This window comes from Pelophylax lessonae (genome assembly GCF_965119305.1).
Source record: "Pelophylax lessonae genome assembly, chromosome: 11".
Classification (NCBI taxonomy): Eukaryota; Metazoa; Chordata; class Amphibia; order Anura; family Ranidae; genus Pelophylax; species Pelophylax lessonae.
In genome coordinates, this window is record NC_138778.1 from 65054380 (window position 1) to 65198558 (window position 144179).

The window sequence follows — 144179 nt, forward strand, 5'->3', positions numbered from 1 at the left end:
CTGCTAACATTTAAAATCAATTTTTTTCATAATTTTAGGCCAATATGTATTCCGCTACATATTTTTGGTAAAAAAATCCCAATAAATGAATATTGATTGGTTTGCGCAAAAGTTATCGCTTCTACAAACTAGGGGAAAGATTAATGTCATTTTTTTTTTTTTTTTTTACTAGTAATGGCGGCGATCAGCGTTTTTTAGTGGGACTGCGGCAGACAGATCGGACACCTGACATTTTTTAAACTTTTGTGGGGACCAGTGACATTACTACAGTAATCAGTGCTAAATATATGCTCTCTTACTGTACTAATGACACTGACAGGGAAGGGGTTAACACCAGGGGTAATCAAAGAGTTAAATGTATCCCTAGGGGGTGCTTTCTAACTGTGTGGGGAATGGGCTTGCTGAATGAACACAGAGACCTGTGTTCCTAAATAAGAGGAACACAGGATCCCTGTGTTCATTACTGACAGAACAGCGGTCTGCCATGTTTACGTCAGCAGACCGCTGTCCCGTATCTACGGGGAGTGATCGCGGATGCCCTGCGGCAATCGCAGTCACCGGACCCGCCGATTGGCTCCCCCTGTGGCCAGGCGGTGTGCGCCCCCACGAAAGGACCTACAGGTACGTAGTTTCGCGGGACAGAGCCGAACTGCCGCAGTATAAGTACGGCCCACTGGTTGGCAAGTGGTTAAGGTGCAGCTTTAAATTAAAACATGGACTATAAAACATTAGTTTACTAAAATTGGAGGAAGAACAAGCCAATAAATGGAAATAAGATACATCTCTTAAATTCACCTTTTACCGAATTTTTAGCTCCATAATGATCCTTTGCATATTTCAGGTTGAACTCCACAATCTACTACATTAGTCTTTTTAGATGATTAGTCCAAATTATCCATATCTAATGTGACGATCATCATTTGAATACTATGCCGTCCTGGAAGGTTGGATCCAGCCAAGCATTCCTTATCAGCATCAAACATCTTCAGTGGAACGTCCGTACACTTGAGATTCCATTTGTGGAGCAGAGCTTCAATCGACCAGTCCTCACTGTAAACAAATATTAATGATTTTAGTTGCTCAGTTCGAATATATATATATATATATATATATATATATATATATATATATATATATATACACACACACACACACACACAAACACACACACACACAAACAAACAATTCTAAAAATGTACTTATTATGTCAAGAGATGTACGACTTTTCTTGCTTCAAAAAGGATTTACTCAGGCAGTGATTTGCAAACCCAATGTTGAGTGTCACCAAGTCCTGAGACTTTTTTAGTCTCTCTCAAAACATTGGCAAAGATTTGGAGTCACAAAAATGGCATGAGGGTGTTGTAAGTTAAGGGATATTTGTATGATTGGAAGTACATCTGCAGAATATATTTAGGGGAGAAGGTGGATGTAGTGGCAGGAATTCCTGTGGCTCATGATTTGAGACACCGCTCAGTCATATGCTAACTAGGTCTTTGCTGTGATAAGCGTCCTGGCCAGTTGAGCATGTGAAAGGATGGTTGTCAGCATTGTTAAGCATGATCTGCCTGTACACAATGGAAATAGCGAAGATAATTTTCTACAAAAGAAACCTGTAAAGTTAGCTGCCACTAGACTGAAGAGGTACACAAGTGATTGTTTTAACCTATTCACTGCCACCAATGTAAGGATTTTACTGGTTAAGCTGACAGTTGGCTCTCTGTTGAAAGTGATTCAGGGGTCTGTAAGGCCACCTGATCAATTTCACACATCCCAGAAGGTACTTGATCAGCTTCAGTGTGATCCAGAGGGGACATTAGGGGTCTAATAGATCACTGATGTCTTCTTAGTGACCTGTCATGACCGTTGGGGTATCAAAGTATGCACAGTTTTACCGGGGTGAATAATTTTAAGGGTGACATGCTGAGTATCTATTTACACAACACAACCTCATCTTAAATGCTTTACCAATAAGTTAAATGTATTGGGTTTGTGTGAACTTAAATTATAACATAATATTTTTTACGGAAAATGTGGGTTTGACAAACAATCGCACCCATATTGTGTGACCTAAAAAATTTCAATTTCCACCATTTTATTTCTCAGGGTTCCTGCTTTCCAAAAAGATATGGGGAGATTTTACTAATCTTTAGACCGAAAATATAAATTTTAATATGTGTGCATAAATAAATAAATATATATATATATATATATATATATATATATATATATATATATATATATATATATATATATATATATATATATCAGAAACCCCTCCAGTGCTAGGGATTGGCAGTTGCAGGGTATAGAGTATATAGATATATACACATAGGTGCATACAGTATTTAAACTAAAATATATGCTGGGAGTGTGCAGTTTCTGTATCCCTGCTAAAAATTATGTAAAAAAAACGAATTCTGAAGGGACTCAATTAATATATTATTTTCATCTGTCTCCGGGACTATATCCAATAAATTCTACACTCTGGAAAATAACCTAGGCTGCCTGGAACTTACCTGAAAGGTTTTATTCTAAATGCCCTTTCCCAGTATACATATATTATTACAAGAGATGGCACTGTGAATAAACGTTTAAGAACCTTTAGAAAGGCATCACTGCAACTTTTAAATCCTTATGGAAGTCCCAGGGGACCTACTGCATGGAGCACTTGGTCATGTTCTGATCCGTGGCCACATTGTGTACTAAAAGGATATATTCTGATCTGTGGCCACATTGTGTACTAAAAGGACATATTTTTCTATACATTTTTCTTTCTGATGGCTGTAGCTCCACCCAAGGCAAAGCCCAATTTATGAGCATTCCTATCGGGGAACTACAGCAAAGTACTTTGGCCACTGCCCCTTATCTTTATAAAGCAATGCTCTTTTATTAAAATCTGCTCATATTCATGCTGGGTGTTGCTGGCTGTCTGGAGATGCCCAGAGACCAGACAGGTAATGCAGACACTCTATAGGGCTCAGCGCAGAGTCTCTAGACACAGTGGTCCCATCCATAGGCTGGTCAACCATGCTGCTCAGCAACGATTGCACAAATCAGAATGGGACCAAGTTCTCCATATACTAGGTTTCCTGACAATTCCATAAGGATTTAACATTTGTAGTGATACTTCATTCTAAAGCCTAGTACACACGCAACGAATTTCCGCCGACCGGTCGTCCATCTTTTGTCCAGAGTGGTGTTTTGTTGGTTGGAATGTGCCTAGACTGCACACGAATTTTCCCGCACGACAAAATTCTACTTTAGAAGTGATGTCATGTGTTGGTTTGCTTTCTTTGTGTTCTTTCTTCTCTGAGCATGCCCAGTCTTGCTCATAAGATTTTTCCCTGTCGAAATCTGTACTGACTGTACGAAAATCGGACGTGTTTTGACGGAGGACAAAAATTTTATAGCCTGCACACCAGATTTTTTTCGGCCGAAAAGTCGGAGTCGGTTGTCGGAAGCATCATACTAACAAGCCGAAAATCGGCAGATCGGTCGTCGGACGAAAATTCCCAGCCGAATTTCGACTCGTGTGTACAGGGCTTTAGTTTAGACAACCAAACACACATGCAGTAAACTGCTAGAAAGACAATTAGGAGTATCTTAGTATACAGCTAGGGCTATCAATCCTGGGCAATTACTCAAACTGCTTAAAGTGTATCTAAAGTCAAAACTTTTTTTTTCCATTTCAGAGTGGGGAAAGGGTAAAAATCCTGCCAGTTTTTGGTGTTGCCATTTGTATCCTATTTGGGCGATTTTATGTCCTGTTTTGTGACCACAACAGGAAATGAGAATGAAGTGCCTCCTTAGATGTCACTGGAGCAAGTGTCTCCATTAAACGTTGTTCTGGTGTCAACTCAAATGTAATAAAAACACTTCAAGGGTTCTAACACCTCCCTCTTTATCTGAATCTAAAAAAAAAATAATGTTCACGGTTTAATACTAATAAACTTCAAAATATTATACTACTTTTCCATTTATTCATAGTTTTTAAGTAGTTTTCATGGCAAACACAGAGTTTATTATTAGCAGGGTACATTAACCACTTCCTGCAAAACAACGTACCTGTACGTCATTTTGTTGAAGTGTTAGACCTGCTACTTTTAACCTTCCAGAAATGGGTCAAAAGTGAGAGCTTGTTCAGGCCGCAGCACAAGCAATGCACATTAGTTGTGGTCATGTGCTGTGCTCTATGCACACTACAAACCCCACAGTCCATAGGCCATCTTGGGAGTGAACAAGAGAGAATGGCTACTTTCCTATGACTATTCATGGGACCATGGAGAATGAATGTAACCACACTCTAAGGGAAATTTGGATTACAGCAGCAAAAAAATAAGTACTTGATTCGAAGGAGTCTGGGAGCAACAGAATGCACTTTGTGTTAAGAATACATACTTGGATAGGGTTTTTTTTTTTTTTTAAGTGTCACTTTAAGATCATGGCTGCCTTGTTTTTAGGGATTTTCAGTGCTTGTAAATCATGGTATTGGATGCTGTCTTGCAAGACCATAATAACAGAAGATATATAGTTTAAGTATGACTCATTTCAAAATTCCCTTTGTCAGGACCTGGATCTAAACCCAGGGTCTTGTCTGTGTCTGGGGGTAACTCTTCTTGCTGAGCCACTCAAGATCCTGAACAGCTCCCAGTCTGATCTATTAAGAGAGTCTTGCCTTGTGTCTTGTACCTAGAACCCTTTGCTCCTCCCATGATCTTCCAATTAAAGCCATGCATTTGCACTTCCTGTATGCCAGATTATTGAGCTCTCTCCAGCCAATATCTTGCTCTTGTCACTCCTGCTGCCGTCTGTATCTTGGCTGCCAACCTTTGGCTTGTTCCTTGACTACACTTCTGCTTGATACCACTCTGCAATCACTTCTTACTGACCTTTGGCTTGTTTACTGACCATATTTCTGCTTGATCCCTACCTGCTATATCTGCTACTGAACCCCAGCTTACTCATCACCTGGCGGGGCAATCCTGAGAACCGCGACCTAGTACCAACAGCAACAAAATCCATCTCCACTATCAGGAGCTCTGGTGAATACAGTTTAGTACTTAGACCCCGCACCTCAGATGAGCCTTTGAAATCCGCCAGGGTGACCTGCTTGTATACATATTCTGCATGTTTTTGTTTATATGGGAGCATTTTTTTATTTTTTTGGAAAAAAGGTGGACTTAGCCTTTAACAGACCAAGATCTTTAGCAAAGCACCTTCTAACTTGATAGGTTGTCCAGAACTCAGCCTTGGGATTTCTTTCCATTATAAACCGAACAGTTACTAAGATGTCTTCAAAATCTGTAAATAATTGCAAACTATTAGGATACAGTATAGTTTAACAAATAGTTACTTAAGCAGCACACAAACTTCATTTGGCACTGGTTATTTTACATCATTGTAAGTATTACAATAAAAAGTATAATAGATAGAACAGTATAATTATCCTTCATAAGCTCTTACAGTGGAGAACCCCTTCTTAAAGTGCATCTTTTGTAATGCTATTTACTTTTCTGATGATTGTCTGACTCACAACCAGCATGATAATTTCAGAGCAGTATGGCACTTGTTCATTATCAGTGCAAGTGAGGTGACTGACTAATATGCAGCTTGTAAGTCAGACAATGGCAGCTTCCAGCAGGCAGGGATGTAGAATTACAGTAATTTCGTACATATTACTTTATTATGCTCAGAACAAAAGTTTTCAAAGAATGATTTTCCTTTTTAGTCAGGAAGGTATAAAATATTGCACTTGAATAATTTTATTGTTCATTAAGAGACACGGGATCAGTAGTTATTCTGATACAAATGGGTCATACTTCCATCTTCAGGAGGAACTGGACACTAGCAAACAAAACCCATTGGCCTGCCATGTATAATCCTTTCCACTCCTAGCATGTCCTTGTTTTTGAGTGTGTCATAGGAGGATGGATATCTTTTCTCTTTTTAGGTTTTTTTTTTTTTTTTTTACTAGACGTTTCCTTTTCTCAAGATATTTCTCAAGTGTAAGTGTAACGGAGCTCAGCTCACTATGCAAGCTATTCGGATCTGCTAATCTTGGGTGCCTCTTTGAAGGCCATACCAAGACCCAGCTGCACTATAGATTGCAGGGCTACCATGAAATTTGCATTTGGGCACTTGGCTCTACCAGATATTTGGATACTGTGTTGATTAGCTGCAGAGCGCTTGCCCAGTCTCTCTTGGCTCTTAGCTTTTAGAACAGAACGTTTGGCGCTACTACATTTTCTAATTATTATAACTATATAAGGTTTATATAGCGCCAACAGTTTGTGCAGCGCTTTACAACAGATCTTTATTGTTACCATTATGTCCCTATTCCATTGGTCTCTATGAAAAGGGTTACTGCACAGAGAAATAATTGCTGCATCATCAGCTGGAGAGTAGTGTGCACTCAGCATTAGGCAGCTTCTTCCTACCTTTGCCTCTATTCTTTGTAGCCATATGATCCAGAAGCAGCAGCTTCCCTGTGTCAGTGTGCAGCTGCTGCTTTTCGGTGGGAGCATTGGCAACATGGGGTCAATGGAAGCCGGTGGCTGATGTCACAGCTTTGTGAATTCAGCACTGTTGTCACAGGGAAGCAACTAGTTCTGGATCATAGGACTCCAAACAAGCTGAATTAAGAAAAAGGTATTCACAGTGCTCGCTTTTATAAACTGTTTGCAGCATAGGTGAGGAGAGGAGGGAGGCAACATTTTTAAGCAGCCTTTATTAGTCTTTTTTTTCCACTTTAGGGACACCATGAAAACAGCTTGGTAAGCCTTTCTAAATCATAGCTTTCCTTTGCATGCCCTGTCATGCAACCTGCTATAGCAGTTATGTAATTAAAATGTGACTTTATGGACTCTGCTTATGGCTTTTGACCCAGGTACAGTCCTAACTAATTGCTTAAAGGCTAACTCCACCTTCTACAACAGAATACATGTTGTTAAACCCATATTTAGGGTGTAACATGGCTACAAGATGATCTCCCCCCAACATTGTGCATGGGTTCTTCTCGTGGCATCTGTCACTTTTGAATTTCACTAGGGGATAGCTCTTCGCCATTCACAGAACTCTTACTACAATCCCAAAATGCACTGTGTTCTGTAAATGAGTGGTAAGGTCCTGTCATTCAACTGCTCCATTATCTATTCACAGAACACAATGCATTGTGGATTGTAGTAAGAGGAGTTCTGCAGAAAAGCAGAAGGGGGTGGATGGGTGTCACAGCTTTTCTATGAGGCTGCGAGGAGGCTCAGTGGGGAATATTTAGCAGAAGCAGACACTTGCAGGTAATGGGATACACACAATTTCACATAACTAATATGTATTCTGCTGTATACCAAAAAAATAAATATACTAAAGTTCAGCTTTAAATATGGTAAACATCAACTCTCTAGCCATGGCCTTAAAATTACATTTTAAAAAAAAACTTAAATTCAGTTTTGACGTTTTCAAAAAATGAGAAGGAAAACCCCTTCAATACAGTTGTGTTCAAAATTATTCAACCCCCAATGCTGTAAAGGGTTTTAGGGAATTTAGTGTACATTTGTAATTGTATTCAGAATGAAATCCTACAAGGACTTCTTAAAGAACCATATGCAACTAAAATGACATCAATTGGTTTTGTAATACAGTAGTAAATGTTTATTTTGTGAATTCTTCATTGACACAATTATTCAACCCCTTAAAGACTACCACTCTGAAGAACAGAGGTTCATTGAAGTGTTTTCAATCAGGTATTGAAAACACCTGTGGATGTCAGGGAGCAGCAATAAAGCCTAATAAGTACCAATTAGGCAGCTTTAAAATGACTGTGATACTTAGCTCCTTCTAGACATTTACTGGTGTGGTTACAAACATGGTGAAGTCAAGAGAATGGTCCAGGAAGACAAGAGAAGAGGTGATTACTCTTCACAGGAAGGGCAATGGCTATAAGAAGATTGCAAAGATGTTAAACATACCAAGAGACACCATAGGAAGCATCATTCGCAAATTCAAGGCAAAGGGCACTGTTGAAACGCTACCTGGTCGTGGCAGAAAGAAGATGCTGACTTCGACTGCTGTGCGCTACCTGAAGCGTAGAGTGGAGAAAAAAGTCCCCGTGTGACTGCTGAGGAACTGAGAAAAGATTTGTCAGATGTGGGTACTGAAGTTTCTGCTCAGACAATACGGCACACACTGCGTAATGAAGGCCTCCATGCCAGAACTCCCAGGCGCACCCCCTTGCTGTCTCCAAAGAATAAGAAGAGTCGACTGCAGTATGCCAAAAGTCATGTGGACAAACCACAGAAGTTTTGGGATAGTGTTCTGTGGACTGATGAAACAAAATTAGAACTGTTTGGGCCCATGGATCAATGCTATGTTTGGAGGAGGAAGAACATGGCCTATGAAGAAAAGAACACCTTGCCTACTGTGAAGCATGGCGGGGGTCAATCATGCTTTGGGGCTGTTTTGCTTCTGCAGGTACAGAGAAGCTTCAGCGTGTGCAAGGTACCATGAATTCTCTTCAGTACCAGGAGATATTGGATGACAATGTGATGCAGTCCGTCACAAACCTGAGGCTTGGGAGACGTTGGACCTTTCAACAGGACAATGATCCCAAGCATACCTCCAAGTCCACTAGAGCATGGTTGCAGATTAAAGGCTGGAACATTTTGGAGTGGCCATCACAGTCACCAGACTTAAATCCGATTGAGAACCTCTGGTGGGACTTAAAGAAAGCAGTTGCAGTGCACAAGCCTAAGAATGTGACTGAACTGGAGGCTTTTGCCCATGAGGAATGGGCGAAGATACCCGTAGATCGCCGCAAGACACTTGTGTCAAGCTATGCTTCACGTTTAAAAGCTGTTATAACTGTAAAAGGATGTTGTACTAAGTACTAAGATTGAATGTCACTTGGGGGTTGAATAAAACTGATAATGATGTGAGCACAGAAAAGACATTTGTGGTTATTTCATTATAAATGTTATGTTATATTTGTCTGACCTACACGTGCCTCTTTGATTTTATTGTAAGCAGGATGACTGAATGATCAAAATCAATGTCAAACTGGCCAAAACAATCAATTTCAGTGGGGGTTGAATAATTTTGAACACAACTGTAGGTTTTAAAACCTTTTTTTTTTTTCAAAGTTATGCTAAGTCAATGGTAAAATATAACAAATAACATTTTAGGAGCTATCCTAAAATGGCTGAAAATATGGAAATAGACTTTAAAGAACTGATGCCAAAATATCAGCATGACAGCAAGGCAAAAATTTTCCGAAGTTTAGTAAATATGCTACATATTTGTCCAAGTACAGTTGCTCCTTAAAAGGAAAGTTTTTTTCAGGTCCCTTCACACGGACGATCTGATCAGGTCCACCTGTCAGTTTTTTAGGTGGAGCGGATTGGAAGGTCCAAACATTCTTATGGACAGGTGGGTGTAAACGGATTTGTGCCTACCTCCAAATACGAACTGGCCCGCTAAAAAAAATAAAATAACTAAGAGGATCTGTCCTTTTCCATTTAGACGGATTGGAGGGTAGTAAGCTGTAAACAAACAGCTGAGTCAGTTTACTTCCGGCACTCTGAAGAAACTGAGCAGGCTTGGATGTGTCATCCTCCCGCTGTGCTCTGATCAGCAGGGGATCCATGAGCTGATCTCCTGCTGGTTGGAACTGTATTATTCCAATCTGAATACATTTTTTTTTTTTAGTTTGGCTTTACAACTTTACCCTTTGGTTCATAGAAGACATCAGATCCCAGCACTATATCGATAAGAGGAAGATCCAGGAGATCAGGTGATATCTCACCCCACGTCAGTCCTATGACCGGTACTCCCGATAGATTATTCTGTCTGCAGCTCCTGGAACAATTCTGTAAGCACTGTGGCATAGCTGCTGAATCCGATAAAATAACATTAGCAGCACACTTTGCAGCCAGTACACCTGGGAGGCTCACACCTGCTCCAACCTTCAAAGGGAAGTTAAAAATATATGAGCTGGAAGCAACACTTCACATTTCTTTCTATATTGTATTACATATAATATATATCAAAAGTTTCAAACTCATGCAACATGTAAACCAAGGACTACTTTTGACAGGTCGTATATCTATTGGAAAAAAGAACCTTCACTGCAGAATGACTTCACAACAGTGGAATCCAGCAGACTTCACTGACTAAGGCCAAAATCACACTTCTGCATTGTGGTAACAGTACATGCGTTAGCATGTTGCAATGAAATAATTTTTTCAATTCAATTCCTACCCACATATGTTGCATTGCACCTCAATGCATGTTTTTGTCGGTTCTTGCGTGTTGGCAGCCCATTCAAAATTAATGGGCTGCCTTAAAGGGTTAGTTCACCTTTACCAACTAAACTGGTTATGCAGGTAAGGGGCGCCTGTAGATAAAAACAAACTGTGCAGCTTTGATCAAATTTAAAGGGTAAGTACACCTTTAAAAAAAATAGTAAATGCACATATTTTTGAAGTTAAAAAAATGTGCATTTATTATTTTTATTTTTTTTTCTTAGAACCCTGTAAAGTATCGCACCCACGATCAGCACTTCACAGGTACAATGCCAGACTCCTGCAGACTGTCAGTGGAGCTGTCTGCCTGTACCTCCAATACTGGCAGGCAGTTACTGAAGAAAGGAAAGATCAATGAAATAATAGAGCGCTCGCCAGAACCCTCGTAGTTCATTGAGAACTACAAGCTGTCAGCTGCAATGGCTGATGGTAGTTGTAGTTTATTCATTCACAGAACTCTGTGACAGCTGAGTGACTCCATCCACTCGCTCCTATGTTCTAGTATAAAGCTGGCCATACACTATACAATCTAATTGTGCAATCTCTGTACAATCTCCTTTAGATTTATCAAAACTTTATAATAGGAGGACACACCATCTATAAAATTGCTGTGTATCCAATCAGGCAGGCCCTTGCACTACATAGTTGATGGTACATCTAAAGATTGTACAATCAGATTGTATAGTGTATGGTGAAGCTCTACAGAACCCAACACATACTTTTCCTGTTTTCAATACTATTGCTCTATCCACATAGGCCGATTGTTCATCTCCTGCACACTCTGCCAAATGAACGATCAATGCAAGAGGAAAAAAGGGTAGAAAAAAAAATTGATGCCTGTGTATCAAGTGAGAAAGCTGATCACGGATTGTATTTAACCACTTGTTCTCCGGAAGGTTTACCCCCCTTCATGACCAGGCCATTTTTTGCAATATGGCACTGCGTTAATTTAACTGACAATAGCGTGGTCGTGTGATGCTGTACTCAGATGTCCTTTTTTTTCCCACAAGGTTGTGTGTTGCAGGGTGTGTGGTAAGGAGGTCAGTTGGTGAACTACTTCCTGTGTCTTAACAGTTTTCACGTTCTAAGGGCCATCCATGAAGTAATGGAGAATTTTTTTTATACAACTAGCTGGACACTGAGGTAAGGAGTGTGTAAGATATATAGAAAGCTTTTTTATTTCTGCCAAAGAAGTACATTATTGCTATAATAGTACATAGAGGAGCTGGAATCTAGAAACAAATAGGTGAACTAAGCCCTTTAGGCTACCTGAGGGTCTTACAATACATTGCAACAACAGAAATGTACATACTTCTTGATAAAAGAGAATACAAAAATGAAACATCTAAAAAGAAAGGCAACCTTAGGAGGAACATGTCCCCAGAAGGTTTCTATACCTATTAACTCAAACACAGAGATCCCACCACCGATGTCTCAGTGCAACATAGGAAACCATAAGGTGATTTATCTGCTAAAAATTGACAGGTTCGAGCATATTTGACCTTTTAAAGTACTTTTATAGAAAAATACACTTTAAGCTAGCTGCTTATTTAACATATTAGGAATAATATGGTCTCTGACTTTTGTACTACATAAATAAATATATTTAAAGGGAAATAAACATACTTCTAATAGCCTCTTTCCAGTTATGACTGATCGGTGAAACCATATATACTGTGCAAGGACCAGTGCACAGGGCCAGACATACATTCCATATTCTGAATCCAGTATCTGTAAAATAATTTTTTTGATTTGGTGAAAAAGGGTCAAATAAAACAAAATTGTCTTACTTGCACTGTTTTGCTTTGACAGATAAAGCTGGACATCAGACAAACAGCTTAAATCCCAGATAAAATACATATAACATTTTTCTGTTCATCTAAACCTGAAATGTACACAACTCTGCCAAGCAGCACAGCCCTTTCTGGCAGGTCAGAATGCCTGATTTTCCTTTGCTGTGATCAAGTAAAAGGAATGGGTCTTGTCCCTTTCCTAGCCTGTGAACGGACAGTGAAAAGAGAAGCAGCAGGCTTTTGAGCTCATCTCTGTCACTCTGCTCTCCCCTCCTATCAGCAATGCTCCTTGGTAGCAAATGCACATATAGCACATCTAACTGGCTTATTTGTGCGGTCATTCCTTCTCCTAGACTAACTGCAATACATTAATGCAAAAGGGTGATACCTGGTCAAGTACAGATACTTGCACTGCTTGAATTAAAAAAATATACGCATTACTTATATACTAATGAATTTCATTATTCTGTATCTTTTTAATCTGTCTGGGGTTCAAAAAGCAGAAGTCCAAGTTTCCTGTCACTTTACATAGAACATTTGGGCCAAACTTTACCAGTATGATAGTTAAAAGCTGTAATATGTCAGCTACTTTGTAAGCCATAATTACACGAGCCCGCTGCCAATATTGCCTGCAGCTGGAATTCCACAGCCTGGTGAAGCCTGGCACCTCTTGCGCTGTCCATAGTGCTGATCCTATAATTACCTGCAGCTGGGATTCCACAGCCTGGTGAAGCCTGGCATTTCATGCGCTGTCCATAGTGCTGATCCTAAAATGACCTGCAGCTCGGATCCCACATCCTGGTGAAGCCTGGCATTTCATGCGCTGTCCATAGTGCTGATCCTAAAATTACCTGCAGCTGGGATCCCACATCCTGGTGAAGCCTGGCATCTCATGCTATATTGTAGGGATATGTGGTCTGCACCCTACATGTAAACTCTTTTTAATCTGTCTGGGGTTCAAAAAAGCAGAAGTCCAAGTTTCCTGTCACTTTACATAGAACATTTGGGCCAAACTTTACCAGTATGATAGTTAAAAGCTGTAATAGGTCAGCTACTTTGTAAGCCATAATTACAACGAGCCCGCTGCCAATATTGCCTGCAGCTGGAATTCCACAGCCTGGTGAAGCCTGGCATCTCATGCGCTGTCCATAGTGCTGATCCTATAATTACATGCAGCTGGTATCCCGCATCCCGGTGAAGCCTGGCATCTCATGCGCTGTCCATAGTGCTGATCCTATAATTACCTGCAGCTGGGATCCCACATCCTGGTGAAGCCTGGCATCTCATGCGCTGTCCATAGTGCTGATCCTATAATTACATGCAGCTGGGATCCCACATCCTGGTGAAGCCTGGCACCTCATGCGCTGTCCATAGTGCTGATCCTATAATTACCTGCAGCTGGGATCCCACATCCTGGTGAAGCCTGGCATCTCATGCGCTGTCCAGAGTGCTGATCCTATAATTACCTGCAGCTGGGATCCCACATCCTGGTGAAGCCTGGCACCTCATGCGCTGTCCATAGTGCTGATCCTATAATTACCTGCAGCTGGGATCCCACATCCTGGTGAAGCCTGGCATCTCATGCGCTGTCCATAGTGCTGATCCTATAATTACATGCAGCTGGGATCCCACATCCTGGTGAAGCCTGGCATCTCATGCGCTGTCCATAGTGCTGATCCTATAATTACCTGCAGCTGGTATCCAGCATCCTGGTGAAGCCTGGCATTTCATGCGCTGTCCATAGTGCTGATCCTAAAATTACCTGCAGCTGGGATCCCACATCCTGGTGAAGCCTGGCAACTCATGCTATATTGTAGGGATACGTGGTCTGCACTCTACATGTAAACTAGGATTATCTGAACTATTCAAAGGCAATTAGAAAAAAAAAAAACTAAAATATATAACATATCTAAAGCCAAAACTTTCTTTTCTTTCGAATAAAGTAGTAAATGGATAAAGTGACCATGTCAGTCAAAACACTGTGATTTTAAAGAGAATCTGTCACTTTGCCATTTCAAGCTTACACGTGGTTTAGACAAGGTTCTTCTAATAGGGCAACTCCCCACCTATGAAATGGTGACCTCTCCCTCTTCATTAAACACCATGAGGTGTATTTATAAAAGGAAAAAAAGAAAAATAAATGTGCATAGCTTTTCTAGTGAAACTTCACACAAATTAGATTTTTGTGAATGGGGCAAAATAGATGGTTTTCAGGCTATATTCTCTGAAGAGTAAATGTTATTCATTGGAAAAAAAAATAGAAAAAAAAAAAAAAAACACATTGTGAATGGTAAAAGTATTGCATTATGGCCATACAGTGGGGATCGAAAGTTTGGGCACCCCAGATAAAAATTTGTATTAATGTGCATAAAGAAGCCAAGGAAAGATGGAAAAATCTCCAAAAGGCATCAAATTACAGATTAGACATTCTTATAATATGTCAACAAAAATTTGATTTTATTTCCATCATTGACACTTTCAAAATTACAGAAAACAAAAAAATGGCGTCTGCAAAAGTTTGGGAACCCTGCTGAATTTATAGCATGCACTGCCCCCTTTGCAAGGCTGAGACCTGCCAGTGTCATGGATTGTTCTCAATTATCGTCTGGGAAGACCAGGTGATGTCAATCTCAAAGGTTTTAAATGTCCAGACTCATCTGACCTTGCCCCAACAATCAGCACCATGGGATCTTCTAAGCAGTTGTCTAGAAAACTGAAAATAGTTGACGCTCACAAAGCTGTAGAAGGCTATAAGAAGATAGCAAAGCGTTTTCAGATATCAATATCCTCTGTTCGGAATGTAATTAAGAAATGGCAGTCATCAGGAACAGTGGAAGTTAAAGCAAGATCTGGAAGACCAAGAAAAATATCAGACAGAACAGCTCGCAGGATTGTGAGAAAAACAATTCAAAACCCACGTTTGACTGCACGATCCCTCCAGAAATATCTGGCAGACACTGGAGTTGTGGTACACTATTCCACTATAAAGAGATACTTGTACAAATATGGTCTTCATGGAAGAGTCATCAGAAGAAAACCTCTTCTACGTCCTCACCACAAAAATCAACGTTTGAACTTTGCAAATGAACATATAGACAAGCCTGATGCATTTTGGAAACAAGTTCTGTGGACCGATGAGGTTAAAATTGAACTTTTTGGCCGGAATGAGCAAAGGTAGGTTTGGAGAAGAAGGGGCACAGAATTTAATGAAAACAACCTCTGTCCAACTGTTAAGCATGGGGGTCGATCAATCATGCTTTGGGGTTGTATTGCAGCCAGTGGCACAGGGAACATCTCACGAGTAGAAGGAAAAATGGATTCAATAAAATTTCAGCAAATTTTGGATGGTAACTTGATGCCATCTGTGAAAAAGCTAAAGTTAAAGAGAGGATGGCTTCTAAAAATGGATAATGATCCTAAACACACCTCAAAATCCACGGGGGATTAAATCAAGAGGCGTATACTGAAGGTTTTGCCATGGCCTTCACAATCTCCTGACCTCAACATAATTGAAAATCTATGGATAGACCTAAAAAGAGCAGTGTGTGACAGACAGCCCAGAAATCTCAAAGAACTGGAAGACTTTTGTAAGGAAGTGCATGGGGGGGGGGGGGGGGCAGCAGCACTATCCCATGGTACATAGTCTACAATGTAACTCAGGCAGGCTTGATGGAAAACCTTGAAAACACAACAGGGAACCAGGCAGGAGGGAGAAGGATCTTATGTGCCAAATGGCATGGCTTCCTCCCACCAGATAGTGTGGCTGCTCGCACCGGAGCAGTGTAGACGTGCCGCGGAGCACAGCAGTGCGAAACATGTCGTCACGGCAACCCTGATGCTTTCCAGGCCGGGTCCCGATGCTTGCTGACGTCACTTTCGGGTAGCAGCCTCCGCTGTGGATACCTCCGGGTGGCGGCTCCCTGTTGTGATCATCTACACAGTTCCGGCTCACCCAGCGGCTCGGTCATCCTGTGACACCCAGCAACGCCACAGATCTGGTTTGGAACACATTCTATTATGTTTTAATCATCACTATATATTTTTTATAAATAAACTTTTCAAGGTTTTCCATCAAGCCTGTCTGAGTTACATTGTAGACTATGTACCATGGGATAGCGCTGCTGCCCCTCCCCCCATGCACTGACTTATGCTAAATCAGCATTAATTAGCAGCAGCACCACACGGTAACTTGACTTTATTCATTCCTGAGAGTGAGAGATATCACAGTTAGAGCTGGAAGTCCCTTTGTTGTTTGACTTTTGTAAGGAAGAATGGGCAAAGATACCTCAAACAAGAATTGAAAGACTCTTAGTTGGCTACAAAAAGCGTTTACAAGCTGTGATACTTGCCAAAGGGGCAGTACAAGATATTAACTCTGCAGGGTGCCCAAACTTTTGCAGACGCCATTTTTTCGTTTTCTGTTATTTTGAAAGTGTAAATGATGGGAATAAAGTCTAACTTTTGTTGACATATTATAAGAATGTCTAATATGTAATTTGATGCCTTTTGGAGACTTTTCCATCTTTCCTTGGCTTCTTTATGCACATTAATACAAATTTTTACCTGGGGTGCCCAAACTTTCAATCCCCACTGTAAGATGGTGCTGAGCATGAAATTGATCAATCTAGTGGTCATAATGTGGTATTTTCCCTACTCAGACTTTTTTTTTTTTTCCAATTATTAAACAATCGATTCACAGACAATATAGTCTGAGAACATTAAATTTTGCCTCAGATTTACATGCAGATTTGATGGAAGAGGAGAGAGCTAGAGCAGAGTTTAAGGTAGGTGATAACGTCTGCTCTTAAATCTTCTAGACTTACATATTATTATATAACCACTTGCCTGCTGGGCACTTAAACCCCCTTCCTGCCCAGGCCAATTTTCAGCGTTGTCGCACTTTGAATGACAATTGCGCGGTAATACAACACAGTACCTAAATTACATTTTTTTCACACAAATAGAGCTTTCCCTTTGGTAGTATTTCATCACTACTGGGGTTTTTATTTTTTGCTAAACAAAAGTGAAAAGTGAAAAAAAAGAAAAATGGGATTTTTGACTTACCGTAAAATCCATTTCTCTGATGTTCATTGATGGACACAGCTCCTGATTCTTCTTAACCATTGGTTAAACTGCCCCTTACAGGAGTAGGACTCTAGGAAGGAAAAAGCTTGACTACACCTATGGGCAGTCCCATGGCGGTGAACCCCCACACTCAGCCATAGGCACTCAGTTTTGTTACAAGCAGTGTCAGAAGAGAGCCAACTCCACAGAGGGGTGGGTGCTGTGTCCATCAATGAACATCAGAGAAAAGGATTTTACGATAAGTCAAAAATCCCATTTTCTCTTTTGTTCATTGACGGACACAGCTCCTGATTCTTTCTAACCATTGGGATGTCCCAAAGCAGTGTTAAACATGAGGGGTGGGATAACAGCAGAAAAAAAATTCCCAAGGCTAACCATAGCCAACCAGGTAACATGGAGCTCAACCAAAACAACTGGAGCTCACCTGAAAAAAAACAATACACCCTCAGAGGACCAGGTCCTCTAAACAGCAGCCTGTAAAAACCTACGGCCAAAAAAAGCATCCGCAGATGCAAGCACATCCACTTTATAAAACGTTGCAAAAAAGTGTGCACAGACAACCAGATGGTCACCTTGCAAACCTGCATCACTGATGCCTGATGACAGAAGGCCCAGGAGGCACTAAGTGCCCGAGAAGAGAGTGTGCCTTAAAGGAGGAGGAACCTGAACCCTAACTGAATAGGCTGAATAGAATCACTGTCCGATCCATCTGGAAATGATCGCAGCAGAAACAGCCAACCCTTTTGGGGTCCAACCAGGAGTACAAATAGTGAGTCTGACTTCCTAAAAGACTCTGCAGCTGCCAGGTACACCCTGATTGCCCAAACCTCATCCAGGGAATACAGAGCAACCACCATAGGATGTTTAGGCCTGGGACATAGGGAAGGCAACACAATGTCTTCATTCAAATGGAAATCAGAGACGACCTTTGGAAGGAACAACGGACAGGGACGAAGAACCACCTTAGCTCTGTAAACCAACAGGTAAGGTGAATAACAAGACAACACCACCAGCTCCGGCACCCTGCACGCAGAAGTAATAGCCATCAAAAAGGCCACCTTCTGGGACAACGTAAGCAGGAGAACCTCCCAATATTTTCGAAGGGAGATTCCTGGATAACTGACACCAATTTGAGGACCCACGGCCGTAACGGAGACCGCACTGGAGGAACCAAGTGTCGAGCTCCCTGGATAAAAAGGTACACACCAAGGAAAATGTGGCCAATGGTCTTTGAAAGAAAACCACCAACCCGAACCTGGCCCTTGATGGTACTCAAGACCAGGCGCCGCTCGACCCCCCCGTCGGAGGAAAGCCAAGATCCGAGCCACCGAAAAGAAGTGAGGAAGAACCCCGAAAGACTCACACTACGCAACGTACATCTTCCAAATGCGATGGTAGATCTTCCTAGAGGTAGATTTTTAACCTTTAACAGCATAGGAATCCCCAATTCAGACAAACCTCTATCCTTTAGCACCTGGCTTTCAACAGCCAAGCCGTTAAAACCAGCGAGTGTTAAGCAGGATGGAAGATTTGTCATTGAGACAGCAGATCTTCCCTGATAGGAAGTCTCCAATGAGCATCAGCGACCAGCTGTACCAGATCCACGTACCAAGACCGGCGAGGCCTGTCTGGAGCCACCAGAAAAAACGGAATCACTATTGCCTCGCTCCTGCACAGGAGTCTTGGCAGAAGTTTGAGAGGGGGAAAAGGCATAATCAAAATTATAGTGATGCCAAGGAGTCGCTAATGCGTCTGGGGCGTTAACCAGAGGATCCCGAGACCATGCCACAAACCTCTGTACCTTCCATGGATTGTGTACAGCAGAAAGGGCTGGAATGATCGCGCTTCTCACTTTAGAATGCCGGCTACTTCCCGATCCGCCAAGACACGTCTTGTGCCCCCATGGTGACTGACATAGGCCACAGCATTTTCTGATTTAATTTGTACCGGACACCCCTGAAGACGAATTGTCCAATGATCCAGACAAAGTCTAATCGCTCAGAATTCCAGTACATCGTTCAATGGTCTGGACTCTTCCAAAGTCCAGACCCCCTCAGCACAAGCTGTGCCGAGGACGCCTCCCCACCCGGACAGGCTGGCATCCGTGGTGACAACTGCCCAGTACAGGTGGAGAAGGATTTCCCTGGCAAAGTGCCAGAGAACAAAGCCACCTCTAGAGACTTTGAATTCTTGTCCCATTTCACCAGAATCTCTTTTTGCAGAGATCTCGTGTGAAACTGTGCAAACGGAACCACCTTGAAGGTAGACACTATCAGGCCCAGCACCCGCATGCAAGCCCAGAGGGATGACTGTCTGCTGGACAACAGAAGCTGAATTTCCTTCTGCAATTCCTGGAGTTTTTCCAGAGGAACCAACACTCTGGCTGAGGCCAAATCCCAGAGTAATCTCCAAGGTGTCCATCAGAGCAGTCGGACACTCTGTTTGCATAAGAAGATCCCCCAGGTACCCCAATACTGTGATCCCCCGCTGACGCAACAATGCTAGTACCGGGGCCAACACTTTCGTGAAGACCCGAGGAAAGGAGGCGAGACCAAAGGTAAAAACACCACAAACTGATAATGCTCCTCGCCCACAGCAAAGTGGAGGAAGCGCTGGTGACCGGCACATATTGGAATGTGAAGGTAGGCGTCCTTGATGTTAATAGAAGCGAGAAAATCCCCCAGATGTAGGGACGCCACTAGCGTGCGAATGGACTCCATTCCGAACTTCTGTACCCACACAAAGCAGTTTAGCGCCTTGAGGTCCAGAATTGGACGTACCTTGCCTTCCTTCCTGGGAACTGTAAACAGGTTTGAGTAGCACCTGTGAAAATATTCCAAAGCCAGGACTAGGACAATCACCCCATGAAGTAACAAGTCTTGCACTACCCCAAAGTGACCCCATAAGCATTGTCTGGGGACAAGTGCAGGTTGGAAGGGAAGAACCTTTTCGGAGGAAAAGACCAAAACTCGATCTTGTAGCCAGACTGAATTACTTTGTGGACCCACTTGACCTATACCAGAGAGGTCCACGGATCCGGAAAAGATGTCCCCCCACCCCAGATACGAATGAGGGCACGCCCCTTCATGCAGAGGAAGCCTTTTCCACAGGTCTGGAAGAGCCCCTCATGGCTTGCCAGACCAGGTCCTCTTAGGTATTAAGGTAGCTTTATTCTATGTGTATGGCTGTAGTTGAGCAAAAATATTTTTTGGGGTACCTACATCCCAATCAAAATCTATAAAAAAAAAAAAAGTATAGTGTATCTCACAAACCACCTAAACCTCTCCAAGTCCTAAAAGGATATGGAATAGAAGGGGTAGGTATGGAGAAAACACTGGAGGGATTATTTGGGACTTTTGATGGTACCATATCCAAAAGATACTTGAACAAATCAAAAAAAAATACATACACATATATATATATATATATATATATATATATTCAACTTTTAAAATAAAGTAAAATTTATTGGTTACACAAAACAATTTATTAAAAATTTATTCACAAAGGAAATACGGGGGGGGGGGGTGGAGCCGGCGCGGTTGGCAGCGTGAGCTCTCTGCTCTGACTCACAGAGTGTGACTACAGCCATTCTACACAGCTCCCTGGCGACCACGAGTGACCCCAACAATGGTGGCTCCCAGATTAACTCCATGGGGAAACGCAAGGAGCAGGAGGGCCCACGGAAATTAACTGATTTCTTCACCCGCACTACAGGCCGCAGCCCTCAAGATGGCGCCAGGGCCTGCACCACTTCACACATCCAGCCTGCATCGTTCGGTATGATCTTCCCTGCACACTGGGTGAGTCACAGGGGGACCCCAATCCACAGCCATCCTCTGCCACTAATAGCCCAATTAAGCAGAAATGGAGGGTATCTGGACAGGATGACCCGGATAGAGCGCAGGATGGGGAGGGGGAGCTTATGGAGGAAACCTCAGCATACAGCCAGCAGTTAGATCACTTCCCTAGAACAGGACAACAGATCACAGATGTCACACTTAAGGACATGCTTTTAACGCTAAGAGGTGGACTGCAACAAGACATAGCGACATTTATGCGCTCCACACGCAAGGAGCTTGCTGCTCTGGGGGATAGAGTGGATTACACAGAGGCAAAGATGGATGAGTTCACAGGGGCCTAAGGATCTAGTGGACGCTCATTATGATTTGGAAACTGAGCTCAAGCGACTGAAAATCAAAATGGCAGATATCGAAGACAGGGCACGCAGAAATAATATAAAATTCAGAGGCATCCCTAAATCTGTCAAAAATGCTGAACTTCAGGATTTTATCCAGCAGCTTATGCTTACATCTATCCCCTCACTTACACCAGCTGATTTGATTATTGATAGAGTGCATTGACTGTCCAAACCACCTCATATTGCTGAAGAAATACCTATGGATGTGATAGCTCGTATCCATTTCTATCATGTGAAGGATCAACTGTGATGTGCTTTTCTAGACTGAATCCCTCCCTCCCTGACCCATACGCAGGAATCTCTCTCTATTTGAATCTCTCCCAAGCTACATTGGCGGCGAGAAACAACCTGACATCTATTATCAAGATTTTCAGGAACCACGAGATCCCTTATAAAAATGGGGTTTTCCAGCTAAGCTTATAGTGACAATGCAGAATGTTTCACACTCTATCTTTTCTTTGGATAAAGGTCTGGAACTTCTACGCAAGTGGGGTTTGCTCCCACAGGAAGACCGTCGCGAACCACCTGACTCCCTTCGCCCGCTTGATCAACGGAATCGCAGAGGAAGAAACAAGAGATAATCAGCTTCAAGTAAGTGGCATTCCTGTACGCCGATCACCTTACACAAAGGAAATACAACACAGTTCTCAGAAACACTAGTAAAAAATTGATAGCTTTTCTCCAGATAATGGTTAAAACATGCTAAATGGATTTCGCGGCTGGCTGGGCAGTATATCCATGCTTTCTGATCCTGGTAGGTATATATCTGTATCTAACAAGCACAGGCCCATCCATACGTTACAGGTTTCGCGGCATATGCCGCTTCTTCAGAAGTTATCGCAGTTTAACCTATTTCACTGGGGCTAGATCAGTGTGTTGAAATGTTCCCAATGGGAAAAGGATAACCCAAAGGGGAAATTGTAATACTCTGTATCAGTCCTGTGTTTATTGAGACCAACATCAGTCAACTACTGCAGGGCATGGACCCTATAAGGATTGACCTACACAGGCATTGGAGGCAGCGGGCAAACATGGAGGCCATATCAGATGGTAACTATGTAATGCATTGTCTCAGGCTAGAACATGTAGGTTTGTATGACAACATCACTGGCCATAAAAAAGAGAGAAGAAATCCACCTATCTCCCCATGGGGGAATCTTCGTATAATGGCCTCCCCAAAAACGCCCTCTGTGGGTACAGTGTAGCAAGACCACGCAATTGTCATTCAAAGTGTGACAGCGCTGAAAGTTGAAAATTGGCCTGGGCAGGAAGGGGGTGAAAGTGCACTGTGTTGAAGTGGTTAAGAATTATCTTCAGTGTAAAGAACAACAAGAAATCCTGGAAGTGATGGTGTGGCTCCCTCAGAGCCCTAATCTAAACATCATGGAGTCTATCTGGGATTACATAAAGAGACAGAAGAATTTGAGGCAGACTACATCCACAGAAAATCCATGGTTAGTTCTCCAATATAATTGGAACAACCTACCTGCCGAGTTCATTCAAAAACTGTGTGTAAGTGTACCTAGAAGAATTTATGTGGTTTTAAAGGCAAAGGGTGGTCACACACTGAATATTGATTTGAATTGGATTGCTCTTCTGTTCATTTACTTTCCATTTTGTTAACTGATAGAAAAACTAAATTTACAGCATTTTTTTTTTTACACCTGCCTAAAATGTTTGCGCAGTGCTGTGTATTGAAGTAATAAAAATATACACATATAGACTTATATAATAAATAATCCCCCATGTGCCTCTTCCCCTGACTTTTCGGTCAAGAGCAATGGCACAACCATCAAACCCTCCCCCCATGCCAAAGTTCTAGGTGTAATCTTCACTCTTCTCTCGGCCACACATCCAATCACTTTCCAAGCTTGCCACCTCAACCTCTGCAACATCTCCTAAATACGTCCCTTTCTAACCAATGACACCACAAAGCTCCTGATTTACTTCCTGGTCATCTCTCATCTTGACTACTGCAAATTCCTCCTCATTGGCTTACCTTTACATAGGCTATCCGCCCTTCAGTCCATCATGAATGCTGCTGCCAGGCTCATCCTTCTTACAAACTACTCAGCATCTGTTACCCCTCTCTGCCAATCCCTCCACTGGCTTCCGCTCACCCAACAAATTAAATTAAAAATGCTAACAATAACTTACAAAGCCATTCACAGCTCTGCCCCCAGCTACATCACTGGCCTGGTCTCAAAATACCAACCAAATTGTCTTCTTCGTTCCTCCCAGGACCTCCTGCTCTCTAGCTCCCTTGTCGACTCTTCCCATGCTCGCATCCAGGAATTCTCTCGAGCCTCTCCTATCCTCTGGAACTCACTACCCCAATCTGTCTAACTATATCCACTTTTATATACAAAAATTGCCGTGTGGTTTCGCCCCTAGCCCCTGTGAGGAGACCAAAAAATTGAAAGAAAAAGATGGAGCTTTGCAGGCCAGTGGGAGTAGAAGGATCAGACCAAAAACCAGTTTATAAAACCAAATAACATTTTATTTATACATACGCTAAAACGCATGGACCGCCATGCATCATAAATTTAGTTTAACATACAAATGAATAAAATCAAGCAAAATGGGTCATTAGCAACATAGAAATACATCCTGTAAGGGAAACAAGATCACAGCCTGTGTAGGATGGAGAGTGGGTCTCACGGTGGAATCTGTCAATGTAGGTCCCCAGCAAGCCGACGCGTTTCGCTCAAGGCTTCCTCAGGGCCTGAGAGACCATAACAGACCGGTATCTCTCTGAATGAACATAAAACATAACCAGATAAGTATCATTCAATTGTATATCTGTTAATGAATAAACAATATTATTATTATTATTATACAATATTACAGATGGTTCTGGTTTTTTACTGACCCTTTGTTGATAATGACTCAGATCAGATGACAGAATTGTGACGGCACAGATACTGAATGAAGATTGCTGCTTCCGTATTTAGGAAATAGATTCAATGCTGGCATACATCTATATTCTATTAATGCTGTGTTCAAAAATCTGGACCCGCAATATAATGAAGTTCGGAGTATCCTCCAAAAAAACTGGGAAATCCTAACAAATGACCCAATACTTAGGAAATACTTGTTTGATCACCCAAACATTACATACAAGAGAACTAAATCCATTAGGGATGGCCTAGTTTCAAGTCCCTATCGCAGACCTACTGAGATAACAGACACTAAAGGCCTTTACAAATGTGGGAGCTGCGATTTTTGCCCATATATACTTGAGGGGGAGTCCTTTACAATGCCAAATGGACGTAGAAGATTCATTAATCAGTTAGTGACATGCCAAACTAAGGCGGTAGTATACATAATGTTGTGCCCCTGTGGGGCGTTCTATGTGGGTAAAACCATTAGACCCCTTTGGAAAAGAATCTCCGACCATATCTCTTATATCAACGACGGCCAAATCAATACCCCTATTGGTGGTCATGTTGGGCTCAAGCATAGATATGACCAATCAATTGTAAAATTTACCATTCTAGATGTCATCCCTGAGGACACAAGAGGGGGAGACATAGATAAAAAAGTCCTAGCCCGGGAAGCTAGATGGATATACGATCTCAAGGCTACTGTATATCCAGGCTTGAACGATGTAATCAGTTACAAACCGTTCCTTTAATGTTCAATGTTGCCTCTTCCACCTACAGGTCTCATCCCCTCCCCCCTCCCCTACCCTGAGTGTTCATCCACAGAGAGAAAAAAGATGTAGGGAGATTCTCCACACAGAGAGATTGCTATATACATGCCACTAATGTAGGATTAGATTTACATATATGTAATCATATAATGAAATAAAATGCACAGTAATGTATGATGACTCTGCCTGTATGCAGAGATAAATGTGTGTACTTTATGAGTAATGACCAGTCAGATGACGAGGACGACATAGATACTGTTGGGATATCACTTCATAATGATTGATGGTGCACTGCTAGTATATAATCTAAAAAACATGACCCTTTTATTTGGCACAAATTTGATATTTACATGGCTATTGTGGCACTGGTCTGGAGCCTTGTGTGGCATTGTGGGAAGCAGGGCTGGAGGCTGAGCATTTTGTGGCAGCTCCACTAGAGGGAGCTCATACATGGGCATTAATATAGAGAATAAAATAGAGGCTGCATCTTAAGGGATATTAGGCAGTCTGAGTTTGAAGGCGGATCATAGGCAGATTGTGGATACACACAGAGGTGACCGCCTCACTTACGGTGCGACCGGAAGTGATGCAATAGGTGGCGACTGCCCTCTGAGGCCAACAACCTAGAGTGTCTGGGAGTACCTATTACTACCTGAGTGTCTGGGAGTACCTATTACTACCTGAGTGTCTGGGAGTACCTATTACTACCTGAGTGTCTGGGAGTACCTATTACTACCTGAGTGTCTGGGAGTACCTATTACTACCTGAGTGCGACTGACCGGGCTGTGTGTCGGCGAGTGTTGTGCGACTGACAGTGTTGTGCGACTGACCGGGCTATGCGACTGACCGGGCTGTGCGACTGACCGGGCTGTGCGACTGACCGGGCTGTGCGACTGAATTGGACTGTGAGTGTGGTGCGACTGAACTGGGCTGTGAGACTGGGAGTGTTGTGCGACTGACCGGGCTGTGAGATTGTGAGTGTTGTGCAACTGAGTGTCAAGTGAGTGAAGCGGAGAACCAGAGGGTGAGAAGGTAGAGTTAGGAAGCCAGGAAATAGCCACATAGGTTAGACTTAAATTACTGAATCCCCATTAGACTAGATTAGTAGGTACAATGCCCGACGGGTGTGGAGATGCGACTCGGTGTACATCTTGTAATATGTATGCGTTCCTCGGTCATGCGATCGAGGGCGAATACAAATGCGCAAAATGTAAGCACGTTGCTTCCCTGGAAGCTCAGGTCCTGAATCTAGGGAAGCAGCTGGCAACACTGAGACGAATGTCCATACCGGAGGAGAGCCGGGATCGTACCAGTCAGGTGCAGACAGGGGTCTGCACAGAGGTGGGCGGAGTATTGGAGGTGCAGGCATCAGAGCAGAGTAGAGGGGTGACAGTTAGGAGGGGTAGAAGGGGACAAGGCAAGGAGGCTGATCCTGGGCTGGAGCACCCCAATAAATTCGCCCCGTTGCGTGATGTTGGGGAAACGAGTCAGGGACCAGCATTGCTGGAGCAGAGCGACGCCCCTAGCTGCCAGGGGAAGAACTCCTCCAGTGAGGCTGGGAGAAAGGGAAAGAAAAGACAGGTGCTGGTGGTAGGGGACTCAATTATTAGAAGGACAGACAGTGTAATCTGTGACAAAGACCGTGTGTGCCGAACAGTCTGTTGTTTGCCGGGCGCTCGGGTTCGGCACATTGCGGATCGGGTGGACAGATTATTGGGTGGGGCTGGGGAAGACCCAGCTGTCATGGTACACGTGGGTACCAATGACATAGGCAGAGGAAGATGGAGAGTCCTAAACGATTTCAGGGACTTAGGCGCTAAGTTGAGGAGAAGGACCTCCAAGGTAGTTTTTTCCGAAATACTACCTGTACCTCGAGCCACACCAGAGAGGCAGCGGGAGATTAGGGAAGTTAACGAGTGGCTGAGGAGCTGGTGTAGTAAGGAGGGTTTCGGGTTCCTGGTGAACTGGGCTGACTTCTCAGTCGGCCACCGGCTCTTTGGTAGGGACAGATTGCACCTAAATGGGGTGGGTGCAGCCGTACTGGGTGCGAGGATGGCCACAAAGTTAGAGGGGCTTTTAAACTAGGGAATGGGGGGGAGCGTACAGATGTAGAATTAGCCAGTGGAAAGCAAGATTCAGAGGGCAGAAATGGGGGCATTAGCGGTAGGGTGTTTGGAGCTCCTATACCCAGGGTGGGTATGGGGAAAAATCACAAGAGCAGCCTAAAAACATCAAATGAGGATATTTGTAACCGGTCAAAATGACGAGGTTTGTATACCAATGCCAGAAGCCTGGCCAACAAGATGGGAGAGCTGGAGCTGCTGATGTTTGAGGAGGACTTAGATTTTGTGGGGATAACTGAGACTTGGTTTGACAGCTCTCATGACTGGATGGCGACCATTCAGGGGTATTCCCTTTATCGCAGAGATAGAGAAGGTAAAAAAGGGGGAGGGGTATGTCTGTATATTAAGAACAGTATACAGGTAAATATGAGGGATGATATTAATAATGGAGCCAAGGACGAGGCAGAATCCCTATGGGTAGAGCTTCAAAGGGAAGGCACGGTGGGGAAGGTAATATTGGGCATATGCTATAGGCCCCCCCACCAGAGGGAGGAGGGGGAGGTGGACCTCTTTTTACAGATAGGATTGGCAGCAAGGATGGGAAATGTCATTATAATGGGGGACTTTAATTATCCTGATATAGATTGGGCAGAAGGAACCGCACACTCCAAGGCTCGGCAGTTCCTAAATGTTCTGCAGGACAATTTCATGGGTCAGATGGTGAATGCACTGACAAGAAACAATGCGGTACTTGACCTACTGATTACTAACAATGCAGACCTGTTCACGGATATAGAAATACAGGAGAACTTAGGAAACAGTGACCATAGGTCAATAAGTTTCAGTATTAATTACAGTAATAGGAAGCACAAGGGTAATATTAAGACGCTGAATTTCAAAAGAGCCAATTTCCCAAAACTGCGCTCACTGCTAGAAAACATCAATTGGGATAGAACCCTGGGAACAAAGAACACGGAGGAAAAATGGGAGTGCTTCAAGAGCATACTTAACAAGGGGATTGGCCAGTGCATTCCAAAGGGAAATAAATTTAAAAGAGCAAAGCTAAACCCTGGGTGGGTAAACTCCAACATAAAAATGTATATTAGTGCTAAAGAAAAGGCCTTCAAAAAATACAAGACTGAGGGGTCATTGGCAGCATTTAAGCATTACAAAGAGTGTAATAAGAAATGTAAAGATGAAATCAGGGCGGCTAAAATAGAACACGAGAGACATATTGCGGAGGAGAGTAAAAAGAACCCCAAGAAGTTTTTTAAGTATATAAACAGTAAGAAAGCGAGGCCAGAACACATTGGCCCCATAAAAGATGACAAAGGAAATATGGCCACTGAGGACAGAGAAAAGGCGGAAGTGTTAAATAATTTCTTCTCTTCAGTCTTCACAAAAGAATCGGGGGGCTACACATACCTAGCTTGTAAGGCCAAACTAAACAACACACCTCAGGAAATACCGCCATGGCTAACAGAAGATAGACTTAAAACTAAACTAGAGAAACTTAAAATAAATAAATCACCGGGACCGGATGGCTTGCACCCGAGGGTTCTGAAAGAGCTCAGCCAGGTGATTGCCAGACCATTATTCTTGATCTTTAGGGATAGTTTACAGACGGGTATGGTGCCAGCTGATTGGAAAAAAGCCAACGTGGTACCAATATTTAAAAAGGGGCCGAGATATATCCCGGGTAACTATAGGCCGGTCAGCCTAACATCTGTAGTCTGCAAGATTTTGGAGGGGATGTTAAGGGACCACATACAAGACTTTAGTAATGAAAACTGTATTATTAGTAGTAATCAGCATGGATTCATGAAAAACCGTTCTTGCCAAACCAATCTATTAACCTTCTACGATGAAGTGAGCTGCCACCTAGATAAAGGTAAGCCTGTGGATGTGGTGTATCTGGACTTTGCAAAGGCCTTTGACACCATTCCCCACAAACGCTTACTGTACAAACTAAGGAAGGTAGGTATGGACCATAGGGTGAGTACCTGGATAGAGAACTGGCTCCAGGGGAGAGTCCAGAGGGTGGTGATTAATGGGGAGTACTCGGATTGGGCGGGTGTGGAAAGTGGGGTCCTCCAGGGTTCTGTCCTGGGACCAATCCTGTTTAATTTATTCATAAATGATCTAGAGGAGGGGATATCTAGTACAATCTCAGTATTTGCGGATGATACTAAACTAAGCATGCCAATATCTTCTATGCAGGATGTGGAAACCTTACAAGCGGACCTGAACAAAATAACGGGGTGGGCAACTACATGGCAGATGAGGTTTAATGTAAAGTGATGCACTTGGGGACAAGAAACCAGAAAGCAAGCTACTCACTAGGGGGGGAACCTCTGGGTGAGTCTAGGATGGAAAAAGACTTGGGGGTACTGGTAGACAACAGGCTTGGCAGTGGCATGCAATGCCAAGCCGCTGCAAGCAAAGCCAACAGAATACTGGGATGTATAAAAAAGGGGATTTACTCCAGAAATAAAGAGATTATTCTCCCGCTCTACAAGACTCTGGTCCGGCCACATTTGGAGTATGCTGTCCAGTTCTGGGCACCGGTCCTCAGGAAGGATGTGCTGGAACTGGAGAAAGTCCAGAGAAGGGCAACAAAAATAATTAGGGGAATGGAGGACATCAGCTATGAGGAAAGACTACAAGCACTGAACCTATTCTCTCTGGAGAATAGACGATTGAGGGGGTCGATATGATATCAATGTACAAATACTATACTGGCGACCCTAGCATAAGGAACAAACTATTCAGAGAGAGGAGATACAATAAGACACGTGGCCATTCACTAAAACTAGAGGAAAGGCAGTTTAACCTTAAAATGCGTAAGGGGTTCTTCACTGTAAGAGCGGTAAGGATGTGGAATTCTCTTCCACAAGCAGTCGTATCAGCTGGGAGCATTGATAGTTTCAAAAAACTATTAGATGCAGTGCCATCTTAAGAGCCTTATAGGCCCCTGGGCAATGCAGTGCACCGGGGCCCCCTGCCTACACAATCACGCACGAGAATATACTACAAGAGAGTACAACTACCTGGAGTATATACCTTACTATATACATATTACAGGGAACACTATATACTACAAGAGAGTACAACTACCTGGAGTATATACCTTACTATATACATATTACAAGGAATCCTATATACTACAAGAGACTCTTGTAGTATATAGTGTTCCCTGTAATATGTATATAGTAAGGTATATACTCCAGGTAGTTGTACTCTCTTGTAGTATATAGTGTTCCCTGTAATATGTATATAGTCTATATACATATTACAGGGAACACTATATACTACAAGAGAGTACAACTACTACCTGGAGTATATACCTTACTATATACATATTACAGGGAATCCTATATACTACAAGAGACTCTTGTAGTATATAGTGTTCCATGTAATATGTATATAGTTAGTAAGGTATATAATATACTCCAGGTAGTTATCTCTTGTCTTGTACTATATATTGGTCCCTGTAATATGTATATAGTAAGGTATATACTCCAGGTAGTAGTTGTACTCTCTTGTAGTATATAGTGTTCCCTGTAATATGTATATAGACTATATACACATTACAGGGAACACTATACTACAAGAGAATACAACTACTTACCTGGAGGATAATATATACCTTACTATATACATATAGGCCAGGGACCAATATATAGTAGGTAGTATATCCTCCTCCAGCCAGGACAGGTAGTAGTAGTTGTCTGACTGTCTCTTGTGACTTCACATCATGATCATGCCATTGAGAAGGAGATAAAAAAAATTGGCAGGCAGACTTACCCTTACACGGCTGCACATGGCATGGGAGGAGGTGGGAGGAGGCGGAGGCGGAGCCAGTCTTCTCCTAGGGTCGGTCGACTCGACGGACAGAGGCGGAGGAGAGGAGAGTGAGGACTGGAGGAGAGCTGACGAGGAGGAGAATCCTCCTCCAAGTCCTCTGCTGCGTGCGGCGGCGGCACTGTGCATCCTGGGTCTGCTCTGCTGCTCACGTCACTGGTTGCTAGATGCCAAGCGGGCTGGCCTTAGCAACCAGTGTGTGCAGGGCAGACTCGAGGCACCCACGGCCGCCGCCGGACTCCGGACCGGAGGCACCAAGGGGGGGGCCCGGCGGACAACGGAACGGGGGGGGCCCTAGACCACCAGGGAGTGTGGGACATGATCATCACATGCCACCAATCCATCGATCGATGTGGGGCCCCTTGGCAAGTGGGGCCCCCGGGCAACCGCCGGGTATGCCCAATGGAAAAGACGGCCCTGATTAGATGGGCACCTTGGAGACCACAACATACAGGGGTATACAATGTACGGTTAAAAGCAAACACACACACATCATAGGTTGAACTGGATGGACTAATGTCTTTTTTCAACCTCGCTAACTATGTAATTATGTACCCCAGGCAGGATGTCGGCACATTGCAGTTACTGAGGTAAGCACTATCATGGCTGATCCAGAACAATGATATGCACTCCATTATATTGCTGTGAACCCCCAATTGAAAAATAGACATTCTCTCTAGGGCTTATGGAGCTCGGGATGTTATACCCCTTCTATGAAACAGAGTGATAGACATATTCATGGTCTCTCCTGCCTGAAGCTATCATTCCATTACAAATAGGTGGGTTCATGTCTTTTTCTATTTCTCTATCTCTCTCATGATAGGAGCCCCTCTCTTTATGGCTTTCGGCCATAGAGTAATACCATACAACTAACTACCTCAGGTATCCAAAATAATTGCCCTTATTATTCATAGGTATCTACTGCTTTTCTCCTGGGACATCTAAATCTGAACTATGATACCCCCTTATATCAGCTAAATGTGCCTACCCGTGTACCTTTGAGGCTATCTCCATACTACATTAGGTGGGTACCAACATTCCACCTTCAATCTTATATGTGCCTTTAACTCTATGTGTCCATTTACTATATGCTAAGTTCCACTCCATATAATCCCGTCCTCCTACCCTATGGTATCCTTTGTATCGACTATTCTTCCTATTTAAAAGGTTTGACCCTAGTTGATACCATATATTCTACACTTATAGATATTGTAAACTCAAGTTTGAGTACCCATATTGCCGAATATACCAGGGAGAGGACACGGAGAGTCGTCCACTCCCAGAATATAATATCAGAGGAGATTATAAGGTGGGTTAATCATCATATATACAAGTACATGAGGGAACCCACAGTGGATATTAACTCTGCCTACACGATGCTCTACTTTGCAGCCTTTCCTGATGTGGCATGCGGGGGTCCAGATTTTTGAACACAGCATTAATAGAATATATATGTATGCCAACATTGAATCTATTTCCTAAATACGGAAGCAGCAATCCTCATTCAGTATCTGTGCCGTCACAATTCTGTCATCTGATCTGAGTCATTATCAACAAAGGGTCAGTAAAAAACCAGAACCATCTGTAATATTGTATGATAATAATAATATTGTTTATTCATTAACAGATATACAATTGAATGATACTTATCTGGTTATGTTTTATGTTCATTCAGAGAGATACCGGTCTGTTATGGTCTCTCAGGCCCTGAGGAAGCCTTGAGCGAAACGCGTCGGCTTGCTGGGGACCTACATTGACCGATTCCACCGTGAGACCCACTCTCCATCCTACACAGGCTGTGATCTTGTTTCCCTTACGGGATGTATTTCTATGTTGCTAATGACCCATTTTGCTTGATTTTATTCATTTGTATGTTAAACTAAATTTATGATGCATGGCGGTCCATGCGTTTTAGCGTATGTATAAATAAAATGTTATTTGGTTTTATAAACTGGTTTTTGGTCTGATCCTTCTACTCCCACTGGCCTGCAAAGCCCCATCTTTTTCTTTCAATTTCTTATATCCACTTTTAGGCGATCCCTTAAAACGTTTCTCTTCAGAGAAGCAGGGCCGGCCTTAGGTGTTCAGGCGCCCTGTGCGAGCTAATCCTGTGGCGCCCCCCCCCCCCCCCGTGCATTTTCTTGCACCTTTTTTGAACTTTATTTTCCTTTTTATGATCACTAATAACTTAGCCCCCTTACATCAGAGACGCTCACGGAGTCCCCCCTTCACATCAGAGACCCTCACAGAGCCCCGCCTACATTAGAGACCCCCATAGAGCCCCCCTTAAATCAGAGGCCCCCCACAGAGCCCCCCTTACATCAGGGTTCCCCCTTATATCAGAGACCCCCCACACAGAGCTCCCCTTACATCAAAGACCTCCCACAGAGCTCTCCTTACATCAGAGACCCCCCACACAGAGCACCCTTACATCAGAGACCCCCCCACATCAGAGAGCCCCCCCACACAGAGCCCCCCTTACATCAGAGACTCCCACACAAAGCCCCCCCACACACAGAGCCCCCCTTACATCAGAGACCCCCCCACACAGAGCCCCCCTTACATTATTGCAGGAGAGAGACCTCACTTACCTCACCCTGTCTGCAGCTTTTTTTCCAGCCCCCACATCCCCAGGGAGTGTGGGCGGGGCGGGAGGAGGAGGAGCTGACGATCTCTCTCCTCTGGCATCCCTGCAGAGGAGGAGGAGGGATCAGTCAGCGGCGGCGTCTCTGTGGCTGAGCTGTGTGTGATACACAGCTCAGTCTCCAGCAGTAGGAGACCAGGGGGCACAGCGGGAGGTAAGCGGCGGCCGCGGCCTGTGTTAACCCTGTCCAGGCCGCGGTCGCAGCTTACCTCCCGCTGTGCGGCCTGATCTTCTGTGAGCTGTGATGGCCGCACGGCGCCCCTGTTGCCCATGGCGCCCTGTGCGGCCGCACAGCTCGCACACCCAAAAGGCCGGCCCTGCAGAGAAGCCTATCCTGCCCACACCTAACAATTGTACTTTTATTTTCTCCATCAGCTCATCCCCCACAGCTATTACTTTTTGTATCACTTGGCTCTCCCTCCTAAATTGTAAGCTCAAACGAGCAGAGCTCTCGGATTCCTTCTGTATTTAATTGTATTTTAACTGTACTGTCTGCCCTAATGTTGTAAAGTGCTGTGCAAACTGTTGGCGCTATATAAATCCAGTATAATAATAACATTGCATATATATTCTTGTAATATAATTATATATACTGTATATATCTATACTTCTATATTATATAGGTTACTGTAATAAATATACACACACACTATATTATCAAAAGTATTGGGACACCTGCCTTTACACGCACATGAACCTTAATGGCATCCCAGTCTTGTCTGTCGGGTACAATATTGAGTTGGCCCACCCATTGCAGCTATAGCAGCTTCAACTCTTCTGGGAAGGCTGTCCACAATGTTTAGGAGTGTGTCTATGGGAATGTTTAACCGTTCTTCCAGAAGCGCATTTGTGAGGTCAGGCACTGATGTTGGACCAGAAGGCTTGGCTCACAGTCTCTGCCCTAATTCATCCCAAAGGTGTTCTATCGGGTTTGAGGTCAGGACTCTGTGCAGGCCAGTCAAGTTCCTCCACCCCAAACTCACTCATGCCTCATGTCTCTATGGACCTTGCTTTGTGCACTGGTGCAAATCATTTGGTGGAGGGGGGATTATGGTGTAGGGTTGTTTTTTAGGGGTTGGGCTTGGCCCCTTAGCTCCACTGAAGGGAACTCATAAGGCCTCAGCATACCAAGACATTTTGGACAATTTCATGCTTCCAGCTTTGTGGGAACAGTTTGGGGATGGCCCCTTCCTGTTCCAACATGAGTTCTCAACAGTGCACAAAGCAATGTCCATAAAGACATGGATGAGCGAGTTTGGGGTTGAGGATCTTTACTGGCCTGCACAGAGTCCTGACCTCAACCCGATAGGGTGAATTAGTGCAGAGACTGCCGGGCCAGGTCTTCCCTCCAACATCAGATCCCAAACCTCACAAATGAGCTTCTGGAAGAATGGTCAAACCTTCCCATAGACACACTCCTAAACCTTGTGGAAATCCTTCTCAGAAGAGTTGAAGCTGTTATAGCTGCAATGGGTAGGCCAGCTCAATATTGAACCCTACAAACTAAGGCTAGGATGCCATTAACCACTTCTGCACTGCTCACTAGAGCTCTACTGCTGCAAAGTGACTTGATAACGTCTGGCGACATAGACCTACGTCACCAGACATTCCTCTTTCTCGGCGGCGCGCACGCTGTGTTCAATCACAGCGGGAGTCGGGCCAGGGGAGGAGCAGCGGCAATCCCCACTGCTCTTCCCCGATCATCGGGGAATCGAGTGTGGAGATCCGCCCGCTTGTGTAAACAAAGCGGGCGGATCTCCTAAGTGACAGGCAGGGACAGATTACAGGGTTCAGCATAGCTTAACCTGCGATCTGTCCATGTGTCACTCAGTCACCTCCCCCCACACACGTCAGTAAGCACCAGGCATACATTAACCCCTCCCTCTCCAATAAAATGAACCCCTTCCCTGCCAGTGTCATTTTTACAGTGCATATGTATAGCACTGATTACTGTAGTAATGTCACTGGTACCCCCAAAAGTGTCAAAAATGTCAGTCAAGGGTCCGATCTGTCCGCCGCAATGTCGCAGTCCCACAAAAAAAAAATTGCATTACTCGTTAAAAAAAAAAACACCAAAAACGACAGAAATCTTTCCCTCAGTAAACGCAATAACTTTTGCACAAACCAAACAAAATACGCTTATTGCGATTTTTTTTTACCAAAAATATGTAGCAGAAAACAAATTGGCCAAAAATTACAAAATATTTTGATTTTTACATTTTTTTGGGGGGGGGGATTTCATATAGAAAATGTGAAAAATATTGTTATTTTTTCATAATTGTCGCTATTTTTTTGTTTATAGCGCAAAATGTAAAAATCGCACAGGTGATCAAATACCACCAAAAGAAAGCTCTATTTGTGGGGAAAAAAGGACGTAAATTTCATTTGGGTACAGCGTTGCATGACCGCGCAATCGTCCGTTAAAGTCGCACAGCGCCGAATCGCAAAAAGTGGCCCAGACGTAAGACAGCAAAATCCTCCGGTGGTAAAGTGGTTAAAGTTCATGTGCATGTAAAGGCAGGTGTCACAATACTTTTGGTAATATTGTGTTTGTATGTGGTTGTATATATATATATATATATAAATGTGAGTGTGTATATATATATATAAATAAATGTGTGTGTGTGTCATGGTCTGTAGATGTGATGTAAGGAGAGGAGAACAGTGGGCGTGTCTGTGCCCAGGATCGGGCAGTGATTGGCCGCCCCAGCAGTGAGCGGGTTAAAGCGTTGCCTGCGGTTCTGCACGTAACCCATGGCGCCCCATTGTGGACAATAATACAAGCAGCACCTCAGGGATGGTCAGCCTGAGCTCCCCGTCTTCCTTCCCCTCTTCTCGGCTGTACGCATACTCCCGGAGCACGACCCGAAGCTCCCCTTCTTCCCCCATCCTGAGACATCACCGTGGGGTTCTCCTCCACACGTGCGCCGCCATACTGTCGCGCACTAATGGCGCCATCGGGGGAACCCGGCAGCCATTTTTGTAGAGGAAAAAGCTTAGCTTTAGTTTAAGGTTTTATCGCTGTAGACGCGTGTGCAGTCATTCGGTTATGAAAAAATACGCTGGGCGCCGTTAGAAGGTGAAAATGAAAAGTATTGGTGTTATACAGTTTCGTGTATTCGCTGACCTTCCCAACATGGCGGCTCTCTCAGGACAAGGCGTGCGGGAGGACGCTTCGCTTCCTGATACCTCTGAGCCAATCGGAGATGGGGGTAGGCGAAGGTGGGCGGGGCGCTGGGTGTCTGGTGAGCTGCTCGGAGATTGCTGGGGGCCCAGGAGCGCGCCTGGTAGGGAATACTCGGGATGAACCACAAGAGTAAGAAGAGGATCAAGGAGGCCAAGCGGAGCGCTCGGCCCGAGCTGAAAGAGTCGCAGGACTGGAGCCGCCATAATTACATTGAGGTGTACAGCCTGAGCACCGATAATGTGCGGGTGAGTGAGAGCCCCCACCTCTACCCATTATTATAGGGGGAGGGCTCACTGAGGAGCTGGTACTGCTGGACGGTGGGTGGACTTCCCCTGTAATGGGCCCACATTGGATGGTTCCCTATCTCATAGAATTGGGGGTACACATGGAGGGGAGGGATATCCTGGTTACAGCATCCTCCAAGTGTCCTCTAGTTCTGTACATCTAATAACTTCCAGCCAATCCCGACATTTCTCTCATACATACTAAAATTTAGCATTTTTTTTGTTGCTAGAAAATAACTTGGAACCCCAAACATATATTTTCAGACAATAGAGGCCCCAGAGAATAAAATGGTGATTGTTTGTTTTATATTTTAGCGCACACAAACGCAATACCCGTTTTTTTTCTTCTTTTTAAATCTAAAAGAAGATGTTGCGCCAAGTAAATAGATACCAAACGTGTCAAGATAAAAAAAATGTGCATGCCTGTGAAATGGCGACACTATGGTACCAAAAATTCTACATAGGCAACACATTCAAGCTCTGTTCACATATTGGCATCCCAGATCGTGGGCAGAATCGCCACGATCCTGAAACACAGCAAATCGCGGGACGCTCATGCGATTCCCATCACTTCCAATGGCACCCAAAACGCGGCATGATTTTGCAGAGATTGTCCCCCGACGAATGACAGTAAAATCACCCAAACAGAATCACGGGATGCCTGTCGCCCAAATGAAGTTCTAGAACTTCTTTTGTGGGACAGGAGTCCCACGATTCTGTTGGCGTGGTTTTACAGTGATTCGCCGTATGACTACCGCGGCAAAATCGTGCAGCGTTTTGGGTGCCTTTTGAAGCGACTGGAATCTAATGGGCGTCCCGTGATTTTTTGTGATTCAGAATGGTGGCGGTTTTGTCTACAACTTGGGATGCTAATATGTGAATAGAGCCTAAAAGCGGTTTACGGGAGTTACTAGAATTACTGCTTTCACTCCGACATTCTTGGCGAAACATCACGTGTGGTGCAACCACTGTTTGCATTTGTACAGTAGGACAGGGGAGCTTTATATTTTTTTACAAACTATTTTATCCATTTTTTTTTTTTTTACACTGACCCTATTCTATATATATATATATATATATATATATATTTTTTTTTTTTTTTTGGTATCGCCTTTATTACTATCGCAAGGGATGAACAGCATTGATGGTGTTGGCAGTGACAGGTGTTCTTTATGGAGAGATCTGGGGTCTATTAGACACCAGATCTCTCTTCTGCCCTCAAAAGCATTTGATCAAATCGAGATCGGTTTGATCAAATGCTTGCCTACCTGTAAACGGCTAATAAACTGAAAACAGAAGCAATATAATCCCCGTTATATCTGGCTTTATTCGTCAGAGGAGGGGAGACAAAGATGTTCCTCCTTCTCCTCCTCTGTCGGCAGCCGACCCGATGGAGTATAGCAGTCCCGGGCTCCAAGAAGGCACAGGAGAGCCTGCGAGGGGGGATTGATCAGACTCTGGTTTTGGGCACAGTACTAAAAAATAGAAAGTAGAAGGGTCCTTTCACACGGCCGCTCCGTGTGTCTGCAAATCATCCTATTTTTTTGCGGACATAATGTAAGTCAATGGCATTGCGGATGTCAGCGGAATACCATCCGCTGAAATCCGATTTTCTTCCTTTCAGTTCTGTTCCGTTTTTTGGAACGGAACAGAACCCTATTTTTTCATTCATTCAAAAAATGGAAAGGAAGGAAAATCGGATGTCAGCGGTGTCATCCGCTGACATCCGCAATGCCATAGACATACATTATGTCCGTATATCATCCGCAAACGGATGGGATGATATGCGGACATACGGAGCGGATGACAGAAATGTCATCCGCTCCGTGAAGAAAAAAAAAAAAAAAGAGCCCCGCAGCGGAGGAGAAATCCGGAGCGGCCGTGTGAAAGAAGCCGAAAGCAACTGAGCAGGGGTAGAGTGTTAAACAATCTAGAGCAGGGGTCGGCAACCCCCGACACGTGTTCCACAAGTGGCACATGAAGCCTTTTTTGTTGGCACGCATCTCCCTTTCCATCTGCACAGTGGCGCAGGGAAGTTTCAGTGACACACGGCTAGTGCATGCCGATCTCCGCATTCCTGACCGGCACTGTACACCCACACATTCTACAACATGGGAAATGCTGTTTGGTTCTATGACCCACGCAGTTCCCGTGATGGGGAGGAGATCGGGTGTCGGTCTGTCAGGAGGCTGGTCCCAGTTTCCAGGGGGAGGAGGACTGTGATTGGTCACTTATAAGGCCATTCAGTCCTGCTAGCCCCGCCCACCATGAGGAAAAAGATGGCTTGCTTGGCTGCAATTAGGGGATCTCTGTTACTGAAAAAATGGGTGACCGTTTATGCAAGTGGGCGTCTTAGAACTTTGTTAAAATAGTCAGAACACAGTCTGTATTCATTTGCTTCTGATCTCCTACCACACTGGCTTTTTAATGGCTTTGGTGCAGAGGACACGTGGACAAACTCTGCCACATCCTTGCCTGAGGCAGATGAGAGGGGTGGTACAGTGCTGGGCCAAAGGAGGGGGGGGAGATATGAAAAGGGCTACTGAGTTGTGAAGGAATAGGGGCTGATCTGAGGTGTGATGGTGCAGGAATCACTACTGATCTGGGGTATGAAGGCACAGGAACTGGGGTGATCTGAAGCATGAAGATGCAGGAATTTGGTTGATCTGAGGAGTGAAGGTGCAGGAATTTGGTTGATCTGAGGAGTGAAGGTGCAGGAATTTGGTTAATCTGAGGAGTGAAGGTGCAGGGACCTGGTTGACTTGAGGCGTGAAGGTGCAGGAACCTGGTTGACTTGAGGAGTGAAGGTGCAGGAACCTGGTTGACTTGAGGCGTTAAGGTGCAGGAACCTGGTTGACTTGAGGCGTGAAGGTGCAGGAACCTGGTTGACTTGAGGCGTGAAGGTGCAGGAGCCTGGTTGACTTGAGGCGTGAAGGTGCAGGAACCTGGCTGACCTGAGGCGTGAAGGTGCAGGAACCTGGTTGACCTGAGGCGTGAAGGTGCAGGAACCTGGCTGACCTGAGGCGTGAAGGTGCAGGAACCTGGCTGACCTGAGGCGTGAAGGTGCAGGAACCTGGCTGACCTGAGGCGTGAAGGTGCAGGAACCTGGCTGACCTGAGGCGTGAAGGTGCAGGAACCTGGCTGACCTGAGGCGTGAAGGTGCAGGAACCTGGCTGACCTGAGGCGTGAAGGTGCAGGAATTGGGACTTGCATGATGTGTGAAGGTGCAGGAATCGAGGTAATCAGAGTTGTGAAGGTCCCGGTAGCCGGGTTGAACCGAGGTTTAAAGGTGCATGAATTGGGGTTATCTGAGGTGTGATGTTGAAGGAATTGAAGTGATCGGAGGTGTGAAGGTGCAGGAATCTCTGGCACTCAGTTGCTCTGAAAACATTTTCTCCGCTCACCTTCCAGCACGGCATGCTCCTCCCTACTGGAAACACAATTCACGGCTGTTAAAATGCCACACCCTTACCCTTGTCCCTCAGTTAGATTGTGTTTCCCCACAGCGAAAAAAAAAATTTTTTTTCACTGACCTGAAAAAACCCTTGTGAGCCAGGTTCAGGAATGCCGGGGAGGGCTGAACTTTACCTGCCCGCCTCCTAATGCTTCTCACAGGTCACCTGGGTGGTCCCTCTAGGCTTGTGTCCTGCTGGATAGCAGAAGTCTCCTCCATTTTCCGTCGGCGTCCGGAAGATTTAAATTGCCCGCCGGAAAAGCGTGCTCCAAGCCTCGCTTGAGAACCGGAACTTCCGGTGAAGCATCACGGGCGGAGCATGCACAACGCTACCCGAAAGAGGGAAGCGAACTCGGAGGAGACGCCAGACCGGCGTGGGAGCAGAGTCCCAGGCCCCAAAAGCCAGGAAACCTGCCATGGCAATGTCAATAAAGACCAGGTTGGAACCCGAGAAGTGCGGTTCCTTAATACCTGTTTTATTGGAGACTGATACAGGGGTTGTCGCATCCCTGAGTATCTCTATACCCCCAGTAGGACTTGCAAACCCGTCTTGACTAGGGATATTTGTCAAGAGTGATATATGTTGTCTCTCCTCTTCTTTTGCAGAGTCTCCAAGTGGAACCCAGGAGGCCCCCATTATAGCACCCCCTTTACCTGCAGGCACTAGTTTCTCGAAGAAATGTGGTAATTGCGGGGAGAGGCTACCTAGCTCCCACACTAAGCCATTTTGTTACAAATGTATTCACAAACTGGCTGGTAAAGAGGCCTCGGGGTTAATGAAGGATTTCCTAAAGTCTATGCAGGAGGAAATGTTAGCCACTTAGGGCTGGGCCATTTTGCCTAAAAAAAAAAAAAAATCTTCGTTTTTTTTTTTTTTTTTTTTTTTCAGTGCACTTAAAAAATGACTGCAGACATCAGATATAGTGTCAAAAGTGCAACTTTTTATAAAGTGCTTGTAGACTGTCTTGCTGAAGAAAGCATAGTAGAGTTCTATTGGAGTGAGTAGTAGAGTGCTTGTTGACTGTCCTAAGCAATGTAGAATGTTTGATGACGGTCTTGCTGGAGAGAGCAGTATAGAATTCTATTGGAGAGAGCAGTATAGAGTCTGTAGACCGACTTTGTGGAGAGAGCAGAATACAGTTCTTGGTGACTGTCCTGCTGGAGAGACTGGACTGATTATTCCAATCAGAAGGGAGAAGAAACTGATGATTTATGAAGGCCTTGTATGGCCACCATAAGGGCTTCTTTACACTACACTAGCTAGAGGCGAGGACTCCTCTGAAAAGTGATCTGTACTTTTCAGAAGTGTTGAATAGGCAGTGAGGCGATAGGATGCCTTTTTTTTTAACCCCTAAATGTCACACTCCTGTGTCCCGCACACACTGCATTGGACATGAATGGGTCTTGAATTCCTGGCAGCAGCAAAGGTCAAACACGACAGTAGGTAATTCCTGGTGTGACCGCAAAACACTGCGACTGCATCATCTGTACACCCCTCCCCAGCGACTGCAGCTAAAAGGGGAGCGGTACAAACCTGGCTTAACGTGATTTTACTGCACCCCTCACTGTAAACAAGACTTGAGTGTTATATCAGAGCAAACCTGAACAATCCATTCAGTCTGCATCCAATCAGTCACACCCACTACACAGCTGAAGGGAGATACAAAGGAGATTGTACTGTGTATAGCAGATACAGTCTATACAATCTGATTGTACAATCTCTCTTAGATCATCCAACACCTAGCACAAGGACCTGCCTGACTGTATAGAGATGGATAGGCCAGGTCCTCATATATTATACAGATTCAGTAGATCTAAAATTTGATTGTACAATCAGATTGTGACAGGTGGGGTGACCCTACAGGAGACTCAGTAGATCTGAGGTTGCCTGTACGCATTGGGTGACCCTACAGGAGACTGTACAGAGTCTATACAATCTGATTGTAATGTGTGTGGGGTGACCCTACAGGGGACTGTACAGAGTCCATACAATCTGATTGTAGTGTGTGTGTGTGGGATGACCCTACGGGAAACTGTACAGAGTCTATACAATCTTATTGTACTATCTCCTGTAGGCTCACCCCACACATTACAACCTGTTCACACCATCAGCTTGAGATCTACTGTATGTATGTAATAGAAGGACCTACCTACTCCATCTCACCCACCTCCATACAAGCAGGCCTGTCCTGGCACTACATACTTATAACAGAGATCATACAATCAGATAGTAAGGTGTGTGAGCTGACCATGCAATCTGATCGTACGATTTGCAGCAGGGAAGAATTCATGTGGCAGAGGAAGACCCACAGTGATCTGCAGGGGGTGGAGGGAGGACTTCGCCTCTCCTGTACACCTGGGAGGAGAGGAGCAGGCTGGCCGGATGCTGTCCGGAGGAACAGGCGGAACTCACCACTATACGTCCAGGTGGAAGGCCCAGTACTGAGGACGCAGGTTACACCAGCCCGGGACTTTCTCAGCCTCCTCCCTGCACACACACACGTCGTTCTCTGCTTCCAGCAACAGACGCCTCTGCTCAGCACTCAAAGCTTTACCGCGTCCAATCTCCCCCACACAGATCCTGCACACTGCGCATGCCCACAACAACAGGTCCTCCGTCACACAAACAACCTCCTATCACAGAGCGCCGCAGCCCCTGTACAGACGCACCGCCCGCAGCTGACGTCGCATCCAGGCGCGGCGGTGGTCCGTTACTGGGGAGTTCGGTTCCTGTAGAAAAAACTCGAGTTTGGAAGAAAAAAAAATCGTTTCACACTAAAAAATCGATAGATCGATTTATCGCCCAGCCCTAGCCACTATACAGTCTTTTCGTAGCTCAGTTTCCCTTCCCCAGGGTACAGAGTCAATTGAGCTTCTTATTAAAGAGGGCCTGTCTTCCCAGGAAAGTTTAGTATCAAGGCAGGCCCATCTGTCTTTGTACCAATATCCCAGGACCTTCCCCCTGCTCAAATAAGGGAGTGAGAATATTGAGGGGATATGGAAGAACAGGGAAGTTCTCAGGGTAGCTCTGGGGAGGAGAGCGAAGTAGACCCTGATAGTGAGGTAGAGGTAGCTAAAAGGGATAGAAACCTATTTGGCCTGGAGGACTTGCAAGGACATCCCCAAGCGGTTTATATTTCAGAGGAAATTCCTGACCCCCCCTAAGGAAATTTCCACTCGAGACAAAATGTATAAAGGGTTAGGAAAATAGCAAAACAGGAAAATGGTCTGGTGCCATCTGTATACCACCTCCATCCTGAAATCAACAGAAAAAGAGAAAATTTGCCCGTGGGACTTTGAATGAGGTGGGTACATGTGGCTGGAAATAAATGCTCGCTTCTTCAAGAGTAAGTGCATTTAAAACATATCTAAAGGAACAAAAATTATTTAAGTCGCGAAACGCATCAGCCAAGATGCTTTACATGTATATGTCATGTTAATATTATATTACCATGTTTTTACTTTTGAGACCAAGATGTATTGTACCCGTACGCATATCATCATGTATGTTATTCAAATGCATTTATGTATTGTATGATCTTCAACCAAGTTTGCCATTACAAGTGTCCTCAAGGCGCATAATGATATTGACTTTTATACTTAATCAAACTCTTTATAATAAAGATTTTTTTTCCAAATATCCATCTTTTGTTATTTCCAGCCACATGTACCAACCTCATTCAAAGTCCCACGGGCCAATTTTCTCTTTTTCAAGGGTTAGGAAAAAAACCCATTTAAAGTGATACCGGTTCACCAGTCTCTGAAGGGTTTAATCCTTAGAGAATGGCGATCACCAGAGAATCTAGTTAAACAAAAATCCTGGAAAAGGAGATTCCCCTTTTAAGGAGGATGCAGTAGAAAGGTTTTTCAAAACCCTAAGTTAGATGCCCCCTATCTCAAGTAACGAAGAGGTCAGACCTCTCCTTTGAGGGTACAGGGAATATTAAGGATGTTATGGACCGTAAAATAGTCCTTGCTGAAGAAGGCCTGGGAGGCCAACTCGGCCACTTTGGGACCAGCCCTTGAAGCCACTTGGGTTGCTAGGAATGCAAATTCCTGGATGGATAAGCTGACAAAGCATCTGGCACAAATTAAATCACAGGATTTACAAGACTCTCTCTCGATCATGGGGAAAGCAGTCGCATACCTAGCAGATGCGGCTGTAGAGTCAGTGGTGGCTTCAGCCAAACCGGGAGCTCTTATTAACTTAGCCAGGAGAGCCATCTGGCTTAAAGAATGGGATGATGACTTTACTTCAAAAGCCAAGCTCTGTGGGCTACCTTTTTGTTGAAGCGTCTCTACTCTTTGGTCCAGGCCTGGATGAGGTCTTGTCCAGATCCTCAGAAAAGGGGAAGAAGTTTCCTACCAAACCCAAAAGGGAGAGGGCTAGGAAGACTTTTTGTGGCCCCCAAGGGCAAAATCCCCAGAGAACAAGGAAAGAGCCCATTAAAAGATGGGGTCTTGGAAGAGGTAGGCAAAGGAACAGTTTGCTTTCCCCTCTTCATCCTTTGGCGCCAGAAATAACAAGTGACACCAGGATCATGGTGGGGGGCAGGCTGCAGCATTTTGTTCCCCAATGGGAAAGAATCTCAGTTTGCCCATATATTCATCGGCTCATTCAGGAAGGCTATCGCCTTCAATTCTCTTCAATACCGCCAGTTTCAATAACCTTGACTCATCCCCCTATGCAGGTTCAAAAAAGGAGAGCTCTGTTACAGGGAATTCAAACAGCAGATCAACTAGTGATAATTCCCGTGCCAGAAAACCAGCGCTTCCAGGGCTTCTACTCCCACGTGTTTGTGGTACCCAAGCCATCGGGAAAGTTCCGTCTCATTATTAATTTAAAGAGCCTGAACAAATTTCTGGTATACAAGAAATTTTCCAGGGGAAAACATTTTTCGGTACGCAGAAACCTTCAAAAAGATGTGTTTGACTACAATGGACCTCAGATATTTGCCTGCATGTTCCAATTCACCCAGAACATCAGGCCTTTCTGAGATTTGCGGTGGTCACCGAAAAAGGGATGGAGCATTGGCAGTTCAGGGCTCTTCCGTTTGGCCTTGCGGCTAGTCCAAGGATTTTTACCAAAATTCCCCCAGAGGGTAATGACAATCCTGCAGAAGCTGGGCTCGTTAATCAGCCAGGAGAAGTCCTCCCTGGAACTGGCCCAGGTTTGGACCTACTTAGGGTACCGGATAGAGTCAAGGATTCAGAGCCTTTTTCTCCCAGTCTCAGCTGTGAAAACCCTAAAGGAGGCCCCCTCATGCTCCAGGAAGGATTTTCTGAGAGTTTTGGGGCTCATGACAGCCTGCATCCCAGCTGTAGTCTGGGCGCAGTTCCACTCCAGAGACCTCCAGTTCTTCCACCTTTTCTCCTGGGATAAGAAGGTAGAGTCCCTGGACGAGAAAGTGGTCCGCACCTCCCAGGTAAAAGCGTTCCTAGATTGGTGGTTGAATCCAAGCAATCTGGGCAAAGGCAGACCTTGGGGTCAGTGGAACCCCGTAAGGGTCACCATGGACGCAAGCACCTGGGGGTGGGGGGTGCATCTAGAAGGAGCTCAGGGCATCTGGGGAAAAGAGGTGGCACAGGCCTCCTCAAATTTCAGAGAATTGAAAGCGGTGAGCAAAGCCCTAAAGGCTTTTAAAAGTTCCCTGCAGGGCAAAGAGGTGCAAATCTTCTCCAACAATGCTACAACAGTAGCCTACCTACATCACCAAGGAGGCACCAGGTCAAGACCTCTCTTTGAACTGACCCAGAAAATCCTAGGTTGGGCCGAAGGGAGAATAGCCTCCCTGATGGCCATCCATATAAAAGGAGAAAACAACGGGGAAGCAGACCTCAGTCGTCATCTCATAAAGCAAGAAGAGTGGGAATTGGGTCCCAGGGTTTTTCAGATTCTGGTCAAAAAGTTTGGTTGCCCTGAAGTGGATCTGTTTTCCACTCTGCAAAACAGGAAAGTAGAAAAGTTATTTTCCCTGACGCAGGAAAAAGGATTGTTGTGCCTGGATGCTCTGACCCAAAAATGGGAGTTCAGGTTGGCTTATGCCTTCCCCCCTCTAATCCTGATTCCTTGAGTTCTACAAAAACTGTCACTACCCGGGACTCGGCCTCCTCCTGATTGCCCCTGTGGTGGCCAAGGAGGGGGCATGGTTTGCAACCTTTAAAGCCTTCTCGATAGACACCCCTTGGAAGCTCCCGAGTTTCTCGGACCTGCTATCGCAGGGACCAGTCTTGCACCCAAAACCAGAATTTTTCCAACTCACGGCCTGGTTACTGAACGCCAGGTCCTAAGGTTGAAAGGTTACTCAGAGTGATGGATACACTCTTCCTGAGCAAAAAAGCAGTAACAAAAAAGATATATTTGAAAGTTTGGAAAACCTTTTGTATTTGGTGTAGGCAGAAGCAGACTGCCTCCACCTCTGTCCTTATTATCTTGGAATTTTTACAAGATGGGGTACAGATAGCAGCTCTGTTTTTCTAGAGGCAAGACTTGCGAAGGAGCCTCTAGTTAAAAGATTTTTGTTAGCCAGGGATAGAGCTACCCCTGTCACTAGAAACCGGTTCCCACCTTGGGATTTGACTAGGGTTCTAGAAAGTAGCGCCTTTGAACCTATAGAGGAGGTTCCATTTAAGTTAATAACCTTTAAACTAACCTTCATGTTGGACGTTCCAACGGCCAGAAGGGTAGGGGGATCTACAAGGGCTCTCTGTAAAGGAGCTTTTTATGTTAATCCTCCCGGATAGGGTTAATCTCAGGCCAGATCCATTATATCTGCTCAAAGTAGCATCTTCCTTTAAAAGCAAGCTGGAAATAATTTTGGCATCCTTCTGTAATAGCCCTAAGAATGAAAAAGAGAAATTTCACTCCTTAGATCTGAGGGGGTGCCTCCTCACGTATTTACAGAGGACCAAGAAGTTTAGAAGGTCTAGTCCTCTTCTAATCCTCCACTCTGGACCAAGAAAGGGACTGCAGGCCTCAAAACCTTCAGTCTCTAGGTGGATTAAGCAAGCCATCAACAGGTCTTATGCGGTTTCAGGTGTTCCTGCGCCAGCAAAGCTGAAAGCACACTCAACAAGAGCCCTGGCAACATCCTGGGCTGAAAAAGCTGGAGCATCTTGGGAAGAGATCCGCAATGCAGCCACCTGGTCCAGCCATGACCCGTTTCTGAAGCACTACTAAATGGATGTGCTGTCTTAACAAGATCTAGCCTTTGGCCAAAAGGTCCTACCGGCAGTGGTCCCACCCGAAGGTAGGCCTGGAGTTTGATTTATTATCCTCTCATAAGTTTGCCATCCTGGAAGGTGAGAGGAGAAAACCTACCGTTGATCGGTAACTGTTTTTCTACGAACCTTCCAGGACGGCAGGCCTACTTCTCGCCCTGTTAAAAGGGTGTGTGAAAAAAATGTAAAAGGTAGGTGGTAAATACCTAAGTGATTATACATCCCTTGTTCTTTGGTTGTGGAAACTACTCTGGTACAACTGAGGGACAAGGGGAAGGGTGGGGCCTTTTAACAGCTGTGAATTGATTGTGTTTCCGGTAGGGAGGAGCATGACATCTCTCATACGTTTGCTGTCCTGGAAGGTTCGTAGAAAAACTGTTACCGGTCAACTAACGGTAGGTTTTTTTTTTTTTTTTTTTTTGTAGCTTCTGACTTTTAATAAACACAGAAATGGCTGGAACTCCACTTTAACTTAGCGACATTGGTTCTTCTTGCAATAAGCACAGGCCACTTCCTTTTCACCCTATGAGCTGTTCTCCCAGGTCAACATGTTTCAGTTAGGCCTTATCATGTGCACAAATACAGCTATCTGTACAATTCCAGAGCAAACACTCTAATTCAGCCCAAACCAACTGAAGTGTGTTAAGCAGAGGGTGTGGATTGATTTAAACTACAACGCAAAATATAGCCCTGGAAATGTATATATCTAAAATATTTGTCATTCTTCTACTGTTCACCAAATCGGTTACAGGGAAATTATTTGATCATTTGATTTTGGTAGAACTGTGCAGTCACACCCTGTTATGAACAGGAAGATTTGTACTTTAAAACAAAGCTTCTAATAATTTTGTTTCTATCCTGCACATTAAATTGGAACTTTATCCATAGCAACTTGAAAAAAAAAATGTTCTTTAGCAAGGAACATACATTATACATTAATTATGTTACCAATATGTGTGTGCCGGAAGTTGCCTCCACATTGTTCCTGATTCTTCCTGCTGAATGCTGCCATCTTGCTGTAGCCCAGATCCCTAATCCCTGCAGTAAATCTTTATGCTGTCAGCAGATTGGCCTTTACATTTTTTTTCAGTGCAGTGCCACAAAATAGAGAGCAACTGAGTATGTGCAGAGCAGGGTGAGACAGTGTATTAAACAGTATATACCCTTTTTTTATTATTATACCATTATGGGGCTGTTTATTTTATTTAACCAGTCCCCGCTGGGGACCTAGGCTGGTCGGATGACGCTAGCACTGGCCTCTCGTCGATCTGGGTGGAGGTCATAATACGTCCTCCTGGATCGTGCTCCGCGTGATCTGTCACTGGCCGTATCCACAGGACACAGCTGATGAATGATCAGTGTACCAGCTCGTTGCTCGAACTATCTGATCGCTGTGACGAATCGCAGCAGGTCACATGACAGTTTTACACAGTAGATGGCTTTCTTTCATGTGAGCTGTAAATTTGTCAATTTGATCACATGGTACGAACAGGGCCAATCACAGCCCATTTGTACTATGTTATTGGCTTTGACCAATTGCAGCTAATCGCAACAAAACAGACTGAATAAATCAGTTTCATTCAATAAAATGTTTGCTTGTAGCAATGTAATGCACTGCTAAAAGCAAGCACAATGTAAAAAAAAAAAACTCCTGATCACTTCTCCAGAGCAGTACAGTGTTACTATCGTAGCATTATATTTAGGGATCGACCGATTATCGGCAAAGCCAATCTGCTGATTATCGGCTCCAAGCCAAAGTGCTGTACCGGAGTGATGCCTGCAGCTAGAGGCATCACCCCGGTACCGGCGTCCATAGCCGACGATGGGCTGTCTTGTAATTACAAGCCGCTCGGCTGTCATTGCAAGGAGCGGGAGGGGACGTCTGCCACCCTCCGCGGCTCGCCAGGGTCTCCCATCCCACCGGTAGACCCGGGCATCCTACCTGCACGGCCGCCAAAGACCCGATCAATGCCACATTCGGCTCTGACCAGGTCTCCATGTAAAAACCCGGAAGTGATGTCATGACCTCACTTTGGGGTACTCGCCGCCAAATTCAAAAAACGACAGCATTTAAGACAGCCAAACTTGGTGTTTTGAATGCTAGTGCAGAGGAGGGGTTTGGGGCCTTTTACACCCCCCAGATCCCTCCTCAACAGTATCTTAAACCTTAAATGTCTGAAAATATTGGCAGATATCGGCCGATACCAATATGCGATGACCAAAATATTAGTATCGGCAATAAAAAAAAACCATATTGGTCGATCACTAATTATATTGCTCTGGTGGCAATGTGTTTAAAAAAATAAATAATACTTTTTTTTTTTTTTTTTTTTTGTACGGTCACCGGTCAGTGTCCCTGATCACAGCCACACCAGTTATATGATGCTGTACTGCATTGGTAACAGTATGTAAAAAAAAAAAAAAACCAGAAGTGAATTTTTTTGTTATTTCATTTTCCACAAAATGACAACTTCAAAAAAACGCGCCATGCCTCCTACTAAATACCCTTTGACTATCTACTTTCCAAAAAGGGGTAATTTGGGGGGTATTTCTACTGTTGTGGCATTTTGGGACTTCTAAGAAATGAGCGAGGCCATTAGGAACATCAGGATTTTTATCCTTTAGTTTTTGGACACTTTCACGCAGACTAAATAATATGCACAGATTAGGGTTATTTTCACCCCAAAGAAAAAAGAGCAGAATACCTTTTGGGCTAAATTTATGAACTTTTTTTTTTTTTGCGTTCCCCTTGCCAAGTGCCCCCAATAGCAAGCTTTTTGCTATGGGGGCACTCGAGCATGCTTGCTCCTGAGCCGTGCTGTGTGACTGTCCACCCCCTAAAAACATGTGGAACATGTTCCCAAAGGTTAACTTATCCTTTAATGCATTAGGGTAAAATCTTGAGCCTTTAAAACCACTTAAATTTCGGTTCAGTTTTAAGACTGTTGTGTTTTTTTTTTTTTTTTATCCCACAACAGGATAATGTAGAGCGGGCTGATGCTACCCAGCTCAACCTTGAACAATTTATTGAGCGCTTTGAGAAGCCTTACAAGCCAGTAGTCCTCATCAATGCTCAGCTTGGTTGGCCAGCTCAAGAGAAATGGACTCTGGAAAGGCTGAAACGAAAGTATCGCAATCAGAAGTTCAAATGTGGAGAGGATAACGATGGATATTCGGTGAAGATGAAAATGAAATATTACATTGAGTACATGGAGGGGACCCGGGATGACAGTCCGCTCTACATCTTTGACAGCAGTTATGGAGAACATCCCAAGAGACAGAAACTACTGGATGACTATGAAGTGCCAAAATATTTTACGGATGACCTCTTCCAGTTCGCGGGCGAGAAGCGCAGACCACCATACAGGTAAAGTGAGATTGTCTTGCTCATCTTCCATCCATCATAAATGGTACATGGAGTCATGAGTTACTAAACCCATTGATACTGCTTCAAGCTTTTTCAGTTTGAAAAAAAACATTTGCATTCCTATCACGTTGCTGGGAATGTATCACATTGGTTGTGCTCTCAACCAAGCTGTCAAACTGTTAAATGGCTGTTGTCCTAACTGATCACATGTGCCGCATCCTCACATCATGGCAGTTGAAGATTAAAGAGAGGCCAAAATGGCATCTTCCCTGGCTGAAAATGATAGGAGGGTTTACTTGTACCTTAAAAATGAAATCCACCAGAAAGTACTTTTTAATTTCTGTAAGGCCAGCTCTGGGTTCCCCTTATGACCCCCACAGCAACCTGATACATAGTCGTTTTTTTTTTTGCAAAGTCTTCAGGCTGGGCATGTGGTACTCTTCATCTTTGTATTTTTTTTCTGGCATTGGGAGATCCTCAATCATGCAGACAGTGGTGCTGATGGCAGCACATATCTGCATCATTATACTGAGACTGCAGGGTGCTGTGGGAAAGCCCCGCACACTCAGTATTTCTTCTGGGTTAAATGATGTCCAGTGTGCATTCCACCTGGAAGACTGGGGACATCTTGTGCCAAAAAGGACAGGGGACAGCGCCGAGGAGGAGGTAAAAAAAAACCTCTGTAAACCCGTTTTTAAATTCCAAGTACTCATTTTCACTTTACCAATTTGCTTGTGGTTTGGAAAGAACCCAAACCAGATGCAGCAAGGAAAAATCTGTCCTTGTGTTCAGTGCCTCTGTTTCTGTAGACTGCAAATGTTTCTCTCAAGCTTTCAGAAAATTCATATTTATTTACAACAAATTCACCACTTAAGCACTGGAAGGTTTCACCCCCTTCCTGACCAGAGCATTTTTTTCAATTTGGCACTGCGCTACTTTAACCACTTAACGACCGGCGCACGACGATCTACGTCGGCGCTCAGCCCCGGCCAGGCAAACTGACGTAGGCCTACGTCAGCACTTTTTGCCGGCCCTGTGCGCGCTCCCGCGCCCCGCCGCCGCCGCCGCCGATGACTCGATTGGGTTCAGAACCGATCAGTCATCAGGTCCAGGCCAATCATTTTTGGTCTGGACCTGTTGATCGGTCCTGCCCAATCAGATCTCCCTCTAAGCCTGTGAAATGTAAACACAGGCTTAGAGGAGATGTGCCCTCCCCTCCCAACGGTCTTTTCGGATCCAGCGTGAGAGGAGAGCACATCTTACTGTGAGTAATTGCACCAAGCACATCACACACAGCTAGATAGGCACATTTCACCCCCGATCGCCCCCCCAATTAACCCCTACAGCACCTGACACAACACACACTATATACAGCATATAGCATATACCTATATACCTGTATAAGTGTGATTTGTGAACAGGTGTAGCCCTTGCGACCCCCCCTTTTCCACTCAAATTACCCCCCACCCCCCCCTAATAAAGATTTAACCCACTGATCCCCCCTGAACCCCCCCTGATCACCGCCGTTAACCCCTACACCCTCTGTCACATCAGCACTAATACAAACGCAATATACGGTGTTATTGTATTTTTGTATTAGTGTCATTGTGATCAGAATTAGCGCAGGCGACTAAGTTTCTGTCCCAAGAAGGTTTAGGGTCCCCGCCACCCGCCCAATAAAGATTTAAGCCCCTGACCCCCCCCTGATCACCCCTACACCCCCTGCCATAACACACACCGTATACAGTATATAGCATTTTGCTATATACCCGTATAAGTGTGATTTGTGGTCAGGTCTAGCGCTTGCGACCCCCCTTTTTCCACTTGAATTACCCGCCACCCCCCCCTAATAAAGATTTGAGCCCCTGATCCCCCCTGATCCCCTCCTGATCACCGCTAGTTAACCCCTACACCCTCTGTCACATCAGCACTAATACAAACGTAATATACTGTGTTTTTGTATTTTTGTATTAGTGTGATTGTGATCAGAATTAGCGCAGGCGACTAAGTTTGTGTCCCAAGCAGGTTTAGGGTCCCCCCCACCCGCCCAATAAAGATTTAATCCCCTGATCCCCCCCTGATCACCCCTACACCCCCTGCCACAACGCACACTGTATACAGTATATAGCATTTTCTATATACCTGTATAAGTGTGACTTGTGACCAGGTTTAGCGCTTGCCACCGTTCCTTTTATCCTTAGGATACCCGCCAGCCCCTTCCAATAAAGATTTAAACCCCTGATCCCCCCCTGATCACATCCCGTTAACCCCTACACCCTCTGTCACATTAGCACTAATACACACATAATATACTGTTTTTACTGTATTTTGTATTGGTGTCATTGTGACTTGAGGTTGTGCTAGCTAGCTAGTTTCTTTCCCAAAGGAGGTTTAGGGTCCCCGCCACCCCCCCCAGATCCCCAGCGCATAGTTTAGAAGTAACCCCTTGATTGCCACACACGCACGCACGCACACACGCACGCACCTACACTTCCATTTCTAGTATAGTGTTTGAACAGATCAATATCTGATCTGATCAGAGCTATACTAGCGCCCCCATAGTTTAGGGTTCCCAAAACGCAGTGTTTGCACGATCAGCACTGATTCCTGCCAGCACCTGCGTTTAACCCTTTCACCCAGGTAAGTGTAGTAATCAACAGATTACTGTCACTTACAAAAAAACACAAGACACAAAACCGCTGTGTTAGCAGAGTCAGGCCTGATCCCTGCTAGCATTAGCAGTTTTTTTGGTAGCGCTTGAAATAGTCTTCGACAACCAGGTGCTTTTATTACCTGTGAGTCGCATCACTGTACGGGTAAATTTAGTTACCAAAATGTCTAAACGTTCGTACAGTGATGAAGCTATTTACAGTATGATGACCATGTCAGGTGAGAGCGATGGGGAAGCCTCACCGGCAGAATCAGGGTCAGTATACGAACCAAATGACAGCAGCGGCTCCCTGACAGATAGCTCCGACGACAGATGGGTCCCTGTTAGACCCAGGCGTACCCGACCCCATTCTGGTGTTGTTGAGATGCAGGAATCGCAGGGTGCTCGTATGGAGCAGAGTGTGGGTACTAGTGCCGCTCATCCTTCTGGCGACCTGGCAAGCGCCAGCGGCCTAGTACACCCTGGACCTAGTACAACCAGCACTGCAGTAAGACCTGGTGACGTGGCGAGTCCCCTAAGTGCAGTTGAAGCTGGTGCGGTGGCTAGCACAAGTAGTGGCCCGCAGCCACCGCGTATTCGAAGACAGGCCCGTAGAGCCCATAGTGCCCTCCCTGATGCGCTGGCATTTCCTAATTGGCAACCCACTGATACTACAGCGCCAGTACTTCCCCCATTCACCGCCCAACCTGGAATCCACGTGGAGACAGCTGGTTTTACGCCCCTGAACTTTTATGAGCTGTTCTTCACGGAAGATCTTTTCAGATCTATTGTGGATCAATCAAATTTATATGCTCAACAATTTATCGCCGCCAACCCAAATTCGCCCCTTGCCAGACAATTCGGCTGGAAACCTTTAACGGTTTCCGAATTTAAGATCTTTCTGGGCCTTTCCCTCCACATGGGCATAACTAAACAGAGTGAATTGCGGCTATATTGGTCCACTAGCCCACTTCACCATATGCGCATGTACTCTGCCTCCATGTCCAGGGCGAGATATGAGCAAATTCTGCGATTTATGCATTTCAGCGACAATGAAATCTGTCGTCCTCGGGGAGACCCTGCATACGATCGGCTCCACAAAATTCGGCCCCTCATAGACCACTTCAATCAGCGGTTTGCAGCCTTGTTTACCCCCGAACAAGTTGTCTGCGTTGACGAGTCCCTGATTAAATTTACTGGCCGCCTTGCTATGAAACAGTACCTCCCCAGCAAGCGTGCCAGATACGGGGTCAAACTGTATAAATTGTGTGACAGGGCCACAGGCTATACAGTTAGTTTCCGGGTCTATGAGGGAAAAGATAGCTGTGTGGAGCCCCCCAACTGCCCAGACTACATAGGGAGCAGCGGTAAGATCGTTTGGGACTTGGTGTCACCCTTATCCGGAAAGGGGTACCATTTGTACGTGGACAACTTTTATACAAGCGTGCCACTATTTAGTCACCTGCTCGAATTACAAATTGGCGCATGTGGCACCGTGCGACATAATCGCCGGGGCTTCCCCCAACGGCTTGTAGATTCCCGTCTTAGTCGGGGGGCGAGAGCCTGCTTGAAAACGGACAAATTGCTTGCGGTGAAGTGGAAGGATACACGGGATGTTTATGTTCTGTCCTCCCTTCACGCAGACACGACAATCCAAATCACTACGGCAACTGGCGTTGTGGAGAAACCCCTCTGTGTCCACGAATATAACCTTAACATGGGAGGGGTGGACCTTAACGACCAGATTTTGGCGCCGTATTTAGTTGCCCGTAAAGCCAGACGCTGGTACAAAAAAGTGTCTGTTTATTTATTCCAATTGGCGATGCTGAACGCCTTTGTCCTATACAAGGCGTCAGGACGAACTGGATCTTTCCGGGAATTCCAGGAAGAGATCATCCTTGCCTACCTGTACCCAGGAGGCATGCCTGCCCAACTTCCCCTTCCAGATGCAGTGAGCCGGCTGCATGAGAGGCATTTTCCTTATGCCCTCCCGAGTACCCCTACCCAAAGATGGCCCCAAAGAAGATGTCGTGTCTGTAGCAGGCGCGGATTTAGGCGTGACACCCGTTATTATTGTCCCAAATGTCCTGACCAACCTGGTCTCTGCATCGGGGAATGTTTTGAGCGCTACCATACACTAGTGGAGTTTTAGTGTAGGGTACAGCACGACACAGTGTAGGGCACACAAACACAGGGTCTCGAAGGATGTTGGATGTCCATCGACATTTTGAGAGACCCAAGCTGGAAGAGAAGATCGCAGAAGATCGCAGTCCCTCCCAAATCAAGACATGAAGAAACAGTTAGAAAGAAAAATAAATGGATCCAAAAACAGTTGTTGTGTCAGTCAATTTATATGTCCTTCTACTCTTCTTACTGTACATTTAAATGTCCTTTGTTTGTTTTTTCATTCTTTTGTGACCTGTTTCTCCTGCAGGTACTCGTCGGCTACCACGCATTGATTTTATATATTCTGACACAAACAGTGTTTGCGCTCAGCATATATGGATACCTTTGCTGATAGCAGCTGTGGTGATTTTCTGATTTCAGCACTGCAGTTAAAATCCTATTTTGGTATACGTGGATAGCGCCGTGTATACCCATCATTAAATTCAGTGGGTGGCTGTTTGGTCGGTTAATGATGAGAATCCAAAAACTTTTGTTGTTGTCAGTCATTTTATATGTCCTACTCTTCCTAATGTACTTTTTTTTAATGTACTTTGTTTTTTCATTCTTTTGTGACCTGTTTCTCTTGCAGGTACTTGTCGGCTACCACGCATTGATTTTATATATTCTGACACAAACAGTGTTTGCGCTCAGCATATATGGATACCTTTGCTGATAGCAGCTGTGGTGATTTTCTGATTTCAGCACTGCAGTTAAAATCCTATTTTGGTATACGTGGATAGCGCCGTGTATACCCATCATTAAATTCAGTGGGTGGTTGTTTGGGCGGTTAATGATGAGAATCCAAAAACTTTTGTTGTTGTCAGTCATTTTATATGTCCTACTCTTCCTAATGTACTTTTTTTAATGTACTTTGTTTTTTCATTCTTTTGTGACCTGTTTCTCTTGCAGGTCCCTCGTCGGCTACCACGCATTGATTTTATATATTCTGACACAAACAGCGTTTGCGCTCAGCATATATGGATACCTTTGCTGATAGCAGCTGTGGTGATTTTCTGATTTCAGCACTGCAGTTAAAATCCTATTTTGGTATACGTGGATAGTGCCGTGTATACCCATCATTAAATTCAGTGGGTGGTTGTTTGGGCGGTTAATGATGAGTAATACTACGCATTATTCTTGTGCTGATTTCTGATAGGTTCTCTTTTTTTCCGTTCAGCCCACAGGCTGCATGAAAAAAAAAAAAACCTATATGCCAAACAAGGACTAGCAATGTACTGGTACGTTGCTGGACTTTGAGTGGTTATACCAGGATGATGCCTGCAGATTTAGGCATCATCTTGGTATCGTTTTTTACAGCCAGCGGTCGGCTTACATGTAAAAGCAATCCTAGCAGGTAATTGGCCGCTAGACTGCTTTTACATGCAGTGGGAGGGGCCTCCCCCCCCCCCACCGCCGCCTTCCGCAGCCTTCCGTGGTTTTTCTCGGGCTCTCCTGTCCCACCGGTTAACCCGAGAGTGCAGCCGGTGGTTCAGTTATCTAACCATAGAGCTAATTGAAGATTAGAATGGCTCCAATCATCTCTATGGCCTAAGATGCCGGAGGCTACGAGCATTTCATGACTTCTTTTTCGCCAGAAATAAACAGGGCCATTGGGAAATTGGGAAAGTATTTTATCACACCAATTTTGGCGTGGTCAGAAGCATTAAGGTCAGAGGAGAGATCTAGAGTATAAAAGACCCCAATTTTTAAAAAAAAGAGTACCTGTCACTACCGATTGCTATCATAGGGGATATCTAAATTCACTGTGATAGCAATAAAAATGATTTAAAAAAAAAAAAAATTAAAGGAAAGGTGTCAAAATAACATAAAAGAGCAAAAAAAAAAAAAAAAATCGAGCTCCGCCCCCTTTCCCCCGTGCTTGCGCGCAATGGCACACGCACGCGTTGGTCTAGTGTCATATGTAAACCGCAATTTCAGCATGCATGTGAGGTATCGCCGCGATCGCCAGATCGAGTGCAGTAATTCTTGCAGTAGACCTCCTCTGTAAGTCTAAAGTGGTAACCTGTAGAGACTTTTAAAGGTTTTTAAAAATGTACGTACGTTTTTGCCGCTGCGCAGGTGTGCGCAATTTTTAAAGCATGTCATGTCAGGTGTCTATGAACTCGGCATAAGATCATCTTTTAAATTTTACCAAACAAATTGGAATTATATAGTGTATTTGTGCAATAAATTTAAAAAAAATGTATTTTTTTCGCAAAAATTGCGTTTGGAAAATCTGTGCGCAAATACCGTGTGACAAAAAAAATTGCAACATCCACCATTTTATTCTATAGGGCCTCTGCTTTAAAGAAATATATAATGTTTGGGGGTTCAAAGTAATTTTCTAGTAAAAAAAAAATATTTTTTCATGTAAACAAAAAGGCACAGAAAAGGCTTGGTTTTCAAGTGGTTAGAAGAGTGGGTGATGTGTGGCTAAGATTGAGCGTAAAATGCCGGGACTGTTCAAACACCCCCCAAATGACCCCTTTTTGAAAAGTAGACACCCAAAGCTATTTGCTGAGAGGCATGGTGAGTCCATGGAATATTTTATATTTTGCTACAAGTGTCGGGAAAATTATTATTTCTTTTTTTTTTGTTGTTTTTTTACAGAAAGTTGTCACTAAATGATATATTGCTCACACATGCCATGTGTATATGTGAAATGACACCCCAAAATACATTCTGCTGCTTATCCTGAGTACAGGGATACCCCATGTGTGAAACTTTTTTGCAGTCTAGCCGAGTACAGGTCCCCGAAAACCAGTCCCCACTTTCAGGCTTTCCAAAGGCGTAAATTGCTGATTTCACTCCTGACTACCTATCACAGTTTCGGAGGCCCTAAAATTCTAAGATAGCACAAAACCCCCCCAAATGACCCCATTTTGGAAAGTAGACACCCCAAGCTGTTTGCTGAGAGGCATGGTGAGTCCATGGAATATTTTATATTTTGCCACAAGTTCCGGGAAATATATATATATATATATATATATATATATATATATATATATATATATTTTTTTTTTTTTTTACAAAAAGCTGTCAGTAAATGATATATTGCTCACACATGCCATGGGTATATGTGAAATGACACCCCAATATACATTCTGCTGCTTCTCCTGAGTACAGGGATACCCCATGTGTGAGACTTTTTTGCAGTCTAGCCGAGTACAGGACCCCGAAATCCAACCTCCACTTTCAGGCTTTCCAAGGGCGTAAATTGTTGATTTCACTCCTGACTACCTATCACAGTTTCGGAGGCCCTAAAATTCTAAGATAGCACAAAACCCCCCCAAATGACCCCATTTTGGAAAGTAGACACCCCAAGCTGTTTGCTGAGAGGCATGGTGAGTCCATGGAATATTTTATATTTTACCACAAGTTCCGGGAAATATATATATATATATATATATATATATTTTTTTTTTTTTTTACACAAAGCTGTCAGTAAATGATATATTGCTCACACATGCCACGGGTATATGTGAAATGACACCCCAAAATACATTCTGCTGCTTCTCCTGAGTACAGGGATACCCCATGTGTGAGACTTTTTTGCAGTCTAGCCGAGTACAGGACCCCGAAATCCAACCTCCACTTTCAGGCTTTCCAAGGGCGTAAATTGTTGATTTCACTCCTGACTACCTATCACAGTTTCGGAGGCCCTAAAATTCTAAGATAGCACAAAACCCCCCCAAATGACCCCATTTTGGAAAGTAGACACCCCAAGCTGTTTGCTGAGAGGCATGGTGAGTCCATGGAATATTTTATATTTTACCACAAGTTCCGGGAAATATATATATATATATATATTTTTTTTTTTTTTTTACACAAAGCTGTCAGTAAATGATATATTGCTCACACATGCCACGGGTATATGTGAAATGACACCCCAATATACATTCTGCTGCTTCTCCTGAGTACAGGGATACCCCATGTGTGAGACTTTTTTGCAGTCTAGCCGAGTACAGGACCCCGAAAACCAACCTCCACTTTCAGGCTTTCCAAGGGCGTAAATTGTTGATTTCACTCCTGACTACCTATCACAGTTTCGGAGGCCCTAAAATTCCAAGATAGCACAAAACCCCCCCAAATGACCCCATTTTGGAAAGTAGACACCCTGAGCTATTTGCAGAGAGGCATGTTGAGTGTTTTGCAGATCTCACTTTTTGTCACAAAGTTTTGGAAATTGAAAAAAGAGGAAAAAAAATGCATTTTCCTGTTTTTTCTTCATTTTCCAAAAAAAATGAGAGCTGCAAAATACTCACCATGCCTCTCAGCAAATAGATTGGAGTGTCTACTTTGCAAAATGGGGTCATTTGGGGGGGTTTTGTGCCATCTTGGCCTTTTATGGACTTCAAAAGTGTGATAGGTAGTAAGGAGTGAGATCAACAATTTACGCCCTTAGAAAGCCAGAAGGTGCAGATTGGTTTTCCGGGTCCTGTACGCGGCTAGACTGCAAAAAAGTCTTACACATGGGGTATCCTTGTACTCAGGAGAAGCAGCAGAATGTATTTTGGGGTGTCATTTCACATATACCCATGGCATGTGTGAGCAATATATCATTTACTGACAACTTTGTGTAAAAAAAAAAAAAATATATATATATATATATATTTCCCGGAACTTGTGGCAAAATATAAAATATTCCATGGACTCACCATGCCTCTCAGCAAATAGCTTGGGGTGTCTACTTTGCAAAATGGGGTCATTTGGGGGGGTTTTGTGCTATTTTGGAATTTTAGGGCCTCCGAAACTGCGACAGGTAGTGCAGAGGTGACATGAACAATTTACGCCATTAGAAAACCTGAGAGTGTTGATTGGTTTTCGCGGTCCTGTACACAGCTAGGCTCCCAAAAAGTCTCACACATGGGGCATCCCCATACTCAGGAGAAGTGGCAGAATGTATTTTGGGGTGTCATTCCACATATACCCATGGCATGTGTGAGAAATTTATCTTTTAGTGACAACGTTGTGTAAAAAAAAAAAATTAAAAAAAAAAATTGTAATTTTCCCGAAACTTGTGGCAAAATATAAAATATTCCATGGACTCACCATGCCTCTCAGCAAACAGCTTGGGGTGTCTACTTTCCAAAATGGGGTCATTTGGGGGGGTTTTGTGGTATCTTGACATTTCAGGGCCTCCAAAACCGTTATAGGTAGTGAGAAAATGCAATGAAAAATGTACGCCCTTTGAAATTCTGATGGTGGTGATTTGTTTTCCGGCTCCCGTACACAGCTACGCTCCCAAAAAGTCTCACATATGTGGTATCCCTGTACTCAGGAGAAGCAGCAGAATATATTTTGGGGTGTAATTACACATATACCCATGGCATGTGTGAGCAATATATCATTTCAATGACAACTTTGTGTAAAAAAAAAAAAAAAAATTATTTTTGTCATTTTTCAAACACCTGTGACAAAAAAATAAAATATTCAATGAGCTCAACATGCCCCTCAGAACATTCCTTAGGATGTCTACTTTCCAAAAAGTGGTAGTTTGGGGGGGTTTTGTACTGCCCCGCCATTTTAGCACTTCATGAAATGAGATAGGCAGTCAGAAATTAAAGCTTCGTAAATTTCAGTATTTACACCATAGTTTGTAGACGCTATAACTTTTGCGCAAACCAATAAAAATACGCTCATTGATTTTTTTTTTGTCAAAGACATGTAGCTAAATATATTTTGGCCAAAAAAAATGACATAAATTGAGTATATTGGATATTTTTTAAAAGACAAAGTTGAAAATGTCATTTTTTTGCAAAATTTTCGCTCTTTTTTTATTAATATCGCAAAAAATAAAAAGCGCAGAGGTGATCAAATACCACCAAAAGAAAGCTCTGTTTGTGGGAAAAAAAGGACGTAAATTTCGTTTAGGTACTGCATTGCATGACCGCGCAATTATCAGTTAAAGTCACGAAGTGCCAAGTTGAAAAAAGGGGTCTGGACCTTTAGCAGCCAAATCCTCCGGGGCTTAAGTGGTTAACTAACTGGTAAACTGCATGTTCATGCAACGCTGTACCTAAACAAAATGTATGTCCCCCCCCCCCCCCCCCACTAATAGACCTTTCTTTTGGTGGTATTTGATCACCTCTCCGGTTCTTTATTTTTTTTGCGCTAGAAACCGAAAAAAAAAGACTGACCATTTTGAGAAAAAAAAATTTTTTTTTTTACTTTCAGCTATAAAACATATCCAATAAAAAAAATGTAAAAAAAACACATTTCTTCATCAGTTTAGGCCAGTATTCTGCTATGTTTTTGGTACAAAAAAAAATCCCATTAACAGTATATTTATGTGTTTGTGCAAAAGTTATCATGTCTACAAACTATAGGATATTTTTATGGCATTTTTATCTGGTGTGTTTTTTTTGTTTTTACTAGTAATGGCGGCGATCAGTGACTTATAACGGGACTGCGACATTTCAGTGGACATATCAGACACTGACACTTTTTTGGGAACCAGTGACACTAATACAGTGATCAGTGCTAAAAAAAAAATATGCACTGTCATTGTGCGAATGACACTGGTAGGGAAGGGGTTAACATCGGGTGCAATCAGGCAGGGTTATGTGTGTTCCTGGCAGTGCTTTCTAACTGTGTGGGGGGGGGGGTGCTTTGACTTGGGGAAGACAGAGATCCATGTTCCCTCTGACAGAACAGAGGTCTGTTTTGTTTACATAGACAGACCGCCATTCTACCTGTCTCAGGAGAGATCACTGGGTGCCAGCAAACATTGGGTCTGTCGGACCCGCTTATTGGCTCCCACTGTGTCCAATCACAGCGGAAGCGGGTCTCTGGCAGCGCATGCGCACCCCAGACCCAGAAGAAGCCGCAACGTACCAGCACGTGATTTCCTGCTAATGGACCGCCCTGGCGCAGTAAAAGTATGCTGGGCGGCCTGGAAGCGGTTAAAGAATACTATCCAAATCAAATGGCGGTTGGTACAATGCACATATACATAAATAATGCAATCTATCTGTGACACTACCCATAAATCCCTAAATTGCATATTAATACTATTTCTTATAGTGCTTGGCTTGTCTGCACTAATCCTCTGAGATAAACCCAACATGTTTTGGCTATTCTTTGGACATCAGTTTAGGAAAGGTGTGCACATATACTTGGGAACACTGGAATTTCAGTCAATAGGTTATATCAAACTATAAATGGCCAACCAAGCAGGACTAATCGTGAAGGAAAAGAGGAACCTAGCCACATGTAATTAAACTAGTACATCATATAGAGCAGCTATATATAGCCTATACGTGGCAAAAAATATCCCTGCAATGTGAAATGGGTTTGATGTTTGTTTTTAAATGTCTGACTTTCTTATGTTAGGTGGTTTGTGATGGGTCCTCCTCGCTCTGGAACAGGAATACACATTGATCCTCTAGGAACTAGTGCCTGGAATGCCCTGGTCCATGGCCACAAGCGTTGGTGCCTCTTTCCCACCAATACCCCACGTGAACTAATCAAAGTGACACGGGAAGAAGGTGGAAACCAGCAAGATGAAGCCATCACTTGGTTTAATGTCATATACCCACGCACATTGCTTCCTACCTGGCCTGCTGAATTCAAACCCCTAGAGATCTTGCAGAAGTCTGGAGAGACTGTATTTGTGCCAGGTAATTGCTTCTACCCACAAAAAGTGCCCAGGTGTGGAAGAAATGTGGACACTGTGGGTCAGAATAGTGTAACTATTGCATATTACTAGTACATTCCCCTGGGTGCACTATTTGGGAGTTTGCCACAGTGCCTACATTGAGGTTTAAATGTCTTTCTTCTGCAAACAGGCAGAAGTGTAGATGTGCCCACCTAAATGTTAAACTTCAATTAACAAAGTGTAGAAGTAAATAAGCCCCTTAGGGCTCATTCAAACTTAGTATGCTGTGGGAACATGAGGTACTGCAGATCAATGCTGTGTGTATTTGCCTTTCCAGTAATTTATTTTATGGTACCCAATACATCTGTGCTACAGCACTGCAATACGCATACACAATGCACCTGCTCTACAGCATGCTTCAGCACCCCCCACCTATACAATGTGAGTTGCTGTGTGTGTGTGTGTGTGTGTGTGTGTGTGTGTGTGTGTGTGTGTGTGTGTGTGTGTGTGTGTTTTGTTTGTTTTTTTGTAACTTTAAAAACACACTAGATTTTATGGTGAGGTTTTATATTACATTTTTGCTTATACCTTTTGTTTGTTCTAATATGGTTTTCTTCAGGTGGTTGGTGGCATGTTGTACTTAACCTGGACACCACTATTGCTGTTACCCAAAACTTTGCCAGCTGCACGAACTTCCCTATTGTTTGGCACAAGACAGTAAGAGGGCGCCCTAAACTTTCAAGAAAATGGTACAGGTAAGAGGTGGTTGTTCATTAAGGGCTCATTCACACCATATGTGCATGAAAACTGATGGGACAACCGCCCAGATTTCACTTGTACAGGCATGAGTTTACATCCGTTTCACATTGGTTTCCATCAGTTTACATGCGCGTTTTTAGGGCTTGTTCACACCATCTGCAGAGACCTGCAGTTTTCTGCACCAGAAAACCACAGGTCTTTGCAAGACACATAGGAAACAATTGTGTGATGTCTGGTGTAGAGCATGTCTGCAGTTTTCCATGAAGCATGAAGACTCTCAATTGGAAGATGCGATCATCTGTGTGTGTCTCCCTGCAGCCGCTGAAAGCAGTTCCACCTCTCCCTGCCACCAGCTTTTAGCGGCTGCAGGGAGAGAGACAGATAATCGGCTCTTCTAATTGCCCAATGCACCGATTTCCCCCTCTGGTCCACCAAGCGAGTCTTCATGCTGCCCGTCCCCTGCCACAATCCCAACACTGCCGGCCCCCCCAGTTTGTCCCTCCTGCTGACAGGTGCTGAGGACAAATGGGGATTTTTCAGTCTGCAGATCAGGGGAAGGGGCTGGTAAATATAATTTACTAGCCCCTTCTCTTTCTGAATAAACTGTTCGTAATCAGTACTGATCACTGTGTTCATTCATACAGCAGGCAAAATAAGTATTGAACACGTCACAATTTTTCTAGGTAAATATATTTTGTAAGGGTGCAATTTTCACCTGACTTGAATCCAATAGAAAATCTATGGAAAGAACTAAAGATCAGTTCATAGTTTTTTAAATAGTTACATAGTTTGTAAGGTTGAAAAAAACAATAGTCCATCCATCGCAAAAAACAAAGGTTAAATCCGGAAGAGAAGGGCCCCCCTGAAATATGCGTCCAGACACTGCAATATAACTATGTATGCTGCAAGTGCTGTGCCGAACCCAGCTTGTGTAAAAAGTGGGCAACAAGGCCCCTCAACAAAACACCAGCCTCGCTGCATACATAGGCCCCGGGGCTCAAACCACAATATTGACCAGTCATCTAACACTGATTCTACCGTGAAGGAGATACTCTGGTAGCGGGCTTTTTGATTAATCGGAATGTCCAAAAATGGAGATCGTCAGTCACTCAAAAGATTTCTCCAAGTAGAAGTTGGTGGCATAATCCACTCCAGGTGATTACATAGGCATCAAAGTCACAGGTATAAAGAAGCCAGCTGTCTTACCCCATCCAGTTGATTGCCTGTAGTCCACGCTATTGGACTTACTGTTGTATTGAACGTTCCGGATCTAGAGGTTCATCCCCGCTCTAGCTTCTACCCTTAATGGATCAGGTAAAGACCTTGATGCAAGGTAATCAATGGTGCTGCGCTAATTGTGTCTGCTTGCCATACTTAAGGATCGCTATTCTGGCCAGTTGGGCCACGTACCGCGGGATTGCGAGAGCTCCACTATGGGAGATGTGCCGTGTAGCAAAATCTTTCCGGGTTCCCGCTTGCGGAGTATTCGTAGGGGCATGTCTATGCGGGGTGCCTGATACCATATAGTGACGTCAGTGCGTTTTTGCTACGTCACACGTAGCTTCGTCAGGATAGCGTGCAACTTCTCCCGTTCGTCCTAAATACACTGTCCTAACCAGGAGGGGGCTGTACATGTTGAAATTGTCCTTATCCGTAACCATTTTAAAAATGTCCATTCTCAAACAGAGGTTGGCTATCTGTCATCACTGTCGTCCCCAACCAATATAGCACCAAAATGGACCTTATTCCTTTACCCTTCCATTAAATGGTGGAAATTCCATCTTCACCATAAGAGAAGGAATATTGTACTGCATATGCAGAGATAAAAATGAATAATAAATGAAACAAAGACAGGTAACAAAATTTAAGAATCACGTTAATTGGGGATCAAAACTAATCGAGAGAAACGGAGCATCCCCCATATATTTTTGGTGATAACATAATAAATATACTGTACATATCCATATTGAATCTTAAAGAATCAAATATATATGACCTTCTAAATTAGTCCTGTAGGAAAATCTGGCAACTTAACTGTGTTAAGCCCTAAGCTTGTATATCCACTTTTTTTTTTTTTTTTTGTTTCTAAGCACTTTATCAAAATCGCCTCTTCTGGATGGCAATTTAAGGGCATAAATTCCCCTCATCTTCAGTCCCTCCGGGCTTCCTCCGTATACATGTTACATGTTTGGCAAGGGGTTTTTCCGGTCTCTTTTTTTCTTTCATCTCCCTAATATGCTCACATATCTATATCCGCAACTGTATTTGTTTTACTAAAAATACATTTTGTTGGACAGGTGAGCATATAAATGACCCTTGTTGTTGAAAAGTTAATTGAAGTCTTTTATAACATATTCTTTCCTATCGTTCATTGACAAATGCAGCTTCATATCTTCTTATCCATTGGGTTATGCTCCTCCCATCAGGAATAGGACACTAAGCAGGAAAAAGCTTTCACCACGCCTATGGGGCTGTCCCTGCAGGCATAACCCCACACACTGCTACAGCCCTTAGTTTTGTTTCTGCCTAGTTAAGGAGTAGGACCTAGTTCCCTGCTGGGACTTCGGTCTTAGCTGTTTTTTGGGAACTTTTTTTTGTACTTTAATCTTTAAGTAGAGTTCCTGGAGAACTACAAGCAAAAGCCAGCTGGGTTACGGACTGGATGTTCTAGATCCTTAGGGTCTCCCAGCCTGGCCAGCGAGTGTGAGCAGGTTATAGTCCAGCATGTTCTATAGCTTGTATTCCACAGGGTTGTAGCATTGAAGTGTACAAGGACTCTACATCTATTCCCACCAACCATAGATCACCTAACTTTTAAGTTGTCAATTCCTATCTCGAAGATCGAGTCACCTCCCTACTCGCTCCAATGGTCCTCCCACCATGTAGACTATTGGTCTCCCCGGCGGTTTAATAGTGTTGTTATCTATTTTTGGGATTATGTAGAAGGTCGGGGTATTAAAGTCCGTCAAGCACAGGTAATTGTATTCCCGATTTCTCCTGTCGGTTATCTTCATCTGTTTCTTTTGGCTCTAGGCCCTTCCCTTTCTGTCTGTCATTCAATCCCTGTCCCTTCATTTTCCCTTTACTTTTTCCGGGGCCATTGCTCCTTTTACATTTTCTCAGGTGCCTTTTTGGCCCTCCGATTTCTAAAAAAAAAAAAAAAAAAAAGATACTCTTTTTTTTTTTTGTCCTCCATCCTCATCTATTTCGCTAGGTGGTCAATCTCCTCGCAGAACGAGATGTGGATCGATCGTTGTACCCGCTTACTTGAGCTACGCCCCCTTCATATCGTTAAGTTGCAAGTCTGTCCCACACCATCAGTACCTGGCAACATTTCCCTTTGCAGCAGACATATCTGAGTGGCAGCATTATCCCTGCTGGCATTGAACCTCATGGAAAGAGGGTGGGCAGTATACTGTAGACCCAGAGTACCGCTCTGCTTTCTTTCCCACTTCCTGTCACACGGGGTCAAGCAGAGCAGGGCCGTCAGTTTTGTCTGTGTTCCAGTGCAGAAAAATTCTGTTTCCCAATCATTTTACTCTCTTAAGTTTTGATTGTTTGGTATATTTTAAATTATGCTGTGTACGTTCAAATTCTTTTTTTAGGATTTCATTATCACTGAAAGTCCTCTGTCTCTTTAAATGGGTCCAAACCCCCTGTACGTTCTATTTGTTTGACCAAATCATCCTGTTGTATTTTTTGTTTGTTAAATAAAGACAATTGTCCATCCAGTTCAACTTGTGTGGGTGTGAAAGAATGGGCCAAAGTCACACCTGAGCAATACATGTAACTAATTTCTCCATACAGGAGGCATCTTGAAGCTGTCATTAGCAACAAAGTATTTTGTACAAAGTATTACGTTTCAGTTAGCGTGTTCAATACTCATTCCCTGTATCATTCTATTCCTATTTTATTACACACAACTTCATATCTGAACTTTATTGTTTTGGTTTCTTTGTATGGATGGATTGCATGGGTTGTTACTGACATGTGATGAAAATTTAATGTCCATAGAAATATATTTACCTAGAAAAATGGTGACGTAGTCAATACTTACTTATTTTACCCTCTGTAACTGAAGCATAGTCAAAATGTACTATGCTTCAGTTTATGTATGAACTTGAGCCTCTGTATAGATGGAGCTTCCTACTCATTCATTCTGCAGTGCAGTTAAGACTGCAGAGAAAGGGATTAAGGAATGTTCTCAGTCCCTTTCTTTCTCAAAAGTGAGACGTCGGAGGTCTGTTTTAGACCCGTGATATTTCACCAAAGCACCCACAAAAAGTATTGGGGGAGAAAAAAAATTAAAATAATTTTAACAAAAAAAAAATAGTAAAAAATATAAAGTGTAAGGCTGAGGGGGTGGGCAAAAATTAGCATTTTTGCCACACATCTCTGCGCTGGAACAGACAAAACTGACGGCCCTGCTCTGCATGACCCCGTGTGACAGGAAGTGGGAAAGAAAGCAGAGCGGTGCTCTGTCTGAGCGGTGCTCTATGCAGGGATAATGCTGCCACTCGGATATGTCTGCTGCAAAGGGAAATGTTGCCAGGTACTGATGGTGTGGAACAGAATATCGGCACAGATGAGATCGACAGAATGCCAGCACTGATGAGGGCAACAGAATGGTGGGCACTAATGAGATGGACAGAATGGTGGGCAATAAAAACAAGGGTGAATGTAGTTACATAGGTTGAAAAAAAGGACACAAGTCCATCTAGCTCAACCAATAAAAAACAAAAAAGAAAATTCAACCGTACAATCCAATCCCATATACACAATCCTATCAGTACCTGTTCAATCCCATATACACAATCCTATCAGTACCTGTTCAATCCCATATACACAATCCTATCAGTACCTAACAGGAAGGCAAAAAACCCCAGCAAGGCATGATCCAACTTGCCCCAGCTGGGGAAAAAACTTCCTTCCTGATACCTGGAGAGGCAATCGGATATTCCCTGGATCAACCTTACCTATAAATATTAGTACCCATTTATATTATATACACCTAGAAAATAACTCGGTGAATAACACAACATCAAGTTCGCTATTTGGACTCCTTATGTATTTATACTTGTTGATCTTATCCCCCTTAATCTCCTCTTCTCAAGAGAGAATAAATTCCGTTCCTTTAATCTATCCTCATAGCGGAGCTTCTCCATGCCTCTTATCAGTTTGGTTGCCCTTCTCTGCACTTTTTTTTTCCAGTTCCCCGATTTCCTTTTTGAGAACTGGTGCCTAAAACTGAACTGCATATTCCAGATGAGGTCTTAATGATTTGTTCAGGGGCAAAATTCTCTCTGTCTCTTTCTCTCCTTGGCATTGCATGCTTTAATAAGCTTATGATCTTCCAGAACACCCAGATCCTTCTCTACTATGGATTACCCCAGTTCTACTCCACCTAGTATGTATGATGCATGCATGTTCCTAGCCCCCAAGTGCATAACTTTACATTTGTCAACATTAAACCTCATTTGCCACATAGTTGCCCAATGAAACAGCGTATTGAGGTCGGCTTGTAAGTTGGAGACATCCTGTAAAGAAGTTATTCCCCTGCATAGCTTGGTGTCATCTGCAAAGAAATTGTACTTTTAATCCCACTATCCTTTATAAAGATATTAAAAAGTACGGGTCCCAACACTAAACCTTGGGGTACCCCACTAGTAACCTTAGACCATTCAGAGTAAGAATCATTAACCACTACTCTGAATTCTATCTTTTAGCCAGTTTTCTATCCATTTACAAACTGATCTTTCCAAGCCTGTAGGCTTTACCTTACACTGCCGTGTGTGGGACTCTATAGCTGTATCCATTACCTATTTGTGTATGCCACAAATAGGTAATGGATACATAAACCCAGATTCGGGGTTAGGGAGGAAGTCTATAATATAACTGGGCGGTAGCCACCGGAGGAAGAAACCGCAATCCTTATGCACACACTTGAGAGGCAGCCTGCTTGAGAACAGAAGAAACTCTGGATACTGAGAAACCGAGAGAGGAGCAGCGTCAATCTGAGTGTAGCAATGTCACAAGGGTTTTATTTAAAAGTAATGCACTCACTAGACTGTGATGAATATAGGCACATTTGTAATCATCAGTCAAGTTGTTTCAGAGATCCAGGCAGTAGCTTGGAGGCGCAATGTCATCACACCCAGCGCCGCCGGTGGGTTTCCGGTGTCCTGGGCTGGATGGAGGAAGCTGTCAGCAGTAAATCTCTTTGCAAGAGAGGCTTGCTCTGTGCATGCGTTCGGAGCATGCTTGCTCCTACGTTAGGCATGCTCCGAACTCGTGCACGGACCTAGCCTCTTGCACAGAGACTTCCTGCTAAAAGCTTCCTCCTGCGCCTCCTCCATCCAGCCCAGGACACTGGAAACCACCTGCGCCACTGGGTATGATGACACCGTGCCTCCCAGCTGCCGCCCTGGATCTCTTCAGCAACTTGGCTGATGGTTACAGATGCGCCGTAATTCATCACGGTCTAGTGAGTGCATTACTTTTCAATAAAACCTGTTTGTGACATTGCTACACTCAGAATGGCGCTGATCCTTTGTTTCACAGAATGGTGGGCACTGATGACAGAATGAGGACACAGGATGTGATGTTAGTCTGTGCAAAAAAAAAAAAACGCACATGAAAAATTATGTGAAACTCATGTTTCAGCAAGTGAAATCTGCAGGTTTTTCCCATTTTTTTTTTTTTTTTTTTTTTTTTTTTTTTTTTTTATTATGCATGAATGGTGTGAACGAGCCCTCAGTGAGTTTTTTTTTTTTTTATGCATGTTGACATCAGTTTTAATGCGTGTCCGTTATGTACCCTATTCAGACCAATGCCAATGCTTGTCATGTCAGTTTTTTTTTTCTCCGGTGCAGAAATCTGTATACATGTTGCAGATTACTGCGCAGACAAAATCTGCAAGTGATCCCAATGTTGTGGTGTGAACAGGAAACAGAACCTTTTTTTTTTTTTTTTTTTTTTGTGCCCCTGCAGAACCTGTGCAGAAAAAACGACGTCTGCACAATGGTGTGAACGAGGCCTAAAAGTTAAGAAATATCGCTAAATGATATTTACAGCAAACCTATGTTATTTCAAGTATACAGATTGCTTGCGAGATGAGAAATGGGCACTACTGATGCCTCCAGGGGTTCTTTGCTAACCTACAGAAAAAAAAATTTGCTGGGTCGCTTAGTTGTGGAAATAGCAATTTCTAATGGTCACTCTATGGTCCACTCTTTATTGCTCCCATTATTCAAGCCGGAATGGAGTGGGATTTCTTTAGGTGCCAGGTAAGTCCACCAAATAAGTAAAGTTTAAAACGTGTACATTTTATTATTTGAAAAGGCTAAAATCCATATGCACATACAAATTACAGATACATGTAAGTAAATAAGCAACCAATAGTGTTGCATTGTACTGAATTCCAAGTGCACTTAGGTCGTCTTCATGTTTCACTGAGTATGCTTCTTCAGGAATTATTTAGGTGCAACAGAAATTCCCCCTATTTGCTTCCACGTGGGAACGCTTCACAGGCTTCGGCCTCTTGCTCCATCTGGGTTGAAGTTGTGGAAGCCTTTTTTGTACTGTTGCACTTTAATACTTCCTAAAGAAGCCTACTCGGCGAAACATGTAGAAGACCTAAGTGCATTTGGAATTCAGTACAATGTAACACTATTGGTTGCCTATTTACTTGCATGCATCTCTAACTTGTATGTGCATATGGATTTTAACTTTTTCTATTAATAAAATGTACATGTTTTAAACGTTACTTATTTGGTGGACTTACCTGGCACCTAATAAATATCCCACTCCAGTCCTGTTTAAATAATGGTTACATTTAAAGGGATGTGGTGCTGACATACTATACCTCCATCCATAGCATAGCATTACAAACAATACAATCTTTACTGCACCGGTTTCTTCCATATTGATCATTGAGGCCACCAGTCACAATAAATGACCCTAATGAATACGAGGAAGGGGATGGGGCATGTCACAGCTGAACCATGAAATTTACTTTTTTTTTTTTTCCTGTTTCCACAAGAGAGTAACCCAACATATTTGGGCTAGCAGGGCAGCTTGGCAGGTTATCGAAGTGTGTTTTGAGGACATCGATTTTTGTCCTTGTGACTATGGCGACCCACTGACAGCAAAAATAACCTGGCCAAGGAATATATGCGCTTTTAATGAAAGATAAAAGTTGACTGCCTCGATGACCTGTAAAGCTGTAGGTTGGAATACTCCAGGTTTTATGCATACTTTTGTATTGCCAATGCAAGTGGTTACATTCAGGTAATGTAGTGATGGCCATATACTTATCCGTATGATTATTGATCATTCAGCGCAACTAGGCATAGAATCTCCTTCTGATCAACTTATTGAGTTTGTTTCTACAAAGTTGATCAGCTATTGTGGAATTTGTCCTGATCAATTGACTAAGTATCTGTATATTGAAAAACGAATCCTTTATACAGATCAATTAAAATTATCATTTACATTTAATATTACTAGAGAATAGATAATAAGTTTTGATCTCAAAATGCAGAACAATACTGTGGTTGTAAAAGCCAAAGATTTTTTACCTTAACCCCTTGGAGACTAAGCCTTTTTCTGACATTTGTTGCTTACAAGTTAAAATCATTATTTTTTTGCTAGAAAATTACTTAGAACCCCCAAACTATATATTTTTTATATACATTTTTTTTTTTTAGCAGAGACCCTGGAGAATAAAATTGCATTTGTTGCAATATTTTGTCACACAGTATTTGCGCAGCGGTCCAGGTATTACTTTTGGCAGTGAGAGCAGGTGCCAAATCCTGCTGGATAAAAGAAATCTGCATCTCCTTAAAGCTAATCAGGACAGGGAAACATGAAGTGCTTTTGAATTTCCTGGTAGAGCGCAGCGCTGACTTCGGACTTGATAGAACACAGTGGACTAACACCTCAGATGATATGGCTCCCCAAATCATCAGACTGTGGAAAATGTTGAATTTTATTTTGGATCTCAAGGTCCCAGAGTCTGGAGGAAGAGGCACAGAATCCAAGTTGCACGAGGTCTAGTGTGATGTTTCTACAGTCAGTGATGATTTTGGGAGCCATGTCATCTGCTGGTGTTGGTCCACTGTGTTTTATCAAATCCAAAGTCAGCACAGCCCTCTACAGGAAATTCTAAAGCATTTCATGCTTCCTTCTGCTGATAAGCTTTATGGAGATGCTGATTTCATTTTTCCAGCAGGATTTGGCATCTCCCACACTGCCAAAAGTACTAATACTTGGTTTAATGATCACGGTGCTTGAATAGCCAGCAAACTCGCCTAGTCAGGAGTAAGTACCTAGTTCCTTGCTGGGATCTTTGGTCCTGGCAATTTTTTCTTTTTAGATAGAAATTTTTTTTCTCCTGGATTTTTTCTATGAGATCCACAATCAACTGCCAGACTCAGTGACTGGATAATCTAGATTCGGTGGTCGACCCGGTCTGGCCTGCGAGCGCGCACGGACCTCGGCTCCGTGCTAGACCAGCCGTGACATAACCCCACTGGACATGGGCTGGCCTGCGAGTTAAACACATTGAGAGGTCGCATACGACTAGGTCTTGGCTCAAGTCGCAGCGTTCTTTATTGCCTATAGCCCCCCATTTCGATGGGGATGGCCCCCTCCCTGCCCTGGTCTGTCCTTGAGGCCTGGGTTCCTGTAAGCCTAGTGGTGCCTTCCATTTTGTTGTAGCCTGCGTGTTTCTATACACGTCGGGCATGTTTGTGTAGTCTGGTGGCCATTTTGCAGGGTATTGCTACACCTCATCACCTAGTGCTAACTCTTGGATCCCTTCACTTCCTGATTGCCGCGCGTGGAGTGCAGATTATCCTGGTGGCTGCAGGTGCCGGTTTCTGCTGGGCTATGAGTCTGGTGGGGTTCTCTCCCTCTCTGCTGAGAATTGCTTGGTGCTGCCAGTGCAGTGGGGGTTGCCCCTTGCAGTGTTTTTACACTTTTTTGGTGGGGGTCCCTTTGGTGACTCATGGAGTCTTTGAAGCACATCTGATCCCCTTTCTGAGGCTGCTGGGCCCAACCATCCATCGATGCACTGACGGCAGTCCTGGAGTCCTTTGTGTTCTGGGTGGAGGTGGTCTTCGGGCGACTGCCTAGCAAAAAGCTCCCCCCACCTTCCCCTGGGTCTCCCTGCTGGGTCTGCACCCACGCTCCCGGAATCCTCTGATAGTGAGGATGATTCCTCCACGGCTGCAACTGCGCACGAAAAGGTGCTGGTGGAAGCACTGATTGTATCTGTGCGTGAGACCTTGAAAATGGAGGACACAGCTGTGACGAAGGCGCAGCTTCCCTTTGGCACTCACAAGCCATCCAGAGCAGCAAAGGGGTTTCCTTTCCCCGCCTATTTTGACACAATTGTCACTAAAGAGTGGAGGCGACCAAAGTGCCCCCTTTGGGGTCTCTAAGTGTTTTGCTAGGCAATGCCCCCTATGAGGAATCCCTTATTAAGAAGTAGACTGTTCCACCGGTGGTGGACCTTCTGGTTTCCGGATTGAACAAGGCAACCATGATTCCGGTTAAAGAGTCCCTGGCCTTGAAGGATCTGGTTGACAGGAAGGAGTAGGCTGTTGCTTGCAATATATAAACGCTGGCTGGTTCGGCACTGAGGCTGGTATTCACCATTGCTCTGGTGTCGCAAACTCTTACTGAGTGGGCTAAGCTTTTACTCCGTGACCTGGAAGGAGATCGGCTCCCCCCTGCCTTTGCTGAGCTGGTGGACCAACTGGCCCAAGGGCTGCGATGCCTCTTTGGATGCAGCTTCCCTAGTGGCTCGGCTCTCTGTTTTAGCAGTGGTCCTTTGGCGTGTCTTATGGCTCAAATGCTGGTCCAGACTTCTAAAAAGGCCTTGACTTATCTCCCCTTTCAAGGAGATCGCCTGTTTGAAGCTACCCTGGATGACATTATTAAAGGTCTCTGAGGTAAAGAGTACCTTTCTTCCGCAGGCTACTAAGGGCCTCCTCTGGAGGATCCAAACGAACCTGGTCTGGCAAGCCGATAGTAGGCTTTTCTAGACCCCGCGGACAAGGCTCCTTCAGCATGAAGGTGCGCCCTCACCCGTATTGGGGGTGGGGAGGACATCTTAGCTGAATTCTGGATCTGTGGACTTCCCTGGTACAAGGCAAGTGGGTCCACTAAGTCATTCAGTCTGCCTACAAGATCGAGTTTCACTCTTGTCCCCTGGCAAGGTTCTTTCCTTCCAACTTGCGCCTGTCCCCGTACTGCTTACAGCTTCTGTTTGGGGCAGTGCAAGACCTGTTACTAAAAGGAGTGATTGTCCCGGTTCCAAATTCAGAACGTTTTCGTAACATTTTCGGGGTTTTTACTCAAACCTGTTTACAGTTCCCAGGAAGGAAGGAAGGAAGGCAAGGTGCGTCCAATCCTGGATGGACTCCAGAATGGAGCCCATTTGCACGGCGGTGGCATTCCTGCATTGTGAATTTTCTTGCCTCTATCGACATCAAGGATGCTTACCCTCGCACTCCAATATTTGCCGTTTACCAGCGCTTCCTCCGCTTTGCCGTGGGAGAGGAGCATTATCCGTTTGTAGCGTTACCCTTTTGCTCTCGCCTCTGCTCCTCTGGTCTTTACAAAAGTGTTACCCCTGGTGCTAGCATTGCTACCCCAACAAGGGATCCTTGTACTGGGCTACTTGGGTGACCTCCCTCTGCGAACGGAGTCTCCTACTGCTCTTGTTGAAAACCTGGAAATCCCCATACGAACTCTGAGGGTGTTCAGCTGGATTCTGAATTTTCAGAAGTCAGCTTTGGTTCCGTCCACAAAGCTGGACTATCTGGGTCTGACCCTGGACTCAGCCTTAGCCAGAGTGCTCCTTTCTCTGGAAAAACTCTAGATATTGCAGGCTGAAATTCATCTTCTGCTGTCCAGCAGATGGTCATCCCTCCAGACTTGCATGCGGGTACTGGGCCTCATGGTGTCTACCTTCAAGGCGGTTCTGTTTGCACAGTTCCATACGAGGTCCCTGCAAAGGGAATTCTGACCAAGGGACAAGACACTGCAGTCTCTGGACAATCTGATTCGGCTGAGCTGGGGAAAGAGGGAGTACCTGATATTGTGGCTTTGTTCTCCGGCAGGGAAAAACCTTCCTCCCCTTGTGTTTAGTCAGTGGTCACCACAGATGCCAGCCTGACCAGCTGAGGTGGCGTCCACGGCAAAAATTCTGCTCAGGGGCTCTGGAAACTGGATGAGTCCAGACTACTGATCAATGTCTTGGAACTCCGAGCGATCAGACTGTGCCTGGACCATTGGACCGATCGGCTTCAGGGATGTCCAGTGCGTATTTAATCGGACAATGCCACGGCCGTGGCTTATGTCAAAACACTAGGGGGCACAAGAAATGTCCTTGCGGCTCTGGAGGTAGCCAGCATTCTAAGGTGGGCAGAACATTCTCGGCGTGGAAAACTGGCAGGCAGATTACATCAGTCAGCTGGCGTTGGACCAAGGGGAGTGGATCCTTCATCAGGAGGAGTTTCATCAGTTTTGTCTCCGATGAAGCATTCCCGAGGTGGATCTGTTGGTCTTAGCTTAACAGGTGCAGAGGTTTGTGGCTCGGTCACGGGATGGTGGCACTGTGGGGTCAGTATCGTCTGATTTACGTCTTCCCTCCTCTCAAGCTTCTGCCAAGACATCGAGGCAGAAGGGTTTCCGGGCATCTTAGTGGCTCTGGACTGGCCATGCCGAGCTTGGTATTCCGATCTGATTAGCTTGGACGCTCCCTTTCAGGGAGGACCTGCTGTCTCGAGGACCAATCTTCCATCCTGCTTTACAGTCGCTGGCTTTGAGGACTTTGCTGTTGAATGCTAGGTGCTGATGAATAGAGGTTTGTATGAGTCGGTGATTTCAACGCTTTTAAAAGCTAGGAAATCTACTTTTAGGAAGATCTAGCATCGTACGTGGAAGTCGTACGTTGCATGAAGTGAGTCTCTTGGGGTTCGTCTTCGCTATTTCTCAGTGGATCGGATCTTGACCTTTCTTCAACGGGGGGTTGAGCAGAAACTGGCCTTGAGTACTGCCAAGTGTCAGGTGTCAGCCTTAGCGGTCTTTTCTTCAACCGCCCTTGGTCACATACTCCCTGGTGTGTACCTTTCTTAAGGGGGTTAGGCACTTGGCCCCTCCAGTGCTGTCTCCGTTTCCGCCTTGGGACCTCAATTTAGTGCTCTGTCCTCTTTTGGAGATTCCTCTGCTTACGCTGTCCCAGAAGGTGGCCTCCTTGTGCGCAGGGTGTCTGAATTGGCAGTGTTATCCTGTCCACCTTACTTGGTGGTTCACAGAGATAAGGTGGTCCTTCGTTCATTCCAAAGATTGTCTGATTTTCATTTTGAATGAAGACATTGTGTTGCCTTCCCTGTGTCCCAGGCCAAAACATCCGAAGGAAATTGCTTGGCATGCCTTGGATGTGGTCCTGGACGATTAGGGTGTACCTGGAAGTTAGAGTCTTTTAGGAAATCGGACTCAATATTTGTGCTTATGGATGGGCCTTGGAAAGGGTTGTCCACTTCCTCTGCGACCATTTCCAGATGGATCAGACAGATGGTTATTCAGGCCTATTCCATCTAGGGTCAGGTTCCTCCTTTCCCTGTCAAGGCGCACTCTACTCGGCGCTCAGTGTCTCATGGACCTTCCGTTATCAGGCATCAGTGACACAGCTTTGCAAGGCAGCTACCTGGTCGTTGGTGCAAACAAAGTTCTATAAAGTGGATGTGTTGGCATCTGCGGATGCTTCTTTTGGCCACAAGGTCTTGCAGGCTGCTGTTTGAAGGACATGGTCCTCTTTGAGGGTGTAATTGTTTTTGTTTTTTTGTTGTTTTTTTTTCCAAGTGAGCACCAATTGTTTTGGTTTAGATCAGAAGCTGTCTCCAATGAGGCCCCGTTCACACTGGGGTGATCCAACTTCCTGGGGCGACCTCCAAGGTCGCGGTGTGAGCAGCGCGCCGCGACCTCGGAGCGGCCGGCACGGACTTCATAACATTGAAGTCTATGACGGTCGCTCCGGGTCGCCCCAAAGAAGCTCCGGACCCTTTTTCTAAGTCGGAGCGACTTGTGTCGCTCCTATTAGAACGGGTCCGCAGCTTCTCTATGGAAGGCGACCTGTGAGGCGACCAGGTCGCCTCACAGGTCGCCCCAGTGTGAACGGGGACTGAACAAAAGAGAAAATGGGATTTTTGACTTACCATAATATCCATTTCTCTGATGTTCATTCACAGCACAGCACCCACTCCTCTGTGGAGTTATATCTCTTCTGACACTACTTGTAACAAAACCGAGTACCTATAGCAGAGAGGGGGAGTATACCCCCTGGAACTGCCCATAGGCATAGCCAGACTTTTTTTTTTCTGCCTAGTGTCCTACTCTGTAGGGGGCAGTATAACCCAGTGGTTAATATAGGAGCTGTGTCGGTCAATGAACATCAGAGAAATTTAATTTTTTTTTTTTTTTTTTTTTATTGGTTTTATGTAATCCCATTTTCTGAGATACTGAAGTTTGGGTTTTCACTAGTTATAAGCCATAATCTTAAAATAAAAAGAAATGCTTGAAATATATATTGGTGTGTAACGTATTCATATCAAATGTGAGTTTCACTTTTTGAATTGAATTTCCAAAATAAATGTAACTTTTTGATTATCTAATTTTGAGATGAACCTGTATATTGCATATTGAGAACAAGTGGCAATGTGCAGGAGCAAACATTCAAATGTTTGCACATGCATCCAACAGAGGCATGTAGGTGATTTCCGCAAAAGCTTTTAAATATATTTTTAAAATTTATGTCACAGGGCTAGTGAATATTCAACTATGTTTGAACCCTAGGAAAAACTTATGGGCTTATTTTTGCACCTGGCAAAGTTCTACTTTCTACCACTAGAGGGAACCTTCACCAAAGCCGCTGTGAGCTGAATGCTTGCTGCAACTGATCATGGTGTTCTGCCTTGATGGGACAGAGCTTTGAGCATGCCAAACCTTCTAATCTGTGCTTTACAGCTGATGTGGACCTAGATATATATTGTCTCCTTACAATTTAATGCACGCTTCGTTCTCTGCACTGCTTGACTATTCTTAGTCAAACCTTCTGTATGTGTACCAGATGTGAATGAACTGTGTTGTCCTTTTTGTGTTTTTTCTTTATTACTTTCTCACTTTTCCCTCTAAATTCTCACTTTTCCCTCTAAATTAACAGAATCTTGAAGCAGGAACGTCCTGAGCTGGCAGCTCTCGCAGACACTGTGGATTTGCAGGAATCAACAGGGATTGCTTCTGACTCTTCAAGTGATTCATCTAGTAGTTCTTCCTCAAGTTCTTCAGAATCTGGCTCCGAGGTGAGACTTGTGCAAAAAATCAATAAGAAATATGTTCACAGAAAGTTGGATTCCTTTACACCGGTAGATCCAGGTTCATACTGTGTTTAACTGCTGTAGGTGTTTAACAGGCTTTTTGCACATTCTCTGTTTTGTGCACATTTGACGTTTGATTGGAAGCACAGTGCTCGATACCTAGTGTGCAAAGCTCCAATTGGACTGTAGTTTACAAATCTGGAGCTTACAGGGATTTTAGCAGTTACCCCCCTAGCCATTGTATATACATTGGTGTCTGGCTGTGGCTAAATAGCCTAAGTTGTACACTGGGCCATCTCAGTGGATTGTTTATACCAAAGTGAGGCTAGGTGTAAATGTGATATTTATTGCACCATCTATTGACTGCCTTGGGTATAATTTAAAGAGAAGTATGGAAATAAAAAAAAAAAAAAAAATGTTTTAACATGCCTCCCTAGCTGGATGCAGCATTTAGCTTGATGCTGCATCTGTCCCCCGCCGCATCGAAGACCAAAAACCGCCAGTGAACTTTAGGCTTCTGTCGGCTGAATATGGATCACAGGTATGTGACCCTCAAAGAGAAGTAGGACACAGGAGATCTTTGACTCTACTTCTCCTCCTTTAAAACCTTGGTTGTCTGAATTCCATAGGTAACAGATGCAAGTGAAAGTAAACTCCACACTCTGTAACCTGCATTTTATAAATGGGCCCTCAAAATGCAGGCCACAGCGCAGACCAACATTATGGTGTATAGCTTAAAGCGAATAGAGAAAACTACAGTCTATTATAAATGGGTTCCTTAGTTACCTTTTATTTTTAAAGGTAGCAAAGGACCGTGACTGTTCTTATAGCTGCCTTATAAATTAAGAGGTAATTGGCTAGCTCAGGAGTTCCCAAACTGTGGGTCGCGAGCTGCATTTGAGTGGGTCGCGATGAGCCTGGAATTCACTGAGAGCGGGCCTGCTTAAATTGTGCAGTGCGAGCCCGCGCAAATTACAGAGAGCCAGAACAGTCAAATCGCAATGGATTCAGGAGCCCGCCCATGAAGTTTATGGAGGCTGGTCTGCATTTCCCGCGAGGAGGATACTTGCATCAGTGAGTACGTATGTGGGCTGTTATGTAGGATATGTTCATGGTGTGCAGAGCCAGCTCCTTGGTCCTGCTGGCAGCAGCGGTGGTGGCTAGACTGGCGGCGGGATTCTCTCAGCTATAGCGGACAGAGACAGCAGCCTTGGTGCCATAGGAGCACCAGGTGGCCTGGCAGGGTCAGGAGTTCATGGCAGCTTCTGTGACCCCAGTAGAGGATCTGAAGGAGAAGAGCCAGGACACCAAGACCAGCATAGAGCTCCTTATCACGGAGACTCTGAGTGAGGTATGCTGGGCCCTGGAGAGGGCAAACAGGGGCTTCACCTTCACTGTGGACCGCTGGTAGAGGAAGGAGGGTGAGTGCCATATAGCCTTATATTTATTTAAATATTAAGTGTATTCAAAAATAAATTGATTGAAATTTTTAATTTAACATCCCCCCCTCCCTTTAAAATATGCATTATTATTAATAATATTTGCATTTATATAGCGCCAACAAATTCTGTAGCGCTTTACAATATTCAATTACAGTGGGTCCCGAAAAATAACTGTATTCAGAAGTGGGTCTCGGCCCAAAAAAGTTTGGGAAGCCCTGGGCTAGCTGTATCTTTGCCTAATTTTTAACTTCTAGCCAATTGTATTTTTTTTGGGATTAACTACATCCATATATTTTTTTTTTTTTTTTTTTTTAACTTTGCTAGTGAGCAGTGGATTGTTGGATATAGGAAGGTTATATCAAAATGACAGGCGCTTCCATTTGTTTTCAGTGCACAGTACTCGCTACCAGTGGTGATCAGAGCTACAACCAGATGTTCTTACACTCGTAAAAACGGGCTGCAAGAGCAGCTTAGCCTTGACATTGGAAGTAATTATGTGTGCTTGTTAGACAAATAGCACATGACATATTGTCCTGTCATGCTTTCCTTAAGCAGTTACATTTTACTTGTTAGCACATGATAATAGGCATTACTACAACTGACGTCTTTCGGGAGTCCTTTTCAGGCAATGGTTTAATATATTGTGACAGATCTCTAGTAAAGCCAAATCCCGCGGCTATAAAAGGCACTAAGTGAAAGTAATATGATTAACAATTTTTGCACACGAGATGGCCACAGTATGTATTTATTAGATTGCAGCATCTTGTTTACCTAGGGATATATTTTATATAAAAAGGTTGTATCCCGGCTGATTCACCGGATTTCATTCAAACCTATTCAAAAGCCATCCTCCACCCTGAGTCAGTTGCAATGTTTTGCAGTGAAGGCTTTGAAGGCTTGTTTTGAATGAGATTTTTAGGATAAAATCCTCACTTCTACAACATTGGAGGTCTCTGTTGGATTTAGTAGTGTATCGCTGATAAATCAACATTTTATATTTATACATTCTATGTCATAGGTTTGTGTGCTATAATGCATCAACTATCCAGCATGTGTTTAAGAAAAATATGGCTACTTATCAGCAAATCTGCAATTCATTGTCACTAATAGTTATTAAATGTACTTTGTTGTTCTACCTATTCATTCTTTTTTAAACCAACCCCCTGACCTTTTAAAGCAGTCCCACCCCCCTGCCTCCCCCTTCCTACTGCTGAGTTAACCACTTCAATACCAGGCACTTTCACCCCCTTCCTGCCCAGGCCAATTTTCAGCTTTCAGCGCTGTTGCAATTTGAATGACAATTGCACGTTCATGCAACACTGTACCCAATTAATTTTTTTGAGACCGCTTTCGTTAGTGTTTAATCACCACTGGGTTTATTTGTTGCTAAACATCAGCAAATTTTGGGAAAAAAAACATGTTTCTTTTATAAATCTTTGCAAATAAGTATTTTCTTTCGTTCATTGACCGACACAGCTCCTGATCTTCTTAGCCATTGGGTTATACTGCCATTGGGTTATACTAGGAGTCCCCCCTACAAAAGTCTGGCTATGCCTATGGGCAGTCCCAGGGGGGTATACTCCCTCTCTCTGCTATAGGTACTCAGTTTTTTTTTTTTTTTTTTTCTGCCTGGTCAAGAAAATGGACCTAGTTCCTTGATGGGATCTCTGGTCCTGGCAATTTTTTCTTTGTAGATAGAATTTTTTTTTCTCCTGGTTTTTTCCTGCGAGATCTACAATCTTCTGCCGCACTGGGCGACAGGCTGGATACTCTAGATCCAGCGATCACCCTAGTCTGACCAGCGAGCACATGCAGACCTCGGCTCTGCACTAGGTCAGCCGATACATAGCTCAACAGGATGGGGCCTGGCCTGCGAGTTAAACGTCTTGCGAGGTCGCATACGACCGGGTCTCGGCCAGAGTCGCAGTGTTCATCCTGGCCGACAGCCCCCCATTTCGATGTTGAGGGGTTCCGTTTGGAACGGTGCCAGCCTGATTCCTGGTATGGTGAGTTGGTACCCCCTCCCCGTGGATGTAGGCCCCCCCTTGGGACGGCCGCATGCCTGGGTTCCCTTCCTTTCCGTCAGGCACCCCCCCTCATCTGTCCCCCCCCCCCCCCCCCCTCTTTCACTTATGCTGGGGCTGTCTGGGTGGTCTGGTCCACCTACTGGGGTGGGAGCAGGGCGCTATGCTGGCTGGCCCGCGACCAGACGATGGGCTGTGCAGGGAGGGGGGGGGGTTGTACCTGGTGGGGGCTCCTGCCAGTACCCTCCGTCCTGCCTGGGCCTGTCCTTGAGGCCTAGGGATCCTTCCTTTTTGCCACCAGTTTCTTGTAGCCTGTGTGCTTTAATGCACGGCGGCCATGTTTGTGTAGTCTGGCAGCCATTTTGTGGTGGTTTGCCATTGAAATTAGCGGCGGCCATGACCGTGGAGCCTTCTGGGCAGCGATTTAGGCGGTGGGAGCCCCTCATCCCCTGATGCCTGACTCCTGCATCCTTTTTTTTCCAGATAGCCATTTGTTCAGTGCAGGTTCTCCTGGTGGCTGTTGTGCCTGATTTCTGTGGCGTGGTGAGTCTGATGGGGTCCACTCCCTCTCTGCGGAGAATTGATTGGTGCGCTGTGGCTGGCAACCGGGTGGTGCTGTCAGAGCGAGCGGTGGGGGGTTGTCCCTTAGTAGTATTTTACACTTTTTGTGGGGTCCCCCTGATCCCCTCTCCCCACCCACCTTCTCTGGTGCTACTGGGCCCTCTGGTTCCTGTCCATACATTGATGCACTGACAGCGGTCCTGGAGTCCCTTGTGTCCCGGGTGGAGGTGGCTTTTGGGCGACAGGCTGGCAAAAAGCGCCCCCGCCTTCCCCTGCCTCATCGGTTTCCTCAGATCCTGAACCTGATTCTGCCACAGCGGACATGGGTCACCCTGCTGGGTCTGTGACCAAGCGCCCTGAATCCTCAGATAGTGAGGATGATTCCTCCACTTCTGCAACTGTGCATTAAAAGGCGCTGGTGGACGCACTGATTGTTACCTGTGCTTGAGACTTAAAATTGGCGGATGCAGCTACAGGTGCAAAAGAGGCTTAGGTTCCCTTTGGCACTCACAAGCCATCCAGAGCAGGCAAAGGAGTTTCCTTTCCCCTCCTATTTTGACAGAATTGTCACTGTAAAGTGGGGGAAGGCCAAAGCGTCCCCTTGCAGTCCCTAAGCGAGTTGCTAGGCCATATTCCTATATGGAGTTCCTTCCTAAGAAGTGGACTGTTCCACCAGTTAAACAAGGCAACCATGATTCCGGTTGAAGAGTCCTGGGCCTTTAAGGACCTGGCTGACAGCAAGGCGAAGGTTGTGGCCTGCAATTTGTACCCCCTGGCTGGTTCGGCATTGAGGCCGGTTTTCACCATTGCCCTGGTGTTGCAGACTGTCCGAGTGGGGCTAAACTTTTACGTCGTGACCGGGGGGGAGAGTAGCTCTCCCCTGCCTTTGCTGAGCTGGCGGACCAACTGGTCCAGGGGCTGCAGTTTATATGTGATGCCTCTTTGGATGAGGCTCCCCTAGTAACTCGGCTCTCTGTTTTTTTGGCACTGGTGCTTCGGCGTGTCTTTTGGCTCAAATGCTGGTCTGCGGACCAGACTTCTAAAAAGGCCTTGACTGATCTTTCCTTTCAGGAGTTCGCCAATTTGGTGCTACCCAGGATGACCTCACCCCAAGGCGCTGAACTGCTTTGTGTGTGTGCAGAAGTTCAGGATGGAGTCCCTTTGCATGGTGGTGGCTTCCCTGCATCAGTGGGATTTTCTTTCCTCTATCAACATTAAGGACGCTTCTTCACATTCCAATATGTGTCGGTCTCCAGCGCTTCCTCCACTTTACCTTGGGAGAGGAGCATTATCAGTTTGTGGCGTTACCTTTTGGTCTCGCCTCTGCTCCTCGGGTCTTGACGAAAGGGTTGGCCCCGGTGCCAGCATTGTTATGCCAATGGGGGATCAGAGTACTGGGCTACTTGGACATCCTCCATCTGCGAACAAAGTCTCCTACTGCTGTGGTTGAAAACCAGGAAATCACCATATGAGCTTGAGGGAGTTTGGCTGAATTCTGAATTTTCAGAAGTCTGCTCTGGTTCCGTCCACAAGTTGCACTATCTGGGTCTGACTCTGGACTCGGCCTTAGTCAGCGTGCTCCTTCCTCTGGACAAACTCCAGAAACTACAGGCTGCAATTCATCTCTGCTGTCCGGCAGGTGGGTCATCCCTTCAGACTTGCATGCAGGTGCTGGGCCTGATGGTGTCTACCTTTGAGGGGGTTCTGTTAGCACAGTTCCATACAAGGTCCCTGCAAAGGGAAATTCTGACCAAATGGGACAAAACTCCAGTCTCTGGACAATCTGATCTGGCTGTGTCGGGGCACGAAGGAGTCCCTGATATGGTTGCTTCATTCTCCGGCGCTTCGGCTGGGAAAATCCTTCCTCCCCTTGTATTGGGACAGTGGTCACCATGGATGCCAGCCTGTCCGGCTGGGGAGGCGTCTTCGACAAGCATTCTGCTCAGGGGATCTGGACACTGGAAGATTCCAGATTGCTAATCAATGTCTTGGAACGCCGAGCGATCCAGGGTTGTCCAGTGCTCATTCATTCTGACAATGCCACGGCCGTGGCTTATGTCAATCACTGAGGGGGCACAAGAAGTGTCCTGGCGGCTCTGGAGGTAGCCGGCATTCTAAGGTGGGCAGAACAGTTCATTCCAGCCCTCTCCGCCGTACACTTTCCCGGGGTGGAAAATGGCAGGTGAATTACCACAGTCGGCAGGCGTTGGACCAAGGGGAGTAGTCCCTTCATCCGAAGAGGTTTCATCAGTTTTGTCTCCAGTGGATCTGTTGGTGTCTCAGCTCAATAAATTGTGGCTCGGTAAAGGAATCCTCTGGACGCCACAGAAGCGATTGTGGCCCCGTGGGGTCAGTATTGTCTGATTTACACCTTCCCTCCTCTCAAGCTTCTGCCAAGACTTCTCCGCAGGATCGAGGCAGAAGGGATTCCAGTCATCTTAGTGGCTCCGAACTGGTCTCGCTGAGCTTTGTACACCGATCTGGTGCGGCTGGTCACCGACGTTCCTTGACGACTTGGCTGTTGAACACTAGGTGCTGAAGGATAGGTGTTTTATGAGTCGGTGATTCCTACACTGTTGAAAGCTAGGAAATCTACCTCTAGGAAAATCTACCGTTGTACGTGGGATCTACCATCATACGTGGAAGTCGTACATTGCGTTTTGGGGGGGGGGGTTGAACAGAAATTGGCCTCGAGTACCATCAAGGGCCAGGTGGGGGCTTTGGCGGTCTTCTTCCAATGACCTTTGGCCACACACTCCCTGGTGCGCACCATTTCTTCAGGGTCTCCAATATTTGGTTCCTCCAGTGCGGGCTCTGTTGAGGCCTTGGGATTTTAATTTGGTGCTTTCAGCTTTACAGAAGCCTCTTTGAAAATATTCACAAGATTCCCCTGCTTACGCTGTCCCAGAAGGTGGCCTTTTTAGTGGCTATTACTATTGCGCGCAGGGTGTCAGAACTGGTGGCGGTATCCTGTCATTCACCTTACCTGGTGATTCACAGGGATAAGGTGGTTATTCGCCCCTGTCTGTCATTCCTTCCAAAGGTTGTCCCTGATTTTCATTTGAATGAATACCTTGTTTCCTTTACTGTGTCCCAGGCCTAAACATCTGAAGGAAATTGCCTTGCATGCCTTGAATGTGGTCTGGGCGATTAGGGTGTGCTAGGCAGCTACGGAGTCTTTAGGAAATCTGACTCACTATTTGTGCTTACAGATGGACCTTGGAAAGGGTTGTCCCTTTCCTCTGCGGCCATTTCCAGATGGATCAGACAGACGGTGGCCTAAGCCTATTCCATCAGGGGTCAGGTTCCTCCTTTCCCTGTCAAGGCGCACTCTATTAGGGCGCTTAGTGCCACCTGGGCTTTCTGTCGTCAGGTGTCACGTGACGCAGGTTTGCAAGGCGGTCACCTGGTCGTCTGCACACTTTTACAAAGTTGTTTGAAGTGGATGTGTTGGCATCTGCGGATGCTTCATTTGGCCGCAAGGTTTTGCAGGCTGCTTTTTTAGAGGACCTAAACTTTTTTGAGGGTGTGGTGGTTTTTTTTTTTTTTTTTTTCAGGTCGGCTCCAGTTGTTTGGTTGAGCTCCTGTTGGCTAATGTTTAAATATCAGGAGCTGTGTCCGTCAATGAACAAAAGATAAAACGGGATTTTTGACTTACCGCAAAATCCATTTCTCTGATGTTCATTGATGGACACAGCACCCACCCCTATGTGGAGTTATAATTATCCTGACACTGCTTGTAACAAAACTGAGTGGCTATAGCAAAGAGCAGGAGTATACCCCCTGGGGACTGCCCATGGATGTAGCCAGAATTCTTTTCTGCCTAGTGTCCTACTCCTGTAGGGGGCAGTGTAACCCAATGGTTATGAATATCAGGAGCTGTGTCCATCAAACATCGGAGAAATGGATTTTACGGTAAGTCAAAAATACAATTTTTTTTTTATTTTGTTTTGCTTTTAAGTGTAAATGTGAGATCTGAAGTCTTTTTGGCCCTAGATCTCATATTAAAGAGGACCTGTCCTGCTTATTCCTATTACAAGGGATGTGTACATTCCTTGTAATAGGAATAAATGTGATAAAAAAAAAAATGGTTTTAAAGGGACAGTGTAAAAATAAAAATATAAAGCGCCCCGTCCCTCCGAGCTTGCGCGCAAAAACGAACGCATACGAAAGCCGTGCCCACATATGTAAACCTGTTCAAACCACACGTGAGGTATCGCTGCAAACATTAGAGTGAGAGCAATAATTCTAGACCTCCTATGTGACTCTAAACTGGTAACTCGCTACGCTTATGGAGATTTTTTAAGTACCAAGGTTTGTCGCCATTCCACGAGTGTGGGCAATTTTGAAGCATGACATGTTGGGTATCAATTTACTCAGCGTAACATTGTTTCACAATATGGAAAATGGCTATTTTTACTGTTTTCTTATTTTTTAATTAAATTGTATTTTTTTTTTCCCCAAAAAATTGCGTTTTGTAAGACCATCTACAATAATCTCCATTTTATTTTCTAGAGTCTCTGCTAAAAAAAAATATATAATGTTTGGGGGTTCGAAGTAATTTTCTAGCAAAAAATACTATTTTTTTTACTTCTAAACAACGTGTCAGAAATAGGCCTGGTTCTTAAGTGGTTAAAGCCACTATAAAGTATTCAGTGCTTCCAGTTATAGGAAAGCCTATATGAGCCCTCTCCATGGTGTATTGCTTAGGCCTAGTGGCTAGTCACCAGGCCCAAACAGTGTTATTTGAGCGGTAGATATAATCAACCCTGTCTAAACTATGGCATAAAGCCAGTAGAGTTAGAACTGTAGGAAAGAAATGAGTTATGCGGAAGCATTGAGTAGACTTTAAAGTGGGAATTCCAGCCAAAAAACGTTTTTATATTTTTTATTTTACTAGTTTACTTGTGTAAAAATAATTTTTTAATGATGGCTCTCCTAGGTCCAGATGGCTGCTGTGTAGGATTATAATTCTAGTTTCATTCTTGCCAGTTACTACTGTCAAACAGTGAGCAGATCCAGTCATTTTACCTTTCCTTGCCCCTTGTCCTTTCACAAAACACCTTGTATTCTATGAACAGAATACATACTGTGAATGAACAAGGAGAGATCCTGTCGCTTACCTGCCCCCGTTCTTTACTTCATCAGGTACAGAGCGTCTTGTATTTTGTGACCAGGTCTTTTGTGGTTGCATAAGGGTGGATAAACAATCCGATTCTTTCACTGCTTGAGATCCGTAGCGCTAGAAGTTTGGCGTCGACAGTAGTATCCCACATAAATAAAACTAAGAAAATTCCCTTACACAGCAGGCATCTGGACCTGACCTAGGAAAACCATCATAGGTAAGTCAAAAAATCCATGTAGCCTAGTGGGGTTTGAAACTAAAAGGAAAACTGCCATGTAGAAGGTCTTATGCAAAGACAGCAGAAAGAGGGTGCCTGGGTCAGTGTAATAGTAAAAACAAGTAACACTTTATTCAGATACTTACATCAAAGTATCTTGCAAGCTGCACACAGGGTGGATGTCGATCACCAATCAAGCAGCCAGTCGTCATGTCACCCCTCGCGATGGCTGGCTGCTTGATTGGTGATCCACATCCACCCTGTGTGCAGCTTGCAAGATACTTTTATGTAAGTGTATCTGAATAAAGTGTTACTTGTTTTTACTATCGCACTGACCCAGGCACCCTCTTTCTTCTGTTTTTGTTTGTGTCTGAGGGAATTTCCATTTCCTGCTGAGAAGCTGCCAGTGACTGTGTGTGCTATCCCCATCCATCCTGCGGACTTCTTGATATTTCTTACCACTATGAACTGTATGGACTAATTCTTCATTCTTGCTTTGAGTATCTTTTGTGATATATTGCTTATAGAAGGTCTTATGCCCATGCCACTTCCCCCCCCCCCATAAACTTTGGCTTGTAAATGTGGCAGAAACACTAGAAAGGGATATCCTTTTGGGGGTCAGGGGCTCATGTGAAATGGTTCTACCACTATAACATCTCTTCTATAAATATGGGAGATTAATGGTAGATTGTTATAATCCTCAAATGGTTTTCACTCTTCTCTTCACACAGGATGACTCGAGCTCTGGAGCAGAGACTATGGCCCACAGAAAAAAGAAAAGAAGAACATGTAGTGGGATGGGCAATGGAGATATCACCACACAGGATGACTGTGTGAGCAAAGAACGCAGCTCATCCAGGTGATATTGACACCATAAACACTGGGGGAGAGATGGCTCCTAATCTCACGGTGGAGTGCTATCAAGTCCGACTTACCTTTGCGGCTGCTGGAATCTTGCAGAGAACATACTGTGCCACCATTTTATATAAATGACGGAGACTTCAAGTTCAATTTTGGTTTTAGCCCCTTTTTTCCCCACACGGTAACTTTGAGAGGTTAAAAGGCTAAAGATTTAGACATTCTATTTTACAGTGAATATGAACCAGAGGTTCTTTAAACTACTACATAAACCACATCCACCTAAAGAAAATACAGTGCATGACGGTATGTGTGGCCTTTTCAGAGTGGAAACGAAGACCCTTTTATATGACTGATAAAACAGTTGAAGCAATACATTGAATTCTGTACATCACATTCTGCTGGCCTCTTTACTGAAGACAGTTGATTTTCTTGGATGGAGAGTTTTACTTTTTGGTGCAGACAATAGGACTATTTAGTTGCCTTCGAGGGGGAAAAAAAAACACCCACTACAAAATGGGGCAGAATGTTTGTTACGGTCATCTCGTATTATTGGTTATAGGCATATTAAAGTAGACCATGCCATTCCTCTTACTATTCCATCTTACAGTACCTGTGTATAGAGGCCACTGTGGGCTCTCCATTGCTTCACCTTTTAAATCACAGCTCTCTAGTAATCCTGATATCAGCTGTGAAAACTTTCAAAGTTTACTTTTACAATCTCTATTCCTTCATCCTCCCTTTCTGTTTGTATTTATTTATTTTCCTAGGTGACCTCCGCTAATAGGAGAGGGATGTAGTTCTAGCCAATTGAGTAATGGAGATGACGGTAGTATTCGGAAAGAAGATTTTCACTTTACCTAGAAAAGTCTGATATCCAGTCTGTGTTTACAGCTGCAACCTAGCAAATGATTCAGAGCTGTGATACAAGAAAGGGAGCAATTAAGAGCTCTTAACAGCCTCAATGCACTGGTATTGTGAAAGCTGAGCTCCGTGGCCTTCTTTTTCCCATGCAGTGTGGCTGTGCCCGCACCGCATTGGTTTACTGCTCGCCTAATTCTCCCAGCACAAGACTCTCGCCCCCTGCGGTCTTGTGCGGTGGAATGTTCCTTACGTCATCACGCCCATAGACCGCTTCTAGATGTGAAGACTTCGAACAGTCCACTGCTGGAAATGGGGGAAGTGTCTTTTTTACAGGAAGATTCAAGGATGGGGTGAGTATAGACTCTGTGATCACCCCTATACAAAATGAGCAGTTAACTCCATGCAGTACACTGCAGGCACAGCCCCACTGTAACAGGAGAAACAATTAAGCCTGAGTTGGGCTTTTAAATAGCATGAGTCACTTTAAATGTATAAATGTAGATTGTAGTAATGATGTCTGAAAGTTTGTTGCAAATAACGTTTTCGTTTCACAAACATTAGCTGCTTGGGACCCATGCTAATTATTTACCTTCTTTAATTTGTGAGTCACCGACCCCAAACAAGTGTGCAACAAGTTCATTACTAGTGAACCAGAAGCCATGATCCATATGTCTCATTTTGGGTTAGTGATGCAATGTGTAGAAGACTGAGACAGCCAGGCATCTATCATTTTAAGAGCATTAGTGTCAGTCTATCCATTTCTGTCATACCACGTTTGCCTTTAATAACTACAATAGTATAACACAATTGAACATTACGATCAATTTTCTGTTACATCATTTGTAAATGTCTAAAGAATGCCATGTGCTTTACCAATTGCTTTCTATCATAATTCACTTTAGTTACTGCACTGTGGACTTCATTGCTGCTTTTTTTGTATTGCCTTATTAAAGCCCTTATGTTCTCAGCATCACCCTAGTCCTGAAAACGGGACAACCTATTTGTATCCATCTGAAAGGCCTTGTGGTATTCATATGAATGCATATTCTTATATTTGACACTTGAGGATGGGTGTGGTTTCTTCAACTGATGACCCTTCATTACAGAAAGAGGCAAAGCTTTACAGTCCACAATTCCATGTTGCCATTCTTCTCCAGCTCGTATGGTGATTGAAAGTCCCATTCACGAAGCAAGAATTGTTACCTGCATTTTAGTATGAGCAAGAGAAGGGTATTGTTTATCAAGACTTAAATTGGAGCCAGAATTTTCCAGAATAAGTTACCTGATTAATCAATAATCAATGTTCCTTCTAATGACACTCTTTAAGAAATTATGGAATGTAAATATACCTTCTAAGCAGACTTGACTACACTCCGGAAAAAAACAAAACAAAAAAAGGTTTTTAAATATGTTCGGATAATCCCCAAGATTCTGGGCTGCCAAATAATTCCAGTTTAAACAAATCCAAGCTGTGGAAGTCTTCTTAAATTCTAGTTACACTGATGTGTATCTTATACTACAGTCTGTGATCATGTTAATTTAAATATTCTTTACTCATTTAATTTGTATGTTTTTTTTAATGTTTTCTAACAAGAATAAAATGAATGGACTCATTTTAGAGATTTCCTCAAATGTTTTTATTTATAGCTTAAAATCACTATTTCATCCACTTCATTTAGGTATGCACAGTATGTGTAGCCAAACCTTTTTTCTCTTACGTCCTCTGACAGTCGCCGCCCACTCATACAATCTGCACGTCTGGTTATTGGTCTTATCCACAGGAGTAAGCTAGGCAGAAGATTTTTGTTAGAAAACATTCACAAAACCTTTGTATAGAGACACCTACAGGGGCTGTCCCTCTGGTCCAATACACCCATCTAGCTGCATTCCCAATTCAGTCTCTGCCTAGCATAGGAGTAGGCTGGCTTTTCACTGGCTGGGGCTGTAGTCTCAGCCTTTTTTCTTCTTATTTTTTCTCTCTGAGAAAGTGTTTTTTTTTTTCTTTACTATGATGGCTTTTTATTTGTTCCTGCGCTTAGTTAGTCAGACTCTTTCGGCTGACGGCACCACCACCCAGAGTGGGAGGCTTCCTGTCACAGAGCGGTACCCACGTTTTCGCTGGACCGGTGAGTACCATGCTACCCCTCGGTCTATGGCATTATCTGTCGGGGTGTGTATGTGGGCCCTCTTTGTGGGGATGGCAGTTCGGTATGGATCTGTACTGTCCCCCCTCATGTCTGTCATTGCGGTCCCTGTGTGTCCCTTCCTGGACCCTGCGGGGGCGCTGTGGCGGTTCTACCGATGTATGGGGGGTTGCGGGTGTCCTGATGTCCCTGGGGTGCTTCGGCTACTATTGGGGAGTACAGACATGGCGTGTGGGGGCCGCAATTGGCAAAAAAACGCTCGGCCACCATTTTAGGTGTGGGCAGGTTGTTTGGCCTCATAGTGAGGGCAGCAGCCATTTTCTGCAATGCTGTTGGCGCCGATCGGGCGCCATCTTTGTTGTGGGCACTATGTCTTTATATGGACAGCGGCCATTTTCCCAGTGCTTTCTCCATAGACCTGTATTGGAAACCATTTTTATGTGGCTCAGGGCTGTGCTCTGCCTCTAGAGGCGTGAGGTCCCTTCCTTTCTTCTCACATGCAGATCGAGCTGGCAGCGTGTGGCGAGTATAGCACACTTTGGTGGGATTTTATGGTGTTTCCTGGCCTGCATTCCTGCTAGCATTCATTTTACTACAGTTTCCCATAGCACAGGACTTGTTCCTCATTGCGGTGCATTTGCGGTGGGAACCGCGGAAATCGCCGATTTTAAAGGGCCAGTGTGATTTTTAAATTTGAGATTGCTATTATGGAGTCCCAGGATAGCAAATTCCCCCCAGATCTGGTGGAGGGTTCAGGTACTCCTGAATCCTCTGCTATAGTCTCACTTACTGCTGCACTTGTGACTTTAGCGTCTAAAGTGTATTTGTTGATGTCTGACCGGGCTTCTAAGAAAAGGCCTATGCCCTCTCAGTCTTCTGATTCAGAGCCAGATTTGGTTGCCACGGACAGTGTACCCCCTGAGGGGTCTCAGTCGGATGTGGAGGAGGATTCCCCCTCTGGATCAGCAAGAGAACGCGCTGCAATGTCTGCGCTTATTAGCTCTGTGAAAGACACTTTAAACTTAGATGATGAGCCCCATCTGTCGGGTAAGCGGTCTTCCTTTGGGACCCGCAAAGCCCAGAAGTCAGGTCAGGTTTTTCCCTGTCCCGCGGAGTTTCACGATACCGTGAATGACCAATGGCGTAATTTAAAACGTAATTTTGTGGTGCCAAAGAGATTTCAGTACCCTTATCCCTTTGCAGATCCGTTGGATTCTTGCTGGACTGCGGCTCCTAAGGTGGACCACACTGTGTCCAGGTTAAATAAAGCCACTTTAATGCTTCTCCGGTGTTTAAAGACCCGGCGGATAGGCGGGTGGAAACTCTTACCCGCCACATCTACCTGGTGGCGGGTTCCTTACTGAAACCTGTGTTTGCTTCCGTAATGGTCTCTCAGGCTGTTGTGGAGTGGGCCAAGGCGCTTAAGCGCACTCTAATTGTTGACTCCGCCCCTCCTGCTACTCTGGAGAGGGTGGATCAAATTGGTCAGGCTGTTTTATACCTGTGTGACGCGGCCCCTTTAGTCGCACGACTGTCTGCAGTCGCGGTTACGATTCGTCGCATCGTTTGGTTAAAAAGCTGGTCGGCCGACCAGTCTTCCAAGAAGAGGGTGTCTGACATCCCTTATGCGGGGGGGGGGGAGTCTTTTTGGGGACTCTGGATGAATTGGTGAAGGGGATCACTGGGGGCAAGAGCACTCTGGTGTCCCGGGGCAAGTTCTTCCACGGTAAGCGGGGCCCTTCCTTTAAACCTAACCAGGGGTCCTTTCCTGCCTTCAAGGCACAAGACAAAAGTCCTTCAAGGCCTCTGGTGGCCAGAAGAAGCCTTGGGCGGGAAAGTCTAAAGCCGCCCACACTAGCACGGCGGCTCAGTCCGCCTCGACCTGAAGGGGCGCCCTCACCCGTTTCAGGGGTGGGGGGACGTCTGCACTGTTTTCCCGAACCTTGGCTAACCAAGATTTAGGACAGATGGGTTCAAGAACTCATTCGGTCAGGGTACATAATCGAGTTTCGATCACGCCCAGCAGACAGATTTTTTCCCTCAAATCTTCATTTGACCCCAGATAGTTTCCGAGATCTCCATCGGGCGGTTCAGGATCTCCTCGCCAAAGGGGTGGTTGTCCCGGTTCCACATCGGGACAGGTTTCGGGGTTTTTACTCGAATCTGTTCACAGTGCCCAGAAAGCAGGGCAAGGTGCGTCCGATTCTGGACTTAAAGTTTCTGAACCGCTTTGTGCGGGTCCAGAAGTTCCGAATGGAGTCCCCCTGGTTGGTGGTAGCATCCCTGAGACCAGGAGATTTCCTGGCTTCCATCGACCTCAAGGATGCGTAGCTACACATCCCTATATACGAGGGTCATCAGAGGTACCTCCGATTTCGCAATAGCGGAGGAGCACGATCAGTTCGTGGCGTTGCCTTTCGGCCTTGCTTCGGCTCCAAGGGTTTTTACCAACGTTTTGGCTCCTGTTCTAGCCTTGTTGCGAGTACAGGGGATTGCCATCCTCAGGTACCTGGACAATCTCCTCTTAAGGTCGAGCTCCAGTGCCAATCTGTTGCACGATCTGTCACTCACGGTTAAGACACTCCAGGAGTTCGGGTGGACCATCAATGTTCAGAAGTCGACCTTGTCCCCTTCTGTTCACCTCCCTTACCTGGGGATGGTTCTGGACTCCGCCCAGGCGAATGTCTTTCTTCCAGAGGACAAACTCCGGACCCTGCAGGACGAGGTCAGGTCCCTCAGGGACAACGAGCTCTCCTCGCTCTGGACCTGCATGCAGTCCCTGGGCTTGATGGGGTCTGCTTTTGAGGCGATCCCATTTGCACAGTTTCACACGAGATCTCTTCAAGCAGAGATTCTGGCCAGGTGGGACAGGCATCCTCATTCCTTGGAAAGGAGGTTCTCTTTGGGCCCCCAAGTCAGATCGGTCTTCTGTGGTGGCTCCAGTCTCCGGCTCTGAAGGAAGGCAAGTCCTTTCGCCCGTTGCTATGGACTGTGGTCACCACGGAGGCCAGCCTGTCGGGCTGGGGTGGAGCTCTGGGCAATTTGTCTGTCCATGGCACTTGGTCGGAGGAGGAATCCTCCCTGCCGATTAAATGTCTTGGAACTGCGAGCAATCAGGCTCTGTTTGCTCCGTTGGTCGAATCGTCTGCGGGGCTGCCAGTGCGTGTGTAGACGGACAACGCAACTGCGGTGGCTTACATCAATCACAAAGGGGGCACCAGGAGTGCCCGGGCGACCAAGGAAGTGGCCGAGATTCTGTCTTGGGCCGAGACGCAGGTCCCGACAATTTCGGCAGTTCACATTCAAGGTGTGGAGAACTGGCAGGCAGACTATCTGAGCCGCCAGACCCTGGACCAGGGGGAATGAAATGGTCCCTACACCCGGAGGTGTTTCAGATTCTGTATGCGCGATGGGGATCCCCGGACGTGGATCTGTTCGCGTCTCGTCTAAACAAGGTGGGAAGGTTCGTGGCAAGAACACGCGACCCTCTGGCGGACGCGTTGGTAGTGCCTTGGACTCGCTATCGCCTGATTTATGCCTTCCCCCCCGATTCAGTTGTTGTCCAGGTTCCTTCGCAGGTTGGTCTCGGAACCGAGGTTGGTGATTCTAGTGGTTCCAGACTGGCCGGGCCGGTCTTGGTACGCGGACATCATGCAACTGGTCGTCGAGCCTCCCTGACGGCTCCCACTACGAGCCGATCTTCTGTCTCAAGGGCTGATCTTCCATCATACTTTACAGTCGCTGGCTTTGACGGCCAGGTCTTGAGAGACAGAGGTCTTGCATCGACGGTCATTCCTACCTTGCTCAAGGCTAGGAAGGTCTCGTCTGGTAAGATTTATTATAGTACCTGGAAGGCTTATTTCGCTTGGTGTGAATCGCAGGGGTTCCACCCCTGCTCCTTTTTGGTGGCGAGGGTGTTAGCTTTCCTGCAAACTGGTGTGGAGCAGCGTCTTGCGCTGACCACTATTAAGGGTCAGTTGTCTGCGCTGGCCATTCTCTTCCAGCGCCCCTTGGCGTCAAATTCCTTGATCTGCACCTTTATTCAAGGGGTGCGTCATCTGGCTCCCCCTAGGAAGGCTCCCTTGCCCCCTTGGGACCTGAATTTTGGTCCTGTCCGTTTTGCAAAGTCCTCCCTTTGAGAACATCAGGGAGATTCCTCTGCCTGTGCTGTCACGGAAAGTTGCCTTTCTGGTGGCGATCACATCTGCTCGCAGAGTGTCGGAGTTGGCGACACTCTTGACGCTCCCCCTATTTGGTTGTGCATAGGGATAGGGTGGTCTTCGACCTCCTCAGTCCTTCCTTCCGAAGGTGGTTTCAGATTTTCTTCTCCACTAGGACATTGTCTTACCTTCGCTGTGGGCGAAGCCTAAGCATCCTAAGGAGTTTGCTTTGGATTCCTTGGATGTGATCTGGGCGATCAGGCTTTACCTGTTGTCCACTGAATCTTTCAGAAAGTCAGATTGTCTTTTTGTTCTTCCTGAGGGACCTCGGAAGGGTACGGCTGCGTCTGCGGCAACCATTTCCAAATGGATTAGACGATTGTACAGGCCTGTTCAATTAGGGATAAGGTTCCACCATTCCCTGTCACGGCGCACTCTACCAGAGCGATTAATGCGTCCTGGGCCTTCCGCCATCAGGCGTCTGTGTCTCAGGTGTGCAAAGCGGCGACCTGGTCGTCCGTGCATACCTTTTACTAAATTCTACAAACTTGATGTCCTGGCATCAGCTGATGCCTCTTTTGGCCGCAAAGTTCTGAGTGCGGCAGTGCCTTAGGGGAGACATGGTGGTTTTAGCCTGTCTCCTCCTGTTGGGGTTTTTTTTCCCCTTGTTTATTTTGCTTTCCTGGGTTTGTTCTCTCCTGTTGAGCTTTCTTGTTACCCAGTGTTTTTACCTTTCTGGTTCAGATAAGGTTCTTTTCTCTGACCTGGGTGCTGCGTTGCCTTTTGACGGTTACATTTCCCACTCCTCACATCTACACTGCTGTAGGCCGTCCCAGACGTGCAGATTGTATGAGTGGGCGGCAACTGTCAGAGGACGTAGGAGAGAAATAATTTTTGTAAGAACTTAACCTAAAATTATTTTCGGAGTCCTCTGACAGTTGCCGCCCCCCACCCCTCTTTTGGGGTTCATGGATCTCTATACCGCTTGCTACCAAACTGAATTGGGAATGCAGCTAGATGGGGGTATTGGACCAGAGGGACAGCCCCCTGTAGGTGTGTCAATACAAAGGTTTTGTGAATATTTTCTAACAATCTTCTGCCTAGCTTACTCCTGTGGATAAGACCAATACCCAGACGTGCAGATTGTATGAGTGGGTAACGACTTTTTTTAGTTTTTTTGTGTCCTATTGGGTATATGTTCTTCACTTCCTGTCCTTAAGATGCAACAGGAAATATAAGGGACCTTGCTACAAAGTGAGAGGAATTCCCTAAATGTATTGTCAGTGGAACAGGTATCCCCATTGCTAGATTTCACTTTCAATTTTGAAATTTCCCATATTTGTGACTTTATGACCATGGTCAGCCACCAGGAGAGCTGAAATGTGAATCTACCTAGTGGGGATACAGCCCCTGTGAACTTGCGGTCTATAATTCTTCCCTACTTCAAAAATAAGAAAACTAGAACATGTACCTGAAATTTGTCATAATATCAAGCTTCCTGTGATCTTCAGAATGCTTATAGGGATGACCTCATCAGGATGCAAAAAAAGGATGGTAGGCGCAAAGGTACAGTATCTCACAAAAGTGAGTACACCCCTCACATTTTTGTAAATATTTTATCTTTTCATGTGACAACAGAGTGTACAGCTTGTATAACAATGTAAATTTGTTGTCCCTGCAAAGTAACTCCACACACAGCCATTAATGTCTAATTCGCTGGCAACAAAAGTGAGTACACCCCTAGACCATACGCCACACACTGCATCAAATTGGTCTGCATGGCTGTCGTCCCAGAAGGAAGCCTCTTCTAAAGATGATGCACAAGAAAGTCCGCAAACAGTTTGCTGAAGATAAGCAGACTAAGGGCATAGATTACTAGAACCATGTCCTGTGGTCTGATGAGACCAAGATAAACCTATTTGGTTCAGAAGGTGTCAAGCGTGTGTGGCAGCAACCATGTGAGGAGTACAAAGACAAGTGTGTCTTGCCTACAGTCAAGCATGTTGGTGGTAGTGTCATGGTCTGGGGCTGTATGAATGCTGTCGGCACTGGGGAGCTACAGTTCATTGAGGGAACCATGAATGCCAACATGTACTGAAACAGATCATGATCCTGTCCCTTTGGAGACTGGGTCACAGGGTCGTATTCCAACATAATGACCTCAAACACACCTCCAAGATGACCACTGCCTTGCTAAAGAAGCAGAGGGAAAAGGTGATGGACTGGCCAAGCATGTCTCCAGAGTCCAGACCTAAACCCTGTTGAGCATCTGTGGGGCATCCTCAAACGGAAGGTGGAGGAGTGCAAGGTCTCCCAACATCCACCAGCTCCGTGATGTCATGGAGGAGTTGAAAAGGATTCCAGTGGCAACCTGTGAAGCTCTGGTGCACTCCATGCCCAAGAGGGTTAAGGCAGTGCTGGAAAATAATGGTGGCCACACAAAATAGTAACACTTTGGGCCCAATTTGAACATTTTCACTCACTTTTGTTGCCAGCGGTTTAGACATTAAGACCCCATTCACACTAGCACGACTTGTCAGGCGACTTGTGTGCCCTCAAGTTGCCCCAAGTCGCTTGTCATAACAAATGCAATGTAAATGAATGAGAGCCGTCTTAATTGGCACTACTGAAGTCGCTCCGACTTCAGAAAGGGTCCTGTACTACTTTGAGACGACTTGTGTCAATAGACTTCAATGGGAGTCGCCACCAAGTCGGATCTTTATCTTAATTGAAGCAACTTGTTATCAGACTTTCCAGGAAGAAGAAAGAGATTAGCCAGGCATTCCCCACATTGCAGCCATGCCTAGAGATATATATATATATGTATATATATATATATATTCCATTATCTCTGCTTGGTCTGTGTGAGTGGCACTGGTGGACACTGTTTCGTGGCACTGGTGGACACTGTTTCGTGGCACTGGTGGACACCTGATACGTGGCACTGGTGGACACCTGATACGTGGCACTGGTGGACACTGATACGTGGCACTGGTGGACACTGATACGTGGCACTGGTGGACACTGATACGTGGCACTGATACATGGCACTGGTGGACAATGATTCGTGGCACTGGTGGACACTGATTCGTGCCACTGGTGGACACTGATTCGTGGCACTGGGTGACACATACGTGGCACTGGTGGGCAGTGGCACTGGGTGACACATACGTGGCACTGGTGGGCAATGAGGAAATTAGTAAAAAAAAAAAAAAACAGAAAAGGGGAATTGGGTCACAACACATACTCTGATTGGCCAAATACAAAGTCGTCTGTCATATATAAGTCGCGCAAAATAATTCACAAGTCGCGCTGAAGTCGCGGTAAAAAGTCGCTCCGACATGGGGCGACTTATGGTCGCGGCAGTGTGAACCGGCTCTAATGGCTGTTGAGTTATTTTGAGGGGACAGCAAATTGACACTGTTACACAAGCTGTACACTCACTTCTTTACATTGTAGCAGTTTCATTTCTTCAGTGTTGTCACATGAAAAATATATATTTACAAAAATGTGAGGGGTGTACTCACTTTTGTGACGTACTATAAGTACACCCCTCATTTTAAAATCAAACATTGTGGTTCTCCAAGTCCATAAAATTTGATCACTAGGGCAGGCTGATCCAGGAGCTGAAGCAGGTGGCTTTATGGCGCACAGATAAAATTAAAGGGAAAGCCCCTCTAAGTGTAAGATAAACAGTTTATTAAAACCCCAAATTAGGGCCACTCACATGTACAAGGATAAAATAAGGCTCATCACTACACACTAGGATGCTCTGTCCCGGTGTATAGCGATGAGCCTGATTTTATCCTTGTACATGTGAATGGCCCTAATTTTCCTTTGTTTTTATCTCCATCAGGATGCATTTGCTCCTTCATTGTTCGATTGAAAAGGGAAAATCTATTAAATAGAATACTGAAAGTAATGGTATAAAAAAGAAAAAAAAAAGTTTTGACTTAAAAACTACCTTACAGTTCAGACCTTTCCCTGCAGTAAATTTTCTCCACCATAAGATGTCCTCAGTTTTTCAGATTGAATTATGCCCAGCCTCAATCAACATGGGGATCTGAGGACATTCTGTAAGTGCAGTGTGTCATGGGGGGGGAGAGAAAGTTTAATTTAGGGAGGATCCTGGGGTGTGAATTTGGACTTTAAAAAGCTAAAAACGCAGCAAGATGGCTGGCTGCATGTGATCGAAGCTCTGCAGGCCTCCACTCGAGCTCCATGTGGTGCACCTTGATACCCACCTTGATCCAGACATCCATGCGAGTATTGCGGCAGCTTGCGATACATACCGGGCAATATGAGTAAGGAGACAAGTAAGGAACGTCCTGCTACGGCAACAGAACGTTTGAAGGAGTTTGTGCGGACCGAGAAGCAGGAAGCAGGTCGGAGCCCACCAAACACACGTAGTGGAGGAAGCAGCAGCAATACACAGAGCAACATGCCGGCGGAGAAACCAGCAAAACTCTCACTTGAACAGGTACATTCTCAACTTATGGCTGCTATAACTGCAAGTGATACTATGTTGACTGGTAAAATGGAGGAAATTAGAATGGATATTGGTTTAATACACCATGATTTGCAGGCTGTGAGAGAGCGGATGGCAGAGGCTGAAAAAAGGATATCCTCATTAGAGAATAATTACACTCCAGTGCCAAATCGTATATTAGCAGCTGAAAAGCAAGTAACATACCTTAATCAAAAAGTTGATGACTTAGAAAACCGATTAAGACGTAATAATATCAGATTTGTGGGCTTACCGGAGAGGGCTGAGGGGAAGAACCCTGGAGATTTTGTGGAGACATGGATTAAAACCCTATTTCCTGATACTATTTTCTCCACAGTATTTGCAGTAGAAAGAGCCCATAGAATTCTTGCAAAACCACCAGCCCCTGGAGCCCCTGCAAGACCTTTACTTGCACGATTTTTGAATTGTAAAGATCGGGATCTTATACTACGGAAAGCAAGACAAAAGGGCACCATTCAATATGAAAACGCACAAGTGTTTTTTTTTTTTTTTCCTGATTTTTCAATAGATCTACAAAAATTGAGAGCTACCTTTTTTGAAGTTAAAAAAAAATTAAGAGAACGACACATTAGCTACTCCATGGCATACCCTGCGAGGATGAGGGTGGAGGAAGATGGGAAAATATATTTCTTCAATACTCCGGAGAGTGTACAAGAATGGCTTTGTTCGAAAGGAACTATAAAGTGAATGGAAAGAAGAATCTTGCTATTTTCCTTTTTTGTTTTTCCTTGTAATGAAAACTTTTTTTCTTTTTTCCTGGTGAAGGATACAGGAAAGAGGGAAAAAAAAAAAAAAAAAAGCATGTGGATGATGGAATGGCGAGGCGGGGGAGTGGAGGGACTGGGAGTTAAGGAACTATGGGGTTTTTTTTTGTTTATATATATATATATATTTTTTTTTTTTTTTTTTTGCGTTTTTTTTTTTTTTTTTTTTTTTTTTTTCCGGGGTTCCTCTTCCCTTCCCTCCCTCCCTCCCACCACTGGTAATTCTTTTTTTTTGATGGCTTGGCAAAATTCCTTTTTTACTTCTTCGAGAAAAACATGAAATTTTTCTGAGAGTAAGGTGAGAGCTTGAGTGGAGGCCGCAGCTATATTGTCCTTGCATGCAAATGTTTGTATGCTCGGGCAATGTCCCATTGTTTTTTTTTTTTTTTTGAGTAAGACCTATTGGTCAAAATTTTGCTATATGTGCATGATGATTTTTCTTTTTAAAAAAAAATATTTTTTTTTGGTAATTTTGTTTGTGATTTTTTTTTTTCTTTCTTTTTTTTCTTTTTCATATTTTTTCTTGTTACTTTTGAAGATCGCTGTGTCCTGGTGTGCCCAACTGACCTCAATAATTATATTGGTATAAAATATAAGGAGTACATTGCTATAGGGTATTATCATGATAAATGTCATAGATAGACGGTTAGATATATGGGATCCCTTTTGGGAAGTGAACCTACAGCTATATATAGAAAAAAAACCTCTAAGATGACTACAAAATGTGGGTTCCTATCATGGAATGTTAGGGGTCTAGGGACCCCCCAGAAGAGATCCCAGGTAATTACAAATATATTACAAACCAAAGCACAAATTATATGCCTGCAAGAGACACATCTGATCCCAGATACAACAAACCAATTGTGTAAACCCTGGATCCAATGGTCAATACACTCGAGCTATTCAACATATGCAAGGGGGGTTTCATTGCTTGTCCATAGGTCGGTACCATGGAAGTGCTTTCAAAAAAAGGTAGACCCTGAAGGGCAATATGTATTTGTACGAGCTCAAGTGTATGATATACCATTTGTTATTTTAGGTATATATAATCCACCACCTGCTACATTAAGTGTAATTAAAGAAGCCATGCTATTTGCAAGTTTATACCCAGAGGCATTAGTGCTATGCCTGGGAGACTTTAATCTTCTGTGGGACCCGCTGATGGACAGGCATGGACCCCCCCTAAAAAGAACTCGAAGACCACTTATGTTTCGTGAGTTAGGGGAAGAATTTGGATGGAGAGATTTGTGGCGAATGCTTTATCCCCAGACCAGGGCTTATTCCTGGGCCATCCCAGGAAGGGGATGTCTGTCAAGAATAGATCTGGCGCTGGGAAATGATAAAATTATTTCTAGGGTTGTCTCTGTTGAATATTTGATTAGAGGAGTGTCTGATCACTCACCACTCCTGGTAAATATAGCAATAGGAATTGAGGGAATGAAGCAAAACTGGAAATTTCAGCCATATTGGTTATCGCAGATTGGAACGCACGATCGTATACCTGAACAATTGCAGATATTTTTAGAAACGCATGGATCCCAAAGAGATTTGATCTTTTGGGATACCTTGAAAGCATATCTAAGGGGGGCACTTAGATCAACAATATCATATATTAAAAGAGCCACCAGGCAGGAAACGGAAGATCTAGAAAAGCAATGTAGAGATACAGAAGCTGCGTTTTTGAAAACCCCAACTGAAATAAATAGGGAAAAATGGGAAATGACAGTAAGAAAATATACTACACATATAGCAGCAATAGCTAAATACAAACAATTTGAATATCAACAGAAGTACTTTGAACAAGGGAATACTTCAAGTCGTCTTTTAGCACATATGGCTAAGCAACAAAGTACAAGTTTAGTTATAACTAATATACAGCGCCCTGATGGGGAAATGCGTAAGAGATGTGGCTGGTATTATGTCATGCTTTCACTCATTTTATACTGATATGTATGCCACCTCTCTTACGTATAATGCAGATTAAATTTCAACTTATCTGAGTGAAATACACTTTCCAGCCTTAACGACCGAGCAGGTTAAATCAGAGGAAAATCCAAGCGAGGAAGAAGTAAGAAGAGCAATAACAAGTCTAGCAATAGGAAAGGCTTCAGGACCAGACGGACTTCCGTTAGAAGTATATAGTAAATACGTGGATATTCTTGCCCCAGTGCTAGTTCAAGTATTTGATGCAGCTTTCAGGGTAAAAAGACTTCCTGAATCCATGTATTTAGCTACAGTAGTACTAATTCCAAAACCAGATAAAAATTTAACAGACTGTGCTTCATACCGACCCATATCATTATTAAATACAGACTACAAAATTCTTGCAAAAATTTTGGCCCATAGATTAAACAATGTAATACTTAATATTATACATCCAGATCAAACTGGATTTATGCCAGGAAAATCCACATCTATAAATCTTCGAAGAACACAACTTATAGCTCAGCTTAGAGATCAACTACCAGACTCAAGTGTCTTGGCCTCTCTTGATACAGCAAAGGCTTTTGATTCTATTGAATGGCCCTTTTTGCAGGCAGTGCTTAGGGCATTTGGATTTGGGGAGAAATTCTGTACTTGGGTGGAAATAATGTATCTAAATCCAACTTCTCAGCTGTTGGTAAATGGCTTTTTAACCAAGGCCATACAATTATATAGAGGCACCCGGCAGGGATGCCCTCTATCACCACTCTTATTTTCAGTAGCTATTGAATCTTTGGCACTTCGACTTCGGCAAACCCCTTCTGTACGGGCAGAAAGGATAGATATAGTGGGATTATATGCTGATGATCTTGTTTTATATTTTATATTTAAATGATGCACATGGATCATTGGAAGCAGCTATGCATATAATAGAACTATTTGGTTCTTATTCAGGCCTTAAAATTAATTGGCAAAAATCCTCCCTTATGCCATTGCAACCACAACTACTCACACTAAGCAAGGATTCAAGTTTATTAAAGGTATTGTCCTCTTTCAAATACCTGGGAATAAATATTACAAGATTACCACAAGCAGCTTTACAGGCTAACCTTAATCCACTCATGACAACAATTAAAACTAAATTAGCTACTTGGGCTAAATTACCACTTTCAGTTGCAGGGAGAATAAATTTAATCAAGATGGTCCTATTACCGAAATGTTTATACATTTTTTCACATATGTCGGTTATAGTCCCTAAAACTATTTTTAAAAAAATAGATGCCCTATTTACCACATTTATTTGGGGGAAAGGGTAGAAATAGAATAAAGTTAACCACACTTCAGAGAGCTAAAACAGAAGCAGGTATGGCACTTCCTAATATATACAGATACTATCTCGCTGGACAACTTAAACATCTCACAGGATGGATAGTACCAGTAACACTACAGATGGTAGAATCACACCTGGCTCATGTTTTACAAATCGATAATTTACTTATAGCCCTAGAAGCACCTTTGAATAAATTAAAATATAAGCAAATACCAATGTTAACATTAGCTCGTACAATATGGAGAGAGGCAAAACGTATAGAGGGAAACACACAAATAAACATGGATCTCCCACTATGGCGAAACCCAATGTTCAATCAACTGAAACAATTGGTAGAGTATCAGTTCTGGGAACAAAAGGGGATATCAGTCCTTGCAGACGTATATGACATAACACATATGTAATCCTTTTCAGATATACAAATTAAATATGATATACCACATACCTCATTATATAGATACCTACAGTTGCGACATGCATTACAAGCGCAATTTGGAGTTTTGGGACCTGGGATCTCTAGATATCCAATGATTGGTATCCTTAGGTCCCAGGGCCCTAAAGGATTAATCTCTAAAATATATGCACATTTAACCAGGGTTAATTCAGGAATGAATCCCTTGGCAATAAGAACAAAATGGCAGGAAATAATTCCCAATTTAACTGATGAAGATTGGAAAGAAGCCTATTCATCCCATTTATATGTATCACCAGCAGCAAACAATAGGTTAATACAATTATATATGCTACATCAATCATATCTTTCTCCAAGTAGACTTTATGCTATGCAAAGCATTGCATCTCCTAAATGTTTGAGATGCAGTGCTAAGCGGGCAGACTTTATACATATTATGTGGTTTTGTCCAGTGATATCAAGATTCTGGCAGGAAATAATTCAAATAATATCCTCTGTCCTGAATATGCCTGTACCTTTGACCCCAGAAACCTGTTTGCTGGGTATATTCGATGAAATAACATGGTCTAGATATCACAAGATAATGCTTAGAGAAATGCTGTTTATGGCAAGGAAAACAACCACAGTTAAGTGGATTCAAGTGAAGCCCCCTGTTGTTAAGAACTGGATGAGAGCGGTAAATCAGATTTTACCATTTGAAAAAGTATTGTATATGCATAGAGGATGCTCAACGAAATATAATAAAATTTGGGATAATTGGAGTCAATCAACATTAACCAATGGTTGAATATAAGGAGATAACTAAGAGGATATAGAGGGATGCACATAGTATGATGAGGAAATAAATCTATAAATGCAATGGAGCAAGGGGTTGGGGCACACCGGGACAACGGCGATTAATTAAGCTAAATTGATATACCTTGGCATAAAGAGATTATGAATACTAAGTAAACAGATAATTATTTGGATATTGTATAATTTTTTTATTTTATATTGTTTTGTCCCTTTGTTGAAAGGACGTTTGGAATGTTCATTTTTATGCACATATTGAAATAAAAAGAATTAAAAAAAAAAAAAAAGCTAAAAACGTATTCATCATCACTCCGCTTTCAGAAATAACCACACCAGGAGTGTGAGCTGGTATTTCCATGACGAGTGCTGTGAACGTGCAGCACCCTGACATGCTGATATCACCCACATGACCCTCAACATTGGCGGGGCTCCCCCCAAAAAAAGAGAACCCTTCTAAAGCATTGGTGCCCAATATTCATAGAAATCAGGCTCTTTGGCACCCAATGCCTATTTTAGGGTACTATAGAGAGGGGTTGTCATTACCAACCCACACCCTCCCCATAGGGAGCATATGAAAGGTTGCCTCCCTAGAAATGGTTTTAGGGTTCCTTTTACTCAGTGGGTTTGCGTTGCATCCTTCAAGGAGTGGTTCAAGCATGCTCTGAAACGGACACAGCACACACTCCTCTGTGGAGTTGTAATTCTTCTGACACTGCTTGTAACAAAACTGAGTACCTATAGCCGAGAGAGGGAGTATACCCACTGGGACTGCCCATAGGTGTAGCCAACCTTTTTTTTTTTTTGCCTAGTGTCCTACTCCTGTAGGGGGCAGTATAACCCAATGGTTAGGAAGATCAGGAACTGTGTCCGTCAATGAACATCAGCAAATTGGATTTTACATTAAGTCAAAAATCCCATTTTATCCTATTTGAACTACTGTGTGTATCCTATGGGGTTGATTTACTAACTGGAGAGTGCAAAACGTGGTGCAGCATGGTAGCCAATCAGCTTCTAACTTTCACCAAAAAAAATATATATATAGCTAGCATCCGTTCCTGGCTCCCGGAACCCCCACTCTGGGTGGGAGGTGTTCCGTGTCAGAGCGGAGCCCACAATCCGTGGAATGGTGAGTGATACCCCGTGTCCCTGGGACAGTTTTATGGGGGTCGTGGGACCACTCCTAGGAGAAGGCAGAAAAAACGTGGTCTCTGTACTATCACCCTCCCTGGCCGTTTTGGGCGGCCCCTACCTCCCTGCCCCCGCTGGGGGCGCTGTGCGGTGCACACTGCCTGTCTGGGGGGTGCTTCTGAGGTGTCCGCGGTGGCCAGGTCCCTGGGTTTGTGCTAATTTGGCGCAGTTCGTTCAGCTGCCATTTTGGATGAGGGCAGGCTATCTGGCCTCATTGTATGGGCAGTAGCCATTTTCTCACTGTGGGTGCCGGTTTGGGCACCATCTTTGTTGTGGGTGGCTGCCTAGTAAGGGCAGCGGCCATTTTGTGAGTGCTTCCGCCCATTTACTTTCAATTGGCACTCTTTGTATTGTGGCTCAGGGCATGAATTGGCCTCTCTCTTGATGATAGTGTATTCTGCGGGGCTGATTTTTGGCAGTTTTTCTGTTTTGTTTTTTTTACTGCAAAACTACTTTCTCTGTTGCTTTAGCAGTTTTAAAGGGGTCTCCATTGGCGGTGTAGATTTGCAGTGTGCACCGCGGGAACCGCCAAATTAAAGGGCCGGTGTCCTAAATTTTTTTTAATGCAATATGGAGTCCCAGGATAGCAAACTCCCCACAGACCTGGTTGGTGCTTCAGGAACCCCTGAATCCTCTTCCATGGCCTCCTTATCTGCTGCACTGACGACTTTGGCGTCCAGGCTGGTCTGCTGCTGTCTGAACGCACTACTCCAAAAACGGCCGATGCCCTGTTTTTCTGACTTAGAGCCTGCTTTGGTTGCTATGGACAATGTTCCCCCTGAGGGGTCCCAGCCCTCACATTTAGATGGGATGGAGGAGGGGTCCTCCTCCACTGTGGCGTGGGAACACGCTATAGTGGTTGCACTTCTTAGCTCCGTCGGGGAGACTTGAAATATTGCTGCTATGCCCACCCAGTCAGGTTGGCGGGTTTCCTTCAGGTCCCGCAAAACGCCCTTGAGTTGGGTCAGGTTTTTTCCCTGCCCCGAGGAGTTTTCACGTAACCGTGAACGACCTATCGCGTTGCATATGCTGGCAGTGCCTAAGCGGTTTAATTACAGTTATCCCTTTGCGGATGCTGTGGGTAATTGTTGGAAGGTGTCACCGAAGGTGGACCACACTGTTTCTGGATTTAATGCATCCACGTGGGTGCCCGCGGAGGACTCCCCGGTGTTCACGGATCCGGCAGATAGGCGCGTGGAGCCGCTTTCCCACCACTTGTGTTTTGGTGGCAGGCTCTCTGCTCGAACCTAAGTTCGCGTCTGTGATGGTTTTCTCAAGCGGTCACGGAATGGTCCAGGGTGCTTAGGCGCGCCTTGGTGGCTCAGGCGGTCTCTCCGACTGCCCTTGACCTGGTGACTCACATGGCCCAGGCCGTGATGTACCTTTGTGCTGCGGCCTTGGAGCGAGACTCTGATCACTGCGGTTGGGGTTGCATTCCGCCGCTTTTTGGTGGCTGGACGTTGGTCAGCTGACCGCGCTTCCTTAAAATGTGTCTGATGTCCCTTTTTATGGGTATTCGGCTTCTAGGCGTTCCAGGAGTTCGGGTGGACCATCAACTTTCAGGTGTCGGCACTGACCCCGTCAGTTTGTCTCGGTTGCCTGGGGTTGGTCCTGCACTTCGCTTACGCAAGGTTTTTCCTCCCAGGATAGGAAAATTTCCGACCCTGCGGGGCGAGATTGGGTCCTTCAGGGACAACTATCTCTCTTCTCTATGGGCGGTCCCCGGGTCTGCTGGTTTCGGCCTTCGAAGCCATTCTGTTTGCTCAGTTCCCAACAAGATCTCTATCAGCAGAGGTTCTTACCTGGTGGGACAAAATCCTCAGTCATTGGCCAAGAGTATATCTTCGAGCCCCCTCACGAGGGTTGACTTCTCGGGGTGGCTCCTGTCACCCACTCTGGTGCATGGCAAATCTTTTCTGCCTATGCTGGTGACAGGGATTACCACTGATGCCACCTGTCGGGCTGGGGTGGACTTCTGGGCACGCTCTGTGCCCAGGGGACGTGGTCGGCGGAGGGATACTCCTTGCTGATATAGTCTTGGAGCTCCGAGCAATCAAGTTCTTCTTGTTCCCTTGGACGACTCGGATCAGAGTCGCCCGGTTCGTGTTTCACTCGGACAACGCAGCGGCAGAGGCTTGCGTCATTCGCCAAAGGGGGCACCAGAGCTTTGGCTGTCTTCATCGCCAGTCCCTGGACCAGGGGGAATGGTCCCTGCATCCAGGGGTGTTTCGCGTCCTGTGTACCCACCCAGTGGGTCTCCAGACGTGGTTTTGTTCGCATCCCGTCTCAACATGGAGGTGGGAAGGTTCGTGGCCAAAACCCGCGGTCCTATGAAATTCGCCACGGATGCGTTGCTCGTACCCTGGCACCAGTATCGGCCTTCCTTCCGATTTGACTGCTATCCAGGTTCTTCTGTCGGTGACGTTGAAATGGGTTCAAGTATCTCTGGTGGCCCCAGACTGGCCTTGTCCGGTCTTCGTTCGCAGACCTTGGGCGGATGGTTGTCGAGCCACCCTGGCGGCTTCCGCTGTGAGACGTTCTACTGTCTCCGGGGCCGATATTACGTCCTGTTGAACAGTCTCTGGCCTTGACGGCATGGCTGTTAAAAGCCAAGTTTTAGCGAGGATAGGGTCTCTCGGATACTGTTGTTCCGGCCTTACTGAAGGCTCGGACAGCTAACTTCCAGGAAGATTTACCATCGTACCTGGAGGGGTGTATATTGCCTGGTGTGAGTAGCAAGGGTTTCATCCACGCTCCTTTTCGGTAGCGAGGGTTTTGCCCTTCCTGCAGGAAGGTGTGGATCAGTGCTTGGTGCTGGGCACGGTCGTGGGTCAGTTGTCGGCCTTTACCGGTTTTCTTCCAGCGTTCCTTGGCGACTAATTCCTTGATTCGCACCTTTACTCAAGGGGGGAGTCTGGCTCCCCCGCAGAAGACTCCCTTGCTTCTGTGGGGACTGACTTTTTTTTGGTTTTTTTTTGTCCGTTTTTCTTACAACGGCCTCCCTTTGAGGACATCAGAGAACCAGCTCTGCCTGTGTTGTTCCAGAAAGTTGCCTTTCTGGTGGCTGTCGCCTCTGTTCGCAAAATGTCAGTATTGGCGGCTCGGTCTTGCCGGTCACCTTCTTTGGTCGATTGTAGGGATAACGTGGTCCGGTGACCCACTCAGTCTTTTCTTCCTGCAGTGGTGTCTGCTTTCCATCTCATCGTTGTGTCTTCCGTTGCTTCCGCCCTTGGCATAGCCCAAGTGTCCCATGGACTTTGTCCTGTGTTCCTTGCATGTGGTCTGGGGGGTCAGGTTTTTGCCTGTCTGCCACGGAGTCTTTTGGGAAGTCTGATTCCCTGTTTGTCCTTCCGAGGGCCCTCGGAAGCGTTTGGCTGCGTCCGCTGCAGTTTCTTCCGGTTTGGATCAGACGGACTTTGGTTTTGGGCCTCTTCTCTAAAGGCTCCCCTTTTTCCTGTGAGGGCTTGTTCTACTACAGCCGTCATTGCCTCTTGGTCCTTCCGCCATCAGGCTTCCTGTGGCTGAGGTGTGCGTAGCGGCGCGTGGTCGTCTGTGCGCACTTTCACAAAATTCTACTGATATGATGTACTGGCATCCTAGGATGCTTCCTTTTGTCCACAGAGTTTTGTGCTCGGCGATTGTTTTGCAGAGACGTGTGTTTCGGTCTCTTCTTGGCTCAGTTTTTTCGACTCTGGCCTGGTTTGCATGTTGCCTTTTTCTTGGTTGCGTCTTCCCACCCCTCACACCTGCACTGCTTTGGGACATCCCACTCGTGAAGGCTAACTGAACGGGCGGCGACTGTCAGAGGACGTAAGAGAAAATAGAATTCTGAGTCCTCTGACAGTCGCTGCCCCCGCCCCTCTTCTTTTTGGGGTTGATAGTCTTTATGTACTGCTTGCTACAAAACAGCAGCTCCTAGTGGCTGATTGGTAATAGCTGAGGAACAGCCTCCTAGAGGTGTGTTATGTGTAAAAGCTTTTGTTAACCTTTTCACTGCCTAGCCTACTCCTGCAGAGAGGCGCATTACCCACTCGTGAGGCTAACTGAACGGCCGGCAACTGTCAGAGGACTCAGAGGAAATAATTTTACGGTAAGTTGTTACAAAAATTCTATTTCTGGCAGTCCTCTGACAGTCGCCGCCCGATGGTATTAGCCTTCACTAATGGGTAATGGCGCACTCTGCAGGAGCAGGCTAGGCAGATAATTGATTTTCAGGTTAATACAAAAAAACGTTTGTACCTCAGCACGCCACTAGGGGGCCATCCCTCAGCCATTACCAGAACCCCATCTGATATTACTTTCAAGTTTCAAGCAGAAGCAGAGCTTAGGTCTTTCCCTGCTGAGACCTAGCGTCTTGGCTTTCTTATATTCTTTTCTGAATTTCAGGGTTTTTCTTTCCACACTAGATTTTTTTTTCTCTCACTATCACTAGTTAGTTAGGGATTCCTTTCCTGGAGGACTACAAGTGATTGCTGGGCCTCGGACTGGGTATATAGATCCTTATGGAGTCCCAGCCTGCCAACGAGTGTTGCAGGTTACTGGTACATCCAGGCCCCGCAACGACAGTTCCCCTCCAGATGGGGACGAGCCGGCGGAGCTGCGCTTTGCAGAGGATGTCTCAACCCGGATCACCCGCGTGTTGCCAGTGTCCTTCCATGGCTGATGGCACCCCCACTTAGGGTGGGAGGTCTCCCGTTTTTTGAGCGGTGCCCGTTGCTGGACTGGTGAGTATTAAACCCCCTTGTCCCTGGGGATGTTTGGGGAGTTGTAGGCCCACTCCTATGGATAGCAGGGTGGACGGTCTCTGTAGGATCCCTCTTCTGGCTGGGTTGGGGTTCCCCCCTCCCCTCCCTGCCCCCGTTGGGGGCACTGTATGGGTATGCTGTGGGGGTCTCCCTGGGGTCCCTGCTAATAGCCAGAAATGTGTTTGGTGCATTTATTTTGCAGCCGTTTGGAGCGGCCGCCACTTTAGTGGTATGCAGATTCTCAGCTCTGTGTGAAACCTCAGCCATGTGAGATTTCTGCTCTGGATCCCAGTCGGGCGCCATCTTGGATGTGGGTGACATGCCTAGTAAGGGCAGCGGCCATTTTTCCTGTGACTTTTGTCATAGGCTTTTTAATAGGCACCTTTTCTCTTGGCTCGAGGGCTGGCCTCTAGTGCTTTGAGGTCACTTCCTCCTCCTTCACAGTCTCCTCTACAGGAAGCATGGTGGGCAAGTACTGACAGGCTGGGGGGGTTTTTGCTCATATCTCGGCCATTATTAGACCAAATCGAATTCTGTTTTTTGCTAGAGTTTTCACAAGGGGCCTTAACTGTTAGTGTAGATTGCGGGGGGAACCGCTGATTTAAAGGGCCAGCATCCCTTTTTTAATTTTAAGGCAAAATGGACTCCCAGGAAAACAAATTCCCCGCAGACCTGGTGGGGGCTTCAGGTACACCTGAATCCTCTTCCATGGCCTCCGTATCCGCTGCCCTTGTGACTTTGGCTTCCCAGGTGCATCTGCTGATGTCAGAACGCTCCTCCAAAAATGGCCTGTGCCCTCCCAGTCCTCTGACTCTGAGCCAGAATTGGTTGTCATGGACGATGGTCCCCCTGAGGGGTCCCGGTCCTCCGCTTCTGAGCAGGATGAGGAGGAATCTTCCCCCTGGGTAGCACGGGAACGTGCTACGATGGACGCTATCATTAGCGCCATTAAAGAAGCTCTTGTTCTTGAAGATGAGCCATCTCAGTCACGTAAGTGGTCTGCTTTTGGGTTCGAGAGACACCAGAAGTCTGGTCATGCTTATACCTGCCCGGAGGAATTTCACGAGATTGTGAATGACCAGTGGCGGCGTATTAAGCACATGTTGGTAGTGCCTAAGCGCTTTGCCGTCCGCAATCCTTTCGCGGAGGCGGTAGGAAAACGTTGGACGGTGTCCCCAATAGTGGATCACACTGTCTCCGCTGAATAAGTCCACCTTGATGCCAGTGGAGGATTCCTTGGTTTTCCGGGATCTGGTGGATAGACGGGTGGAGGCCCTCTCCCGTCACATTTATATGGTGGCGGGTTCCCTGTTGAAACCTGTTTTTGCCTCTGTGATGGCCTCTCAGGCGCTCACGGTATGGGGCAATGGGCTTTGCAGCACCCTGGTGGCAGAGTCGGCTTTGTCGACTGTCCTTGCAATGGTTGATCAGCTCATCCAAACTGGGATGTATCTGTGCAATGCGGCTTTGGACGAAGCTCCCTTGGTCGCACGGTTGTCGGCGGTGGGGATCGCGTCAAAAAAGACGGTGTCTGAGATTCTCTATGAGAGGGGTTGTCTTTTTGGGGAAACTCTGGATGAGTTGATTAAGGAGGTAGGAGTACTCTGCTGCCCCAGGTCACCAAGGGTAAGTCCCCCCGCGCTGCATTGTTTTCAGGAACCCTGGTTGTCTGGCATTCAGGACAGGTGGGTTCACAAACTGATTCGTTCAGGGTACCAGATCGAATTCCGATCTCGCCCCGTAGACAGGTTCTTCCCGTCCAATCTCCAGCTGTCTCCCGATCGTCTCAGAGATCTCATGGGAGCAGTGCACGATCTGCTTGCCCAAGGAGTCATTGTACCTGTTCCCTCACGGAAACGTTTTCGCGTTTTTTTACTCCAACCTATTCACAGTGCCCAGGAAAGAGGGCAAGGTCCGATTCTGCATTTAAAATCTCTAAACCACTGTGTGCGGGTGCAGAAGTTCAGGATGGAATCCATTCGGTGGTAGCATCATTGAAACCTGGGGACTTCTTGGCTTCAATAGACTTGAAGGATACGTATCTACACATCCCGATTTTCGAGGGTCATCGGAGATATCTCCGCTTCGCGGTTGCGGGGGAGCACTATCAGTTTGTGGCGTTGCCTTTCGGCCTCGCTTCGGCTCCCAGGGTCTTCACCAAGGTGTTGGCTCCGGTTCTAGCTTTACTGCTTTTGCGGGGCATTGTGGTCCTCCGTTACCTAGATGACCTCTTGTTAAGGTCGAACTCATGTGTCACCCTGTCGAGCGATCTGGCAGTGACGGTTCAGACACACCAGGAATTTAGGTGGACCATCAATTTTCAGAAGTCAGCACTGACTCCCTCAAATCGTCTTCAGTATCTGGGGATGGTCCTGGATTCTGCTCAATCTCGGGTCTTCCTCCCGGAGGACAAACTCAGGACTTAACGGGAAGTGATCGGGGCCCTCAGGCTCAGCGATCTCTCCTCTTTGCGGACCTGCATGTGAGTTCTGGGTCTGATGGTCTCTGCCTTCTCAGCAGTTCCATTTGGTCAATTTCATACCAGGACTCTGCAAGCGGAGATCCTGGACAGGTGGGACAGGACACCTCTGTCCTTGGAAAGAAAATTTCCTTGAGTTTGCTTGGTGAGGTCGGATCTCTTGTGGTGGCTCCAGTCGCCATCTGTGACACAGGGCCAGTCTTTCCAGCCTATGTTGTGGACGATTCTCACCACAGATGCCAGCCTGTCGGGCTGGGGAGGAGTTCTGGGCACGCTCTGTGCCCAGGGGACCTGGTTGGCAGGGGAAACCTTGCTGCCGATCAATGTCCTGGAGCTCCAGGCGATAAAGCTTTGCCTATTCCGGTGGTCATCTCAGCTTCTGGGGTGTCCGGTCCGGGTACAGACGGACAATGCCACAGTCGTGGCATACATAAATCACCAGGGGGGCATGAAAAGTCCCCGGGCGGCCATGGAAGTGGCTCGAGATCCTGTCTTGGGCCGAATCACATGTACCGGCGATATCGGCTGTTCACATTCCGGGTGTGGAAAACTGGCAGGCGGACTATCTGAGTTGCCAGACCTTGGATCAGGGGGAATGGTCCCTGCATCCAGAGGTGTTTCACCTTCTGTGCGCCCGGTGGGGGACCCCCGACGTAGATCTGTTCATGTCCCATCTCAACAAAAAGGTGGAAAGGTTTGTGGCCAGAACTCGCGATCCTCTGGTGGACGGCGCGTTGGTGGTGCCTTGCCACGGCTACAAGCTGATCTATGCCTTTTGCTCCGATTCAATTGCTGTCCAGGTTCCTTTGCAGGGTGGCGTTGGAACGGTTGTCAGTAATTCTAGTGGCCCCGGACTGGCCTCGACGGTCCTGGTATGCGGACATCGTCCAGATGGTCGTCGAACCTCCCTGACGCGTTTCCGCTGTGAGACAATCTTCTGTCTCAGGGACCGATCTTCCATCCTGCTTTACAGTCGCTGGCTTTAACGGCATGGCTGTTGAAAGCCAGGTCCTGAGGGATAGAGGCCTTCCGCAGGCGGTCATCCCTACCTTGTTAAAGGCTCGCAAAGCCACTTCAAGGAAGATTTATCACCGCACCTGGAAAGCGTATATCGATTGGTGCGAGGAAAATGGTCTTCATCCTCGTTCCTTCTCGGTGGCGAAGGTCTTGGCCTTCCTACAGAAGGGAGTTGATCAGCATCTGGCGCTGACTACGATCAAGGGTCAGTTGTCGGCCTTGGCCATCTTTTTTCAGCAACCGTTGGCGTCGCATTCTTTGATCCACACCTTCATTCAAGGAGTGCGGCACTTGGCTCCCCCGAGGAGGGCTCCTTTGCCTCCCTGGGATCTGAATCTGGTTTTGTCGGTGTTACAAAAACCTCCTTTCGAGAACATCGGAGAGATTCCTTTGTCTGTGTTGTCACAAGAAGTGGCCTTTCTGGTGGCCATCACGTCGGCTCGCAGAGTGTCTGAATTGGCGGCCTTGTCTTGCCGTTCTCCTTATCTGGTACTTCATAGGGATAAAGAGTTTCTGCGACTGAGCTAATCTTTTATTCCCAAGGTGGTTTCTTCATTCCACGTTTAATGAGGATATTGTGTTGCCTTCGCCTTCGCTGTGTGCACGGCCCAAGCATCCTAAGGAGTTTGTCTTGCATTCTCTGTATGTGGTCCGGGCGGTCAAGGTCTACCTGTCCGCCACGGAGTCAATTCGGCAGTCTGACTCTATTTGTTCTTCCTGAGGGATCTCAGAAGTGATTGGCCACCTCCGCTGCGACCATTTCTAAATGGATCAGACAGACGATTGTTCAGGCCTATTCTATCAAGGGTCAGGTTCCTCCTTTCCCAGTAAAGGCTCACTCTACTCGAGCTGTTAGTGCCTCTTGGGCTTTTTGCCATCAAGCGTCTGTGGCTCAGGTGTGCAAGGCAGTAACATGGTCGTCCGTGCACACTTTCACAAAGTTTTACAAACTTGACGTTTTGGCATCTTCGGACGCTTCCTTTGGCCGCAAAGTTTTGAGTGCGGCAGTTGTTTGAGGGGACATTATTTTTAATGTCTTTCCTTGTTGGGGTGTTTTTTCTGGGTTTGTTCCAGTTTTTTTCGGTGGGCTCAGGTTGTTACTAGCCCGGTTATTTGCGTTACCTTCTTATCTGGTTGCGTTGCTTTCCCACCCCTCATACCTGCACTGCTTTGGGACGTCCCATTAGTGAAGGCTAATACCATCAGGCGGCGACTGTCAGTGGACGTAAGTGAAAAAATAATTTTTGTTAGAACTTACCGTAAAATTATTTTCTCTCCTCTGACAGTTGCTGCCCCCACCCCTCTGGTTTTTGGATCTGGGGGTTGTTGCCTTCCGGTACGGCTTGCTACGAAACTGAAGTAATTTCAGATGGGGTTCTAGTAATGGCTGAGGGATGGCCCCCTAGTGGCATGCTGAGGTACAAACGTTTTTTTGTATTAACCTGATAATTATCTGCCTAGCCTGCTCCTGCAGAGTGCGCCATTACCATTAGTGAAGGCTAATACCGTCGGGCGGCCACTGTCAGAGGACTCGGAGAAAATAATTTTACGGTAAGTTCTTACAAAAATTCTATTTTTTTTAATTTGTCCTCCAACCCTCCAGTTCAGGAAAATGCCTTCCTTCCTGTAACTTCTCACTACTGCCAAGGCATGGAAACATCAAATTTGCTCTCCTTGGTAATGCTTGGGTCTTTGGAGCGTTTTGTTTACATGCCTCACAGTCATAGAATAATTTATAAAATTCGGACCTGTGCTGCTCCTTTTCCTCCGTATATCATAGCTGAAGTAGGTCTCATCCAGAGGGAAAATGCTTTTCATTCTATAATACAGCAGCAGCTTTCCCTGTTTCGCTTTGTGTAGGTTACATCTTGTAGTTGGTCCATTTCAGCTAGAAAAATACCAGGGACAGCCCCCTGATTCAGTTCTGGCCTCGTCCATCCTGAAATTTAAATTTTAATACAAGAACCCAGCAGCAACTCTAATGAGGAGATGGCCAGAGATTTGTGAATTGCCATAGAAACTCCAGCTTAAATGACACAAATATTTAATCCAAAGGAGATAATATCTGTTTCCTTCCTTCCTCCTAAAAACCCAAACGTTATTTCTTCTCTCCTCCCTACTTTATTATTTTCTTTCTCCTCCCTACTTTATTCCCCCCCTCAATTTCTTACTTTGTACTTCCTTCGTCCTTTCCAAATAGAGATTTATATTCTTGCATCCCTCTCCCATTATATCCCTTGCATCCCTCTGGGATCTGTATTCCCCAATAAAGTATTCAAGGCTAAGCTTTTACAAAAGCTAAAACCCACCTTCCCCCCCCCCCCCCCACACTCCCACAACCAAACACCTTTCTGGTCAAAAATATTTAGATTTTTTGACCAGGTTGCCAGAGGTAACTGTGGTGGTGGGGGGCGGGGGTTGTTATGACAATTGGTCCTCCACAAGCAGAATATTGTGCTAAACATGCATGCAAATAAGAGAACCAGAACCTTTGTTAAGTGGCATGGGTTTAATAAAAAAAACAAAGTTGTCAGTGCCTCCACACTGGATAGGACCTCTGTGAATGAACAGAGGGGACTCCCTTCCTGGAAAATTAACCAGTAATCTAATCAAAGTCATTCGGAGCAGTGGAACTACTGCAACCAGCATATAACATTAACCATACCGATTAATGTTGCAGCAAAGTTAATTTGCAAGGGCCCCTGAGGATAACCGCAATGCGGCATGAGTGTCTGTGTGGAAGACCTAAAGAATAAATCAGCGGTCATTGCGAGGTTGGTACTTCCAGTGACACATGTCATATCCAGTGATGTAATTTTTTGCAGGTGTAACGCAGACTGCTTCTGGTTATACAGAGCAGCAGCCATCTTTTTCACTCTGTCTAGTTATACTGGGTGCCAGTTAGCCTGAGTGTATGTTGCCATATTTTTAACTGTTTGGAGTTTTAATATAACAATGTGTTGCGCAATTAACCCTTTCTGAAATTGGAGTGGTATGAGGAGCAGCTAGGAGATCTGACATCCCTTGGAGGGTGATTGTTGGAGAGAGAGAGGACCCTGGGCACTAAACAAATGCATATTGACCGGCTTGTTACCTAGGGGTAAATCTATTATGGTGAGTGCAAGTCTATGTGGGGGTCATCACAGCACTTGGATGTCAAGGGTCACATTCAGTAAATTTGTTTGAGCACTGATCTGTTGTTACCATCCGGGGAGGAAGCATGTGGTTGTGAACAGGAGCTCAACGTGGGAATATATATTGCTGGGTCTTATTGGCTGTGACCTAAAACACAGCAGGCACTTAGCTTTATGGCTATCGATACTGATTAGAATCAGATTACCTCTTATCGTTTTGCAAATGACTATCCACTATTATATGAGTCTCCTGTAAACCCACAGCAATCCTCCTCGTTACGTATCAAGGATGTTGAGACTTGCGTCTCACCATACAATATACAGAAAAGTCTAGTAATAGCTCCAGACGAAGCTTCTGAAGCAAAGCGAAACATGTTGAGCAAAATACTAAACATATTATGGTGAATATTTGAATACGACATCAGTTGACCCGGTTGGCCGGCACCTCATGTCTTCGGGTATCCGTCAGCAGGAATCTCCTGATGTGAAGTATTTTTTTGACTGTTTAAACTGTCAACATATTCTATATATCACTCTGTATGAAAATTGTGATCTCATCTACTGTGAACCGTATATACTTTACCTTATGGACCCTTTATAGGTCCTTTTTCTTATCCAACACATGTTTGTATGTATGATTTTTTGATTTTAATTGAATCATAAATAAAAAATGGATTTTATAGAATTAGTGTGCCCGAAATCCTTGTCTTCCCAATCCTTCCACTTTGAATCTCCTGTACCATGTCCGCAGCCCATGACCTCTCCTGTACCGTGTCCGCAGCCTATGACATCTCCTGTACCATGTCCGCAGCCCATGACATTACTTGTACCGTGAAATGAACAGCAACAGGGGAGAGGGCGGGCCGCAACGTCGTTCCCGAGGCTCTACCTCCTTCCTCAGGCTCGAAGGCGTGGCAGCCGATAGATGTGGAGGACATCTTCTTGCTGCACAGCTGGTACTTTGTGTGTAGCAGTGCCTGTGCTGGTACCAACAGCCCTTGTGTCACCCTCCAGCCCACACCACCATCTGGACATCTTCCCCATGAGGATGATTAGTTTGTTCCCACACTGACTTGTGCTACTTTGTATGTAAAGGCCCGTACACACGTACCGATCGTCGGCATACAAACGTCGGTGGACGAAGGATCTGCCGATTGTACGCGTGTTAGTATGGTGCCTCCGACAGATGTCTGCGCACAATCCGCGGACAAAAGTCTTTCTTGCAAACATGAAAATTTTTGTATGCCGACAGCAGAACGGACGATTGTTCGCCTGTCAGTACACAATTCGGCCGACAGACCGCAGATTTGCAAGACTGGGCATGCTCAGAAAATAGAAAACACAGGGAAAGTTAACCATTACATGACATCACTTCTGCAGTCGGCGGACAAAATTCTTGTGCTGTCCTTGTGCTGTCTTTGCACTTTTCAGCAGACACCGACATCCCGGGGAGAAAAGAGGAACATTTGTATGCCGACCATCGGTACGTGTGTACGGGGCTTTAGTGTGCGATTTTAATTTAATACATTTGTCATGATTTCTTTTCACTGACCTGGTGCCCATTGTCTTTTGTTGCATACAGATTCATCTACTAACCTACAGCAAGGGGATGTCAAGGTTTTACCTTTCCCTCCTGTTGGCAGCCATCTTGGACATGTGCAGACTGCTGCTCCTCATAGACTGATTTATTGCATCATCACTTGCCTACTGCCAGGGCATCGCACAGTGATGATGCTACACACCTGACTATATCATCTGATGGGTTGCAGTCCTTGCCCTTGTGTTTGTGCTCCTAAGTGCATTTCTTCTAGCAGTCTTCTGTTCTCCGTGTTCCTCTGTGTATGACCTGGCTTGGCTGACGACTCTCCTGGCTATTGACCCGCACCGGCAGACTTCTGGAATTGACCCCGGCTTGGATGACTACCCGCTTCTGGACTTGACCCCGGCTTGTTCCTGCACCCAATTCCTCAGTCTTGCTGTGCATTTATTGTTGTTTGCTCCAATATAATATATTATAATAATATTATTTGACCAGAATCCCCGTGTGGTCTGGTTTCCTGGCACCCTTATGGGATCACTACACAGATACAGTAGCACACACAAAGCTATCTGGCACTGTGCATGTAAGATAATAACAATAGGACAGCATCCCACATCCAGGACATATTTTTGTCTCTCTGCCTAAAGGCCCGTACACACGTACCGATCGTCGGCATACAAACGTCGGTGGACGAAGGATCTGCCGATTGTACGCGTGTTAGTATGGTGCCTCCGACAGATGTCTGCGCACAATCCGCGGACAAAAGTCTTTCTTGCAAACATGAAAATATTTGTATGCCGACACCAGAACGGACGATTGTTCGCCTGTCAGTACACAATTCGGCCGACAGACCGCAGATTTGCAAGACTGGGCATGCTCAGAAAATAGAAAACACAGGGAAAGTTAACCATTACATGACATCACTTCTGCAGTCGGCGGACAAAATTCTTGTGCTGTCCTTGTGCTGTCTTTGCACTTTTCAGCAGACACCGACATCCCGGGGAGAAAAGAGGAACATTTGTAAGCCGACCATCGGTACGTGTGTACGGGGCTTTACACTCAACTATGTCACAGATAGACTATATCTTAGTTTCCGACTCTCTGCTACCCAATTTTTCAGATGTGGGATTTGACAGACGAGTGTTGTCTGACCACTCCCCCCTACTGGGTGACTTTGCTCCTGTGGACTCCCCCTTTTAGCATATTTGTGGAGACTGAAACCCTTTTGGTTAATCATACTCCTCTAACTGGGGAAGGTACAGCACGAGTGGGGATTTTTCTTTTCTGTGAATTGGGGCTTGGCTTCTTTTTGGAGTAGTCTGGGAATCGTTCAAATCTCACGCACTACATATACTCTTAAACTGCATCTCCAGATACAAAACATCCGCTAGGCTTGTAATACAGCAAGCTGAAGAACGGCTGGTGGCATTAGAGCACACCTTACAGACCTTCACCTACGTGACACAACGACGCTATGCGGTCCATCACTTCCGGTGACGTCCGCTGACGCGTTTCATCACTTCCGGTGACGTCCGCGAGGAGGTAGGTGGAGCGCAAGCCGGAAGCCAGCTCACTATCCCGCGAGGAGGACGTGCAGCCCGCACCGCTGACCACCAGTGACATTGTCTACCTACTTTTTATTGCTTAAACCCAGATATTGGGTAAATAAACTGCTTTTCAACTAAATTACACTATTTGGAGCATTCTTTCTCCCTCCCTACTGCATTTGGCTGTTTACATTGGAGCCTAAGGAGCTATTACCAGCCCATAGGACAACGCTTGGAGGGAATCCATTTGGCCCAGGGGGCTTACAAGCTTGAATGGTCCTAGTGCCATATGGCATTTAGGACCCACTACTAAGTGACCCAACTTATTATTCACTTGGGACCAGAAACTACTGAGATTTAATCAATCAAGCCTGAGCACGCGCACTTTTTGAACTTTGAAGATTCACTTCCACTAAGGACATTTATATATTTATCTTTTGAGCACTAAAGTCACTATTTATTCTGGTCTGTTCGTTTATTATTGATTGTGATTTATTTATTTTACAATTTAATATATATCGTAAACCAATATTCATGCACTTTTATGACACTGTTTTAAAATATTTATTGACTAATTGATGATTCACAGTACACATACATAATTTATTAATTTATGATATAATTTGTACATTTAATCACATTTATTTGAATGGATATTGCTATCCAATAATTTCTATCACAGCAAGCGCTGTATTTGGTCCTCCAGACCATTCACCTACAAACTACCTCATTTTCTACAGCAGCTGCTTTTTTCACATATTTATTTATTTTCAAGTATTTAAACTGATTGCACTTTATATCATACCCTTTCCCAGTGGCGCGTGGAAATATACTTTGTATATTTATCTACTTAAACCACCATATTTAGTTTAAAATGCATGTTCAGAGCGAGAGTAAAGTGTCCTCTAGGTTCCTGTGATGGTTATACTCCAACAAGGGGGAACATATTTTGAGAAATCTATAGAGGGTGTTGTTGAGAATAGATGTAAGTTTCTAATGCACCACAGTGGCCATCATAGGCGTGCGCAGGGGGTGTGCCGGGTGTGCCTGGGCACACCCTAATCACCCTGTGTCTGTTAGTGTAGGGCCGGCTGTCTCCCGAGATCTCCATCTTTGGCACTGAGGGTAGTGAGATACTCGGTGGAGAGGCGGCTGTGCTGTTGGCTCCAGCAGACAGTGAGGCTTGCCATGTGTGTGACACTGTCAGGTAATGTTACTGCTTGCAGGGAGAAAGACAAGCTGTCAAAACTCAGCGGTGATGTCGGGGATGGGGACCAAACAGCTATCAAACACAAGCCAATGGGATGGGGTCTGGGCGGCTGCTTCATTTATGTGGCTCCGCCCCTTTCTTAAGCAGCCCAATCATTGGCTGGTGTTTGACAGCTGCTTGATCCCGCCCACCCCCGACATCACGCTAAGTTTTGACAGCTGGTCTTTCTCCCTGCAAGCAGCTACATGACAGTGACTGTGACACACACACAGTGGGGTACCAATAGGGGGGCGCACTAGGGGTATCAGCCAGCGTCCTCTGAGAGATCCTGTATGGCAGTGTGAAGGCAGCTGCAGTGGCAGCTCCTTCAATCCGTGCTGCAAGCGGGGGACGGAGACGCGGCGGGATGAAGGGGGCGGAGCCACGACGGGAAGAAAGGGGCGGAGCCTCGGCGGGAAGAAGGGGCGGAGCCTCGGCGGGAAGAAGGTGAGTGCCCATTGCCCAAGTGTGTGTGCTCTGTGTTGGATAGGAGGAGGATGGGGAAGCTGCATATAGAGGAATTCATCCTTCCCTATCCTTCCTGCAGCTGCTGAATAACTGATTGTCCTCCTCTCCCTCCTGCAGGAAGAATGGTGAAAGATCAATTCCTCTATATGCAGCTGCCCCATCCCCCTCCTATACAACTTCCTTTGCTGGCCCCCCAGTGCTCTCTTAACCCCCCCTCCAGTGTTCTTATCCCCCTCAGTGCTCTTAACCCCCCCCCCAGTGCACTAGACCCCCTGTTCTTTAGCCCCCCCCCCATGCTCTTCAGCTCCCCACAGTGCTTTTTATCTCCCTCCCCCTATGCTCCCTGTCCCCCCCCCCCAGTGCTCTCCACCCCCCTGGTTTTCCCTGCCCGCCCCCAAGTGCTCCCTGTCCCCCCCCAGTGCTCTCCACCCCCCTGGTTTTCCCTGCTCGCCCCCCCCCCCAGTGCTCTCCACCCCCTGCACCTTCCAACCCCCCTACAATGCTTTGCAAACCCCCTCTTAATTCTCTCCTGTCCCCCCCGCCCACCGTGCCCTTCACCTCCTCCAGTGCTCTCTGCTTCTCCTGTGCTCTCCGGCCCCCCTAGTGCTCTTCTATCTTCTACCATGTCCTCAGTCTCTGAGCATCCTCTGTATCACGTCCGTAGTCTCTGACCATCTCCTGTATCATGTCTGCAGTCTCTGACCATCTCTTGTATCATGTCTGCAGTCTCTGACCATCTCCTGTATCATGTCTGCAGTCTCTGACCATCTCTTGTATCATGTCTGCAGTCTCTGACCATCTCCTGTATCATGTCTGCAGTCTCTGACCATCTCTTGTATCATGTCTGCAGTCTCTGACCATCTCCTGTATCATGTTTGCAGTCTCTGACCATCTCCTGTATCACGTCTGCAGTCTCTGACCATCTACTGTATCATGTCTGCAGTCTCTGACCATCTCTTGTATCATGTCTGCAGTCTCTGACCATCTCCTGTATCATGTCTGCAGTCTCTGACCGTCTCATGCCAAGGTTCGCCATCACTGCTCTATATATATATATATATATATATACACGCATGTGTGTTTGAGCTTTGGGGTGCACACCCTAATGCAATAGGCTGCGCACGCCTATGGTGACCATTACTCTCTGCCTTACCTCTGCAAAGTTTAAAGTTGGTTGCTTCCAAATTTTGGCTAGTGTTTGCCTTGTAGTGAGAAAGTATAAATCTTACCAATTTTCTTCTGTATTTAGAAATATCAGAAATTGGCCTATGTAGCAAGGCTTCCCATGAATTTTAAATTTCATTTTGGTTCAGGACCAATCTAATAAGGCTGTATACACATATGCAAAATCTTTGATCCTTGAGACATTGCCACCATATATAGAGAAGTGTTCCGCGTTCCCTGCATGCTGGAAAACAAGTTGATGGGGTTGCTGGGGCAAATTTTGCACTCCAGATACATGTACCAGAAGAAAGTACTGTAATTTTATTAGCATACCATAGTATGTTGGGTGAGCCTTTTGCAAAAGCCGCCCAGATCTCTTCCCATTCTGCAATTCTTCAGCCAGTCACAGTTTTCCTGATCGCCACCACACCAGTGACAATGTCACTAGACCAGTGCATCCAGCAACAGTGTCCCTGATCTCTTTTGTTCTTCCTTACTTTAGCCTGCTGTACTTCCTGGTCAGTGAACATGTCATTCCTTGGGGCAGCCACACACATACCAGTAGGCTAGGCTTAAAGGAATGGAAAATGCTATGGGGTACAGAGGTGATCATTACGGTACATTGTTTTCTTGGCAGTGTTGGATGATTTTTGTGATACACAAGTTACAATGTCCAGTACATAATCAGTGTAAACATTTATTCAAGTCTCACACACACACACACACACACACACACACACACACACACACACACATCCCCAAACTTGGGAGGAGTAACAGAATGTGTTTTGAGGTGAAAGTATGCCTATGCTGTGTGTGGGAAATATCTTAAAAAACTGACAACTTTGTGAAACAATTGTATTTTCATTTTTTTTACACTTTTTCCAAAAACCTGTGGCAAACAATGAAGTCTTCAAAGACTCACCATGCCCCTCCAAAATGTGGTCATTTGGAAGGTGTTCCTACTGTCCTGGTGCTCCAAGGCCTCCAAAAACTGATAGGTAGTCAGGAAATTAGATGCGTAGTTTGAATATGCATGCTTGTAGTTGAATTTTACAGAAAATTACAGTGCTGCAGTTCGAAAATAAAAGGTAATTTTTAATAACCTACAGTTACAATACGACTTATGTAGCAATTGTATATGCTATTTTTTTTATTTGTTAATTCTTTTCCCACTAAAGTGGAATTACCCTTTAAGCAAGCAATTTAAAGGGAAATTAAGTGTGGGACAGGTGCAAACGAGCTACTACCTCCTGGTGCCATGGAAGTCGGCTGGAACATTGTTTTATTATAGCATGTGAGCAACAGTCAAAAAAAGCCAATGCATTTCAGCCATCTGGCCTCAATCATGGCTCGTTAAATGTGGAGTTAGGCTTTAGGTAGTGGATGCGTATAGATTATTCCCACAGAATAAGAGTATCGATTTGTATCACTTTAAATCACAGCCAATTACACAAACAGGAAATTACATTTCTGAGAGGTGTTCTGTACACCATCTGTGTACAGAACACCTCCAGGTTGAGTTTAAGATTGAAAAGTAAAGGTTTTAGGAAATGTTATATTACCATATGGCTTGTGTCATAATTTTATATTATTTATTTTTCAATTGTGATATTTATTTCCATGAAAGTGGAGTTACCCTTTAAGGCACACCCAATGTTTAGCATGATGAAAACCACTTCTACTTTTTGACGCAGTACACTGCACTTTCTTTTTCTCTGGCAGAAGAACTCAACTTATGATCTTTCACACAGGCCCATTGCTTTCAGAAAACACCCCTGGCTGGAAGAGACTTATGATTACTTGTTCTGGGTGCACCAGTGTTGCCAACCATCCGTATATTTACGGACAGCCCGTAAAATCAGGGCACTTTTCTCCTGCCCGTAAATGTCCGTAGCAGGAGAAAAGTGCCCGAGAAAAACGGCAGCGATCGGCTCAGTTCGGAACTGCGCATGTGCAGTTCCGGAAATGCCCGAGATGACGCAATCATTTCCTGTATTCAGGCGGGCGGACGGAGCCCTGGCCAGGGGGGGTGGATCTGGCTGCTGTCAGGACTCAGGAGCTGAGTGCTGCACGCCTACTTGTGACAAGGCGCCGTGACTCGCGAGTTGAGTGCTGCTGATCGGATGTCATGGCGCATTTCCCGCCACACCACCGCCAGGCGCCAGAATTTAAAAACCAGGAGCCAAGCTGAGCTTGAAGTTGAGCAGGCGGCGGAATATGGAGCCTTGTGTCGTGTTTGAGACAGTGTGACTGTGCTGTAGGACGGAGTCGGACACGGACAGCATCCATCCACAGTCACAGAGGGAGTCACGGACACCAGCTCAGGAAGGCACAGGTCGGTCAGATAAAGGCACAGTCTTTGCTGTTCAGAGCTTCCTAATAAGTTAATGCAGCAGATAGATTTAGTTTGTGTAGAATGGACCTGGGTTAATGTATATTTCAGTCATTTTACTAAAAAGAATGTTTGCTCTGCCTCTGGCAAAGACAAATGTGTATTAGAAAGGAGCTTTTAACCACTTACCGCATACTAACGTACCCGTACGTCGGGTAACTTTGCGGGGTTATACCGGGATGATACCTCTAGCTAGACGCATCATCCCGGTACCGTGGTTTGAAGCCCATGGTCGGCTTTCCGCCGGTAATGACCGATGCGGCTCGGGAGCCGCTCGATCGTTACCCGGGTGAGCGGGAGGGGACGTCCCCCCTCTCCCGCCACCTTCCGTGGCTTTGCTCGGGGCTCCCGTCCCACCGGGAGCCCGAGCACCCAGTCGGCACGTCCGGCCGGAAACGGCATAGATCGGGTCTCCGATGACGTAACCCGGAGGCGGAGTCCATGACGTCACTTCCGGGTTACTGTGCTGCAAAAGGCGGCAGATTTGAAAAACGGCTGTATGCAAAAATGCCGTTTTCGGCGTTTTGCATACGGGGAAGTGTAGTGGAGGGGTCTAGGGTCTTTTAGACCCTCGATCCCTCCATAAAGTGTACCTGTCACTACATATTGGTGTCACAAGGGATGTTTACATTGCTTGTGACAGCAATAAAAGTGATCAGATTTTTATTTTTTTAAAAAAACCTGTAATAAAGTAAAAAAAAAAAGAAAAAAATAGGAAAAAAAAAAATTTTAGCCGCCCCGTCACCGTTAGCTCGCGCACAAAAAAAAACGCATATGCAAGTCGAGCCGCGAATTAAATCGCTGTTTAAACCACACATGTGAGGTATCGCCGCGATCGCCAGAGCATGGGCAATAATTAAAAAAAAAGAGCTACACTCTAACTCTAAACTGGTAACCGTTAAATAAATTTAAAGCATCGCAGATTGAGATCTCTATTGACCGTAGTTTGTCGCCATCCCACGGGAGGGGGGCGCAATTTTAAACCGTAACATGTTGGGTATCTATTTACTCGGCGTGACATCATCTTTCACAATATACAAAAAAAATGGGCTAACTTTACTGTTTAGTATTTTTAAAATGCTGTGAAATGTGATTTTTCAAATTTTTTCCAAAAAAAATGGCGTTTTAAAGACCGCTGCGCAAATACCGCATGACAAAAAATTTTGCAATGACCGACATTTTATTCTCCAGAGTCTTTGCTAAAAAAATATATATAATGTTTGGGGGTTCTAAGTAGTTTTCTAGGAAAAAATACTGGTTTTAACTTGTAAACAAAAAGTGTCCGAAATAGGGCTGGGGGTAAAGTGGTTAAGCTACAATGTAAAACCATTTTTCAGCAATCATTAGGCTTTTAAATTGGGATAGTCCGAGAGTGGTTTAAGAGCACCCAGAGAAGAACTTTAATTTAAAAGCCTAATGCTTGCTGAAAAATTGTTTTACATTGTAGCTTAAAAGCTCCTGTGAGGAGAGAGCTCATCTCAGCAGAGCAGACTGGCTGGGGAGATTCACCTTTTGGGCCCCAAAAATACACTAGAGGAGAAGAGGGAGAGACTTGGCCAGAGAGGCCCCCTCACCAGTCACCCACACAGTCCTAGACAGTCACTCAGGCAGAGACAGAGTGCAGATAGTGCTTTTGTTGGTCCTAAAAATGAAGTTGTCTTGGTTTAGTCAGCAATTATTTAAAAGAGATTATGCCATGATGGCACCTTTCTCTTCTATTGCTGACTAAACCAAGACAATTTCATTAAACTTTTGTTTAACTTAAACACATTGCTAATAGCAGTATCTACATGTTTATAGTTTAATTATTCATATTTGCATGGTTTAGCACTGAAAACGGCTATTTTATGTACATTTTTGCAGTGCCAGTAAAAAATTGGTGCCGTCCGTAAATTTTGGCGTTCTGCCAGTAAATTTCACTCCGGGGGGGTTGGCAACACTGGGGTGCACCAGCACTCCCACTGGCATGTATTAGCCATGTTATCAGTTTGGACCCTGTTGTTCCATTGATTTTCTGGATTACTTCTGCTTTGGGGTCAAAAAGGACCTTCTAAGCAGTCTTCTTAACATGCTGCAGTGCTGTAATGGTAGAAAGATACATGTCCTGCACTGAAATACAAGGTGTGTTGTCTAATTTCCAAAAAAAAAAACTGTAAGGTTAATAATACTAAGATTTTAGTATCCAGTTCCTAAAGACCCATATTTTTTCATTTTACACCAAAATACATTCCTCTCAAATCGTACAAAAATGTGATCATTATCCATTTGGTTAACGCAGCCCGATTCTGCATTTCCGCTCTTTGGAAATCCTCTTCGCCTCTCACTATAAGACAATGGTTCCGTCGCATTCATGAAATAGAACACATGGAAAATCTTACTAGTTTCATAAAAGGCACATCCATTAAATGTCATGATATATGGTCCAACTGGAAGGTCATCCAAATCCTGACCAACTATAAAAATAGGTTTACATCCTTAGACACAGATATATGATGTCTTTATATATTAGGATCAATTATTCTTCCTGGGTGGATTAGGAGTTCCAATTTCTAACCTCCACTCCCCCCCCCCTTTCTTTCCCTAACCCCCTTATCTTTTTTTTTTTTTTATTAAAATTTTAATTATTTATGTTCTTATATTACATCATTATTCCTTGTGTACTCACAAGTCATGTTATGTTTATTATGATATCACATATATTACTATTGTTTGTCACAAATACCTCTTGTATGTTTTCTTGATTTATAATATCTCACATTTCTTAAAAAAAAAAAAAAAGAAATTGCACTAATATTACTAAGATGGCTCATACAATACCAACTAATGCTTCATAATTAACTCTTCAATTAAAGTGAAATAAAATATATATTTGTATTTAAATAACTGTTGACTAAAGAGCTAAATAATCATAAGGTGAAGAAAAAAAGAGGATATTAAGATACAAAATGGAATTAAGGATTTAATGGCATTTTAGGACTTAATAGAGTGTCCCGCTGACAAAGGAGGACATTGTCTTTTTAAATACGATGGATTATGTTAGTGAAATGGAGCGGATTATTTCTGATACTGGCACATATAAACAAATTAGTAGTGATCCTACTTCTCAATTTAAACATGAACTCACCCAATTAATTAATTAGAAATTTAAGGAAGATATTATTCATAATAACAGAGAAAAACATATTCTTTTGGCTCCAAGAATATCTCTCATATGCTATTTCCCCCAAAGTATACAAGGAGCCTGTAAAATCCATGAGGAGGTCTATAATTAATGGGATATAGATTCTTTAAATAATAATTCTAGGCATTTTAATGTTAAACATAGTTACATTGATCCAGCTTGGATTAGTGTAACTACACTATATTGTTAAAGTATTGGGATGCCTGCCTTTTACACCAGGCATCATTAAATGGCGGACCGCGGTCCAAAAATGGACTGCAGGGCAATCCTGTTCGGACCACGGCTTAGCGGCCTGGGTATCCTCTCCCGGCTGCGGCTTCCTTCTCCCACCATTGTCGGCATTCACCCATGGCAGGTGGAAGGCAGAAGGCGTGGCATGTCCAGACAGCGGGTGGGACATGCCATTCAAGTTAACAAGCCAGTGATTTATAGCTAGGATGCGGGGCAGTCCTAGCAACCAATCACCTGCCTGTTAACATGAAAAGCATGTCCTGCCCTCTTTTTGGACGTGCCGTGCCTTCTACCTGTTATTTAAGGTAGGATTGGTAGGGATTGAAGTAGGGAGGGCTGTGAATGCAGAGATGTATAGTAACTAAGTAGAACTACTTCACTACTGTACTTAAGTACCGAAAGGCGGTATCTGTACTTTCCTAGAGTAGAATTTTTTTCTCCTACTTTCACTTTTACTTCACTACATTTTTTCGATGATTTCAATACTTCTACTCCGATATTTTTTTTTTGTGCTGCATAGTTACTCGTTACAATTATAAAAAATACCACTGCCAGAACAGTAGATGGCAGGTTTCATGAAGCTCAAAACATGTGTATTATCAGCGCATACGAAAATAAATGCTATTGTATGCATAAATAAAAGCTGCATTTGAAATAATAAAAAACAATATGATGTTCAAACTTTTGACTTCTTTCTTTAATAACTACATAACACAGTACTTGTACTTTTACTTTCAGTACTTGAGTAGCAATTTTTTTTTCAAAACTACTGGTACTTTTACTTTCAGTACTTGAGTAGCAAAATTAAAAAAAAACTACTTGCAATACTTAAGTACAAAAAATGTTGAATACTTTAGTACTTCTACTCAAGTCACTTTTTGATCGAGCACTTGTACTTTTACTCAAGTATGGGTTTCGAGTACTTTATACAACTCTGTGTGAATGTGACTAGGATGCAAGTAAACATTGGCTGTAAAGGGGACTGGGGTGCAAGGAGGGGAATCTGTGAAGGGGACAAAGATGCAAGTAAGGGGGGGGGGGCTGCAAAAGGGACTAATGGGCAAAGAAAGGAGGCTGTGAAGAGGACTGGGATGCAAGGAAGGGAGGGCTGATGTAAAGGTTGGAGGTCTCTGATATAAGATTGGGGTGCTGTGATGTGAAGGGAGACAGAGAACATTTACAGTCAGGTCCATAAATATTGGGACATCGACACAATTCTAATCTTTTTGGCTCTATACACCACCACAATGGATTTGAAATGAAACAAATAAGATGTGCTTTAACTGCAGACTTTCAGCTTTAATTTGAGGGTATTTACATCCAAATCAGGTGAACGGTGTAGGAATTACAACAGTTTGTATATGTGCCTCCCACATTTTAAGGGACCAAAAGTAATGGGACAGATTAACAATCATAAATCAAACTTTCACTTTTTAATACTTGGTTGCAAATCCTTTGCAGTCAATTACAGCCTGAAGTCTGGAACGCATAGACATCACCAGACACTGGGTTTCATCCCTAGTGATGCTCTGCCAGGCCTCTACTGCAACTGTCTTCAGTTCCCGCTTGTTCTTGGGGTATTTTCCCTTCAGTTTCAGCAAATGAAATGCATGCTCAATCGGATTCGGGGCAGGTGATTGACTTGGCCATTGCATAACATTCCACTTCTTTCCCTTAAAAAACTCTTTGGTTGCTTTCGCAATATGCTTCGGGTCATTATCCATCTGCACTGTGAAGCGCCGTCAAATGAGTTCTGAAGCATTTGGCTGAATATGAGTAGATAATATTGCTGGAAACACTTCAGAATTCATCCTGCTGCTTTTGTCAGCAGTCACATCATCAATAAATACAAGAGAACCAGTTCCATTGGCAGCCATACATGCCCACGCCATGACACTACCACCACCATGGTTCACTGATGAGGTGGTATGCTTTGGATCATGAGCAGTTCCTTTCCTTCTCCATACTCTTCTCTTCCCATCACTCTGGTACAAGTTGAGCTTGGTCTCATCTGTCCATAGGATGTTGTTCCAGAACTGTGAAGGCTTTTTTAGATGTTGTTTGGCAAACTCTAATCTGGCCTTCCTGTTTTTGAGGCTTACCAATGGTTTACATCTTGTGGTGAACCCTCTGTATTCACTCTGGTCAAGTCTTCTCTTGATTGTTGACTTTGACACACATACACCTACCTCCTGGAGAGTGTTCTTGATCTGGCCAACTGTTGTGAAGGGTGTTTTCTTCACCAGGGAAAGAATTCTTCGGTCATCCACCACAGTTGTTTTCCGTGGTCTTCCGGGTCTTTTGGTGTTGCTGAGCTCACCGGTGCGTTCTTTCTTTTTAAGGATGTTCCAAACAGTTGATTTGGCCACACCTAATGTTTTTGCTATCTCTCTAATGGGTTTGTTTTGTTTTTTCAACCTAATGATGCCTTGCTTCACTGATGGTGACAGCTCTTTGGATCTCATATTGAGAGTTGACAGCAACAGATTCCAAATGCAAATAGCACACTTGAAATTAACTCTGGACCTTTTATCTGCTCCTTGTAAATGGGATAATGAGGGAATAACACACACCTAGCCATGGGACAGCTGAGCAGCCAATTGTCCCATTACTTTTGGTCCCTTAAAAAGTGGGAGGCGCATATACAAACTGTTGTAATTCCTACACCTTTCACCTGATTTGGATGTAAATACCCTCAAATTAAAGCTGAAAGTCAGCAGTTAAAGCACATTGTGTTTGTTTCATTTCAAATCCATTGTGGTGGTGTATAGAGCCAAAAAGATTAGAATTGTGTCAATGTCCCAATATTTATGGACCTGACTGTAAGTAAAGGAGGCGCTGTGATGCAGAGAGGCATGTAATGTAAAATGGGGGGACCAGGGGCGGACTGACCATTCGGGGATTAGGGCACTGCCCGAGGGCCCAGGGTCAGTAGGGGACCCCATGAGAGGCTTCACACTACAGAAAGAAGCCAGGAACTTCCATGCAGGCTATGCTGTGGTAGATATTTAAATGCCCACTCTATGTGGCTGAGCTGCAATTTGTAGGTGGGGCTTTGTGTGGCTTGAGTGTGGACACAGGGGGCCCCATGATCTCTGATTGCCCGGGGGCCCCATGAGTTGTCAGTCCACCCCTGGGGGGGACTTGGATATAAAGGGAGGCTGTGATGTAAAGCAGACACTGTAATGTAAAGGGGGCTTTATTGTAAAGGGAAGTGCTGTGATGTAAAGGGGGGGGGGCACTGTAATGTAAATTTGGGCTGTATTGTAAAGGGGATTTATGTGATGAAAGGGGGGTTCTGCAATGTAAAATGTTCCACTGAGGTGCAAAGGGGGGCTGTGATGTAAAGAGAAGGACTGATGACGCTGATGTAAAAGGGGAAACTTTAATGTAGGGGGGAGGGGCTATGATGTGAAGAAACCAAGTCATAGCACAAACATAAGACTTGGACCAAGTTGAACCCTAATGTAACTATGCCAAAATATCCATACCTGGATTTCAGCTGTAAGGTTTACTATATACATAGATAGTCCATCTTACATAGGCATTACTTACATGCAAACAATATATACACTATATTGTCACAAATATTAGGACGCCCGCCTTTACACGCACATGAACTTTAATGGCATCCCAGTCTTAGTCCGTAGGATTCAATATTGAGTTACCCCACCCTTTGCAGTTATAACAGCTTCAACTCTTCTGGGAATGCTGTCCACAAGGTTTAGGAGTGTGTCTATGGGAATGTTTGACCATTCCTCCAGAAGCACATTTGTGAGATCAGGCACTGATGTAGGAGAGAAGGCCTAGCCCGCAGTCTCCACTCTATTTCATCCCAAAGGTGTTCTATCGGGTTGAGGTCAGGACAGGCAAGTTCCTCCACCCCAAACTCCCTCATCCATGTCTATATGAAAGCAAGGGGAGATCACTGGAGTAGGTTCCCAGGGCATCAGCCAGATATGGTATTATTAGGGTCACTAAAAGACAACAAAAGAAGGGTGCACTGACCTTGTGCATTACCACTAATGCACCCTTCTTTGGTTGTTGCCTTTTCGTGTACTTTGGATACCCTTGGTTCAGAAGGGGCAGCAAGACCTTGAGCGGTGCATACCAATACCATATATAAAAGTACTTATCCTTCATTACACACCACCCAAGCGCAGGAGAATTTTTGTATCATTAGGGTCACACCTGTACGGGTGGTGCCGCTGTGGGACCCACACAAATTCTTGCAGCTGCAACCACCCGCACAGCAAAATGAGACCCATTGGTGGGTGCCAATAACCCTAATGGCATGCCACCCACACTGGAAATAGTACTCGCGCTGGGAACATTGCTGTATACTCGGTTCCCATGCGGGCTGAGATTTCCAAAGTAATACAGGGACTCCTTTCCTGCGTGTCACGGAGCATGGCCGCACAGGTGTGAACTTAGGGTTATATAGTTGCATTGGTCAAAGCTGAACCCATGTAACTATCCATGTATAACATGCTGATGACCTAAATTCTTCAACTTTACAATTGGGACAATTTATTGATCAGTCTTTACAGCCTTTGGTGGTCTGAATGTCATCATTGATAAACACACTTAAGAATGTTGAAGAGCACATTATTCTATTTTAGCCACTGCTGATGCTGTTTTTCTGTATACAAGCATTTCACACGAACACAGGTTTGCTACTGTATGGCTCGGTTCACACATTAATTTAAGAGGGCTGCTTTGCTGCGTGAACCACACAAAAAAGCGCGGTCCCTGCAAAACCGCATGGTCTTTTTGACCATGCGATTTCTGCACCCGCGGTCATGCTGCAGGCTGAGATGCATGGTGGTGCTATTCAGAATGAATCGCAGCCCCACACATCTTGCAAGAGCAGTACGATTCGGCTGCAGGTGTGGGAATGGATGCAATGCAAATGCATGTCCCGTACTAGTGTAAACCGAGCCATAAGATTTAATTAGAGCAAGAAGATTTTGAGTTATCACAAAGTTCACTTGTATTAGACTCTTTAAAATTTGCTATGACACATTAGAAGAAGGGGATAGCCATGGGAACTAAATATATTCTCTGAGCATAGCTAAATTGTTTGAGAAAGTTGGAGGAGGACATCATCTGTGAAATATAAACTGCCCTCTTCTGTTCTTTGGAGGAATTACAAAGATGATGTCCTCCAGATATGGAAGTGAGGAATCCTCCTCACACGTGTAGCACTGCCCCCAGAGGAGCACCTGATTTGTTTTGTGATTTCTCTGAACACCTGAAGATGACTTTGCTTACCCAGCACTTACTCACACAGCTTGAGGCATTTCAAATAATTTATTAGGCCAAAACAGCCTACAAGAAGAAAGAATTAGCAAGTATACTTATGCAAACAATCAATAAGTCAATAACATTACTCTGAGAGATGGTTCAACCTGCAGTATTCTGACTATCAGTAATTAACAGAACTGAACTGAATTTACCTAGCAACTGTAGATAAAGACAGTCCTAGCCTGCTATGACAGTCCTAGTTTTTTTCCCATTGGCCAGTGATTGATAAAAAAAAAAAAAATATTGGCTGGCAAAGTTGGGGACCTTAATGAAAGCATAGCAGGTCCCAGCAGACAATTGAATAACTTGTGCAATGTCTCTTACCAAACCCAGGGGGCTCCCTCTGGGCCTCCAGACACATGCTTTGATTCAGTTCAAGTCCTCAGACAGGGAAAGAGATTGTTCTGATGCCTCACTTTCAATCCTGCTGGGACAGTCTTTCCTTTCCTTCCTCACAAGTGATAAGAGTACTCTTCATTACAATCGGATCTCACCAGGTGTCCATATCACACCTTCCCAGGGAGAAGGGTCTCAGTCTCTATGCCTCTCTAAATTCTTACCTGATTGGGGTCAGCTATGGCAGGAATCCTTTCAGCCAGCAGCAGCTGTTCAGTCATTTCCCCACACACCTGCTTGCTATCAAGACAGTTCACCCCTTTCTCCTTACCAGGCTGCAGCCAGCTTTTCCTTGCTCTTTTGCATCAGTCGATCACCATCCGCTAGGATTAAATTACACCCAGCCAAGATGGCAGCCCCCTGCGCTGGAGACATAGATGAGCATTGTAAAGTGATCTATTTAAAGATGGCTGCTGCACTTCTGCATTAATGAATATTCAGTTTAACACTGTCCACACTGCAGAAGAATAATACAACAGAAAGAAAGAGGTTCTGCAGCAGTTATCAGCTACTGTCCAGGTTACACATGTACTGTACGTATGGCTGAACCTAATAATATTCAATCCAAAATTGGATGGTCTTATGCTTACTGTAGGCAAAGGGCTAACTCTTGGAACTGAGTGGAACATAACAGGTTAAGCCCCGTACACACGTACCGATTGTCGGCCGTAAATATTCAGCTGATGACCAATCAGCCGATTGTAGGCTTGTTAGTATGATGCTTCCGACAGCTGACAGCGCATTTTCGGCCGAACAGAATCTGTCATGCAGGCATTAAAATTTTTGTTGGCCAACACCAGAACGGCCGATTGTTCGCCAGTCAGTACAGATTTCGGCCGACAGACAGCAGATTAGCAAGACTGGGCATGCTCAGAAAAGAAAAAAGACAAGGAAAGTTAACCATCACATGACATCACTTCTGCAGTCGGCTGTTGTTGGCCGACAAAATTCGTGTGCAGCCTTTTGCAGTTTTCAACAGACACGACAGCCCTGGACAAAAGAAGGCCGATCGTTCGGCCGACGATCGGTACGTGTGTACGAGGCATTATGCTGTCGGTTGCAGATACGTACAGCAACATTTATGCCCTGAAGAAGGGGGGAGTCTATCTGTTCCCCCAAAACGCGTTGGCTTTAATATGTTCTGCTATCAATAATACGACGATCTTTTGATCCAAGTGAGATTCCTATTGCTGATTTTGGGCGCTCCTTTAACCGACTACCACTAGAAACTTTGGAAACGACCACTAGGCCGTATCTTAAGGTAGCAGCCCAGACAAGGGTCCACTGCCTTTTTTCATCCAGTCGGGCCAGATTGATTGGGAGTTAATCTCCCCAAGTGGCCCTCTCTCACCTACCTCCCACCAACAGACCCTCTATCGAGCCAGTCAGTCCATCGCAGCCATCAACTTTTCAAAAAATATATAACTAAATAAAAAATAAATTGACTTCTGACACACTGGTTAGCTCAAAAGTCCTGGATACTGCTCCCTCCAGTCCTTCCTGACTGAGGTAGCTTCTGTAACTGCTTGTGCTGCTGCAACTCTCAACACTGTACACTGCACGCTATACACTTTAACACTTCAGGGCCCAACCGCTGGCGCCCCCTTTGTACTTCAGGGTCCTCTCACTAGGCACCCCCTCTACACTTCAGGGTCCTCTCACTAGGCAGTGTAGGCACCCCCTTTACACTTCAGGGTCCTCTCACTAGGCCCCCCCTTTACACTTCAGGGTCAACACTGGCACCCCCTTTACACTTGCTCCTACACCTGCTAGCTAGCTCTTGGATCCCTTTGACCTTCACCAGAGTGGTCCCCACTCTCTAGGCAGTTTACAGTACTCACGAACTGGGAATGCTTTCCTAAAACTGGACCCCTCTGTGCTCCGCTGGTCTTTGGCACCCCGGATCCTCTCTGCAACTCAGCCCTCTGTCACCTCAGGCAAGCCGCCTGGGACACCTGATGCCTCTAACAGAAGGAGAGACAGCCGTATTCGCCCTCCTGGGACTCTGCTTCCTGCCAAAGATGCTGTGTCATGTGCTCCCCTCAAACTTATACCCACTCCCAGAATGCTGTGCGGCAGAATCTGCCTTTCTGGGGTAGATACAGGCCTGAGTGTGCCATTGGCTGGGTTTCCTCCACTGCCCAATGAGAACCCTCTCATGGAGCACAGTGGAGAGACTCCCCAGTCTCGACAGCCACACTTGGGAGACATGACAGCCCAGCTGAAAATCATGGCCCTGCTGTTAGGCAGCCAAGGCCGAATATGCTTTACCTAGCACCTACCTTGTAGGGTGCTATACACCTATATGTAGGGTGTAATGTGTAACATGCTCCATGTCTGCCTGCTATACCATATACTTGTAGGAAAAGTATCTTTCCTATCAAAAACTGACCACGCTAAACATGAGAGTATATAATCGCTTATAAAAACATTGTAAATGCCTTCTTTTCCCCCTTTTTTATATCTATACCCAAATGTTTTTCCTTTGATTTCTATTTTAAACCGAATGGGTTGTTTTACAAGGTGAGGGTTCACATATTCCTTGAGCTTTGACAAAAAAAAAAAAAAATGGAAGCCGATTGGTTTCTATGCAGAGCTGCACCAGATTTTGCACTCTTTAGTTTTAGTAAATCAACCCCTTTCACCCCCTTTGCTGCTGTGGCATCTGCAGGCTGAAGAGGATTATTTTTCAAATGCATATGATCATCACAAATGGCTGTCATGGTGATCAAAGCATCTGTGACCATGCTAATTAGCTCTCAGTTTTTAGTAATACTTACAGTATCTTCCAGGTTTGTTTCTAATACTGTCCAGCTAGTAGTTTGGTTGAGAAGAGGGTGATCCAAGCACTCTAGATTACATCACTGCCCAAATTTGAACTAATATCAGTCAGTACACTAATATGTAGTCAGTTATGTCACAGGAAACTCCAGGAAGACAAATTTTGGGGTCCCTGCCAAAATAGGCACCAGACCCTTCAGATCAGGTACAGATTTTAGGGGGAACACCACTTAAAAAATGGCATAGGCCCCCCCTCCCCAATACATACTGAGACCCCTAATCCTGATACTCTTGGACCATACCACATGCTCTCAATATGGGGAGTGGGTGCCATGTTCATGAGGACAAGGCCTCCTTCCCCACGAACCAAGGCCCAGTGGATGTGTGGAGGGGACTTATCTGAATCTGAAAGACCCTTTAGGATAAGGGAACCCCCAGATATTAATTTCTTTCCCACATTAACGGGTAGGGGCTACACAGTACCCCAGTACAAAAATCAGTTGTAAATAATGCTCCAGCAGAGGTGTGAGTGGGTGGAAGAAATCCCAGAAGTCAGTGATCAATGGGAAAAATAATACCCGACGCACTGTAGGAGTCAGTGGTATGAAGAATGCCCTAGTATAAGTTGTTAGAAAAAAAAAAAAAAAAATGCTCTGGCACTGGTGGTCAGTGGGAAGAATGCCTTTGCCTCACTGGTCAGTAGGAGGAATGCCCTGGAATCAGGGCCGGATTAAGAGCATCATGGGCTTGGTGCTGAGGATTTTGAAGGGCCTTAAGGGCCGTGCCTTGGCATGCACCCAGAGGAGGAAGGGTGCAGCCATGCATGCCTAATTCAACATGGGATGCTGTCTCTGAAGCCCATAAACACATCCATGCATCGGCAACTGTCCCTCCTTGTCCGGCCTTTGTGCTGTGTGGGCAGGTTCTGAGGGAGCTGCCTGGGGAAGCGAGCATAGAAGCCAGACTTCTGTGTTTACAAGTGACAGAAGAGTGGTAACAGTGAATATGGCAAACCCGGGGCCTATATAAAGGTAGGGGCCTGGAGCTGCAGCTCCAATAGCCCCTATGTTAATCTGGCCCTGCCTGGAATAAATGAATAGGTGCAGGAATGCCCCATCATTAGTGCTCAGTGTGAAAAATCCCCAGCATTGGTACTCATTGTGAAAAGTCCCCAGTCATGCTGCTCAGTATAAAGTTTCCCCAGAATTGGTACATAGTGGGTTACTTACCTGATGCTTGGTGTCCAGCACCAATACTTATGCTTGTAAATTCATGGCCCTTCATCAGACCCAACAAAGGTTGTGATGCCACATTCCAACACAATGATAGCAAATTAAAAAAAGACAGTGAAAGTAACGGGACCTTTTAGGCACCCACTATACACACACATGACAAATTACAAAGCTTTTATTAACTTTAAAAAGGTATAAAAATTGCCCTATGGGCTACATAAACACAAAACAATTTACAAATACAAAGATAAAACCACATGATGAATGGTAATAAACCATCAAGTAAACCTTGTTTTCCGTACTCCCAAACTAGGTGCCAGGTGTACAAGTATGAATCCTATACTTGTACTGATGAATTCACAGTCGGAATTAGGCATTAAATTCGTCCACTCAACATTTCGCCATAGAGCCAGTGACCAGTGTTCCCGCACTCCATTCCAAGACAATCGCTGGACCCTGGCGACCCAGTCATTCAGGACCTAGAATGGTTGGGAGTACCTTTTATAGCTCCAAACTGCAGTTCACCTTTCCTTATAAATCCTGTTTCAATCATTCCGAATGTTTCAGACAGCAGTGAGCATTAAAACAGTCAGTGATGGGTACATTAGCATACAGACATAAAATGAGCCAGCATAATGCAGCTTACTATGAATTATTGGTGGGATGACAATGAGGGTTCTGGTAAATATTACCACAAGAATTAGTCATTTCCAAAGCCCATTAGGACCCATTAACAATATAAGTAAAGTGTTCAGTAATAGAGTTGTAAGGATATCTGTAGTACAAAGGGGAAAATCAGCAATGCGCCTTCTACCTACAAAACCACTCAGACAGGGAGAAGTTAAAAATGTCAGGGAGTTTTTTAAGCAGGTTGGGGAGTTAGGATCAAGGTAAGGTAGGGTAAAGAGAAAGGAGTTAAAAGATTTGTGAAGAGTGGGAGGTTGAAGTGGATTGGAATATTTTGGAATGGATCTGTCATTGGTACCACAACACCCTACAGTGGGTCAGGTGTTTGTGACTTCTGACAATTAGTTGGTCAGTAGGGTATTTGAAAGTATGCTGTTTATACAGACATGGTAGGACTTACATGGTTATGATGTAATTTCCTATCTGTACTTGACTGGTAAGTATTGGTAAGTGTCAAATCTGCAGCTGCTTTCCTAAGGAACAGATGAAGATCTTTGCCTAAAGCCTTGCTCTCTGATGCATTTCACCCTGACTGAGCTTATTCGGGGGAATAGTATCAGAGCCGTGTGGCTTAAAGAGTAACTCCACTTTTTTAGAGAAAAAAAACATTCCCCTCTGGGTGGTCTATGTACATTGCAAGGATTTTAACAAACTTTGTTGCAGATTCCAACCTTTTGTTATTCTGAAGAAATCACTGAGTGTTTGTATCCATGTGAGAAAGTGAGTCTAATGGGAGTGGTTTCATATTTATCAATCAGCTGTGCATCTGCAAGGCTCTAATGAGGAAACCTGCTGGGTCTGCATCCCTTTAGATATGATTTCCTATTGGAGTTACTGTATCTCACCAAAAATTACATTTTTGTTGCAGGGGATGCCGGAAATCTGACGGGTCTCTTACGTTCATCGACGGACACAGCGATCCATAAATCATAACTACTTGGTTATATTGCCTTCTCAAGGAGTAGGACTAGACAGAGTAAAAAACACCTGGCTACGCCCATGGGTCGTCCTCAGCTTGGTATATAACCCCCTCTCTGCTCTAGGTAATCAGTTTTAATCAGTCTAGTCAGGAGTAAGGACCTAGGCTCCCAGGCTGGATAATTTAGATCCAGTTGTCCCCCCACCCCAGCCAGCAAAGGCGTGCAGACTGCAGCTACACGCTAGATCGGCCACAACATAGCCTCACGGATAGAGGCTGGCCTGTGAATTAAACGTCTCGCAAGGTCGCATATGACTGGGCTTGGGTCTGAGTTGCAGTGGTCCCTTGGCCGACAGCTCCCCTACTTCAGCGGCGAGGATTCTGTCTGAAGTGTTACCGGCACCATGGAAGTATAAGTATAGTCCCCCCTCTCCCGAAGCAGTGTAGTTTGCTTTTGCTTTCACCAGTAATAATTAAAATATTTGGGGTAGTAATGTATTATACATGGTGACCAGATTTGTTTTAAATTCAGCTCAGAAGAATGAGCACATTTTCTGGAGAAAAGTAGTTACTGTAGTGTTGACAGCTGCACTTTGAAGGTGAGTATTTCAGCCTAAACTTCTTAACACAGTCTGGGCTACATATAAAAAATTAGATAGGAGTTAGGCTTTAAAGTGAGAGGAGATTCAAGGACATCCATTATTTGATCACTCTGCAATGAATAAACTCAGAAGTAATGAGCAACAAGAAATAAAATAAAAGTATTCATAGTCTTCGCAAATAGAGAACCTTAAAGTTGGCCCAATATTCTGTGACTGTAGCTCCTGACTGTAAGATACTTAGAAACACAGTTGCCAGCTACTGATGAAATACACCATACTCCAATGAGGTCCAAGCTCCACATCCAAGCTTCTCCTGGCCTCTCAAGACATCTGGAGGTCCTCCATGGTTCTTTAGGTTAGGCCCCAAATCTAAGCCTTTGTCCAGCCATATGCTGACCCTCTCAGGCAGAAAGCCTAAGAACTTTAGGCCGCAAGCACATCCCTCTACAGGCAGTAGGCCAGAGGGAGAACAGACTGACTATCCAAGTTCACACTCTGAATATTTATACCCTCTCATAGCATGCACCAGTGGCCAGGAAACTCCTACTTGTTGGCCAGGGTGAAATAATAAATATTCATAACTCTGATTAATGCACTTCTCATGCTATTAAAAGAGTTAGCAGTGCCACCTTCTGACAACAGAAGGACACATACAGTAACTAGAGCCCAGGTTAAACCTAAAGTAGCTGAACTGGACTGGAGGTTAGCACCACTAAATTTAAATAGACACTCCTGCCTAGTGACTTCTCCAAAGTCTGCAAAAGAAAACATATGCTATCACGCTTGAGGGTGGATGTCCTGGCAAATGTGCATAGGGACAGGTAAGAGGAAAGGGTAATCAGTACAACTACAAAGTAAAAGTACAAATATATGTGGCATTCCACACGGAAACAAATGTAATGTACAGTAGGCACACGACATTACATTCTATCTACCCCTATCTAGTTAACCAGGTTCTCAATGTAAAACTACATAACCAACACTTTATCCTGCGTGCAACTTTCTGCACTCCTACAAAAGAAAAGCAGAAAGCAGCTGTAACTCTACCCCCGCAGGACCCACTTAGTTATTTGGGTTCTCTGTTCTGCGCTTCAACTTC

General features: G+C 44.9%; 2 protein-coding genes across 2 annotated transcripts; one reads left to right on the plus strand and one right to left on the minus strand.

Annotated features, from left to right (window-relative positions):
• Positions 1 to 834: 834 nt before the first annotated feature.
• Positions 835 to 36552, minus strand: METTL23 (methyltransferase 23, arginine). Its single transcript, XM_082272379.1, has 5 exons — positions 36391 to 36552; positions 11922 to 12026; positions 9719 to 9956; positions 5217 to 5301; positions 835 to 1050 (listed from the first exon to the last, which is right to left on the minus strand). Exons 1-5 carry the CDS (start codon positions 36487 to 36489, stop codon positions 882 to 884), a joined length of 696 nt encoding a protein of 231 aa, XP_082128505.1. The 5' UTR covers positions 36490 to 36552; the 3' UTR covers positions 835 to 881.
• Positions 36553 to 36846: 294 nt separating this feature from the next.
• On the plus strand, positions 36847 to 90306 carry JMJD6 (jumonji domain containing 6, arginine demethylase and lysine hydroxylase). The gene is made up of 6 exons (XM_082272539.1): positions 36847 to 37032; positions 50725 to 51113; positions 63265 to 63551; positions 64149 to 64284; positions 79521 to 79659; positions 89775 to 90306. Exons 1-6 carry the CDS (start codon positions 36904 to 36906, stop codon positions 89904 to 89906), a joined length of 1212 nt encoding a protein of 403 aa, XP_082128665.1. The 5' UTR covers positions 36847 to 36903; the 3' UTR covers positions 89907 to 90306.
• The last annotated feature ends 53873 nt before the right edge of the window (positions 90307 to 144179 follow it).

Bases quoted from the DNA above. Each gene is read 5' to 3' on its own strand.
- METTL23 (XM_082272379.1), bottom strand. From the start codon at position 36,489: ATGGGGGAAGAAGGGGAGCTTCGGGTCGTGCTCCGGGAGTATGCGTAC. The intron at 5,302-9,718 runs GTAAAGTTGTAA...AATTATTTACAG, and splicing joins TGTCTTCTATGAACCAAAGG to ATTTTGAAGACATCTTAGTA. The intron at 1,051-5,216 runs GTGCTTTGCTAA...ATTTGTTTACAG, and splicing joins ACAACCTATCAAGTTAGAAG to TGAGGACTGGTCGATTGAAG.
- JMJD6 (XM_082272539.1), top strand. From the start codon at position 36,904: ATGAACCACAAGAGTAAGAAGAGGATCAAGGAGGCCAAGCGGAGCGCT. The intron at 51,114-63,264 runs GTAAAGTGAGAT...TTCTTATGTTAG, and splicing joins AAGCGCAGACCACCATACAG to GTGGTTTGTGATGGGTCCTC. The intron at 64,285-79,520 runs GTAAGAGGTGGT...CTAAATTAACAG, and splicing joins CTTTCAAGAAAATGGTACAG to AATCTTGAAGCAGGAACGTC.